At 41.0% G+C, this 144179-nt stretch overlaps 1 protein-coding gene across 1 annotated transcript; it reads right to left on the bottom strand.

Moving 5' to 3' along the window:
* Positions 1–22211: 22211 nt before the first annotated feature.
* Positions 22212–113002, bottom strand: LOC126210302 (uncharacterized). Its single transcript, XM_049939497.1, has 12 exons — positions 112976–113002; positions 107401–107718; positions 102795–102957; positions 94512–94717; positions 83294–85957; positions 58333–58527; positions 52015–52478; positions 45491–45718; positions 40728–40832; positions 38353–38543; positions 31049–31267; positions 22212–25231 (listed from the first exon to the last, which is right to left on the bottom strand). Exons 1-12 carry the CDS (start codon positions 113000–113002, stop codon positions 25140–25142), a joined length of 4872 nt encoding a protein of 1623 aa, XP_049795454.1. The 3' UTR covers positions 22212–25139.
* Between the last annotated feature and the right edge of the window lie 31177 nt (positions 113003–144179).

Consider the following 144179-nt stretch of genomic DNA (forward strand, 5'->3'; position numbering starts at 1 on the left):
CAGAGATGTCTACTGGTTTTCCACAGATTTCTAAGACTCTCTTGTACGAGATAGTGACAGCAAGATTGGGTTACCGTAAGTTCTGTGCACGATGGGTGCCCAAAATTCTTACCGACCACCACAAAACTCAAAGAATGGCCTCTGCATTAGACTTTCTGTCACGTTATGAGGACGAAGGAGAACCATTGTTAAACAGAATCGTGACCGGTGACGAAACCTGGATTAAGTACGTGAACCCTGAGACAAAAGAACAATCAAAGATGTGGGCACATTCAAATTCGCCTACCAAACCAAGAAAGGCCTCGCAAGATTTTTCTGCCAGAAAACTGATGGCAACGGTGTTTTGGGATGCCAAAGGGGTGTTGTTGGTTGAATTCATGGAACGTGGTATGACCATTAATCAAGACGTGTACTGTGAAACAATAAAAAAGTTACCACGGGCTATACAGAACAAACGCCATGGTATGCTGACTTCCGGTATCGTTTTTTTGCACGATAACGCCCGTCCTCACTCTGCTCGCAGAACAACGGCCCTTCTTGAGTCCTTCAAGTGGGACGTTATCAACCATCCACCTTACAGCCCAGACCTGGCGCCAAGTGATTATCACCTCTTCATGCGTTTGAAGAAATGGCTTGGGTCACAGCGGTTTGATGACGACGAAGAGCTCAAAGATGTGGTCACAGGCTGGCTCCAGGCACAAGCGGGTGATTTTTATGCAGAAGGAATTTCAAAGCTTGTGAAGAGATACGATAAGTGCCTCAATCGCTATGGAGACTATGTAGAAAAATAGTGCAAAGATGTAGTTGTAAGATGTATATATTAAAATATTTTTATTTAACTTGGTGTATTTTTTTAAATCAACCGGAGGTTACTTTCTGAACGGCCCTCGTATATAGGGTAGTTGCTGCTCACCATGTAGCAGAGATGTTGCATTGCAGATAGGCAATAGGCATATCAAAAAGACTGTCAGAAAGTGAGCTTTCAGACAACAAGACCTTCGTCGGAAATAGAAAACACACACACACTGAGCCAGAGACTCTGTGTGTGTGTGTGTGTGTGTGTGTGTGTGTGTGTGTGTGTGTGTGTGTGTGTGTGTTTGGTCTTTTTGCTGTCCCTAACTGTGACTCAGCACCTCTGTCACTATATGGTGAGTAGCAACTATCCTTTCCACAATAATTTTGAAATGTTCAGTTTCAGCTAATTGAATTAGAACAAGTCATCTAGGGTACGAAGAGTACACACAATAAATCTCAGAATTTTTTCGGACTCATCAACTTCAAATAAAAAAGAAGAATTGTCTGCAAACAGAAGTGATGAAGAATCTATACTTACTGGTAAGTCATTTATGTAGATAACGTAAAGACTTGTGCTAGAATGAAGCCTTGAGGCCTACCTTGTGATATCATACTGCATTTAGAATAGTAGTTTACTGAATTTGAAGTGACAGTTACACTTTGTTTTCTGTTCTGGAAGTATGCTGTAAACCATCTCAGAACATAGCCGTTAAATCCAGCTTTATTTAATTTGTAGATATGCAAGATACATTTTGTTGAATAAAATGCTGTTGTAAGATCATTGACGATACTTCCAACTTTACTCCTTTGATCTAATGCTTAGCTTATCTTTTTAATGAAACTGATCACTTGATCCAGAGTGTCTTTTCCTCGATGTGCTCGCTTATAGTTACGCCTCGAGTCACCCAGTAATTTTGCATATAACTGTAGGCATGAAGCAGTACAGACCCTACAATGTTGAAAAAGGGCAAACCCACATTAAGGCTGTTTTCTCAGTGGCAGTTTAGCTCACTGAAATTTGTGACTATCACAGAGTTGAGCCATTTGGTACATGACTGAACTGTGGCAAACATTGTTTGTTGGATTCTGTTGCTTTTTGCTGCATTGCTGAAAAGGAAATACAGATTCCCCTGATGATACTGTAAGTACTGGATTCCTCATGTGGTATTTACGCCACATTGTTGGTCACCATTTGTTGTATGTATAGCATTATATTTGCCCCTATATCTGTGCAAGCCAGTAGAGAGACAGGTTACGCACTGCACAAGTGACTGATGGTCACGACACCTGGACTTGGGATTGTGGGGAAGCTCTAGCAGTAGGATGCTTTGCACTCAAGTGACGGGAGGTCAGAGGAACTCCAGCATCAAAATTGGCACCAAGAAGCATCCAGTAATAATATTTGTATTTTACGTTAGACTTATTAAAAAACCAGAGTAACAATGTTGAAGTCTACACCCATGCTAAAGCTTAGTAATTGCAATTTCATCTATTAAAAATCAGCCTCAAAAAGATACCAAATGAATTAGATTGCTATAGCAAATATTGGCAGAAATGGTCAAGCTGTCGTAAAAATGTGTCTTGCTTGGGCAGGCACAAAATGTTTAAGTCTATAACCTTTGCCTTTCACAGGCAAGTAATTTACCATCTGAGCTACGCAAGCACGACTCACAACCCATCCTCACAGCTTCAATCCCACCTGTCATCAATCAGCCATTGAGATGTGAACATTAAAGGAATCATCAGCAGCATCCAGATTTTTGTGTAATTACGTATTGTTTTCCTTTGCTCCTAGGCACATTAAAATCGTAAATGTTCATGATGGTCTGTGTGTTGATATACAGAGGGGTCCAAAAAAATGTATCCACTATTTAAAAGTCCATAACTGGCAAACTAATTGACGGAGTTGTCTCATCTTTGGTAGTGTAATAGTTTGAAGTTCCGGCAATTGCCACATAAGCATTGTATTGTGTTGTTTTGTTTTGTCAGATGACAGTCGCCAGATAGTCAGTGTTTTGTTCTTAGTTGCACCTAGTTACTTGAGTAAACATGGCTGGCACAAGGCTTACATTCGATGAAAGGAAGTCAGTTTTGAAGTGGTATTTTAAGTACGAAAACATTAATGAGGTTCAACGGCAATGGCAAAATGGGTATCAAACAGAGCCACCGACACGTTTAACGATTCATTGCATTCGAGACAAATTGGAAGCTGAAGGCTGTGTTAAAGATGTACACAAACAATGATCTGGAAGACCTGTAACAGTAACAAGTCCAGCTAACTCCCGTCGTGTGTTACAACAATTCACTCGCTCACCACAGAAGTCTGTGAGACAGTGTGCCCGTGAAACAGGAGTGAGTCACTCAATTGTTTGGCAAATTTTGAAGACAGCAAAGTGGAAGTACTACATCCCACAATTGGTACACAGAATGAAAGAGGACGACCCAGATCATACACTCCTGGAAATGGAAAAAAGAACACATTGACACCGGTGTGTCAGACCCACCATACTTGCTCCGGACACTGCGAGAGGGCTGTACAAGCAATGATCACACGCACGGCACAGCGGACACACCAGGAACCGCGGTGTTGGCCGTCGAATGGCGCTAGCTGCGCAGCATTTGTGCACCGCCGCCGTCAGTGTCAGCCAGTTTGCCGTGGCATACGGAGCTCCATCGCAGTCTTTAACACTGGTAGCATGCCGCGACAGCGTGGACGTGAACCGTATGTGCAGTTGACGGACTTTGAGCGAGGGCATATAGTGGGCATGCGGGAGGCCGGGTGGACGTACCGCAGAATTGCTCAACACGTGGGGCGTGAGGTCTCCACAGTACATCGATGTTGTCGCCAGTGGTCGGCGGAAGGTGTACGTGCCCGTCGACCTGGGACCGGACCGCAGCGACTCACGGATGCACGCCAAGACCGTAGGATCCTACGCAGTGCCGTAGGGGACCGCACCGCCACTTCCCAGCAAATTAGGGACACTGTTGCTCCTGGGGTATCGGCGAGGACCATTCGCAACCGTCTCCATGAAGCTGGGCTACGGTCCCGCACACCGTTAGGCCGTCTTCTGCTCACGCCCCAACATCGTGCAGCCCGCCTCCAGTGGTGTCGCAACAGGCGTGAATGGAGGGACGAATGGAGACGTGTCGTCTTCAGCGATGAGAGTCGCTTCTGCCTTGGTGCCAATGATGGTCGTATGCGTGTTTGGCGCCGTGCAGGTGAGTGCCACAATCAGGACTGCATACGACCGAGGCACACAGGGCCAACACCCGGCATCATGGTGTGGGGAGCGATCTCCTACACTGGCCGTACACCACTGGTGATCGTCGAGGGGACACTGAATAGTGCACGGTACATCCAAACCGTCATCGAACCCATCGTTCTACCATTCCTAGACCGGCAAGGGAACTTGCTGTTCCAACAGGACAATGCACGTCCGCATGTATCCCGTGCCACCCAACGTGCTCTAGAAGGTGTAAGTCAACTACCCTGGCCAGCAAGATCTCCGGATCTGTCCACCATTGAGCATGTTTGGGACTGGATGAAGCGTCGTCTCACGCGGTCTGCACGTCCAGCACGAACGCTGGTCCAACTGAGGCGCCAGGTGGAAATGGCATGGCAAGCCGTTCCACAGGACTACATCCATCATCTCTACGATCGTCTCCATGGGAGAATAGCAGCCTGCATTGCTGCGAAAGGTGGATATACACTGTACTAGTGCCGACATTGTGCATGCTCTGTTGCCTGTGTCTATGAGCCTGTGGTTCTGTCAGTGTGATCATGTGATGTATCTGACCCCAGGAATGTGTCAATAAAGTTTCCCCTTCCTGGGACAATGAATTCACGGTGTTCTTATTTCAATTTCCAGGAGTGTAGAATGGAGTACTGCGAGTGGTTTACTAACATTGTGTGCAACGATGAAGAGTTTGCAGAGATGATTGTATCGTATGATGAGTCGCAGTTCAAACTCAATGGTACAGTAAATAGCCACAATTGCATCTACTGGGCCACCGAAAATCCGAATGTCCATGTAGACAAAGCCATGAATTTGCGAGCAGTAAATGTGTGGTGTGGGTTGTCTTACCGGGGCTTGATTGGGCCATTCTTCTTTGACGCCACAGTTACCGGTGAGGTGTACCTTCAGAATATTCAGACATCCATTTTACCTGCCATCCAAGACTTGTATGTTGATGGAAGAGTTTACTCTCAACAAGATGGTGCCCCAGCCCACTACCAAAATCATGTTAGGGTGTATCTCGACGAAAATCTACCAGGAAGATGGATAGTCTGTAGATGTGCTGTGGAGTATCCACCATGTTCCCCAGACCTAACTCCTCTGGACTTTTACCTGGGGAACACTAAAGGACGTTGTTTAGTAACAGAAACCACACACATTGGATGAACTTCGAGAATCCATTGTACATTCATGTGCATATATTCAACTGAACACGTTGCAGTCAGTAGTTCATGCTGCAGTTCAGTGGCATTGTTTGTGTGTGGATGTTAATGGTGACCTTTTCGAACACCTACAGCGATGTCTTTAAGTTGGACTTTAAGCTACACTTTCACCAAAAATGAGGCAACTCCATCAATTAGTTTACAAGTTATAGACTTTTAAACAGTGGATACATTTTTTTGGATCCTTCTGTATTTCATATCACTACATATTTTCCCATACTTCACTATAATCACATCACACAGTTTTGCATACTCCCTTAAGACAAAAAATGTGCTGTGGAGGAATTATCCAAATTGGGCAGAAACTGGTAGATATGATGTACATGCACAGACAAACAAATGACTACAATTTCAAGGAAAAAGGATGATTTATTAAAGAGAAAGAGATCAACAGATTCAGAAATTCAATAAAATTGTCTACCTTGGCCCTTATGCAAGCAGTTATATGGCTTGGCTTTGATTAACAGAGTTGTCAGATGTCTTCTAGAGATGTTGTTGTTGTTGTGGTCTTCAGTCCTGAGACTGGTTTGGTGCAGCTCTCCATGCTACTCTATCCTGTGCAAGCTTCTTCACCTCCCAGTACCTACTGCAACCTATGCCCTTTTGAATCTGCTTAATGTATTCAACTCTTGGTCTCCCTCTACAATTTTTACCCTCCACGCTGCCCTCCAATACTAAATTGGTGATCCCTCAATGTGTCAGAACATGTCCTGCCAACCGATCCCTTCTTCTAGTCAAGTTGTGCCACAAACTTCTCCCCAATCCTATTCAATACCTCCTCATTAGTTATGTGATCTACCCATCTAATCTTCAGCATTCTTTTGTAGCACCACATTTTGAAAGCTTCTATTCTCTTCTTGTCCAAACTATTTATCGTCCATGTTTCACTTCCATACATGGCCACACTCCATACAAATACTTTCAGAAATGACTTAAATCTACATTCGATGTTAACAAATTTCTCTTCTTCAGAAATGCTTTCCTTACCATTGCCAGTCTACATTTTATATCTTCTCTACTTTGACCATCATCAGTTATTTTGCTCCCCAAATAGCTAAACTCCTTTACTACTTTAAGTGTCTCCCTCAGCATCATCCGACTTAATTTTACTACATTCCATTATACTCGTTTTGCTTCTGTTGATGTTCATCTTATATCCTCCTTTCAAGACACTATCCATTCCATTCAACTGCTCTTCCAAGTCCTTTGCTGTCTCTGACAGAATTACAATGTCATCGGCAAACCTCAAAGTTTTTATTACTTCTCCATGGATTTTAATACCTACTCCGAATTTTTCTCTTGTTTCCTTCACTGCTTGCTCAATATAAAGATTGAATAACATCGGGGATAGGCTACAACCCTGTCTCACACCCTTCCCAACCACTGCTTCCCTTTCATGTCCCTCGACTTCTAGAGATATCATGCCAAATCCTGTCTGAATGACACATTAGCTCATCCTGAGGTGGTTGAGAACACTTCTCATAATGCTCCAAACGTTCTTAATGTGGGAGAGATCCAGCAGCCTAGTTGGGGGAAGGAGGGGGTGGGGGGGGGGGGCTGTACAGTTTGGCAAGCATGAATAGTATGAGTAGAAACTCACTGTGGTTAGGCAGGAATTATCATCAGAATGAAATTTTCACTCTGCAGTGGAGTGTGTGCTGATGTGAAACTTCCTGGCAGATTAAAACTGTGTGCCGGACCGAGACTCGAACTCGAGACCTTTCCATTTCGCAGGCAAGTGCTTGACCATCTGAGATACCCAAGAACAGTTTCAGTTCTCAAAAGCAAAACAGTAAAATAACAATACGACATGATGCATTTTAGCAGCCATTATTGTGTGTAGTAAAGGACTTTGTGTGGTATCAGGATTGGCAGTGGAGCAAACAAAAGACTAGCACCCACCAGTTTCCTGGCTGCTAGCAACTTCTACCAACTCAGACATAGAGAGTGTGTGCACTGAGAAAAGTTTGCCAAATAGTATTTATTAAGAGTCCACGACTGTATTCATTATACCTCATGTTGCAGCAAAATTATGATCTTGGCTTATGATGGCTGGCACTTTCACTTCTAATGGAGAGCTTGTTCCATGTTGAGCAAGAAATAAGCAGATCGGGTATTCCATGAAGTCCCAATTTCAGCAACATGTAGATAGTGATGCATACAAAGCAGAATGATTGTCTAAGAAGCAAATGTTATCGAAGCAGCTGAAGAAGACTCTAAACTCCATAAATGAATTTTTCTATGATGTATGTCCCATTATGGTTGCTGCAAAAGTTCCACAGTACAAACTTCAAGTACCTGAATACTGTGCATATCTAAGTATTGCAGGGAGCAGATATCTGACAAACTGACATGGAAAAACTATTTCGATTTCTGACCAGGAGGGTCTGAAATGTAACCAGAACATATGGATAGCTGTCGATGAAACAACAGATATATGTGGATGTTTCATTGGTAGCCTCATTGTTGGCAAACTCGATGGAGAAGTACCATCAGAGTAGTTACTGATTTCCTGCAAAGCATAAATCATTCAACAATAGCTTGTTTTGTGAATGGCAGTCATGAAGTGCTGTGGCTTGGAGGAATTTGAGAAGAAAATGTTGCTGATGCTGCAGCTTCCTAATGCAACACACTTTTTCTCAGTCAGTTTCGATTGAGAAAATGCAGAATTTGTTGTCGAGGATGTGGAATATTCCTGCTTCAACCCCAATAATTTCATGAAGTTCTAGTAGGTGGTGGCACTACACACAGCCTTCAAAATGGCATCTGTAACAGAGATGCGTTCCAAGTACAGAGCTGTCACTACCTTCTTTTGGTGGAAAATCAAAGCATCACAGATATTCGGAGGCACTTGCAGAATGTCTATGGAGAACTGGTAGTGAACAGAAGCACACTGAGGTGTTGGGCGAGGTGTCTGTCATCATCGTAATGAGGTTGCACAAATCTGCCCAATCTCCTGTATGCTTGCTAGCCTCACACAACTGTGACTCCTGCAATGTTGGAATGTACAGATGATCTCATTCAAAGTGATCGACAGATCACAGTCACTATCAAACATCCTGCGGCACTAGACTTGGTCACTGTTTCTATGTTTTGATACAGTGTATCGATACGTGGAACAGTTTCAGTGTTTCGGAACGGCTATGGTTCACTGTTTCGAAACAGTGGTGTTTCATTCCACCCCTGTCTCGGATAACTGAACCAGATTCGGTCTCGAGCCAGACACGGAAACTGTATCGTTGTTTCAAAATAAGGCTGTTTCAGTCCACCTGTGCTTGGAACGGACTAATTGTATCGAAACAGTGATGCTTCATTCCCCTCTGTGTCGGACGAGATTCGGGCTCGGCACAGGTACTGAAACACATTTAACATACCACTTCATGAAAAACTTTCAAGAGTGTCGAAATCTTTTTGACAATCAATAGCATGAAGCTTAAGATATACGAAAATAAAGCTTCATTTCTAGCTGACTGTCATATTCCGAAATGGCGTAACATCTGCTTTATAAACACTAACCAAACAATCAAACAACACATACTATTCACATTCAAAATAATAAATATGTGAAATTCACTCAGTAAAATTACACTTTTTGATAACATACGCTTCTTTGTTCATGTACAGCAATTATATTAAGAAACGTAAGTAAGCCTACAACATTTAGAATAAAAAAAGGCGTACAGTGACAGTTATTAGACATATACATAAATTTGATGTAGGTATAATTGCAAACAATCTGTTTGACATATCACTGATAGTGTAATGGTGAACGGGAAGGACTAGGAAGCATGGTGAATTTATAGTAATGGTTCGAAACACCTTGAAAGACAAAATTTTTTTCTGTTATATTTTTCTATTTATTCGAATTATTTGGCGTTATTTGTGAGTCTATAGTCACTGTGCCTATTATCCACAATGATTCCCTTTGTGTGCATGGAAATTAGCAGGATGGGTATATTACCCATACTAACGGAATGTGGGAATCCCAGTAGCATATCCGTTGCTTCTGCAGTTTGCTCCCACCTCCAGTTCCGTTTGTGGTGGCTCTTCTGTCTTCAGCTATGGCTGTCCTCAGCCAATTGAAAAGTACGAAAGTCATACGACATGAAAGCAGCGCATTTGCTGCAGAAATATGAAACTGCCAAGGCACCTAAGTGATAATTTCATACTTTTTGCGATATGATTAGCGCTCTCGCACCTCATTTGTGTTTATGTGGACATACTTATACAGTAAACAGACCATAAAATGTGTAGGTTTATTAGATTAAAAAACACAAACTTTTTTCGAAACAGCGTTTCGAAACATTACATTGTACTGTTTCATTTGTTTCGAAACAGTTACCTGTTTCAGTTACTGACCCTACGACTTATCTTAGAAGCCAGATTAAGTAAGGGCAAACCTACGTTTCTAGCATTTGCAGACTTAGAGAAAGCATTTGACAATGTTAACTGGAATACTCTCTTTCAAAATCTAAAGGTGGCAGGGGTAAAATACAGGGAGCGAAAGGCTATTTACAATTTGTACAGAAACCAGATGGCAGTTATAAGAGTCGAGGGACATGAAAGGGAAGCAGTGATTGGGAAGGGAGTGAAACAGGGTTGTAGTCTCTCCCCGATGTTATTCAATCTGTATATTGAGCAAGCATTGAAGGTAACAAAAGAAAAATTCGGAGTAGGTATTAAAATCTATGGAGAAGAAATAAAAACTTTGAGGTTTGCCGATGACATTGTAATTCTGTCAGAGACAGCAAAGGACTTGGAAGAGCAGTTGAACGGAATGGATAGTGTCTTGAAAGGAGGATATAAGATGAACATCAACAAAAGCAAAACGAGGATAATGGAATGCAGTCAAATTAAATCGGGTGATGCTGAGGGAATTAGATTAGGAAATGAGACACTTAAAGTAGTAAAGGAGTTTAGCTATTTGGGGAGCAAAATAACTGATGTTGGTCGAAGTAGGGAGGATATAAAATGTAGACTGGCAATGGCAAGGAAAGCGTTTCTGAAGAAGAGAAATTTGTTAACATCGAGTATAGATTTAAGTGTCAGAAAATCATTTTTGAAAGTATTTGTATGGAGTGTAGCCATGTATGGAAGTGAAACATGGACGATAAATAGCTTGGACAAGAAGAGAATAGAAGCTTTTGAAATGTGGTGCTACAGAAGAATGCTGAAGATGAGATGGGTAGATCACATAACTAATGAGAAGGTATTGAATAGGATTGGGGAGAAGAGAAGTTTGTGGCACAACTTGACTAGAAGAAGGGATCGGTTGGTAGGACATGTTCTGAGGCATCAAGGGATCACCAATTTAGTACTGGAGGGCAGCATGGAGGGTAAAAATCGCAGAGGGAGACCAAGAGATGAATACACTAAGCAGATTCAGAAGGATGTAGGTTGCAGTAGGTACTGGGAGATCAAGAAGCCTGCACAGGATAGAGTAGCATGGAGAGCTGCATCAAACCAGTCTCAGGACTGAAGACCACAACAACAACAACAACGTGTTTCAGTTTGCCCATCTCTATGTGGCACAAATGGGCATCTCTGTAGGTAATGCTTGCAAAATCGTCCACCAGTTTGGATACTGAAAGGTATATACTTACTGGATTCCTCATCACCTAACAGAAGACCATAAGGAGCAACGAAGGACCATCTGTATGGAATTTCTTGTACATTATAAGGCTGACTGTGGTAATTTTTTGTCAGACACTGTTACAGGCAATGAAACATGGGTTTATCACTTCAAGCCGGAATCAAAACAGCAATTCATGGAGTGGTGTCACACCACCTCTCCTCCTAAAAAAAGTTCAAAGCTGTACCCTCAGCTAATAAAGTGACAGTCTTCTGGGTCTCTGAAGGGATTCTCCTGTTTCATGTCCTCCCTCATGGTGCAACAATCAAATCTGAAGCATAATGTGCTACTCTCATGTCTATCACCATTAAAATGAAAACAAACCTCTCCTTCTCCATGACAACAGAAGGCATTACACGAGTATGGGTATCCAAGAGGAGCTCACAAAACTTCATTAGATTATTATTCCTCATCCACCCTACAGCCCAGATCTCTCACCTTCCAACATCCATCTGTTTGGTGCAATGAAGGCTGCACTCCACAAGAAGCAGGGTACGGCTGATGGGGACGTTACTGACGCAGCGAGATGTCGGCTTTAATGTCGACTGTCAGAGTGGTACCACGCGTGCATACAGGCTCTTCCAGAAAGTGTAATACAATTGTCGCATTGAACAGAGATTGTTTTGTAGCCAAAGGGTAGGAAATAATAAGTTGTTGTTGTTGTGGTCTTCAGTCCTAAGACTGGTTTGATGCAGCTCTCCATGCTACTCTATCCTATGCAAGCTTCTTCATCTCCCAGTACCTACCGCAACCTACATCCTTCCGAATCTGCTGCGTGTATTCATTTCTTGGTCTCCCTCTACAATTTTTACCCTCCACGCTGCCCTCCAATGCTAAATTTGTGATCCCTTGATGCCTCACAACATGTCCTACCAACCGATCCCTTCTTCTAGTCAAGTTGTGCCACAAATTTTTCTTCTCCCCAATTCTGTTCAATGCCTCCTCATTAGTTATGTGATCTACCCATCTCATCTTCAGCATTCTTCTGTAGCACCACATTTCGAAAGCATCTACTCTCTTCTTGTCCAAACTATTTATCGTCCATATTTCACTTCCATACATGGTTACACTCCATGCAAATACTTTCAGAAATGACTTCCTGACACTTAAATCTATACTCGATATTTACAAAGTTCTTTTCTTCAGAAACACTTTCCTTGCCATTGCCAGTCTACATTTTATATCCTTTCTACTTTGACCAACATCAGTTATTTTGCTCCCCAAATAGCAAAACTCCTTTACTACTTTAAGTGTCTCATTTCCTAGTCTAATTCCCTCAGCATCACCCGAGTTAACTCGACTACATTCCATTATCCTCGTTTTGCTTTTGTTGATGTTCATCTTATAACCTCCGTTCAAGGCATTGTTAATTCCATTCAACTGCTCTTCTAGGTCTTTTGCTGTCTCTAACAGAATTATAATGTCATCGGCGAACCTCAAAGTTTTTATTTCTTCTCCATGGATTTTAATTCCTACTCCAAATTTTTCTTTTGTTGCCTTTACTGCTTGCTCAATATTCAGATTGAATAGCATCAGGGATAGGCTACAACCCTGCTCACTCCCTTTCCAACCACTGCTTCCCTTTCATGTCCCTTGACTCTTATAACTGCCATCTGTTTTCCGGACAAATTGTAAATAGCCTTTCGCTCCCTGTATTTTACCCCTGCCACCTTCAGAATTTGAAAGAGAGTATTCCAATCAACATTGTCAAAAGCTTTCTCTACCTCTACAAATGCTAGAAACGTAGTTTGCCTTTCCTTAAACTATTTTCTAAGATAAATCGTAGGGTCAGTATTGCATCACGTTTTCCAACATTTCTACATAATTCAAACTGATCTTCCCCAAGGTCAGCTTCTACCAGTTTCTCCATTCGTCTGTAAAGAATTCATGTTAGTATTTTGCAGCCGTGACTTATTAAACTGATTGTTCGGCAATTTTCACATCTGTCAACACCTACCTTTTTGGGATTGGAATTGTTGTATTCTTCTTGAAGTCTGAGGGTATTTTGCCTGTCTCATCCATCTTGTTCACCAGATGGTAGAATTTTGTCAGGGCTGGCTCTCCCAAGGCTATCATTAGTTCTAATGGAATGTTGTCTACTCCCGGGGCCTTGTTTCGACTCAGGTCTTTCAGTGCTCTGTCAAACTCTTCACGCAGTATCATATCTCCCATTTCATCTTCATCTACATTCTCTTCCATTTCCATAATATTGTCATATTGTCCTCAAGCACATCACCCTAGTATGGACTCTCTATATACTTCTTCCATCTTTCTGCTTTCTCTTCTTTGCTTAGAACTGGGTTTCCATCTGAGCTCTTGATATTCATACAAGTGGTTCTTTTTTCTCCAAATTTTCCTGTAGGCAGTATCTATCTTACACCTAGTGATATATGCCTCCAGTCCTTACATGTTCCTCCAGCCATTGCTGCTTAGCCATTTTGCACTTTCTGTCGGTCTCATTTTTGAGACTTTTGTATTCCTTTTTGTCTGCTTCATTTACTGCATTTTTATATTTTCTCCTTCCATCAATTAAATTCAATATATCTTCTATTACCCAAGGATTTCTACTGGACCTCATCTTTTTACCAACTTGATCCTCTTCTGCCTTCACTATTTCATCTCTCAAAGCTACCAATTCTTCTTGTACTGTATTTCTTGCCCCCATTCTTGTCAGTCGTTCCCTAATGCTCTCTCTGAAACTCTCTGCAATCTCTGGTTCTGTCAGTTTATCCAGGTCCCATCTTTTTGCAATTTCTTCAGTTTTAATCTGCAGTTCATGACCAATAGATTGTGGTCAGAGTCCACATCTGCCCCTGGAAATGTCTTACAATTTAGAACCTGGTTCCTAAATCTCTGTCTTACCATTATATAATCTATCTGAAACCTTCTAGTATCTCCAGGCCTCTTCCATGTATACAACCTTCTTTCATGATTCTTGAACCAAGTGTTAGCTATGATTAAGTTATGCTCTGCGCAAAATTCTACCAGGCAGCTTCCTCTTTCATTCCTTATCCCTATTCCATATTCATCTACTACGTTTCTTCTCTTCTTTTTCCTACTACCGAATTCCAGTCACCCATGACTATTAAATTTTCGTCTCCCTTCACTATCTGGATAATTTCTTTTATCTCATCATACAGTTCATCAATCATCTATAATATATTGTATTGGAATCCTGAATAAAACCAACCTGGATTCAGGAAAAATAGTATTGCATCGCTTATTGAACATCTCTTGTAGAAATCAGTAGAAACTGTTGAGAATGTCAAATGCAAGCTGACTGACATTACAGCTGACATTGGGCACAGAACAGTGAATACATTTCACACTGTTTTGGCAACAAATCTAGGTTACTCAACATTTGCTGCAATTTGCAGTATCCTCCAAGGAAGCGAAGATGAAATTCAGGTAGGCATCTCTCCAGGAATATTTCATCTCCTAAAATTTGCATCAATAACATCCTGTCATATGCAGAGATCATTTTCCTTCCACAAAAAAAGTCTTTCTGGTGGGCGACAGTCTGTGACTATGACACGTTTGGATAAGTTCCTGGATGTTCATAGTGCTTCAAAATTTCAGTGAAGATGGGCATTTTAGTAAACAGATATGCTCGAAAATAATTTGTTTTATTAGCACAGCAGAGACTTTCAAATTAAAAAAGAATAACTACTGTAAAATGTGGCTTCTTGATGTACTTTCCACAAGTCAGTTATGTGCAAGTGTATATCAAGATAACATAGTAGGCTGTGGACTAATTCAGAAGACGATTTCACTTGAAATTACCAGTTTTGTTAAATATTTAATAAAATATTTCTCAAATATTTTATCCATTTTCTGTACATAAAAATGCAGGCTCTAGTCATGTATCATGTATGATGACATGTATCACTCATTATATAATGGGTTGGTTATTCTGAAGTAAGTAAAAGTTATATAAGCGATAATCTTGCCTCGGGAAACATTAATCTGATCTAAAACTTACTGGACAAAAAGACAGTTAAGTTACATTTAATATTTGATATGATTATCTGACACTCTCAGTGGAAATAGTAGGTGGTCTTCTGTATTTCAGAGTCTGGTGTCCTTTCAAAGCACTTTGTTGCCTAAATTGCAATGTCTAATATGTTGCAAGTTCTGGGATTAGGGATCTGAAGATGCCCACTGAACTGGCTGAAACTGGTTATCTGCATAACAAAACTTGTGATTTACACAATAAACTGTTCTAAAAGGATACTAGACTATCTTTAATATTTGTGGTGCTCCTTGAGATAGTATGATCAAAGCTCACACCAATACATTGATGTGTGAATTCTGAGTGACTCCTATGTAGCATTGCTTTTGTTACATAGCTAGATATAAGTGTTTTCCTATTTCACTTGGACAAATAGGTAACCTAGCTTCCCTCATCCCTTTTTATTAAAGTAAAAACATGGAGTATTATTATAGAAACTGTAGTAGCAATCCCAAAAGCCACACTGAATTTCACAATTAAAAATAACAATATTATGAAAAGGAAAGTTGTTACTCACCAGTGTGGCTCCAGTAGCCAGAGACTGCAGTCATGTGTGTGCGAGCTGTGTATACCTTTCAAAATGTTCTAACACGTACCATTTCTGAGTTTTTAGAGGTTTTTTATTTTTCGTATTCAGTATTTCATTATTTGCTGTTCTTCTGTTTTGATGTTTAATTGTTTGTTTTTGATTTGCAGAGGGGAGCTAGAAGATCTACGGATTGTCAGTAAATGGTTGGTGTGGCAATCCAATGGTGTGAAAGAGATCCTAAGTGAGTGTTTCCTATGAAAGATAGTGGATTTGATATCTTTTTTTATCAAAAAGCATAAAATTGGTAGAATCCAGATTTCCATTGCCTTTGGTGCTCAGTTAGCTATTTTCTTCGTTTTAGCATAACTGCTGCATCGCACATCACCAATCTTCCTTATACTGTGTCTTTAAACAAAAGTGTCCCATATTCTTATAGTAGATAGTATGGGTCAACATTAGAAAAAAGTATCAGCAGAGCCGAGCCATGCCATTCACTGTCCCAATGATGTGGTGTGAGCCTAATGACCATTATTCAGACTGTTACTTCTGTCTTACAAATATTTTGGGACATTCAAGCAAAACTAGACATAAAATAAAGTAACCAATGTCTCTTCAGTGATGAAGGGTTGCCTGTTCCTGTCTGTAACTTAAAAGCCACGGAACCAGACACCATGTTAAGTGAATAAGAAAGTATTCAACATATAGAAGAGTACTACCCACAGTATCATGACACTTCGCCTTTGCTCTTTAATCAAAAGTTCATGATCTAAAACTTTCGAAACAGCAAGTTGAACTCTTGGGGTCAAGACTGCAACAGTGGAACCTTCTAGCTCCAGGGACAAAAATTTCCTGTTTCAGATCAAGAGGAGCTTCCTTCGCTCAATATTTCGATATGCAGAATTCAATGTGTGTATGTAGAGATGTCAAGGGTCTGATGAAGCAGCTAGGTGTACAACATAATCCACAGGAGTGGCAACTATTTATTGACTGCAATGAAACCAGCATGAAAGCGTTACTAATGCATAATGGCAATGCATTTCCATCGGTACCTTTTGCTAATGCAGTAGACGTGCAGGAAACTTATGAAACCATGGCTTTGCTGCTACAGGCAATCAAATATAAGGAATATGAATGGCAGCTTTGCTGTGATTTAAAAGTTGTTGCACTCCTTACAGGTTTACAGGCTGGAGTCATGAAATACTGCTGCTTTTTGTGCCTTTGGGACAGCCGTGACACCAAGAACCACTATACAGTCAAGGAATGGCCTATAAGGAAATCATACATTCCTGGAAACATAAATGTGGACAATACCCCATTGGTTGAGTCCGATAACATACTTTAGACTCCCCTTCATATCAAGTTGGGCCTTATCAAGAACTGTAAAAGTTTCCCAAATTAAGCGAGGCAAAGCTGAAAGAGGGTATATTTGCTGGACCACGAACAAGAAAATTGCTGAAAGATCCAACCTTTGACACCAAACTCACAGATATCCAATTAGCTGCTTGGCCTTCTTTTAAAGCAATTGTGAAGGGCTTCTTGAGTAACAGAAAGGACAAAAACTATGTTACCATTGTGAATGGTCAGTTGTACAACTATAAGAACATGGGGTGTAGAATGTCGCTTAACACTTTCGCTGTGGCTGACGCTTATAAGCGTCACAACAAGCCACGAGCCAGTGCAGCTGACATTTATAAGTGTCCACGCTCACTGTTGGATTACTCGGCCTAGTTGCAGCGTCTAAGCTAGCATCAAAGCGTGTAAACTTTTGTTTTTTGTGGTCAGTTATCAAACGTATATTGTTCGTAATGGCGGCTAATGAACCGACACCTGGTCCTTCCAATGTGAAAAGGAGCAGGAAAAGTGTTAAATTGACAGAGGAACAGTTACTTAGCGTACTAAACAACAGTGATTTTCTGTGCAGTGAGGACGAGGCATACCACGGAGCTTGTCATTCAGAGGGTGCAGAAGAATTGCAGAGTGATGATAGTGTGGAAGCACAGCTTTGAATCTGTTTAGTGACAGTTCCGCTACTAAACTGATGACCTCTAACAGAGACAATCTTAAAAATGTGCATTTGAAGTAAATATAATTTCAAATGAATCCAGTTTCCTTTTCCCTTTTTTTCCTTCATAAGAATTTGCATTTTGGAATCCAAATTTTTCCTGAATGCGGTGGATTTGGTGCTTGTTTGAATTGTATTTTTTGTTACATTATCAACAAATCACGAACATTTGAATGACGCCTATGACCCCTATAGGTGTCAGACAGCAAACAGACTTTAAAACATGACCACAATACAGTCGAAGCATATTTGAAGTAATGCATCTAAGATGTCATCATGAAGTCAGTATAGAACTTGATCCTACAGATCTTACAGGGTCTTGATGTCAGGCTGTACCTCAGGTGTGCTTAGGATCGACGGCTCCGAGCAGTGCCTGCTGCTTCAGTGTTACTGGCCTGCACTCGCACGTTGCCGGGCCGCACTGGAGAGTTGTGCGCCTGCACTGATGCCGCAGTGAAAGTGTTAAAATTCACTTTTTACTTTCTCACCTTGATTTCTTCCCAGAAAATTTGGGAGCCGTAAGCGATGAGTATGGTGAACGCTTTCACCAAGACATTCTTATCATGGAACACCTTTACCAAGGCCATTGGAACCCTTGAATGATGGGTGACTACCGCTGGGGTCTTGTTAGGGAGAGTGATGAAATGGGAAACAAGAGAGCTCAGTCGTAGCATTTTTCAAAAACAAAAAACGATTAAAGGTGAAAATATCGTATGATCTAATTTGGACCTTTTTTGGCATCGTGCCCATATATACATACAAAATAGTATTGATTTCAAACATTCTGAATGTGTATTTTTGTTTGACTTAATTGTAACAATTTTCACTATTACCATTTTTTATTCTGCTGTGTGTCTAGGAAATGTCACATCATAGAAAAAAAATTAATTTTACTAGTGTATTCAGCACCCCAAAATTAGGTAAATCCACCCATTTACAGACCAGATGCAGAAAAAATAGTTTAAATTTGTTAACTAGTGTAATTTGTGAGTCTTTTTGTTGCGCCTATCTGCGACTCAGCATCTCAACTATACGATGAGTAAAAATGTTCCATTTCATAATATTGTTACATTCCATCTTGCATTTTCCATTGTTTGATTTTTGCCCTTAAAAATAGCTACTGTTGAAGTCTCGACATATGGAGAAGAATTCCTATGAGGAGAACAAAGCAACTTTAGAAGATATGAAGCAAGCAGGCCTCTTCTTGAACAAACATTGAAATGCCATGTGCAGACTGATAGTATTTACTCTAGTAGTTTTTCCAGTGTAGCTGTCCATATGCAGCTTTACATGTTAACATATTTAGATGCATTAATGTACTACAGCAAGGAAGATTCCCTGCGGCAAACTTTTTTGGTAGAAGAGACTGGGACCAGGGAAACTGCTACAACCTGGTGAGAACTTGTTGTTTGAAAGCCATAATGAATTTCAAAATTTGCGAACTACTGTAGCATATCACTGTCAGCTTTTGATGAGATAAGTTATATTTTACACAGCCCCTCTCAAGCATTTTTTATTTCATTGCTGTAATCTTTGTTTCCTGAATTGTAGGGCAATACTCTATTTCAATAATTAGGAACACTGCATCAAAATCCAGTGCAGACAAATCTTACAAAATTATGTTGATGTTCGATTCACATACAAACAAGAATCAATCATACAGAAAGAGAAGTAATAAAATGATACAGGGAGGCAAAAGCTCGAGTGTATGTAGATTGCCCAAGTTACCTGTATACAGAGACGAAGAGACTCATTGGAAAGCATTCTTTGGAATGAACATTAAAACAAGAAAAAGCAGATAAAAGATGGATATCTGCAATAAAACTTGCATGCTCTTCTGCACAGCATTTGTGTCAATGTACCACCTTTTAACAAACCTTATTCCTCCTCTTGTGTGTCACTAATTTCTTAACTTGAAGTGGCACAAGCCAAACTAATTTTGGGTTCTGTAATACGTTTTCTTGCCTTCCGAATGAAGAAAGTAGTATCTATTTCAGCAATTATACTAGGAGGAGGCACATTTGCTGAAACAACATTCATTCTCTGTTACATCACTGCTTCGGCTTTCAGAAAAATGATCAAAGAAATGGTGGTATGGTACTGGTGTGAACAGAACTTCCTTTCACTAACTGACTTTTTCTGGACAAAATAAAAAGTTGTTCCATGCTTATATCGTTTCTGATCTCCAACCAATTGAGAAGGAAAATGTGTCAAGACATTTAACATTGTACAGTCTCCTCAATGGAAATCCACCAACAACAGTATGAAAACTAAAATAAAATGCCCCACAATCGTAATTCCTTGAAATCAAAGAGCTTTTTTTCCTTTTTTTTCATGTGATCAAAATGTGAAAATGAATATCACTGTTAATGTTATTCCGCCCACTTAATAATATTCCTTCCACTGTTGGTGAATGTACTGAATACTACACACTTAAGTGTGCAACATATCATTCTCCCATCCAGGAATATATGTGAATATAAATGCAAACACAAATTAGTGTAGGTGTGTGTACACATGTACCCCATCAAAACACAAAAAACTTTATGTTCTCTAGAATGAAGAATTTAAAAGTTAGTCTGATGAACAATCCTTGTCACAGGATATTAACTATCGAGATTAAAAACCTCGAGTCTAAGCGTAGAAAACATAGTTTTAAACTGTACCTCTTGTTGTTGTTGTGTGGTCTTCAGTCCTGAGACTGGTTTGATGCAGCTCTCCTTGCTACTCTATCCTGTGCAAGCTTCTTCATCTCCCAGTACCTACTGCAGCCTACATCCTTCTGAATCTGCTTAGTGTATTCATCTCTTGGTCTCCCTCTACGGTTTTTACCCTCCACGCTGCCCTCCAACACTAAATTGGTGATCCCTCGATGTCTCAGAACATGTCCTACCAACCGATCCCTTCTTCTAGTCAAGTTGTGCCACAAGCTCCTCTTCTCCCCAATTCTATTCAGTACCTCCTGATTAGTTATGTGATCTACCCATCTAAGCTTCAGCATTCTTCTGTAGCACCACATCTCAAAAGCTTCTATTCTCTTCTTGTCTAAACAATTTATTGTCCACGTTTCACTTCCATACATGGCTACACTCCATACAAATACTCTCAGAAACGACTCCCTGACATTTAAATCTATACTCGATGTTAACAAATTCCTCTTCTTCAGAAATGGTTTCCTTGCCATTGCCAGTCTACATTTTATATCCTCTCTACTTCGACCATCATCGTTTATTTTGCTACCCAAATAGCAAAACTCCTTTACTACTTTAAGTGTCTCATTTCCTAATCTAATTCCCTCAGCATCACCCGACTTAATTTGACTACATTCCATTATCCTCGTTTTGCTTTTGTTGATGTTCATCTTATACCCTCCTTTCAAGACACTATCCTTTCCATTAAACTGCTCTACCAAGTCCTTTGCTGTCTCTGACAGAATTACAATGTCATCAGCAAACCTCAAAGTTTTTATTTCTTCTCCATGGATTTTAATACCTACTCCGAACTTTTCTTTTGTTTCCTTTATTGCTTGCTCAATATACAGATTGAATAACATCGGGGAGAGGCTTCAACCCTCTCACTCCATGCCAACCACTGCTTCCCTTTCATGCCCCTCAACTCTTATAACTGCCATCTGGTTTCTGTACAAATTGTAAATAGCCTTTCGCTCCCTGTATTTTACCCCTGCCACCTTCAGAATTTGAAAGAGAGTATTCCAGTTAACATTGTCAAAAGCTTTCTCTAAGTCTACAAATGCTAGAAACGTAGGTTTGCCTTTCCTTAATCTTTCTTCTAAGATAAGTCGTAGAGTCAGTATTGCCTCATGTGCTCCAATATTTCTATGAAATCCAAACTGATCTTCCCCGAGGTCAGCTTCTACCAGTTTTTCCGTTCGTCTGTAAAGAATTCGCATTAGTATTTTGCAGCTGTGACTTATTAAACTGATAGTTCGGTAATTTTCAAATCTGTCAACACCTGCTTTCTTTGGGATTGGAATTATTATATTCTTCTTGAAGTCTGAGAGTATTTCGCCTGTCTCATACATCTTTCTCACCAGATGGTAGAGTTTTGTAAGGGCTGACTCTCCCAAGACTATCATTAGTTCTAATGGAATGTTGTCTACTCCCGGGTCCTTGTTTCGAATTAGGTCTTTCAGTGCTCTGTCAAACTCTTCACGCAGTGTCGTATCTCCCATTTCATCTTCATCTAAATCCTCTTCAATTTCCATAATATTGTCCTCAAGTACATCGCCCTTGTGTAGACACTCTATATACTCCTTCCACCTTTCTGCTTTCCCTTCTTTGCTTAGAACTGGCTTTCCATCAAAGCTCTTGATATTCATGCAAGTGGTTCTCCTTTCTCCAAAGGTCTCTTTAATTTTCCTGTAGGCAGTATCTATCTTACCCCTAGTGAGATAAGCCTCTTATTCAGCAGCAAATAGTTATAATGCCGTTTGTACTATACAGGATCTCATCTGATAAAAAGTGTGTGTCACACTAACATCAAATCACTCTTAATGAAGTTGTGATAAGATCTTTTCATTCACACTTTTCATGAAGTTCATTTAAAATAATCGGTTTCCAAAAACAGTTTACTGAAAGGCAACATTTCATGAACTTTATTTTACAATGAAATAAACTTATAGTTTAAAGATAGTGTATTAAGGAAGAGGAAAATAAAGCAGGTGAAGGGAAAGGAAGTAAAATAACAAACAAGAAACAAAACTTAAAGTAACAAATTTTATATGGCATAGTGCATGAACTTAACAGTGTTACAAAAGCAGTCTTGGCTGTGACACACAAACATGTGCAGCTTCTGCATCTGATTGAGTTTACAAGAAAGATGTGACTACTATTCATGTTTCACAGCTTCGTAAAACTTCCATTTCCGTCACAGAAAAATATGCTCAATCTTTTAGCATTGCACTACCTTCTGAAGAACAACTTGTACCGAAAAAAACTTTAAAAAGGTTTCTTCCATGAAATCTCTGGTTTTATACAAGTTATGACCACACAACAAGTACACAAACACATCTAACATTAATACTGGTATCTCAAAAGAGTGATTATAATTCTCTCTCTCTCTCTCTCTCTCACACACACACACACACACACACACACACACACACACACACACAGAAAATCTCAAATATCATATACATGTGTAAACAGTACGGTCAGCATAAACATTTTTATAAAATAAACAAAATGTGCAGGTCCCACACTTTAGGTTAAAAGAACTATTGCCAAACATAGCCTCCCATACAGGAGAAATTATGACTGTGTATTTACAATTCATTATAACTTTCAACTGTCTCATAGGCTTGAGTGGAGTTTAACTACATGATGATCTGCTTCCACTTCTCATGAACATATAGTGAGGATGAAGTAAAAAATAAACAGTTAAAGTCAATTACAACAAGATAAACCTCAATAGTTAATCTTTTTAAATGCAAGTGGGACCCTGCTAACAACATCTATGGGCTACAACAATAATGATGATGATGGTAAAATTATAATAATTGTTATCAGATAAGTTACAAAAGCACCATCCAAAAACTTATCTCAAGTACAAAATATACAGATGGAAGAAACAAAAAAATATGTTTTATATATACATACACTTTTTCCTTTAAAGAATCTGGTTTCTGATCTCAAGTGTATTTGCTTTGACTATAGTGTAGCACCAATTGAAGAAGATATCCCCAGCCTGATTCCAGGAAATACAATTTTCAACAGAACACTTATTTTTTCATTATTTGTATATCTCCACAGAAATACAATCAAAATACACACTACAACTATTTCGCTTCATAAATATCCATTCTGCAGACATTATACAACATCCAGGAACTAATAATTTGTACTTACACATACATTCGTAAGCTACTGCAGGGTTTAGTATATTTGTCAGGCAAATCAATAAGCTGCTCTTAAAAGATAACTGGAAAGCTTCTTCAGCATAGCTCAGAATTTCCAACTCTAGTTTGATTGCAGACATATCATCTGTCCTTGAGAATGACAGGAAGGAATACATATGCATATTTCACAGACAGCACTAACAAAACAGAAAAGTCAGACTAATTCACAAAAAAGGCCACAGTAACTGCCACTGGACAATCTTGAGGAAGTGCAGTTAGAATCAGATTTTTTTCTGTTATTAGACATCATTTTACACTTACAAAGAACATTTTAAAACTGTCATTTATTGTGAAATCTTTTTCCATTTGTGGTAATTTCATAAGGACACTTTTAGAACATTATCTCCTGTCTTCCCAACACTTTTCAGTTTTTACAAATAAAATGGGTATGTATGCAGTTTTGTTGCCTTTATAATGCTCCACTGCATAATTTAGGATCACAGCACAAAAAACCCTGTTATAAAACAGATCTTGTTAGTGTGGTTAGCACTGGCTGAACTAGAAATACATGATCTCTAATTCTGCAGCTGCTACTGAATTTACAAATTTACAAAAGACAGCACAAAATCTGTAAAAGACTTTATTTGGTAACGTGATAATTACCACTTTTGAAGAGTTAGGGCTCTAATGTTGAATACCTTCACTCCAAAAATACATACAGCACATTTATTTTGTTATTTTCCACTCCTTTCACTTTTGGAATAGCTGTACAAGTGCAAATCTTGTACACTAATGTTATGTTATTAAATGCCAATTACAAGATTATAATAGTGACTCATGTAATTCCTGCAGTCTTTACTAATTGAATAAACTATCTATCTGAGCAGAACTGGAATAGCAAACACACCTACTCTGGGATTACACACACTGTTGCAGAAACTACTATCCATTCAGCATCAATAATGTATACAAAAAAGTGACACTAATAACCGTTACTTCAAGACACAGGTTGCAGAAAACAGATGATATGTGCTGCGAGCATAAACAGCAAGACTCCAACTAACACAATTAGAAACACTTGCCGACATCGATCTTACTAACACACTAAACAAATACACTACTCAACAACAAACATCACACAGAAGTGGACCATACTGTCAAATACATTAAAACTTTCCATACATTAAATTCTTTCAGTTCATCATCACACTGGGCACGTTACAAAAAAATGATAACAATGAAACCAGGCTTTTAAGATGAATTATCTAAAGAATACACACTGGTTCCAGTGTAAATAACTATTAAATCACTGGAAAATATAAACATATACATAATTCAATCTAAGCTTCTTTAATCAGGTCTCAAATGATATTAAATAAATAGCTCAATAAAAGGAACAAAATCTGGTGACTTAGCTCCACACTGTTATATATGATTTACTTTCCATATAATAATAAAAAACATACAGTGCAATTTCAGGAAATATAATCTCTGCAAATAATTTTACTAAAACATTTCATTGGGAGCAGCAGTGCTGCACAGAGATAAAACTGTACACTCAGTTTTACAATGGAACGAATAAAGCAACGAATGAATATTGTAGACATGGCAAATCACGTCTGCAAATTCTAGGCTGTTCAAACTACAAATTATCCTAAAACATTTCACATTCCTGATACATTCATTAATCCACGTACCATCTTCATACAGCTACAGACTCTAGCACCAGTATTTGCACAGCCCAAACTCTCCTCAAACTTCTCACAAAATCTTCTCCCAGCAGGTACTACTTACTATTTCACTAGCTTGCTTCCTGTGACAGCAATTGTGGCCAACGAAGACAGCGCAATATTGCTGAGGACGGCTGGTTCAACCACTGCCGTATCTGCAAAGAATTAGAAAACCAAAACTGCAAGTCATCATTGAAACTTTAAAGCACAAATTTAGAAAACAGTACATGTTCATGAGCAATAGGTAGCTGCTATGTTGGAGGTAAGCCACTCATCACTACAACAAAAGAAATAGAACATGTGTCGATGTACACTCAGGCTACAAAAGAAAATTTATTTTCCTACTTATAAAAGGTTAAATTTTTGGGAAAAGTAATTTTAAATTTCCTGTAACTTACCAAACGAAAGCGTTGGTATACTGATAGAGAGACTAACAAACACAAACACACACACAAAATTCAAGCTTTCGCAACCCACGGTTGCTTCATCAGGAAGGAGGGAAGGAGAGGAAAAGACTGAAGGATGTGGGTTTTAAGGGAGAGGGTAAGGAGTCATTCCAATCCCGGGAGCGGAAAGACTTACCTTAGGGGGAAAACAAGTCTTTCTGCTCCCGGGATTGGAATGACTCCTTACCCTCTCCCTTAAAACCCACATCCTTTCGTCTTTCCCTCTCCTTCCCTCTTTCTTGATGAAGCAACCGTGGGTTGCGAAAGCTTGAATTTTGTGTGTGTGTTTGTTAGTGTCTCTATCAACATACCAACACTTTCGTTTGGTAAGTTACATCATCTTTGTTTTTAGATATATTTTTCCTGCTCAAATCTAGGATTAGATCCTGGGAGGAATTTTTTTTTTACAGTTATTCCCCCTCACTGTCCATATAACTTGCTCTTACCCACACTTCGATGTCCCACAAATGTCTTTGATTTTAATAACAACAACATTAAAATATTAAAACAAAATGTTTAAACATATGAGCATGTAAATGAGGGTGAATCATGTTTCTTTCAGTTGTTTCCACCTATATTCGGGTAGTCTGTTCCCCCCCCCCCTCAACCCCCCCTCCTCCTCTCCCCCCCCCCCCCCCACTTTCCAGTTGAGATGCGTATTATCAGACCATAGCATTGTTGCCAGGTCATTCGTATTTTGTTCAACATACACAGCTACACAAACTGTTCATTTTCTTTATTGAGCCGCATCAAGAATTCTCTGTAGCAATCACTTTCCCAGAGGTAGAAATACATTCCTTTCAGCTATAGTGCAACACTTTATTCTGTAATTTATACCTCTCATACGCAAGTAGTGTTAAGAAAATAGGAATTTTGTAATTTCATGAGTTGTATTAGCCCAATTCATATGATTTCTTGTTGTTGTGTTCTGTCAGAAACATATCAATACACTGATAGTCATATTGGATGTTTAGCCTGCTGTCAGTCGTCAAGGTGGTTACATGTGTTTGCTTACAAGTGGCAATTATTGGTTTGTTTTAAAAATGGTTCAGAGAATTTTGCTCTAAAGATTGAACAACATGTAATTTTTTGTTAGAAATGTTGAATATTGCTTTTGTCGAGTCCGCTATGAGTAAAACAAGGGTTTACAAGGAGTTTCCAAGATGAATATGAAGGCGTTGAATGTAACAAGTGTAACGGACACCGTAGCACAACAACAACAGATAAAAATATGGAAAAAGTGAAAGAAATGATAATGAATGAGCACCAAATCTCAATTAAAGAAGTTGCTGATGATGTTGGCCCATCACTTGGCTCATGCCATGAAATCTTTGTGTATGTTTTGTGTACGAAACATGTGACAGCAAAATTTGTGCCATGTGAATCTGCCCACACTTCATTGCTCGTTTGTGAAATTTTGGTGAAAAACAAGATTATGCTAAGGCCTGCATATTCACCAGATATGGCCCCTTGCAGATTCTTTCTGTTTCCAGTAATAAAGAGAACCTTAAAGGGCAATCATTTTACAAGCATAGCTCAGTTAAAAGCACATCACTGAAAGAGCTAAGTGCTGTCCCAAAGACAGAGTTCCAGAAGTGTTTCAAAGATTGGAAGAACTACTGGCATAAGTGTATAACATTTAACGGGGACTACTTTGAAGGATATAACATTAATGTAGATTAATAAATGAAATTACTTCCAAAAACCAAAAAATTCCTGATACTTTCGGAACACACCTAGTATACTTTTCTCAGATTCGTCTGCACTATCAACAACAATATTAGTCTTAGCTCCAACACTTGGAAAAATCAACCATTCACAGCTAGAACCAAACCAGCAGTAACAGCTTTTCACTGCCACAACAATGTGGATATGTGCTCTGGCTTGGGTTGGGCTCATCTTCCAATCACTTGTAGAAATACTGGGATCACATTTTCCTAAACTAATGTCCCCTCCACTCTAGTGGAGAATGATGCAAGCATAATAATCTTCATTGAAACTAGGGCCGCAACTGCAATGAATTGTGCAGATTATTAATGCCACCTGCAGCCGTCATTTTTTTCTTTATTCATTGTACAATTGCACTATTTCAATATTAGACCATTATCAAGTACCCTATTGAACAGAAGCAATGACAGTGGATTAGGAATCAGTAAAAAGTTAAACATAGTAACAGGTTATATCTCTTCAGGGGACACCAACTTGTCAATGTACTGATCATTCAGGAAGAGAGGCTTGTGCGTTCGCATAAAACTGAGGTCTACGCTGATTGTAGTACAGCTACTGACAGGGTCCCCCATGCCGGATATGCCTCAGAGGATGAAACACACTAAAAATGTCCCAAAATGCCCCATCTCTCACAAATCTACTCCCACAGTCCTTCCCACATTACCAAGATATCCTACCCAATGTGTGATGTGATTTGCACTGATGGGTGTCTGGCACATGGGAACATTAATGGAACTTCAGGGATACTGGGTGACCAGCCTGAGTAATTAAGCATTACACCGCGTGGGGATCCATGGTGTCGACCAAATAAACCTCCTATTCTCATGGGATCAAATCCGCTAATATTGTAATCTAACACTGCACAATTATTTTTCCTGCTCATATGCATTAACTTACTTCCTCCCACATTTAGAGCAAGTTGATATTCATCACACCAAATAGAAATTCTATCGAAGTCATTCTGTATCATGCTACAGACACTTGAAAATGATACTTTCCCATACACTACACCATTATCAGCAAACTGTTGCAGATTTCTGCTTATCTTGTCCATCATATCATCTATGTATACAGGGTGATTCAAAAATGCATGTAAATATTTCAAGGGTGTATTTGTGAGGTAAATATAAGACAAAAATGTTCTATACAATTTTTTCCATACTTGGCTTATTACAGAGTTATGAACAAAACAGGATAATACATTCAATACAACGTAAGGTATTTAATTCCCAGAGTTCACAGTTTAATTACAGTGCATTTGGACTAACAACGCAAACTGATAAATAAATGTGACGTAACAAACTGAAACAATTCCTCGCGAACACTGTATTAATTTAGGTCCTGTTGATTGAACTACAGCAATGCACTATAACTAAGGAAAATTGAAGCATTTTACAGACTGTACTGTACTGTACTGTATTTGCACAAATCTTAATGCAATGCATGTTCAAAATGCTGTCCCTGAACTTGCCGACAGACCCGTGCTCGTCGCATCAATGATCTCTGCACATTACACAGTCCGTTCAACTCTCCACGAATAATTTCACAACCACCTTCAATTCTTTGTTGTAGCACTTCTCTGTTCGGTACTGCAGAAGAATACACCAATGTCTTTAGTCGGCCCCATAAATAAAAGTCTAAAGGGTTCAGGTCAGGTGATCTGGCTGGCCAAGCAATTGGTCCTCCGCGACCTATCCATCGATGTGGATACGCAGAATTGAGGTACGCCCTTACGTTGCGGCTGTAATGGGCGGGAGCACCATCGTGCATAAACCACATGGTGGCTCGTGTTGCAAGAGGGACATCCTGTAACAATCCAGGCAATTCTCCCTCCAAAAATTCGCAGTACGCGTGCCCATTCAGCCTTGGAGGCAGAACATGAGGTCCGAGTAAGTAATTCCCCACAATACCACACCAAATGTTTATGGAGAATTGATGTTGATATCCACGCACAATTCTCGCGCCAGGATTCTCGACAGCCCACTGGTGCATATTATGCGAATTGATTACACCCGCACGAGTAAACATGGCCTCATCTGTGAATAATATCCGCCGAATGAACATTGGATCATTCAAATGACGCTCTTGTAACCACTGGCAGAATTGCTGACGGCGAGGATAGTCTTCAGGTGTCAATTTGTGCACTTTTTGCAGGTGAAATGGATGCAACTGTTGTCTCCGAAGCAGCCGCCATACAGTAGATTGTGGAAGTCGTACAGCTGCACTAATTTGTCTCGTACTGATAGATGGATCTTGGTCTACCAGGTCCAAAACATGTTCCTCGACGTTCACTGCATGCTCAAGTGGTCGACCTGAATGTGGCCCAGGACGAATGCCATACTCCCGCATACGTCTGTCCACAGATACAAACGTCTGATGACTTGGTAACCGTCTTCCTGGAAACAGCTCACTGTACCTTCGTCTTGCTGCAAGTGCATTTCCATCTGCTGCACCATACACAAGGTGCATATCAGCATACTCACTGTTTGAGTACATCATGTGCACGAAACCTTTAGCCTTCCGACGATGAACGAACGACAGGACGTACTTTTCCGTTACCAACAACATCAGCGCCATCTTCCGTACAGTAGGAGTAAACATCACGTGCAAACAAAAACAAACACTATTCATGCAGTTTCGAATCAACTGTTGGGAGATACGTATGTGAATTACGTACCAGAATATGGCATCCTGCTGCTTGCACTGCCGTCGTTTTGATACGGACATGACTTTCGTATTTAACGATAACTCTGGAATTAAACGTTTATGGAAAAACATTTATAGAACATTTTTGTCTTATATTTACCTCACAAATACACCCTTAAAATATTTACATGCATTTTTGAATCACCCTGTATAGAGAACAAAAATAGTTCTATCATGTAACTTCTTGGCAGATTAAAACTGTGTAATGGACAAGGACTCTAACCCGGGACTATTGCATCTGCGAGCAATTGCTCTACCAACTGAGCTACCCAAGCACAACTTACAATCCCTCCTAACAGCTTCACTTCCACTAGATCATCATCCTCCACCTTCCAAACTTCACAGGAGCTCTCCTGTGAAACTTGCAAGACTAGCATTCCTGGAAGAAAGAATATTGCGGAAACACGGTTCAGCAACAGCTTGGAGGTGTTTCCAGAAATTTTCACTCTGCAGCAGAGTGTGTGCTGATATGAAACTTCTTGGCAGGTTAAAATCGTGTGCCAGACTGCATTTCAAACTCGGCTCACGAAGTGTAAAGTTCCCGAGTTCAAGTCCCAGTCTGGGACACAGTTTTAGTCTGCCGGGAGGTTTCGTATTGGCACACACACACTGTTGCAGGCTGAAAATTTCATTGCAGTCTATCATATTTCCCTGGGACACCCCTGGTGATATTGTTATCCCTAACGAATGCTTGCCATCGAGGACAACATACTACTTTAGAAGTCTTCGAGCCAGTCACATTCTAGGAGGCTCATCTGTCTGCTCTGACCTCCTTTAACAATCTTCGGTGTGACACCATGTCAAATGCTTAATGGAAATCTTGAAATATGGAATCTGCCTGTCGCCCTTCATTCACGGTTCACAGTATATCATTTGAAAAAAGGGCAGAGAGAGTTTTGCCATCACGATGCTTTCTAAATCTGTGTTGATTTGTGGATAAAAGCTATTCTTTCTGAACAAAATTTATTACATACAAACTTAGAATATGCTCAAGAATTCTGCAGCAACCTAACCTTAAGGATATTAGTCTGCATTTTCTATATCCCTTGTAACATACAAGTGCAGAAGTGTGAAGTGCGCCTGACTACTCACCCCTGAGTATGCGCACATTGTCAGAGTCGAGCCTAGTGATGCTCTGTTTGCGGGCCTTCCGCTTCTGGCTACCGACAAGCTGCCGTGACGCGTCTGCCGCACTACCCACCGCAGACGCCAAGGTCACTCCCCCTGCGCTCTGCAGGTGTGCCGTCGAACACACAGAGTCAGAGGAGGTGACCACTGCTGTCGCTTCCACAGTCAGTGTGACTCTGTTCCCTGCCGAACACAGAAACACACTAATGTGGGACTGGAAAACAAAACCTAGAAAGTATAAAGAAAATCACACAACACACAAGGAGGTTAAAGAACAACTTTAATGTAATGCTTAGCTTAGCTTTTCTGAACTCTGGAGACTGGGTATTCCTCTCCAACAATCCCTTGCAGCCCACCACTCTCCTAGATTCAGTCTCCGTCAACGTGCCTCCCCTTTCCCTTTTTTACTGATGATTATCCACTCAATACCTCTTCCTCTTTTTATCTTCATCTACCCCCTTCTCCTGCCCCCACCATCTCTCCATTTTTTTGTCTTCCCCCTTCTTTTTCTGATTTGCTCTTACAAGAATGGCTTAGAGACGCGACTCTTCAATTTTGTTCGTACTTTCAGGATTTAGAGGGCGATGCCTGGACAGCAATGTCCTAAAGTACTGCAATGAAATTTTGCAAAAAACTTGAAAAAAAATTATATTTGAAGATTTCCAAGCACCATTAAAACCTTTGTGAAGAAGCAGCCGGGCCGCAACACTGCATTCAAAGGAATACACCTGAGTATATCTCACCCCACTGCTTGAGAAACCTATTGCTTGAAAACTGGATTGATTTCATATGAGAACAATGTATGGACTTACTACTACCTGTCCCTTGACAGGTGCTGCCTTGTGTTGTCCATTTACGAACTTACTTTGAAAGAAGCAGTAGGAAACTTAACGCGACATCTTCGCAAATGACTGACACACAGTGTGCTTTCTTTGTAATGAGATTCATGCAACATCCATTTGCTTTAATTCTGCTACAAATGTATCAGATTTGTTGTGTACAAAATTTTGGAAGCTCCAGAGTAAGAACTCAATGATTCTGGACTGGAGGAAGAAATATCTCAATGGGAACAGCCTGAAGTATATTTATATTCAGGAAGGCTGTAGTCTGCTACAATTTCTCATTGCTAATATTGTTGCTGGAGACACCGCTACTGTAATTATGATTTAGTTTTTGATGAAGCAACATCCAACAAAAGTTTCCAAGATTTTTATTTTGGATAAGATGAAGCTATCTACTGGCAAAGCAAGGAGCTAAGAAATAAGCTGGTATTGGCCTGACTGCAACATACTTCGCTGTGCGCCAGAATGCATCAGACTTTTTCAAGCAAAAGTCAATTATGTTTGAAATTGCTCAAGAACTCATGTAGCACCTTTTTTCTCACAAAGTTCATTATACTTTGTGTCATCATTATTGTTAAATTTGTAATCTATCACACAACTAAAATAATTCTGAAAAATAAACCTCGGTCTTTTTCAGTTGGAGTGCTCTACCCTTTAAGATATGTGAAACACAAATATGCCAGTAAATTGTGGCTTAAATGGCTGATTTTCTCGACCCAAAATTTTTCTCAGTAGCTGAACCTGAAAATATTAAGTACTAGACATTTCTAGATTCATCGGTACCTGTCTGTGTAGTGTAACAGATTTGTAACTGTTAAGCTGATGCTTCAAATCTCACCAGTAGCAACTTCTTTTTTTTTCCTTTTATTTAAAATCCATGTTTGTTATCAAAAACATAAATAAACAAACAATGAATGATAGTTTCTTGAAATAGATAACATCTTTTTGTTTTTAATTACCGGTCATACGAAAACATTAAAATCTGATAGACATGTGAAATGCTTTTTGTAAAACGATAAAAATTATTTAAGTCAATGATCTGTTTTATCTCTAAAGATAAAAAAGTATTTTCATTTCTATTTAATATCTCACATTTGTGTACCAAAATTTAATTTATTGCGATTACTCATACTTCTGTGCAAATAGTAATTTAAAATAAAAATGTTAATTTTATTAAGAAACGATGATTCAATATTTGTTCATTTCTTTATTTCTCAATAAATATTGAATTTAAATAAAAGTAAAACATAAATAGTCTACTAGCGAGTTTCAATTGCAAATATGTTAAGCATCGCATTCATCTGCACTCTGTTATGTTCTTGTTTTTAAGCCTTTAACCATTGGGTTGGTTAGCAGCAGCTCACCACGCTTTTCTATCTTCTGTTTTCCTGTCGAGTGAGGCATAGGTGGTATCTTGACGATTTGGTTGATGTATTCCAGACTCAGTCTGCCTCTTGTTTTGTTCCCTTCTACTGTCCCTTCAATAATACATTCAATGACACCATCATGTATCAGCAGATGGCTGGCCCATGTGTCCCTTCTGTGTTGGAAAAGCTTCCAAACATGCCGCTTCTCTGCCTCCACTCTGTGGAGCTGCTCTTCATCTGACACCTCACCTACCCAGGCAATATTAAGCAGTTTGCAGTAGCACTTCATCTCAAAAGCTACTATTTTGCATTATTCTGCTTCTCTGAGTACCAAAGTTTCGCTTCCACACAGCAGCATACTCCTAACAACTGTCTTTATAAGGTCTTCCAGTCTTTGTCTGGTAGATTCAGCTTGCAGTTTACTCCTACATCTGATGTAATTTTACTCCCTAGGTAGGCTTCACAACGATAACACTCCCTGTGCAGCGTGCATACAGTCTGTTCCTGCCGACAGAGCTGTCTCAGTCTCTCATCCTTAGTACCTCAGTATGTCGCATCGGGACTCTGCATTGCACCTCAATATGTCACACTGTGCTCTAGCCTTCCACAGTGACAGTCGTCATCTTGCACCTTAGCTAGCTGTGAGGGGACATTAGTCATTATACACAATTCAAAAAAAGCTTTGCATCACCTCGGTTCCGAGAGTTCCGGAACCTGTACAAAAAAATTGGAATAGAGATCAACATAAACATCATTTCCATCCTTTTTATTGCTCACGAAAACCACACATTGCATGTTGTACCACTATACAATGAGATCTTCAGAGGTGGTGGTCCAGATTGCTGTACACGCTGATATCTCTAATACCCAGTAGCACGTCCTCTTGCACTGATGCATTCCTGTATTCGTCATGGCATCCTATCCACAAGTTCATTAAGGCGGGTTGGTCCAGATTGTCCCGCTCCTCAACAGCAATTCGGCGTAGATCCCTCAGAGTAGTTGGTAGTTCACGTCACCCATAAACAGCCCTTTTCAATCCATGCCAGGCATGTTCAACAGGGTTCATGTCTGTAGAACATGCTGGCCACTCTAGTCAAGTGATATTGTCATCCTGAAGGAAGTCATTCACAAGATGCACAAAATGGAAACGTCAATTGCCGTCCATGAAGACGAATGCCTCGTCAATATGCTGCCAATATGGTTGCACTATTGGTCGGATGATGGCATTCATGTATCGTACAGCCATTACGGTACCTTCCATGACCATCAGTGGCATACATCGGCCCCACATAATGCCAACCCAAAACAGCAGGGAACCTCCACCTTGCTGCACTCACTGGACATTATGTCTAAGGCGTTCAGTGTGATTGGGTTGCCTCCAAATACATCTCCGACAATTGCCTGGTTGAAGGCATATGCGACACTCATCAGTGAAGAGAACATGATACCAGTTCTGAGCAGTCCATTCGGCATGTTGTTGGGCCTATCTGTACCGCACTGCATGGTGTCATGGTTGCAAAGGTGGACCTCACCATGGATGTCGGAAGTGAAGTTGTGCATCAAGCAACCTATTGCGCACAGTTTGAGTCGCAACATGACATCCTGTGGCTACACAAAAAGCATTATTCAACATGGTGGCGTTGCTATCAGTGTTCCTCCGAGCCATAATCTGTAGGTAGAGGTCATCCACGCAGTAGTAGCCAATGGGCGGCCTGAGTGAGGCATGTCATCAACTGTTCCTGTCTCTGTATCTCCTCCATGTCCGAATAACATCGCTTTGGTTCACTCTGTGACGCCTGGACACTTCCCTTATCGAGAGCCCTTCCTGGCACAAAGTAACAATGCAGATGCGATCGAACTGTGGCATTGACCGTCTAGGCATAGTTGAACTACAGACAACACAAGCTGTTTACCTCCTTGCTGGTGGAATGACTGGAACTGAGTGGCTGTTGGACCCCCTCCGTCTAATAGGTGCTACTCAAGCATGGTTGTTTACATCTTTGGGCAGGTTTAGTGACATCTCTGAACAGTCAAAGGGACTGTGTCCATGATACAATATCCATAATCAACATCTGTCTTCAGGAGTTATGGGAACTGGGGTGATGCAAAACTTTTCGTGGTGTGTGTGTGTGTGTGTGTGTGTGTGTGTGTGTGTGTGTGTGTGATATGGACATAGATAAGGTTCATGAATTAGTACATGTTATTTGATTGCTGTTAACAACAGAACTTCAGATTGGACATCACTGACATTACGTAGTCAATTGGTTCCTGTAATAAAGTGTATTTTAAACATGTGTGCATTCTGTTTTGTAGTGAGAGGAAACCAACCACCCACCTATCATACCACCCTCTCCTCATCCTCTCCCCACGACTGCCCCACTCAGCCTCCACAACGAGCGCACACACAGACACACAGAAAGCCTTTTAACCAAGTAGCCACCCCTATAAATCTAGTCAAGCCTTGCCGTCACTGTTTTGCTAGCCATGCAAGACTGCCCCTCGTGCAATGCGACATGTTACTCGTGTGGTAAGAAAAGTCATGTCCAGGCAGTTTGCTCACATTGGAAAAAGAATGCCAATTCTGCCCACTCTCGCAATAACAGGTCTCATGCACATTCTGTGAATGCAGTGTTTTCAAAACCGACAACAAGTTTTAGCAGTAATTCAAGTATGGCTGTGTCCTCATCTGGCCCCAGATGCAGTGCGATGCCATTCCAACAAACTATTTGTATCACTACAAACTGCTGGCAGTCATGTTGACTTTTAATTGGACACAGGTGCTTCTGTAACTCTGCTTAATTGTGCGATGTACAAATGGTTAAGTCTCACTATCCCTGTCAAAATCTAGCACACAACTCACTGCATACAATGGACAGGAAATCCCAGTACTTGCACGATGTAGTTTGCCACGTACTAGAGGTAGCTGTGGAGATCAAAAACTGTAGACTTAGACAGAAATTGGAATACATCCAGCAAATAATTGAGGACATTAGTTGCAGGCGCTACTATGAGATGAATAGGTTGGCAGAGGAGTGGAATTTGTGGTGGGCTCCATCAAACCAGTCAGAAGACTAATGGCTCAAAAAGGTAGCACAAAACACTGCAGCATTGATTGTTGCACCAAGAGGGAGTAAATTCAACAGAATAACCCCATCAGTCCCAGAGGACTATTCCCATCATGTTACCAGCTGAGGGTGCAACTTCGAATTTTCTCTTTGGAGAAGTGGTGGTGCAGCGCCACTCCACGGATTGCTGTGTTGTTTCCATTTCGAAGTAATGAACCAGTGTTTCACTACCTGTAATGACATTTGACAACAAATTGTCACAATCAGCCTCATAACGTACATACAGCACAGATGGTTCTTTGTTGCTCTTTGTGGTCTTGTTAGGCAGCAACAAACCCAGTGAGCACACACCTTTTGAGTATTCCAACATGTAGACGAGTGTGTCAGCACTGCCAAGAAACGTCATGTTGTGAAGCGAGGTGTTTGATTGTGATTCACCTCAAACAGAGTGTCTGTACATTCCGACACTGCAGGGGCCAGAAATTTACGCGGCCAGCCAGCATGCAGGAGACTGGACAGGTTTGCACGACCTTGTTGCAACATGTGTTTGCTCACTGCCAGTTCTTCAGACATTCTGCAAGCATTTATGAGTATCTGCAAATCTCTGGTTTTCCACCGAAAGAAACTCAATGATAATTCTCCATTAGAGACACCATTTTGACTGCTACGTGTAATGTCACCATCAATCAGAATTTCATGAATCTATAGGGACTGAAGCAGGAATATTCCACAATGTACCACAACAAATTGCACACTTTTCCAACTGAAATAGGCCAAGAAAGAAAAAAGGGTAGCATTACTTATTGAACACCCTTCATAAATAATTACAGCATTAAATCATGAAATACATTGGATGATTGTTGTAAATGCCTAGTGTTTTGAGGTCTTACAACTTTTATTTGTCGTCTTTTACCTCAAGCCCACTTGAAATTGGCTGCATAAACAAAACTGTCAATAGTTGTATAAATAAACACTAATCTAAGCAAATATGGTCCTGCCAGAAATCATACCATTCTTCAAACAATTTTTAATAATTGTGGCATCAAACTGGTGTGTGTGTGTGTGTGTGTGTGTGGGGAGGGGGGATTGGAATGTAAAATCTGTTGCATTGAAATCGAATCTCTGTCATTTTTTCATAACTTAATCTCAATACGATGGGAAGATTCTAATCTTTTCAGACTGCATTTAGTAGTCATTCCTCAGGCAATGTTCTGTCATAGCTGATTTGTTAAATCCACATGTTTTACTTGGTATGTGTTTTAAGTACAATGGAGAGGATTACAATATGGCCTCATCATACACTTCTTTCTCCCTTAGCAAACACCTTCTGTAGCATATGTCAAAAAGGCTGCCAGCAGTAAATTGGAAATATCAAAACATTGAAAACTAAAGTAAAAGGATTCCTCATTAGCTACTCCTACAATGTATCAGAATATTTGGACTGAGAGGTTCATATTGCAGTTAACACCACTGTTTAATATGAGCAAGTTTTGATTTATCAATATATTGAAAGCTAATACTCAAAAGAGGCAACCTTCACCACTTGTAGTATCTATTTTGCTGTAACTGTTTCAGTTTTACATGTTTTGTTTATTTCTCTCCAGAAATTGTTGACATTGGATATAGTGTTAGTACTAACAATTAATATGTTCAATGCAGATTTTATCATGAAGTGCATGATGAAAATGAGTTACATATGGGTACTGATCATTGTTGGTCGGCTTACTACTTCCCAGGTGGCCGAGCTGACCGTTCACTTTCCATTCGACTGACTAACCTTTGTGAGCAAGTGTAATTTCAGCTCACCTCTGGAGGGTTCTCTACTGCTTTGTCAAACCAACAGAGGACAAAACAATAGTCCCAGCTGTCAGGAGCTCTACTCTCGGTGACAGCCATCTAGCACTCAAGGACTTATCAGATTTGACACAGTTAAAACTCTGCGAGGATTCCATTCGAGCGTACCTAAGCCTGAGACAACAGGGACAGATCGTTACCTGCAATGTTGCTGCCTTCAGTGCTGTCTGGAGAAACTGCCGGTGAGGGAACTGTCTGTTTCGGAGGCAGCTTGGAGTCTGGAGGTGGCAGAGGAGGGGCGACTTTCCTCTTGCGAGCCTTCTTCTTCATCTGGAACTCCTCCAGGCTGAGGGAGGGCAGTGCCTCAATCTTCTCTTCCAGATTGAAATCCCTACAAATAAAGTTTATACCCAACAGTTCTTCCTCAGCGACAAGGGAAAGTCGTGGGGCATCTGCAGAAGAATTCCTCTCTGCATATTGCACTACAGAAAAATAATAAATACACCAACATCTGCAGACAAAGTAACACCTCAAAAATTTGTGTAAGTAAAGATATTCATCATGTAGCCACTAAATATATTTACTTGCAAGTCATTTTGGAGCATTTATAGCTCCTTTTTCAATGCAAAAAATTCATCTGGGGATTTAATAACACCCATCTTATCTTTCTAAATAAAGCTCTCCGTGTAGCCCTTGAAACTACAATTTATTTTGCCTTGGCTCAAATACTGTCAAGCACCATGAGAGGGAAAGTGCTGCAAAAATACTATCAGTTAAGGTGTCTGACTTTTACTTAACATTAGGGCATAATTTACTAGTCTGTCAGGGAAAGAAGACTGACAAGTGGTAGGATTGCCTTTAAAGTATCCACACGGTACTGTTGGTTAAGGTCCAGGTATTACACCCTTCAACCATTCACACTGGTGTGCCCTCAATTGCAAGTAATCAATGAAAAAAATTTCATAATACAGCATACCATTCTACAACTTTGAAAAAGAAATGTTATACAGAATAGCTGTGTAGCATAATGCTTGTAACACCAGCCTCATAAGCAGGAATTAGAATTATATTAATACAGTCAGCTGCTCACGGGCGTTGATATATATCAACGGCGACATGTGAAAATGTGTGCCCGACCGGGACTCTAACCTGAGATCTCCTGCTTACACGGCAGACGCTCTATCCATCTGAGCCACCAAAAGCACAGAGGATAGTGCAACTGCAGGGACTATCTCACGCACGCCTCCTGCAACACTCATATTCTCACCTTGTATGTCCGCACACTACATTCGTAGTGTCCCACCCCAACACACTCATTACTCGTGGAAGACATTCTTACCAAGTCCCGTAAGAGTTTGGGGAATGTGTGTGCATCCTCACAGAAGGAGAAGGTCATGGCCAGTATTGCCAGAATTATATACTTATTTGGATATGGTATCTGTTCTTTCGGACATGTCCGAAGTCATAAGCAGGAGGTTGTGGGTTCATGTCTGATCAAGTGCTGTGAAATTTATTTTTATTTTTAAATTTTTTCTCACCAATTACTTGCTTTAAATGTAATCTCTTATTTATATTCCTTTGTCACTTCATTTTAATCACCATATTAACTTTTTCAATTGCTCTCATTTTTCCTTCCCATCATTATTTTTCCAGTCGGAATCTTTGTGCATGTGAATTTGATTATTTTTACTTATCTTTCATAATATTTAAAAATTTGAGAATGCTGACCAATTAAATGAAAAAAAATGAGCAGTGGTATCAAAAATATTATTTTCATTACAAGATGTACTTTTCTTGGATGGTAAAAGTGATACAAACATCTGAAACATAAACTCTTATTGCAATATGGACAAAATAACACAGATGAAGGTTTTAAAAAAAAAAAAAAAAGAAAGAAAGCAAGTAAAACGAAATTCAAGTAAAACGAGGACTAGAAATAATGAATGCAATAACATGGACAAAAATATAGTGTAATGAAATCGAAGAAATTAAATCAATGTTAATATTGGAAATAATTAAAATCACACATACACAGCAATTCCAAGTGCAAAAAGAATTATACAAAGAAATAATGAGACCAACTGAAAAAGCTAATATGGTGATTAAAATGATGTGACAAAAGAACAGAAATAAAGAAGTACATTTAAACCAATTAATTGAATAAAATTATTGATCAAAGTCATTTTGATAAAGATATAAAAATAAAAAACTTCGAAGCCACTTCCTAGTGTGTACAAGGTCTGTACAATAACCACTACGCTACGCAATCAGTTTGTACATTATATCTTTTTTAAAGCTGTAGAGCAACAAGTTAAAATTGAAAATTTTTTCATCAATTACTCGAAAACAAGGGCCCACCAGGACAAATGGCTGTAGGATGTGATAGCTCGGACCTTAACTTTCAATACCATATAGATGGTTTCAAGAAATTGATCCCATCCCTGGGGAACTCTCCTAGTAAGTAAAACAAACTTCTGGTCATATTGTTACTAAATTAATCCTAAGTACTGAGGAATTTTAAATTTGTGCCGTCTTATTCTCATACATTAAATGAAAGAATATTTCTATTACTTACGCAGCACGGAATCTCTTTTTAGCAGGTGAGTCCGGCATGCTGTCTTCCAGGACATCTTTCCCGGGCTTCTCAAATTTAGATTTTACGGTGTATATCCTCTGCAAGCTGGATGACACAAGAAAAGGAAAATAAGATCTGTCGGATTGAGGAAAGCCTCATTTTCACTAAGAAAGTGAATGATCTTTAAGTTACATACTACTGAATTGCACCACAATTAGAGTTGTGTGCAGGTACAAAAGGAAAGTGGAATGGATAAGCACAGTAGAAAACAAAGAGTTTTGCAGGACAAAACAGCTGACTGTCATTTAACTTACTGTGTGCATTTCAGTAGTGTCACTGCAGAGACTGGAATTCGATAGTAGGAAAAGGAAGAGAAAGAAAAGAAGTAGGTGAATATGGAATGGGGGTAAGGAATGAAATAGGAAGACGGCTGGTAGAATTTTACACAGAGCATAACTTAATCGTAGCTAACACTTGGTTCAAGAATCATGAAAGAAGGTTGTATACGTGGAAGAGGCCTGGAGACACTAGAAGGATTCAGATGGATTATATAATGGTAAGACAGAGATTTAGGAACCAGGTTTTAAATTATAAGGCATTTCCAGTGGCAGATGTGGAATCTGACCACAATCTACTGGTTATGAACCGTAGATTAAAACTTAAGAAACTGCAAAAAGGTGGGAATTTGAGGAGATGGGACCTGGATAAACTAAAAGAACCAGGGGTTGTAGAGAGTTTCAGAGAAAGCATTAAGGAACGACTGACAAGAACAGGGGAAAGAAATAAAGTAGAAGAAGAATGGGTAGCTTTGAGGGATGAAGTAGTGAAGGCAGCAGAGGATCAAGCAGGTAGAGAGACGAGGGCTAGTAGAAATCCTTGGCTAACAGAAGAGATATTGAATTTAATTCATTAAAGGAGAAAATATAAAAATGCAGTAAATGAAGCAGGCAAAAAGGATTGCAAACGTCTCAAAAATGAGATTGACAGAAAGTGCAAAATGGCTAAGCAGGAATGGCTGGAGGACAAATGTAAGGACTAGAGGCATATATCACTAGGTGTAAGATAGATACTGCTACAGGAAAATTTGGAGAAAAGAGAACCACTTGTATGAATATCAAGAGCTTATATGGAAACCCAGTTCTAAGCAAAGAAGAGGAAGCAGAAAGGTGGAAGGAGTACATACAGGGTCTATACAAGAGTGATATACTTGATGGCAATATTATGGAAATGGAAGAGTACATAGATGAAAATGAAATGGGAGGTATGATGTAGACAACATTCCATTAGAACTACTGATAGCCTTGGGAGCACCAGCCATGACTCTACCAACTGGTGAGCAAGATGTATGGGATAGGCAAAATACCTTCAGACTTCAAGACGAAAATAATAATTCCAGTCCCAATAAAGGCAGGTGTTGACAGATGTGAAAATTACTGAACTATCAATTTAATAAGTCACTGCTGCAAAATAATTGCATGAATTCTTTACAGACGAACGGAAAAACTGGTAGAAGCTGACCTCGGGGGAAGTTCGGTTTGGATTCTGTAGAAATGTTGGAAGACGTAAGGCAATACTGACACTACAACTTATCTTAGAAGATAGATTAAGGAAAGGCAAGCCTATGGTTCTAGCACTTTTAGACTTAGAGAAAGCTTTTGACAATGTTAACTGGAATACTCTCTTTCAAATTCTGAAGGTGGCAGTGGTAAAATACAGGGAGCAAAAGGCTACTTACAATTTATACAGAAACCAGATGGCAGTTATAAGAGTTGAGGGGCATGAAAGGGAAGGAGTGGTTGGGAAGTGAGGGAGACAGTCTTGTAGCATATCCCCGATGTTATTCAATCTATATATTGAGCAAGCAGTGAAGGAAACAAAGGAAAAATTTGGAGTAGGAATTAAAATCCCTTGAGAAGAAATAAAAATTTTGAGGTTTGCCGATGACATTGTAAATCTGTCAGAGACAGCAAAGGACCTGGAAGAGAAGTTGAACGGAATGGACAGTGTCTTGAAAGGCGGATATAAGATGAACATCAACAAAAGAAATATGATGATATTGGAATGTAGTCAAATTAAATCAGGTGATGCTAAGGAAATTAGATGAGGAAATGAGACACTTAAAGTAGTAAAGGAGTTTTGCTATTTGGGGAGCAAAATAACTGATGAATGTCAAAGTAGAAAGGATATAAAATGTAGTGTGACTATGGCAAGGAAAGCGTTTCTGAAGAAGAGAAATTTGTTTGCATCAAGTATAGATTTAACAGCTAGGAAGTGTCTTCTGGAAGTATTTGTATGGAGTGTAGCTATGTATGGATGTGAAACACAGACAATAAATAGTTTAGACAAGAAGAGAAGCTTTCGAAATGTGGTGCTACAGAAGAATGCTGAAGATTAGATGGGTAGATCACCAAGTAATGAGGAGGTACTGAATAGAATTGGAGAGAAGAGGAATGTGTGGCACAACTTGACTAGAAGAAGGGATCAGTTGGTAGGACATGTTCTGAGGCATCAGGGGATCACAACTGAGTACTGGAAGGCAATGTGGAGGGTAAAAATTATAGAGGGAGACCAAGAGATGTAGACACTGATCAGATTCAGAAGGATGTAGGTTGCAGTAGGTTCTCGGGGATGAAGAAGGCGGTACAGGATAGAGCAGCAAGGAGAGTTGCATCATACCAGCCTGTGGACTGAAGACCACATCATCAACTGACAATCACCAGGGAAAGTAGTCGATGAATAACAGGATTGTCAACGGATGTGATGAAGTGACCCAAAGACTTGGAAACAAAAAAAAAAAAAAAAATGTACTTTTAACGTTAAAAATAAAATGATAGGAAGAAAAATGACTTAAGTACAAGTTAGTTTACATTTGGCTGTTGTATTTAAAAAATCATGTGCTGCAAATATTGTGTATTACTGAACAAACATACATTGTAAAGCCCGAAATATTTCACATTAAATAAATCTTGAATCATTAAAGGTATCTGTAATCTTTTTCTCACCTATATCAACCTTTTGCAGGTCTGACAAGAAAGTCCAGAGTACAAATATGAGGAGAAGTCTAAAAGTAAAGAGATTTATGAAAAAAGAAATAGTTATTATAATGATAGAAAACTGAAACATACGTTATTTTTCTATGTAACCTCCCTGCACTCCAACACACTTTGTCCATCATTTCACAAGTTTTTTGATTATGTTGGAAAAGTTTTTTGGTTGCACATGTAACCAATTTTGCACTACATCACTGACTTCTGCATTGGTTGCAAATCTTCTTCCCTTGGGTGCTTCCTTCAATGGTCCCAACATATCCATATCACTTGAAGCCAAGTCTGGACTGTATGACGGGCACTAAGCAATTCGAATCCCAACTCCTGTATTGTTTCGGATGTCCATTTGGCAGAATGTGGATGAGCATTATCGCTACAGAATGACACCTTTTTGCAGTTTTCGCGAAGTTTGAATCTAATTGCAGGTTTCAGTTTAGTTCGCAACACATCACAATAGTTCTCACTGTTCACAGTTTCGCCTCTTGGGGTGAAATGAACGGCTACCATGCCTTTCATGTTCCAGAATAGTGTTAACATGATCTTACCAGCTAAATTTGATGTTTAAATTTCTTTACTTCTGGTGATGATGGGTGTTTCCAAACCTTGCTTGCAGCCGTATTTTTTGGTTCGTGCTGATGCACCCACATTTTGTCTAAAGTAACAATTTGCTGTAAAAATGCAACTCCCAAATGTTTACGAGACATGTCCATAATTTGTGCTTTAAGCTGTGCTGAGACTTCTTTTGGAACCCACCTTGCACACACTTTCCAAAAATTTTGTCTGTTATGTAAGATGGAGTATGCTGAACTATGATGGATATGTAAAGTACTGGAAAATTTTTCCACTCTGATTCGTCTGTTTACCATCACCATGTCCTCCAATGGCTTCCAAATTGTCCTCGGTTGTTGATCTCAATGGCCTGCCTGATCTTTCCCCATCACATAGAGAAGTTCTCCTCTGTTTTAAGTGCCCTATCGATTCATAGATCTTGCTTCACAATAAACAGCTGTCACCATACTGCACTTGCATTCAACAAATCATCTACACAGGTTGAACACCTTCCACAAATAGAAAGCAATTCATTGGTGCAGATCGACACTGGAGCTGCCACGTTTCACAGTCTGCTACAATACGACGACTAAAGCAGTAATAAGAGTGGCAATGTGTTATACAGAATTGTTGCAGATGACAATACTTCAGCCCTGGATATTAGCAGTGTTACCGAGCCTTATGGTGAGAAATTGCAAACTCCTCATATTTAAATGTGAGGGTTTCTGATCTTTTGTTGTGGTTGTTTAAATAGCGCACTGACGAGAAGTGTACACCATTTTCCACGAAAACCAGCGTCACTGAGGGAAAGTGATGAGTGTTGTTTATGCCACTCTCAGCAGAGTTGACAGTGGAGTAAACTCCCAATCGGCATGCCATTTGAGCAGCACAAAAATCCATACACTCTGTTTACATTTACTCTGCAATTTCTTATCACACATACAAGTGGGCTATTCACTGAATTCCTGCCTTACAGATCTGCTATTGTGGCATACAAAAATACCATGGGACCACTTAAAACGACAAAGTATTGGCAGCATCTTTATGATTAATGAATGTATTATTATGACATAAATGACTATCAGTCATATTATTCTAACTACTAGTTTTTGTTGGTAAGAACTGTTCCATTTTTCACTACATAGAGTATGGCTGCACAGAACTTACTTGTCTGGACTGCTAAAACGGTTCCTCATTTCCAATGGCATGTCCATTTCGGCATCAGAACGGTCACTGCCTGACGAGACATCTCTGCTGCTGCTGCTCATTGCATTTGAGCTTCCTACAGGTGGAACTGCGACTGAAGGAAGTGCACAAGTCACATCCGAAGGTGATGTCGCAGGAACCGACGCAAGCACACCTGCACTGTGTACTGCAAGAGCACAGCTGCTGGACCTACGTAACAAAACAATCACAACACGGGGCCATTAGTACAGCACTCCTGTGTTTGTGGAATACTGGCATTCTGAAAACTGATTATTGTTGCTAAACTGTAACCACATTGGATCTTAATACAAGGCATATTCAAAAAGCAGGTCATTTGCTTGTCTTTAAACATTAACAGCTCACAAAGTTGTACAAACAAAGTGGCATCTACTGACTGTTTACAAAGCCACAGAAGCCTTTGTTTTCATTCAGTAGTAGTTTAACTGTGAGTGAAAGTACACACAACGATCACTTCGAAAATCACTGGTCCCATTGTTTGTGAAGTGTGTTCTATAATTCAATTTTTGTGTTCAAGAGGATGTAAGCTGCTCAGATTCATCAGGAGTTGTATATAGCTTACAGGCCTGGAAGTGAGTGAAAAACAGGTTAGACTATGATGCCGATTCTTTAGAAATGTCCATATGAATTTAATGATTTGTCTATATCCTCAATATCCAAAACAGTGAAACTTTTCAATAAGTGCACCTAAAGCTGTGATGTGACTGACAATTTGTGCTCTAGCTGATTAATTTCCTCATGATGGCTGCACGACTATTTACACAACTGACGTAAGTTCAGATACCGCAGATTATGTACAATGTGGGTTCCAAAAATTCTTACCAACACACACAAAGAGAATAAAGTATCAAGTGGATCAGTGTTTTTAGACCAGTATCAACAAGATGGAGATGATTTTCCCCATATTATTATGGGCAATCAAATGTGAATATACACCAACAAAGGGTCGAAGTAACAGTCAATGCAGTCAACTTATCTCCTTACTTTGGTCAAGAAATGATGGTTGCCATCTGCAGGGGGGGGGGGGGGGATGTATTCTTTCATCTCATTTCATGGAATGGGGGTGAACAATTACAGCTGACACTTACCGCGAAACACTCACGAAACTGAGATGCACCATCCAAAAGCTGTAGTGCTGGAAGCTGTAGCCCGTGACAGCCCACCTCCAACACAGCACGCACCCACACATCACCGCCTGTACTGACGATAAGATTCAGCATGTCCACTGGGGACTTTTTGATCATCCACGTTACAGCTCAATCTTAACACCCAGCCACTTTCGCCTCTCCCTCATAACAAAGGTTTTGTAGACAATGGTCTGAAGGTGACAAACTCAGTACTGTCAACTGGTTCAGTTCCCAGGCAGAGAAGTTCTATGCAGGGGGGTCGAAGAAACTGGTGCAACATTATGAAAAGTCGTGTTGTTGCCCACAGAGAAAATTATGTAGAAAAATAAAGTAGGATGAAAGGAGAAAATATAAAAATGCAGTAAATGAAGCAGGCAAAAAGGAATACAAACGTCTCAAAAATGTGATCGATAGGAAGTGCAAAATGGCTAAGCAGGGATGGCTAGAGGACAAATTTAAGGATGTAGAGGCTTATCTCACTAGGGGTAAGATACGAGGTGTGGCTAGAAAAAAACCGGACTAGTACTGGTGAAACAATAAAACGAATGCAGTAAGGCTGAAAGTCGCGTGGCCTGTCACGTGACTCTCGCTCCGCCTACTGCTCGAGTTTCATCTGCCTCCTGCACTCAGTCTGCCCGTGGCGTCTGTTTTAAGTAGTTGACGTTTTGTCTGTGCGTCGGAAAATGTTGAGTGTACAGAAAGAACAGCGTGTTAACATCAAACTTTGTTTCAAACTACGAAAATCTGCAAGTGAAACGTTTGTAATGTTACAACAAGTGTACGGCGATGATTGTTTATCGCGAACACAAGTGTTTGAGTGGTTTAAACGATTTAAAGATGGCCGCGAAGACACCAGTGATGACACTCGCACTGGCAGACCATTGTCAGCGAAAACTGATGCAAACATTGAAAAAAATCGGTAAACTTGTTCGACAAGATCGCCGTTTAACAATCAGAGCAGTGTCTGAGTTAACAGGAGTTGACAAGGAAAGTGTCGAACAAGTTTACCGATTTTTTCAATGTTTGCATCAGTTTTTGCTGACAATGGTCTGCCAGTGTGAGTGTCATCACTGGTGTCTTCGTAGCCATCTTTAAATCATTTAAACCACTCAAACACTTGTGTTCGCGATAAACAATCATCGCCGTACACTTGTTGTAACATTACAAACGTTTCACTTGCAGATTTTCCTAGTTTGAAACAAAATTTGATGTTAACACGCTGTTCTTTCTGTACACTCAACATTTTCCAAAGCACAGACAAAACGTCAACTACTTAAAACAGACGCCACGGGCAGACTGAGTGCAGGAGGCAGATGAAACTCGAGCAGTAGGCGGAGCGAGAGTCACGTGACAGGCCACGCGACTTTCAGCCTTATTGCATTCGTTTTATTGTTTCACCAGTACTAGTCCGGTTTTTTTCTGGCCACACCTCGTAGATACTGCCTACAGGAAAATTAATAAAACCTTTGGAGAAAAAGAGAGCCACTTGTATGAATATCAAGATGGAAACCCAGTTCTAAGCAAAGAAGAGAAAGCAGAAAGATGGAAGAAGTATATACAGAGTCCATACAAGGGTGATGTGCTTGAGGACAATATGACAATATTATGGAAATGGAAGATAAAGTAGATGAAGATGAAATGGGAGATATGATACTGCGTGAAGAGTTTGACAGAGCACTGAAAGACCTGAGTCGAAACAAGGCCCCGGGAGTAGACAACATTCCATTAGAACTACTGATAGTCTTGGGAGAGCCAACCCTGACAAAACTCTACCATCTGGTGAGCAAGATGTATGAGACAGGCGAAATTCCCTCAGACTTCAAGAAGAATATAATAATTCCAATCCCAAAAAAAGCAGGTGTTGACAGATGTGAAAATTACCGAACTATCAGTTTAATAAGTCACAACTGCAAAATACTAACGCGAATTCCTTACAGACGAATGGAAAAACTGGTAGAAGCCGACCTCGCGGAAGATCAGTTTGGATTCTGTAGAAATATTGGAACACGTGAGGCAATACTGACTCTACGACTTATCTTTGAAGAAAGATTAAGGAAAGGCAAACCTACGTTTCTAGCATTTGTAGACTTAGAGAAAGCTTTTGACAATGTTGACTGGAATACTCTCTTTCAAATTCTAAAGGTGTCAGGGGTAAAATACAGGGAGCAAAAGGCTATTTACAATTTGTACAGAAACCAGATGGCAGTTATAGGAGTTGAGGAGCATGAATGGGAAGCAGTGGTTGGGAAGGGAGTGAGACAGTCTTGTAGCATATCCCCGATGTTATTCAATCTATATATTGAACAAGCAGTGAAGGAAACAAAGGAAAAATTTGGAGTAGGAATTAAAATCCCTTGAGAAGAAATAAAAATTTTGAGGTTTCCCGATGACACTGTAATTCTGGCAGAGACAGCAAAGGACTTGGAAGAGCAGTTGAACGAAATGGACAGTGTCTTAAAAGGAGGATATAAGATGAACAACAACAAAAGCAAAGGGAGGATAACGGAATGTAGTTGAACTAAGTCAGGTGATGCTGCGGGAATTAGATTAGGAAATGACACCCTTAAAAGTAGTAAAGGAGTTTTGCTATTTGGGGAGCAAAATAACTGATGATGGTCGTAGTAGAGAGGATGTAAAATGCAGACTGGCAATGGCAAGGAAAGCGTTTCTGAAGAAGAGAAATTTGTTAAAATCGATTATAGATTTAAGTGTCAGGAAGTCGTTTCTGAAAGTATTTGTATGGAGTGTAGCCATGTATGGAAGTGAAACATGGACGATAAATAGTTTGTACAAGAAGAGAATAGAAGCTTTCGAAATGTGGTGCTACAGAAGAATGCTGAAGATTAGATGGGTAGATCACATAATTAGTGAGGAGGTACTGAATAGAATTGGGGAGAAGAGAAATTTGTGGCACAACTTGACTAGAAGAAGGGATCGGTTGGTATGACATGTTCTGAGGCATCAAGGGATCACCGATTTAGTAATGGAGAGCAGCGTGGAGGGTAAAAATTGTAGAGGGAGACCAAGAAATGAATACACTAAGCAGATTCAGAAGGATGTAGGTTGCTATAAGTACTGGGAGATGATAAAGCTTCCACAGGATAGGGTAGCATGGAGAGCTGCATCAAACCAGTCTCAGGACTGAAGACAACAACAACAACAACAACAACAACAACAACAACAACAGGTTTATAGGAGACAAATTGTTACACCATCTCAGACAATAAGTCATTGTGCTTAGAACTTTGATTCTGAAAAAGCCCAATTGCTTCTTGTTTGCTTGGAGTGGCTGTTCAAAGTGAATGTTGCAATTGAAAATCCTGACAAATGTGAAATCCATTCTGTAATACAGCTTCAAGTGGCAAACAATCCCAAAGCTGTTGAAATTGACGATAAGTGATGATCAGGGTTAGGATTTTAGGTGCATATTTCAGATGAAAAAAGTGTGGCTCATTCAACTAATTTACCAATTTCTCTTTCCTCTATTCTAGTTTATTGCATTACAAATATGTACACCAAATTATCAAAACACATACATCAAATTATCACTCATTGAAAGAAGGAAAAAACATGTACCTCAGGACATCAAGCATACCTACATTCTTTTAAAATAAGCCTGTTTTGATTACAAGATAGAATGTCTTTGTAGATGCTAAAGCTTCTTTCAACATCCACAGAAACCAGTGGGGCAAACCTTGCATTCACTCAAAATGGCCACTCTACAGATGTGGCGAATTCCTCAATGTATAGATTCTTCTGAAGATTAGACTCAAGTTTGTCTTTAGCAAAGCCATTTAACTGCTCCCTCACATAAGTAAAAATATCCCATTGGTTTTCCGTTCCCAGACTTTTTCTTCTAGTTATTTAATAGCTGCAGTCAGGTACTTGTCACTATGGATGCAATACAGTTTTCTCTGCTAATTATGTATTTTCTCCGTTAACAGAAGTTGCTGTGCCTTGGAAATTACACCAGCATTGGCTGGATCCAAAGAAAGCAAAAACTCTAATTATTCTCACACGACATAGCAGCACACTCAATCCAAGATCCCCAATGAGTAATGGCTGGGAAATTTGGAGGGGCAAGCCAATGGTTTCCCTGTGGGCAACAACAGGTCTTGGAGCTTTCAGTAGACTCTTCTTCACGGCACAGACGAACTGATCTACAAGGCTGTATTCGTTCCTTATGGATTCACAAATGCTGAGATGGACATGAACCAAGCATGTCACATGCTTTAAGTTAGAAAGTAAAGGTTTCAATTGGTTAACAACTGAAACCATGTATGGACCACATATTGCTTTGTTGGGGGGTGGGAAGAAGGCACTGAATGAAGGTTGATCAATTCTGAAGTCTACCATTAGGCATTAAGGTTCATCAAAGAGGCATTCTGAGCAAGCAGTATGATGTGCGTGACATTTCTGCAGGACACTGCTCAGCCACACTCGACCCAGCAAACACGAGAATTGTTGCATGCAGTTTAACTGGGGCACTTTTTCACAACCACCCAATAGTCGAGACTTTGCTCCAAGTGATTGTCATCTATTTGCATCGACGGAAAAACACCTCGGTTCCCAAAGCTCAACTGCGAAGAACTTTGAGATTATGTTGCAGGCTGTCTGCAATGATACGTGGCAGAATTTTATGCAGAGGGAATTTGTCTACTCCTAAGAGACATGACAAATGCTTAAATCTGAATGATGATTATCTAAGAAAGTAATATAAAGGTGTAGTTAGAAAGTTCTAACAACTATTCAAGTATTTTAGTTGCACAAAATAGAGACCTGATTTGACGAAACTCAGCAGCATCCCCTTGGCACCCAGGACCTCACTTCCCTCAAATGTTTCAATACATTACCCCACCAAGGCTGTGACTTTCTCAAGTCAATCCAGAAGTCAGATCATTTCTCCCCGACATCCTCCCCACTTAACCTACTGTTGCCCTTCTAACCACTGCAACGTCCTTGTCAAACCGTACTATATTCCCATACCATTATCTCTACTCTGAGATTCCTAGCTGTGCAATCATTCTCACAGGAAAACCTGTCCCAAGCATGCATCCACTGCCATATACACCAATCCCATTACAGGTAAATCTTACATTGCCAAGGTAGAACAACGTGTGGTATCATAGATGATGTTTACCAACTAACTTGTGACCATCACACGGCATTTTATTTTGGAATGACCACCACTAAACAGGCTGATCACATGAATGGGCACGGAAGATACCCAGTACTCAGTTGCTGAACGTACACTACAGTACGACTCGAGGGACCTGAATGCCACCCAGCACTTATTTCCCTGACCTGTGGAGCAAACAGCATACATACCACCATGCTTACCTCAGCACCTTTCCTCCTTTCTCAGATGAGCCACGAGAGAGTGCCCGACGATGGCCTTTCTTGAGACGGCCTTCTACCATGAACTGGTGGTACCGAAGACCTTTGCACGTTCTCGTCGATTTCCTCCTCACCGCATTCGACTCCCCGTCATAATTCTCTTCGCTCTTCTGGATTGAAACAGAAAAATCAGCAGACTCGTCCATTACTGGAAGACATTCGCCAGCACCAGTCAGTGGTATCTCTGTTTCAGAAACTGCTCCAGACGAACTGCCACCCACAGACGGACTCTCTCCGTCATTCACTGCAGCGCTGTTAGGTCCCGCATCACTCGCCTCCAATGGTACAGCTTCTGTAATATTTGTGGCTGCTGTGACAGTCTCTTCAGACATCGATTCTCTACTGTCTTCACTTTCATTGCTGGACGTGTCCTTGTCAACGGCAGACAGAACACCACCTCCGACAATCTGTCGACAAATATTTCTCTGTATAATAATGGAAATGAGAATGACACACATTGTTACACTGTAGAAAGCTACCAAATACAGAGAGATGGTCCTATCACCAACTCTTTTTACATTACACGAAGTATGCCATTCTATGTGGCTAAGACAAAATAGATCACAAAAGAAAAAGATTAAAAGAAAACGAAAAATACAGTTACTGGAAATAAAATAAAAATAACACAGAATTAATAGTTTTTATTCTAGATAATAAGAGATTTTTGAGTAGAATATTTGCTTCTGCAAAAGCTTCAACAGCTTTTTCCAAAATAGTCTTTGCCTGTTCTTTTCTTTGCTCTTTGTTTAAGCTTCCAGCAAGTGATTGCTTCTGTTGAGAAGCAGCAGCATTTTCTCACCTCTGAACAGAAAGCTTCTTTAATGTAATGTGTTTCTCAGCATCCAGTCAGTTCAGTAATTATAAAATCTGCAGGACGCCTATTTCAAATTTGTAGTGTATAAGCCCTAGTTTGCGTGTTTCAGAGCCCTTTTGTCGGACATTTGACCCATACTTGACAATGCTAAGATAGGTAGTTTGAGTGGAAGTAGAACCGAAAATAAATCTATTCGCACTATACAGGAAGACTTTCAGTGTGGTTACTTTAATGCGATCAGCCGCCAGCTGCGAGCATAAGCAAATTATATCTGTGAACACTGAACAGCTGAAGATCGGTGCAGGGGAAGTAAGTCCAACCAACCTCTCACAGGACAGCCATCTTACAACCATGATCTGCATTTTTGCAAAACCAGAATTGACGTTCGGATGCCGATTCCTTCTGGTGTCGCGAGAGTCATGCTCGAACCTCGTGATAGACCTGCATTAGTCTCACCGCTCATCTCAAAATAAGAAAAGAAAATAACAAGCAACACACAACGCAACATAATGTTTAGTGCCCAAGACATTTGGCAACAGCTATTCCGCAATTACTTTCTAAGGTTGGCAACATTGTAAACGAGGCAATTCAACTTCTACCAGTGTCAGGGACAAACATTAGTCGTCTGAGTGTGCAAGCACAGGTGAATCATTAAGCCTCTACAGGTGGCACAGCAATCGAGTCACATATTGAACTGTGCATTCACTGCCACTATCTGAGCATAAAGAAGTAACGATGAGTGAGACATTTACACTTCAAGTGGACATTGTATGTAAACATGGGTAAATGTATGGACGTTACAGACTGGCAAAAAGAGGCAACAGTGTTTGGCTATGCCCACAACTGTACAGTGTGCGAAGTTGCTGTATTTGTTACTATTTCACCGTGTCTGTCTAACATATGTACAAGCAACGGTGTTCCACAGTCCCTCTTTACACCACCTCAAGTGTCGCTTAGCATTCACTACAGAAATACATGGCTTATGGTGATCTTCTGAACCATTGTACCCTATTTTCCCTAACTCCCTATGCACAGTCATTGTGCTACCTGCTTCTAACACTTCACTTCATAACTTACAAGTGATTCATTCTGCTGATTTGATGTGTAACACACATGGCCACGAAACACTTTAGAATTGCGGTTGGAAAAAGATCCTGACTGAGAGGGACTGGAGACATGTTTCACAGCTTGTGAATCAAAATCCCTTCCAAACCCGACAGCATTTCCTGCAGGCAGTGAGTGAAGATCCAGCCTCACCAGTTAGAGAGAGAGCATTGCGACGGGAAATGTATGCAGTAAAGATTTGGAGTCAGTCATTTCGCCAAAGACCATTGCTCACACAGGTGCATAAAGCTTCAACGAGCTAGAAATCATCGAACGTGGACAGTAGCTAACTAGCGGAACAGAAGGTGGTTTGCGAATCACGTTTTTACCTGTATTCAAATTACAGACATTGTTATGTGTGATGAAGGCCATTTGAAGCATTTCATCCTAAATGTGTGCAAGGTCAGGTTCCTGCCAGTGGTGGGTCTGTGACATTTTGAAGATATTTTTCGTATCACTGAAGTGACCATTAACAGGAACCAGCATGTTTATTTAAAAATTATAAATGGTCAGATGTTGCCTTTCAGTCAACATCTGCATGATGAGTAACCTCTTGAGCTCAGTGACTTTGAACATGGATGTCACCTGGGTAAAAAATCCATCAAGGACATTTTTTCAACCTTCCCACTGCTCAAGTCAATTCTTGGTGAAGAGATTGTGAACTGGAAGCACAAAGAGAAAACCACTGCTAGATCATGACCAGGACACTTCATGTACAGACAGACAGCGGCCACTGAGCACTGCGAAGGGTGGTTGTTAAAAATCACCTGAAACCAGCAGAATGAATCACTTTTAAGTTCCTAAGTATAAGAAGCAGACCAGATAGCACAATGACTCTGCATACGAAGTTAAGGAGAATAGGGTAAAATGGTTCAGAAGCTCACCATAAACCACATATTTCTGTAGTGAATGCCAAGCGACACTTGAGGTGGTGTAAAGAGGGACTCCACTGAACAGTGGATGATCAGAAACGATTGATGAATCGAGCAATATCCTATGGCAACGTCATGGAAGTGTTTGGGTTGTACAATGCTACCTGCCACCATCTGTAGGGCCAACAGAAATAAAGATGAGGTGGTCCTAGGGTACAAGAGTGCTTTCCTTTGAGGATTCCAACATTGGCTCTATAGGAACGATGGGCTGCTATTCCTCCAGAGTTTCAGATTCTTCTAAAAGGGGTCCAGATACTTTTTGAGCGGATAGAATATTTAATGGAGACATGTTTTGTGAGAGAATACGTCACACAGCACTGGATACCAATGATGAGTTATATCAGTTTCTTCATTCTCTGAACTGCAAACATACTTTTCATTTATTTATGAACAGTTTTGGGGGACCTCAAAATGCATAGAAACTGTTTTATTCCTTTATCATACTGTAAGGAGTATGATGATGGGAACACTGCGAAGTAACAACTTTAATGTAAAATGGGACCTTGTGTCTAATGGTACTGTTATTAACCTGTGGCACAGATATGCTAACAAAACTGCAGTGCTCCAAACCAATTATAAAAATGGCATTCTACACAAATTTTGCCATGCAAGCGCTTTTTGATATCGATAGTTCCCACTAATTACTAGCCTCTCTGGCCACAGTAGCTTTTCGAGTGGTTTGTCACCTGTAAAGGGCAGGCCCGTGGACCAGCATTTAAGTGCTGTCACGGCCAGAAGGCAATCTCAAAGTGATGGTCGGCTGAGTGGTGTATTGCACAGTGGCTGGAGTAAACGCCGTGACAACGTGGCTCACAGTATCCTTCGCCCACTCCTAAAGATTGTGATTTTGGTTGCTGCAGGTTCAGTATCAGCTGAGGCTGTGAAAATTGCTTGTTGAAAAAGCTATCTTTGCACAATGTGTGGAGCCCGACTTGTTCTTGGCATGAGAATTTGCAAGAAGCCTGTGTCCACTGTGGTGCCAGGCTGAGTTCTCGTCTGCCAGTTTTGAGAATCGGGTGCAGAAGTGTCTGCTGCATAGCATCTGGCGATTCCCGATTCTTAGCATAACACCTACTCGATGGCAGTCCTTGGTCGAGTGGTTCTCAACTTACGCTTCGATTTGCAAGAAATTATGGTGAGCATCTGACTACCGTCTGCACAATTATGTTGTGTCGCACAGCGGCTATTCTAACTGCCAACATGGCTACACATTGTGACGTGTCAACTTTTTTGTTCGCAAATACTTTAGGAGATCACACTCAAGTTACGTTTTTGCGAATGGGTGTGGCTAAGACAGTGGTGCTTGAGCTATTTGATTACGTTTGGCCGTACTATAAATGAATTTTTTTGTTTATTTTGGAACCAGGTACTTCATGCATGACATTTGTCTTTTTCAAGTGTATTTACAGTGTCTATTTGTGTTGTAAACACAAATTGCTAATTAGTGGTTCATCCTTACATATAAAATTCTCATGTCACAGTGTTAGTTGCCATACTCCTCCGAAATGGCTCGATTGATTCTGATGAAATTTTACATGTATATTCGGTAGGTCTGAGAATTGGTTGTAATCTATTTTTTATACCCGTAAGTGATAAGTGTGGTCCGCCCCCAAAAAAAATTTCTTCTTATTTTTTGGACAGAACTTTTTATTTTTATTTTTTTATGGTGTGGCATTAAAAAATACACACAACCCTAAATTTTCACCCTTCTACCACCAACCCCTATTTTTAAAAAGCGATTTTAATAACTTAATAATTTTCAACCCTGGTCAATAACTGATCAATTATCACTTGATCAGTTATCCCTGCCAGGTGTATACCGGTGATAGTCTTACTATTCGATAGATATTTAATTGAAGAAAACGTACCAAAAGCAACGACTCTAACATCCCTCTTTGAATCGATGTAACTAGACCGAGAAGTTTAACTAGGTAGCATGCGTCATTCGCCAGACCGACATTTAGGCCTAGCGCACACGCATCAATTTTTACCATACGGAACAATATCGTACAATCAAATTCTTTTAGTTCCTATGCTCTCCTTTGTTCCTCTAAGGGAATTTAATCGTACAATATTTTTATGTACAATAAAAATCTATTCGTGTGCATTTGGCTTTATTCATAATGCTGGCGAACACGTTTCGACACGAAATTGCCTATGTTTGTACGCTCATGGACGAGCCATGTATCGGTTGCAATTGTTAAATACATGCGATCTACTGTAAAAACGCTAGAACTAATAGTGTCCGGTACTGCTGGACTTCCCCCTAAGCCTTTTCTCACTCCCTACACAGTTTTCAGCCATTATTATTGTTCGTGTCACGAGCTCCCGCCAACAACGGCTACTGTGTTACACATATACATAGTGTTACACGTATACATTATTCTTACAGACTAGAGATAATCCATACGGCAAAACAGCGTTTGCCGGGTCAGCTATAACATATAAAGATTTTCAGAGACGGAACAAAGTTCGCTAGGTATAGTTAGTATGTTATAAGATAGTTTGACGTATCTGTTGTTTATATTTTGGGTCCACGTAAAGTGGCATGGGTACGATAAATGCCTTTACTGAGGGTGTTTATACTGGTAATCGCCATCCACACTTAAATGAAGAAAGGGAAATTGATTGTCTCTGCAACTCCCACTTGTATCAATCATACTCTAAATTTAATGTTGTCAGGTTATTCTGCTTGCTTGGACCAGTGGTCTACCTTCTAATTATATGCAAACAGTCACAAGATTGTGAATGACTGATGTTATTGGTCTATTAGCTATTTCCAATATGTTTCTGAAACTTGTAATGTGCAATACGCAAGTTAATTTTATCTCATTAGACTTCTGTGCTAAACATCTATTAATTTTCTTTAACTTAATGTTGTTTTCAAAACAAGCAAAATATATTTTTTTTTATTATTCCAGTCAGTCATTTCTGAAAGTTATGTAATATCTACCAACAGCTGCGTTGTTGAAAATTAATTTAATTAATGCTCGGGGAGCTGCTCAGATTGTCCTGCATTATTTTCTAAATATGTTTGTGTTTTTAATAAATAAATTAATAAATTTGTGGCACAGTATCCTTCCACTCAACATCAGCTCCCTATGAAGAGAATCTTAACTGACAATGAATAAGTTAAAATAACCTTTATGATCCAGACAGTGAAAAAACTATTATAATTTATAAGGCCTACAGATGCCAAGATAATGTCACATTTATAAAAAAATGACTGTCATGCTGAGAAGGCACATCATCCCAGCATCATTAACAGCCAGGAAGTTACATATCATGCACACGATTTGACTGTTCTGACAGACGCCATTGCAACTTTAGTCCCAGACAGTCTAGCGCGCAGCATTGGCAGCATCAAAATAAGATCAGCCTTACATGCTGGAAACTTTCAGCTCCGCTTACCGAGCAAGCAGCAGCATCCCGCGATTCAACATCCGTGAACGTCTGGCTGGCAGCTTCCAGACACTCCACAGCAGCTGGCTGCACGGCGACGACAGCTGGCTGTGGTTCGGACAGAAGTGGAGGGAGCACTAGCTCATCATCCACTGGTAAGGTGAGGACAACAACACCATCCTTAGCGGCGAGGTCTGCAAGTCCCTGCAAAACAAAATCCAGTATGCTTCTAAACGGAGAGTTAATACTGTGCATATTGACAGGAAAAATCACTAGAGAAACGTTCAAAACTACAAAGAGACTGTGCTTACCTTCATGATGCACTGCTGATACACACACACACACACACACACACACACACACACACACACACACACACAAAAGTGGATGACACACTAAATATATTGTGGGTTGTGGGGGTTGAAGGGACCAGACTACAAAGGCCATCGATCCATCAAAGGTATTCACAGTTGTAAATATGAACAACTGTCAGCTGTATAAGGGGACGACGACAAAGAAAATATGCAATGGACTGGGACTCAAACTCTGAATCCCTGCTTTACATGAATGTTCATTTTAACCACTTTTGCTACCCATTCATGACCCTGGACACAGCCAAACTTCCATACATTGTCAATCCTGCATCACAGCCTGTACTCTTACACACATTATATTGTTCCCCTTTATGGGAAAGACATTGTAATTGAAAGTTGCTGCCTGGTATCAGCATATAAATACAATACTGCCGTGCCTTTGTTGTTAAGAAGAACATTGCAATGTTCCTTCAAGTCCCAGTCCGGCAGAAATTTTCACTGTCATTGCTCCCTCATACAGCTGACTGTTGTTCATGTTTGCAACTGTGAATACATTTCATTTATTTCATAACAGTTGTAGTCACCACAGTGCCTGTTCCATCGGACATGCACGAACGTGCGAAGGAACACTGTATCACTCTTCTCAACAACAAAGGCATTGCAATATCATACTTATCTGCTGATACTGGGCAGCGGCTTTCAATTAAAATGTCCCCTCCTGTACAGGAATTACATAATGTGTGTACGAGTAGAGGTTGTCACACTGGAATGACATATGGAAGTTTGGTTCTGGCCATGGGTCATGCGCGAATAGCCACAGCGGTTAAGCCAACTGCACACGTAAAGTGGGAAATCCAGGTTCGAGTCCCAGTCCAGCACGAATTTTCATTGTCGTCGTTTTCTTGTACAGGTGATGGTTGCTCGTATTTGCAACTGTGAATACATTTCATGTATTTTGTAACGGCTGTAGTCACTGCAGTGCCTGTTCCTTTGGACATCCGTGCATGTCCAAAGGAACATTGCATTGTTGTTCTTAACAACACAGGCATTGCAATGTCGAAAATTACATTTTGAAACAATGGAAAATCCAGGATGGAATGTAACAATAGTATGAGAAGGAAAGTTGCTACTTACCATATAGCGGAGATACTGATTGTGGATAGGCACAACGAAACAACTGTCAAAATATTAGCTTTAGACCATCAAGGCCTTTGTCGAAAATAGACGACAAACACACATAATCCCATACACAAACGCAACTCATACACGGTGTGGCTTCAGCTACCAGAGACTGCAGTCATATGTGTGTGTGTGTGTGTGTGTGTGTGTGTGTGTGTGTGTAATGGGGGGGGGGGGTCTATTTTCAACAAAGGCCAGAATTGCCAAAAGCTTATATTGTGAGAGTCTTTTTGTTGTGCCTATCTGCGACTCAGCATCTCCACTATGTGGTGGGTAGCAGCTTTCCTTTTCACAATATTGTAAACTATACTTCCCTAGATATCAGTAGTATTATTTCTTCCAGAATTAATTTTTACTCTGCTGCACAGTGTGCCCAGAATGAAACTTCCTTGCAGATTAAAACTGTGCGGCATACTGGGATTCGAACCATTACCTTCCATGGACAAATGGTCCCCGGCTGAGCTATCTCGGCACTATTGACATTTCCCAACCCCATCTCATAGTAGAACCAGCCAGAAGCTCCTCTCCTACCTTCCAAATGTAATGGTACAGGCCAAGACAGGAGCCCAATGCCATATTCAGAGTGAGAGCCAAACCCAGCCGATGCAGCATTTTGTCATACTGGCAGCTTCCTGGATAGTAACACCATTCTCTAAGAAACAACTAGCCATAGGAAGTTTCAACAGCACTGAAGTATGGGGTAGCATGTGCCTTCTGCATTAAAAAGGCATTCTGATGAATATATGGTGGGTTACTCAAAGAAACTGAACTAATTTTTTGGTGGGCAGAGCTGTTGTAGTACTACGTTTTGCTGCTGGGAGCACATAACGTGAATACTTCAGAGCCAATAAGCAGAGTGCTATCACTGAGGAGTGTCGGAACTAGTTTCAGAAGAGTTTATAGCGACAACTTTTTCAATGGCTGATTTTTGTGAACAGCATGCTCTGGTGAAATTCCGCTTTCTGCTTGGAAAATATGGAACAGAAACTCTTGAAATGTTAAAAATGACATACAAGGATGACGCTACAGGAAAACTCTAGAGTTTGGGCGTTTTTCCTCTTTCAAAAATGGTGAAATGTCAACTGACGACAAACCTCGCTCTGGTCGTCACATGAAAATGTTGAAAACATCAGCGTAATCATCAATAAAGATCAACTATGGGCCACTGAAAAAGTTGTGGAGCTGTTGGGAGTGACTTTGAGTACAGTGCAACGAACTGCCACCAAAGATTTTGGAATGAAAAGGGTGGCTCCCAAATTCGTATGACTGCTGACTAAAAACAACGTTGCATGAAAGCAAGGTTGCAAGAAGAGTCCTGAAATGATCCAAACCTCTTTTAATTATCACAAGTGATGAAGCTTGGTGCTATTTTTACAATCCTGAATCAGAGCTACAATCAAGCCAGTGGAAGAATTCAAGAAACTCATCAGATGAAATTAAACATTAAAACAATGCCGATTTGGTTTTACGTGAGAGAAGTTGTTCATTCAGAGTTTTTTTCCACAGAGTCACCCTTAACCAGTCTTAACTTTGAAGTCTTGGAAAGATTGCACAACAGCGGCCTGATATGCGGCAGTCAGGCGGCTGTTTCTTCCATCATGACAATGCCCCTGCTCACACAGCCCCTTCTGTATGACAATTCTTGACCAAAACTATTATGACTGTTCCTCACCCCCCAACCCCCACATACTCACCTAACCTTGCTCCGTGCGACTTCTTCTTCTTATCCCCCCCCCCCAAGAATGAAAGGAAATGTGGAAGGAAAGTGCTTTGCTGATGTTGCTGAGGTGAAGAAAAAAACGAAGAGGGCAATGTCAAGCATCACAAAAGATGAATTTAAACAATGTTTTGAAAAATGGAATAAAAGATTAGCCAAGTGTTTTAGTGGACTGGAGCATATCTTGAAGGGGATTGAAGCTTAGTGCTTAAAACGTGAATAAATAAGTTAAAAAAAAGTTCAGTTTCTTTTGCGTACCCCCTTGTACACTCCCAGGCTTTCCGAGAAGGACACTGGCACAGCCAGGCTAAGGCTGGTCTCTACTGTGGGGTCATCAACACTCTCCAGACGCAGCTATCACAGATGCAACCCACTCCACCGCATTCTCCACGTGAATTCCTGCCAGGGGTCCAAACAACACCTCAAAGTCTGAGGTAAGAACTGTACACCTTCCAATCTCAAACCACTGGGGTCCAATGATGCCAGCCGATGACCTCCAGCCACCAATATGGCGTTTTACACTGGGCAATGCCGCCAACTACCGCTGACACCGAATGTCAATTCACTCCACCTGCAGCCGTGGGGGGGTGAGGCACTGCAACCTGACTCAGAATTGTGGGGCAGCTGCTAGCCAGACAGCAGCAGAGCCACACACGTGAGAGGTGCCGAGACCAGCATGCCAATGTCAGCCTGCCCTGGCCCGAGGTTTGTTGCCTGCAGCTTGACACCTATCACCAGTGGGCACATACAGGGTGTCTCAAAAGGAAGTCCGTATCTGAAGAACACTCTTCGCATGCGCTACAAATCTGAAGAGAGTGGGTGGTACTTTCATCGCAGGATTGGCCTTTAGGAATTCAGTTGATACGGACTGCTTCTTGGGAGCTGCCAGCGTGCTCTTTATGTGAGAATTTTACAAAAACAGTGGTTTGGCAATTGTAGTGTGGGGGAAATTTTGCAGTGATTGTGAACAGTGTAATGTAAATGATGCACCAAGAGTACCCCTTACCTGCAAATGGATCACAACGTTTGAGGAGACCGGTTCAACACCAACCAAATTGAAATCTGGGCGAACAAAGTCATCAGGCACAAGCAGATCCTTGGAAACTATAAATCAGTCTGTACCTGACAATCCTAACCTCTCCAATCGTAACTGTGCAAGTTCTTTAAATGTACATAGCTCATCACTGCATCAAATTCTGCAAAAAGACCTTAAACTACACCCTTACAAAATCTAATTACTGCAGGAATTAAAGCCTCAAGATGCCAGACATGGACTGTACTTAGTTAATGATGTGACAGTGCCCTTCATTTAACAACGTCTCATTTTCTGATGAGGCTCATTTTCACCTGAACGGTCATGCCAGTAAGCAAAATTACCACCAATGCAGTACAAATGAACCCCAAACAGAAGCACGAGAAACTTGATGACTCGCCAAAAATTACTGTACAGGCCGCGATGTCGACTCGAGAGATAATTGGTCCAGACTTTTCAGAGGATGAGAGTGGTCGTCCAGTGACAGTGAATTCAGAACGTTGTGTGACAATGTTAAATGACTTTTTGGTGCCCGAATTGCAAAAATTTCCTGGTTATAACCAAAGAACACACTTTCAACAAGACGGAGCAACAGTGTCCACAAGCCAAGGCGCCATGCAAAATTTTGTTCATTGTTTGAGTGCTGCATACAAGCTGTTGCATTTAAGTGCTTTTCTACAAAGTAAATTCCTGAACTGCATTTTTCAATAATAAATAAAGATTTTGTTGATAGCCTTCAACCTCTATTATTTTGACACATCAAATATGAACTTATTTTCAAGCCACTCTATTGTTTCTACACCTGTTTATTAGAGAGTGAATGAATGTTTCATCAACTATTGGCTGTCCACTCTACCACTCCACTCTTCTGGAGAACCACACCATTACACAAATTGCACAAAAGTTGTCCTGTATATTTTGCAGGGCTACAACAATTAAAGGGATAGGGTGGATTACACTAAAGAGGAGCAGTAGATCATTCAGACCCCAGGGTCAAGAAGGACAGGCCTCTTGTCAGCATTAATTTACAAAAATGACATAACCTATGAAGAACAAAATCCACAATAACAAAAACCCAAATCTATTGACATTTCTAAGAATGCTTGTCAGTATAGTAACTGAAGTGCCAGCTTGAACTAATGATTGTAAACAACAGACGTGCATTTGACAAGTCAGCTGTGAGCAGGCAATATTACGTAGTGGACATGCAGCCACAGTGTGTCAAGGTCATTGTGTCACAAAACACAATGGAGCAATGAGCAATGATTCAATTTCATGTTTTACATCTACACTTTGTAAACCACCATGATTTGCATGGCAGAGGGTACATCCCACTGTGCCAGTCATTAGGGTTTCTCTCCGTTCCATTCACATGTTAAGTGCGGGAAGAATGAATGTTTGAATGCTTCTGTGCATGCAATAGTTATACTAATTTTACCCTCACTATTCCTATGTGAGCAACACATAGGGGTTGTATTATATACCTAGAGTAATCATTTAAAGCCAGTTCTTGAATCTCTGTTAATAGACTTTCTCGGGATAGTTTACGTGGTGTCACCGCCAGACACCACACTTGCTAGGTGGTAGCCTTTAAGTCGGCCGCGGTCCATTAGTATACGTCGGACCCGCGTGTCGCCACTGTCAGTGATTGCAGACCGAGCGCCACCACACGGCAGGTCTAGAGAGACGTCCTGGCACTCGCCCCAGTTGTACAGCCGACTTTGCTAGCGATGCTACACTGACAAATACGCTCTCATTTGCCGAGACGATAGTTAGCATAGCCTTCAGCTACGTCATTTGCTACGACCTAGCAAGGCGCCATTACCAATTTATATTGAGCTTCTTATTACTGTACCGTCAGACCGATGTTCTACAGTTATGGATTAAAGTTAAGTATTACATCAACTACGTACTTTATTTGCTACTAAAAATTCCCTTAACTGTTCCAGACCTCACGCCAGTCTGCGTGTAATTAAACGCGTGCATTTCGGCCTCCTCTAGCAACACAGTGTTGGCTCGTCTGCCAACACAGCACATGGCAATGAGGATTTAGCGTTCGTATTGCCCTAATTTACTTGTCATGGCTTCGCCACCATCTCCAGGTGTACTGTCCGAATTTTATCGCTTGCAGAATCAGCAGACGCAGGCCTTATTGGATGCCCTTGGATAGCTCGTCCAGGGTCAACGTGCACTGCAAAACGCTGTGGCAGCCGCCGCTTCACCGCTACCGCAGCCACAACACGCAGTTGCACCACCTTCTTGTCCTTTTGATGCGGCACTGGAAAGCTCGACAGAGTGGTCACGCCAATTTGGATTCCATCTCGCCGCCTACAGAATTCAAGGTATTGAGTGGCAGCCTTTTTTGGTTTCGTGTGTAGGCGTCCAGACGTACCGAGTGATAGTGAAATTGTTTCCCCGACGCGACGTAGCAACTCTGTCCTACGACGAAATTTTGTCTGCATTAGATGCATATTTCAAAGAATCAGTCAATGTCGTTGCAAAAAGGTATACGTTCTTTCGTACAAAACGTACGGCCGGTCAAACTAATCGGGAGTGGGTTGCAACTTTGCAAGGCCTTACTAGGGATTGTGCTTTTGAGTGTGACTGTGGACTCCCTTATTCAGATACTATGGTGCGTGATGCAATTGCACAGAACGTTTCTGATGTTCGTATCAGGGAACAGATTTTGAAACTAGTCAATCCCTCCCTTCAACAAGTGATGGACATATTGGATAGGCAGGACACACTTGACTTTGCTCAGGAATCATTTGCAACTTCGCCAGTCGTGTGTCATGTTAACTGGCCCGCCGGGCGCGCTGCACGGAACAGTAAACAGCCCTCGCGCTCATCCGCGCAGCTGCCGCCAAGCTCTCCGCTACGTTTGCCACGCCAGCGAGCAAATGCAGTGCTAAAGTCATGCCCGCGGTGTGCTACTAGACATTCGTGTGACAATTGCCCGTCACGCCAAGCTATTTGCTTTTTCTGTAATAAAAAAGGACATGTTCAAAGTGTTTGCCAGAAAAAGCTAAGATCGGACACTACCACCCATTCCAGGCCCTTTGCTTCGCGCCGGAATCGGAATCGAACCAAGAATACTCAGGCTCGTGAACCTTCGCCCATGGAAATTCATGTAGTTAATTCCACTCCACCCAGTGCCACTCTCTCTAATGGTGACTGTGTTCGTCCCACACATAGTGTGCGTCGTCATCGACGGACATCACGTCAAGTCGCGAGTGCTTCTGTACCAGTGTCGGTTCACGTTGCATGAGACAGTCGCTCTTGTCGTCAGCAGGACAATAAACTTTTTGTAGACTTGGACATTCATGGCCACGTGATACCATTCCAGCTCGATACCGGAGCTGCAGTTTCCTTGATCAATAAAGACACGTACAAACAACTGGGCACACCTCCGTTGCGTGCCGCAAATGTTAAGCTAACTACATATTCAGGTCACAAGATCCCTGTGTTAGGACAGTGCAGCCTTCTTGCAACATACAAGGGACAAACCAAACTTGTGTCATTGTACATCCTTCGTTCTTCTTCTGCAGTGAACTTGTTTGGTTTAGATTTTTTTCAGTTGTTTAACTTGTCTATAGCCAATCAGGTCCTATCAGTGAACCAGACTGTGCCTTCAGCCAGTGTTTCTCGTCTATGTGAAGAATTTGCAGACATTTTTGCACCGGGCCTTGGTTGCGCTAAGAACTATGAAGCACATTTGGAACTGAAAGTAAACGCGCAACCGAAATTTTTCAGAGCGCGCAATGTTCCCCACGCACTGCGTGATGAGGTCGCAAGAATGTTACACGATTTAGAATCACAAGGTGTAATTGAACGTGTGCAGGCTTCTCTCTGGGCATCACCCTTAGTAATTTTGCCAAAACCTTCCGGACAATTGAGACTTTGTGTGGACGTCAAGGCAACGGTGAATCCACAACTAGTGATTGCAACTTTTCCTTTACCCCGCCCGGAAGATCTTTTTGACAAACTGTGCCCGGGTAAATATTTTTCGAAGTTGGACCTAGCAAATGCGTACTTGCAAATACCGGTGGACGAAGAATCCCAGCGCATTTTGGTGGTTAACACGCATCTTGGTTTGTATAGATTTAAAAGACTGCCATTCGGGTGTGCATCCGCCCCTGCATTGTTTCAGCAATATCTGCAAACTGTTTGTGTGTCGGTCCCTACTGCAGCAAACTATCTGGACGATATTGTGATCTCCGGAAAGACAGAAGAAGAACATTTAGCCAATCTCAGAACATTATTTCAGGTCTGCGACAAAATGGTCTTCGCTTGCGGAAGGACAAATGTGTGTTTTTTGCTCGTGACTTACCCTATCTGGGACATGTACTCAATGCCCAAGGCATACATCCCAGTCCAGAGCACCTCCGTGCCATACAAGACTTGCCTTCGCCGCAGAATTTGAAGCAGCTACAGAGTGTGCTGGGAAAAATGAATTACTATAAGAAATATGTGCGCAACGCCTCTTCCATTTCAGCTCCGCTTCATCGCTTATGCCGTAAAGGTGTTCCGTTTGTCTGGACGACGGAATGCGAACGCGCCTTTCGCCAGTTGAAATCGGCGTTGCTTTCCACTACTTGCCTTACGCCATTCGATCTCCAGAAACCCCTTTTGTTGATGGTAGATGCATCGGATTTCGGGATCGGTGCTGTGCTTGCGCACAAAGATGGTTCGCATGATCGCCCTATTGCCTTTGCGTCCAAGTTGCTCTCGTCTGCGCAAAGACATTATTCACAGATAGAGAAAGAAGCTTTGGCTCTCGTATTTGGTGCTACTAAGTTTCATGATTTCTTGTAAGATCGTCACTTTACCATCATCACCGACCACAAACCCTTGACGTTGCTTTTTCATCCGAACAAGCCTGTACCTCAACGTACAGCGCAGAAATTCATTCGCTGGTCTATTTTCCTCTCGCAGTACCGCTACGATATCTTGTATCGGTCCACTGCTAAGCACGGAAATGCCGATGCATTGTCCCATTTGCCTGTTGCTGAGGATAGAGCATTCGATTCCTCCGAACTTGCTTGCATGTTCATTGATTCGGAAACCGATGACGTGGTCGAATCGTTTCCGATTGATTTTCGTCATGTAGCTACAGCCACAGCTGCTGACCCTGTCCTTGTTACCGTTCTGCGTTTTGTTGCTACGCAATGGCCCTTGTCAAAGTCACAGATCGGGGATCCGTTGGTTCGCAGATTTTTTGCTCACAAGGAGAGACTTTTTGTACGACGTGGTGTTTTGCTGTTGCGTTCTGATAATGATCAGTCCAGGGTCGTAGTCCCAGGTTCGTTACAGTCCTCTGTCTTACAGCTTCTCCACCAAGGACACTGGGGTTTAGTGCAAACGAAACAACTTGCTCGTCAGCACTGTACTTGGTTCGGAATCAATGCTGCGATTACAAATATGTGCTCTTCTTGCATGGCGTGTGCCGAACAACAATCCGCCCCACCGCGGAAATTCTTTGCATGGCCGAAAGCCACTTCCCCTTGGCAATGCTTACACATCGATTTTGCTGGTCCGTTCTGGAATGCTCGATGGTTGGTTGTTGTCGATTCCTTCAGTAATTTTCCTTTTGTTGTCCGGATGTCTTCCACGACGTCATCTGCCACCATCCAAGCGTTATCCGCTATCTTTTGCATTGAAGGTCTTCCACAGACTATTGTTTCCGACAATGGCCCACAATTCATGTCCGCAGAATTTCAGTCATTCTGCAAGGCCAATGGTATTCAACATCTGACATCTGCGCCGTTTTCGCCTCAGTCAAACGGTGCCGCTGAACGATTGGTTCGGACTTTCAAGTCCCAGATGTTGAAGTTGAAAGAGTCGCATTCTCGGGAGGATGCATTATTGCTCTTTTTGTCCTCGTATCACTCTCAGCCCCGAGATGGTCGTTCGCCGGCTGAGTTGCTCCACGGTCGTCCTCTTCGAACCTTGATGTCTTTGCTACATCCGCCGCATCAGGTTCCTGTGCAGCGGCAGACACCTGCTTTTGCTCCAGGCGACGTGGTGTACTATCGCAACTATCGCGGTTCACGGTGTTGGCTCGCAGGGCGCATTCTTCACTGCCTCGGCCGCGCTATGTATATGGTTTTGGGGGTCTCTGGTGAGGTGCGTCGGCATCTCAATCAGCTGCGCCTCTGTCATCGCACGGGTTCTGCCGCTCCCCGTCTGCTTTCAGCGACGGTGCCGTCATGTCAGCGCCCTGGGGACCCATCTACTGGCTCGCCTCATCCCCAGGTGTTACCGACGATGCCTTCCATTTTGCCCCATGGTGACGCGCCGCTACCGCCGCCGCCTGTTCTCCCGCCGGCGACGCCCGCAGTGGACGCTTCGCTGCAGCCGCCAATCGCCTCCCTGGGTCACGCGCCGCCGATCGCTTCCCGTGACCAGCTGTCCTCCGACGTGGAACTCTTGCCCGCTCCGGACCAGATGTCGTCTTCGCCCGTCGGGTGTGCCGCCCTGATGGAGGTCGACTCTTCGGCCCTTCCTATCTCTCTACGGGCGCATATACCACATGTTGGCGTGCACCCTGGACTAGGTTTTCAGGCGTTTCCTAGCTCCCCTCGGACCGAATGGCCGGGTGCGGGTGGCACAGCCTCGCCTGTTGTTAGGCTCCCCACCTCGTCGTATACGTCAACATGGGGTCCTCCCCACGGCGGGCGGAAGCCTTATAACACAACCGTACGCCGGTTTGCGGGGGAGGAATGTGGTGTCACCGCCAGACACCACACTTGCTAGGTGGTAGCCTTTAAATCGGCCGCGGTCCATTAGTATACGTCGGACCCGCGTGTCGCCACTGTCAGTGATTGCAGACCGAGCGCCACCACACGGCAGGTCTAGAGAGACGTCCTGGCACTCGCCCCAGTTGTACAGCCGACTTTGCTAGCGATGCTACACTGACAAATACGCTCTCAGTTGCCGAGACGATAGTTAGCATAGCCTTCGGCTACGTCATTTGCTACGACCTAGCAAGGCGCCATTACCAATTTATATTGAGCTTCTTATTACTGTACCGTCAGACCGATGTTCTACAGTTATGGATTAAAGTTAAGTATTACATCAACTACGTACTTTATTTGCTACTAAAAATTCCCTTAACTGTTCCAGACCTCACGCCAGTCTGCGTGTAATTAAACGCGTGCATTTCGGCCTCCTCTAGCAACACAGTGTTGGCTCGTCTGCCAACACAGCAGTTTACATTGGTCTTCAAGCATCTTCCAGTTCAATTCCTTCAGTATCTCTCTAGAACAGGGCACCATTTTTTGTTCAAAGGATCTACGACAGATTTTAGTTGGAAGTTTTGCTACGTTAAACGGCTACATAGACATTCAAGTCCATGAAAAATGCTTGCATGAAAATGGTTTAATTCGTGCATAAGTGTATGAGGGGTTTTAAACATTTTAAAGGACATGTGTCACTTGATGACAATGATAGGTCAGGGCTTTCTACCCCAAGTTCATCCCATGAAAACATTAAGAAAATCCGTGATCTTTTGAAAACTGTCATGAATGCCCATGAATCAAGTGTTCAAGACATTCTCCAGAATACTTCGAGGAACAGAAAGTGTGTGTGAAGTTTATCCCACCACCTTTGACAACAAGGGGTGCGGCAACTAAATCAAAATGAAAAACATGGACTATTCGTTTCCGAAAAAATCCACCATGGTGAAGGAAGAGGGATGAAAGGAAAGGACTGGTGATGTTTAAGAAATGGGAAGAGTTACAGAAAAGTCATCCAGATACCCAGGTCTGGGAGGACTTACTGGACAGGACAAGAACAAAAGACTCTGTCCCTTCCTTTCCTTTCTTTCCTCTCCTTTCCTTTCCATCTCATCCCCTCCAGTAAATCTTCCCTCACCTGTAGTACTGGGCAACTTTTCTGTATTTCTCACTACTTCCTGAACCTCACCTATCCTTTTCGTTCATCCCTCTTCCTTTCCCTTCAACCCTTCTGCCAGAACAAGGAGCCATTGCCCCCACAAGCATAAGCTCCTATTACAGGATGTGTGTAAATCGTACAGCTATGCACCAGTGCCCCAAGGGTGCGAATCTGTAACTACAGGCTGGTTCACGTAGACCTATTACATCAACCACGCAGGATATACTTGGCACACATGAGCAGTAGACAGTGACAATGCGCGAAACGCAAACAGAACAGTCTGATCTCATGTAGAGGTGTTTGTCCTACCGTGTGAAACACAAGGGGGACCGTGTGACATATTGGAAGACCATTCATGCAAATTACTTGTGCGAATCAAGGTTCCTATTTAATAAGAAATTATTTTTATCATTATTTAATAAGTAAGTGTTATTCTCTTATGTAGGTTACTTCTGTTCTGAATTACGTACTCAACAGTTAGTTTTATATTACGACACTTGGTTACGCAGCATTTTGCAATTTCAGGACCCCTTTTGTTTTTGGAGCTATTGCCCTGGCAGTGACAGTAAATCTTCGGATTATGGCAGAACGATGAAGTAAACAAAAAGCCAGACATTATTGAGTTTGACCCTATCTGAAAAGAAGGGACAAAGGCAGTGATTATATTCACTGCTTACGAAAGAATTGATGCTCTAAGATCCATATGAATTTCGGAGCTTTATGAGGATGGACATGGACTGTTACGAGAAGCTGCTGTCTGTGGTAGAAGACGGAATTAGCAAGTGTGACACAGTCATGAGGGAGGCTGTCTAACGTTCTCGAAAGTAAGAATTACATCATATGTTTATATGTTTTGCGATCACATCAGTCAAGATCACGAATAAAATACCAGTAAATTCCCTGTTACATCGCAGGCAGGTTGTAACATTACATTTCCTGGCTAATGGGGCATCTTAAGAGTCTGGCTTTTAGCCACAGAATAGCACAGCCCATCATTTCAAAAGGAGTTGTTGATATATGCACTGTAATTTGCAATACTATAAAGGATTAATACTGAAAGGTGCACTAGTGTCATTTTTTCCAAGTTTGGACTATGAAATGAAATGATCGTATGGCTTTGTTGGCCGGGAGGCCCCATGCGGGGAAGTTCGGCCGCCGTATTGCAAGTCCTTTTTAGTTGACGCCACTTCGGCGACTTGCGAGTCGATGATGAAATGATGATGAACACACAACACCCAGTCATCACGAGGCAGAGAAAAATCCCTGATCCCACCGGGAATCGAACCCGGGACCCCGTGCGCAGGAAGCGAGAATGCTACCGCAAGACCACGAGCTGCGGACAAGTTTGGACTATATATATGCGCTACTCAGAGTTTTGCAGTCCTCGTCTGTTGCACTGAGCCAATCTGCACGAATGCAAGGACTTTCTCCCCTACCACAGCCAATTTCTCTTTTCTGGCATGCTGAAATAAAGCAAGAGATGCAATGAAATCAAACATGAAGTTTCGGAAACTAAGGCATTACGATACAAACTGAAAATCACCGTATAACGTTGAATGCACATTACTCAGAAAGAAACATTTGCCAATGTACCTTATTACGATATAGCAGTCATACGTACACCTTTCCTCACTGTATGCCTGATTTAAGATGCTTAATGCCTCTTTGCTCCATTCATTTCTAGAATATGAAGCAATCAACAAGAAAAATACTTTCACAAACAGCTAGTATAAAAGAGTCTACCCCAAAAAAAAAGTTTTTTCTGCATTTATAAAACCAAGTTACTGAGGGGCGGGGGGATTGCGGAAAATCTCCAACACGAAAATCTGAAATTGGCCACTAGTCACCTAACAATAAGCAAATAACAAGCAGAAAGCATTGTGGTACACCCTTCTGCGCATGAGCAAGTTATTGTTATTGCTGCCTACTGTGCACGAGCAGATTGACGGCAGTTCAGAACTGCTCTCTATTCTGGCGTGCGAATAATGTGTCTGCTAATTTTCGTACTTTCACCCATTCTACTATTAGATGGTGGTCGAACTAGACCAGTACCGTTCACAGCGGATCTTTGTGCAATACCCACTTTATGCATTTCTGTACCTTTTATATGGGTTTTTTCCTGTTGCTGCTTGGTGAATAGACTTCTTTACCTATGTGATTAGATTATACGAGGTGCTATCCAAAATTCAGGACTGGTGCTGCCATCTGTTTAAAACCTTACCTTTGGACTAATGGTCACCATCACCCTCGAAGTAGTTCCCATCCACACGTACACACTGGTCCCAAGCTTCTGCCACCGGTCAAACGTTTTATGGAAGTCCTGCTCTTTGTGGGTGTTTATCACCACCAGCGATGTTTCTTGAATCCTCTATAGTGGTGAACCGACGGCCTTTCAACTTGAGTTTCAGTTTTAGGAATAGTGTGAAGTCGCAAGGTGCCAAATCTGGCGAGTACAGTGGGTGGGTACAGCCGCCATGCGCCATGCTGTTTTTTGCCAAAAAGGTCCTCGTGAGCAAGGACGTGTGACAGGGTGCGTTGTCGTGATGCAGCAGCCAGTTCCCTTGATGCCAAAGTTTGGGCTGTCGTCGCCACACATTATCACAGAGCTGTCACAAACGTCACAGTAGCACGAGGAATTCACTGTTTGGTTGGGTGGGACGAATTCTGTGTGGCGTTGTGCAGCTAATGGGCCTTCCAGTGTGAGCACCATCTTCAACATCTGTACGGCCAGCCCTGAACCAAGCATGTCACTCAAACACACGCGTACAGCTCCTGCTCTGTCCCCAAGCACTTGTTGAATCATTGCAAGGGGCTCCATAGCACTTTTCTCAAGGTTCGCACAGAATTTGATACACACGTGCTGTTCTGTTCACGGATCTATCATAAAATTGCCACACACCAAACACAGAGTATTACAGAAATCACTGTGGAAATGCAACCCTTCCTCCCAGCTGAATGCCACTCCGCACACTGACTGATCAGATATGCAGCTCTCGCCACCCAGTGGTGCAAAGATCTACTACTCCTACTTTCCAGATGGCAGAACGGTCCCAAAAATTTTGGATTCCACCTCATATAATCAAACCTTATGATATCTTCAAACCATTATCCCTATCGCAAGGATCCTAACAATGCATTCTCCCTGCTCTCAAACCTGCCTCACCCAACAATCACTACCCCCTATGCCAGCCCCACCACTGGTAAATTCTCCAGTATCAAAGGCAGAGAAGCTTGCAATACCTCACATATTGTTTTCAGCTAACACAAGTTCACTACACAGTGTTTTAGGTAGATATGACAACAACTAACTGTCTGCCTCAAGACACCAGTACCCAATCACTGAACAATTGCATTATTCATCTCTCTTACCCCTAAAGGCATCACAGGATGAGAAAAGCTCATGGGTGGAGAGCTGGTCAAGTTTTGTGATGTCACAATGTGGCCTTTTCCATTCCACAACATTCTGTAGCATGAAACACTGAGTAAAACATTTCAGATTTTGGCTTTGCAGAGAGGAATGTGACCAATGAAATGCAAGATCATGTTATAGGTCACAAGCAGAACTTGGGATACGCCACAATGGATATTGTCATTTTCAGTTGAAGCCCATATTTAGTTTTATATTATAACTTACGTCCTACAAATACATGCCGTTTTGAAGTGCCAGCCGATTGACAATCTACTGAATACACGTCATTACAGGTGCAATTTATTGTCCGAAGAATTATCAAAAATACATTTTTCTTGGTACATAACATATTTAAAAGCCATCAAGGAGATCCTAGTATTAAAGACCTGGGCATGTGTTACAGAAATTCAGCGAAGTGTAGCGGACAGAGATGCAGAGTTATGGAGTTGAGTGTAGTTGATTCACGTCCTGCTACATCCAAATAATTTTACTCATCTTTGCATTTTCGGATGGTCCTGGATCTTCTTATTTCACCCATAGAAGTATGTTCTGTAATATTCATTGCCATGTAAATACAAGTGTGCTCCCTGTCAGAGTAAATGTGTGTGATTTTCTGAATTATGCTAGGGAACATGCACCAACAAATTGCAAGATTGCTTTCTACACTATTGCCTGCTTTGATTGCAATTCAGTATTCTCCCCAGTAAACCATTCATTCTTTAAAGAACCGACCTCCCATGAATACAACAGCTTCAAATGTGTGATTACATTGCAAATGAGTTATTGTGTTAACTACTTGATATTAAGCAAGTAACCGAGTAATCGATAAAAAGTTTAGAAATGGTTTAAAATTGTGCTTAAAGTTTGCTGGAAGTTGCTAAGTGCTATGAAACATTGTATGAATACATTCTGGGTAATTTGTGCTGCTTTTTAAGCAAAAGCAAGTTTTTTTACACCTGAATGTTTATGCCACCATATCTCCTGAACTTATATTTTCCTGACATTGTATCAGCAAGGGGGCAGTCTACAAAAGTCTGGACTCTGAAGAAACTTTCAAACTCCAAGATAGCTAGTATAGTATTTATCAGATTTAGACAACAGGTTTTGGCAAGAATATGCTGGCATCTTTGGAGCTTCTGAACTATGTATCATATACTGGTATCATTTAGCAGGTACATTCAGTGGTGCCTTTTTACGTGGATATTGTCAGCAAATTCCGTTGCGGATAGAGTTGGTAGTAAAGAAGTAATAATTTGTAAGTCATGCCAGGGGCTGACTTCTACTTCACGAGCAGTAAAAATGTAGTGATAAGCTTTTCCCTTTCATCATTTTGTTGGGGATTCAGTGACAAAATATTTCGAAAAGGTTTGAAATTATGTATAAAGTTTTTTGGAAGTCACTTTGTGCTCTCATTATCAAACACTGAATGAATAAAGTCTGGGTATTTGCATGCCATGTTACACTACCTCAGGACAAACTCATAGGTTCTAGCTGTAATGCTTGGGTTACTGCATTAAGCTTTTAACATAGAAGTATATTATGACAGCACTGTTAATTTTTAAATTCGGTCAATAATTACTTGGAATAGTGAACGTTACATTTTTGGTGCTCCAGGAAGCCATTAGATAGACAACCTCCAACAGGTGCTGGGCTCAGGGATGGTCAGTTATTGACATAGATGACACTTTTATTAAAATCATACAATGTGAACTCCAAGTAGGAATTCATCAATGTAGGAAGTCTCTTGTAAATTGATATCACACTAATTTTAACGGAACTTTTATAAGCTGATGTCCTTACTGACTGGATGCAGACGTTTCCTTTTTGTCAAATTACATTTTCAGGGATACTGAAGATTTTACTTATGTATACTACAGACAGATCATCATCACTAGCATTTGGACAAGGGAGAAAATGTAAATATTAACAGAGCTAATGAAGAAATTTTATACCTGTCCATTCTGATAAACAGAATGTATGATATGTAAGCCAGAAACAGCAGACAACTGCCACTGGAGAGCAATGTAGCAGGGCTGACTCCAGGGACTTTTGTCGCCCCATCACTGCATGTGAAAATTTCGAGCACCCCCCCCCCCCCCCCACCACCACCACCACCACCACCACCACCACCACCACACTTCCTGTCTCCTTGCATTTTCATATAAAGTCCACTTTTTTCACAAAGTCATCCATCCAAGACGTATTCTTTCCACACAGCACACTTACTCACACATCTTTTTGATGTGAATATGTAGGACTTAAGATCAACTAAGGCACCAGGGATAGATAACATTCCATCAAAATTTCTAAAATCATTGGGGGAGGTGGCAACAAAACGACTATTCATGTTGGTATGTAGAATGTATGAGTCTGGTGACATACCGTCTGACTTTCAGAAAAATATCATCCACACAACTCCTAAGACTGCAAGAGCTGGCAAGTGTGAGAATTATTGGACAATCAGCTTAACAGCTCATGCATCCATGCTGCTGACAAGAATAACATACAGAAGAATGGAAAAGAAAATTGAGTATGTGCTGGATGATGATCAGTTTGGGTTTAGAAAAGGTAAAGGCAGCAAAGAGGCAATTCTAATGTTGCAGTTGATAATGGAAGCAAGACTGAAGAAAAATCAAGACACGTTCATAGAATTTGTCGATCTGGAGAAAGCCTTTGACAATGTAAAATGATGCAAGATGTTCGAAATTCTGAGAAAATAGGGGTAAGCTATAGGGAGAAATGGGTAATATACAATACATACAAGAGCCAAGAGGGAATAATAAGAGCAGACAACCAAGAATGAAGTGCTCGGATTAAAAAGGGTGTAAGACAGGGATGTAATCTTTCCCCCCCTACTGGTTCAATCTGTACATTGAAGGACCAATGATTGAAAGAAAAGAAGGGTTCAGGAGTGGAATTAAAATTAAAGGTGAAAGGATATTAATGATAGGATGCACCAATGACATTGCTATCCTGAGTGAAAGTGAAGAAGAATTACATGATCTGCTGAACGGAATTAACAATCTAATGAGTACAGAATATGGACTGAGAGTAAATCAAAGAAAGACAAAAGTAATGAGATGCAGCAGAAATGAGAACAGCAAGAAACTTAACATCAGAATTGATGGTCACGAAGTAGATGAAGTTAAGGAATTCTGCTACCTTTGGAGTGAAATAACCTATGATGGACAGAGCAAGGACGACATCAAAAGCAGACTAGAAATGACAAAAATGGTGTTCTTGGCCAAGAGAAGTCTACTAGTATCAAACGTAGGCCTTAATTTGAGGAAGAAATTTCTAAGAACGTATGTCTGGAGTACAGCATTGTATGCTAGTGAACATGGGCTGTGAAAAACCGGAACAGAAGAGAATTGAAGTATTTGAGATGTGGTGCTAGAGACGAATGCTGAAAACTGGGTGAACTGATAAGATAAGGAATGCGGAGGCTCTATGCAGAACCTGAGGGGAAAGCAAGAGGTGGAGAACACAAGACAAGAAGAAGGGACAGGATGATAGGAGAACTATTATGACATTAGGGAACTTTAGAGTGGCTAAAACTGTAGAGGAAGACAGAGATTGAAATACATCCACCAAATAATTGAGGATGTGGGTTGCAAGTGCTACTCTGAGATAAAGAGGTTAGCACAGGAGAGGAATTCGTGACGGATCACATCAAACCAGTCAGAAGACTGATGACCCAAAAAAAGTCTAAGACCAGAGCTAGGCATCGGGCACCAGGCAGTGGAACAAAAGTGTAACATTTACAGTGCATATTTTACTTATTTGTCATATTATGAAGGCATGTTAGAAAGTAATGCCTCTGAATTTTTCATGTGAAAACTCAGAAAGCTATTAAAATAAAACAGACTTTAACATTCTACATTTTATTCTTCACATCTACATATTTTATTTCTTAAGGCAAGGAACACATTCTCCCAATGAGACACACCAGTTTGTTGATACCGTCACAGTAGGATATTTGACCTTGTAGATGGTGCCACAGACTCACTTCCACTTTGACTGCTTAATTACCATCAAAGTGAAATCATCAAAGATGTTCTTTTAGTTGTGGTGACAGATGAAAATCAGATGGGGCCATGTTGGGACTCTATGGAAGATGATCAATGACAGTGAACCCAAAGCATTGCACTATTGCAGGTACCACAGCACTCACGTGTGGTCTAACATTGTCGCACTGAACAAGAGATTACTCCCTGTGGGGATGAAGTTTTCTGCTGTTAGAAACTCGATTACAGCACACTGTTGCTCATGCCCTGACAGTTATATTACACGCTATCACATTACACACTACAATTCACAGCCCTTCAGTGGCAGAAGGTTGCAACCTGCATCAGCAAAGCAAGAAAGTCGATCGAGTAATATGCATGGCTTGTAACACCACAATTGATATTGGCCACAGAATAAAAAAATTCAGAGACATTACTTTTCAGTACGAGGTGCATTCAAGTTCTAAGGCCTCCGATTTTTTTTCTCCGGACCGGAAAGAGATAGAAACACGCGCATTGTTTTAAAATGAGGCCGCGTTCATTGTCAATACGTCCCAGAGATGGCAGTACCGTACGGCAGATGGAATTTTACCTCCAGCTGCGAGAATGAGAACTGTTTTAAATACTTAAAATGGCGAGTTTTCCTTACTTGAACAGCGTGCAATCATTCGTTTTCTGAATTTGCGTGGTGTGAAACCAATTGAAATTCATCGACAGTTGAAGGAGACATGTGGTGATGGAGTTATGGATGTGTCGAAAGTGTGTTCGTGGGTGCAACAGTTTAATGAAGGCAGAACATCATGTGACAACAAACCGAAACAACCTCGGGCTCGCACAAGCCGGTCTGACGACACGATCGAGAAAGTGGAGAGAATTGTTTTGGGGGATCACCGAATGACTGTTGAACAGATCACCTCCAGAGTTGGCATTTCTGTGGGTTCTGTGCACACAATCCTGCATGACGACCTGAAAATGCGAAAAGTGTCATCCAGGTGGGTGCCACGAATGCTGACGGACGACCACATGGCAGCCCGTGTGGCATGTTGCCAAGCAATGTTGATGCGCAACGACAGCATGAATGGGACTTTCTTTTCGTCGGTTGTGACAATGGATGAGACATGGATGCCATTTTTCAATCCAGAAACAAAGCGCCAGTCAGCTCAATGAAAGCACACAGATTCACCGCCACCAAAAAAATTTCGGGTAACCGCCAGTGCTGAAAAAATGATGGTGTCCATGTTCTGGGACAGCGAGGGCGTAATCCTTACTCATTGCGTTCCAAAGGGCACTATGGTAACAGGTGCATCCTACGAAAATGTTTTGAAGAACAAATTCCTTCCTGCACTGCAACAAAAACGTCTGGGAAGGGCTGCGCGTGTGCTGTTTCACCAAGAAAACACACCCGCACATCGAGCTAACGTTACGCAACAGTTTCTTCGTGATAACAACTTTGAAGTGAATTCTCATGCTCCCTACTCACCTGACCTGGCTCCTAGTGACTTTTGGCTTTTTCCAACAATGAAAGACACTCTCCTTGGCCGCACATTCACCAGCCGTGCTGCTATTGCCTCAGCGATTTTCCAGTGGTCAAAACAGACCAGTAACGCCAGTTTCATCGATTTCGGGTGAGTAGTTAATTAGAAAAAAAATCGGAGGCCTTAGAACTTGAATGCACCTCGTACACCTCCGCATAAAGTTTTTCGACTCTGTAGGCTGATTTGGGTACATTTCAAGTGTTGTGTGGATGCAGGGTAGAAATTCAGCTGGCAACACTGCCAGTAGTAAGCTTTGCCATTTTGAAAGATGCAACCAAGATGACCAAATCCACTGCTTCATTTGCAACCTGTTTCACAGTAGTGTAAATAATTTCTTTGTCGCCCCCAAAAAATCCGTGACCCTGGGCAGAGGCACGATTTGTCCCCTCTAGAGCCGGCTCTGTACTGCAGTCACATAACGTGATGAGAAGCACATGAGACCTATGTTCTGTGTGATGCACCAGTTCATTTCTTAGTGCATACCAAACATGATGTGATCATCATCTGGCATACTTACTGACGAGTCACATGTCCCATGTGAAGACTGGATTAGTGACCACAAAGTTATTAAAGCAACCGTGATTGCAAAATTTAAGTCAAGAAGGCTACGAGAATGTTTCTACTGAAAAGAGCATATAAATAGTTGTTAGCATCTCACTTAGACAGCGAACTCACATCATAAGTTCCAGTAAGATGGATGTAGAGGACTTATGGGCAAAGTTTAAGCAGATTGTAAATCATTGTCTGGAGTAGTACTTGCCTAGTAAGTTGATTAAGGATGGAAAAGACCCACCACAATTTAAAAATGAAATTCAGAAAATTCTAAGAAACTGATGCAGTTTCACTCTTGGGTGAAAACAGAATCCACAAATGATGACAGGCAAATGTTTGTAGAGATTCAAGCGTCCGTGGAAAAAATCTTTGCACGAAGCATACAACCACCATCGTCTGACCTTACCACAAATCTCTGCCCAGTAAAAGATCCAAGTGACTGGAAAAAAAAGTGCAGGCGATGCCTGCATATAGGAAGGGCAAAAGAATGGACCCTCAAAAATACAGACCAATATCCTGAAGATTGGTGTGCTGCAGAAACCTTTAACTGATTTTCAGTTTGAATATAATAAATTTTCTTGAGACTGACCAGAGATTTAGAAATCATTTTCGTGGCTTGTGCAAAATTCAGCTTGCCCTTTTCTTACATGATGTACTGCAAACTATGGGATGGGTGACGGGTGACAGGCAGAATGCATATTTCTAGATTTCCGGAAAGCTTTGACACGGTGTCCCATTGTAGGCTGTTAACAAGGGTACGAGCATATGGAATAAGTTCACAGATATGTGAGAGGCTCAAAGAGTTCTTTCACGTTATAGAACCAAGTATGTTGTCCTTGATGGCGAGTGTGCATCAGAAACAAGGATATTGTTAGGAGTGCTACAGGGAAGTGTGATAGAACTGTTGCTGTTCTTTATACACATAAATCATTTGGCAGAGAGGGTGGGCAGTAATCTGTGGTTGTTTGCTGATGATGCTGAAGTGAACAATAAGGTGTCAAAGGCAAGTGACTGTAGTAAGAGACAAGACTACTTAGACAAAATTTCTAGTTGGTGTAATGAATGGCAGCTAGCTCAAAATGTGGAAAAATGTAATTTAACATGGATGAAAAGGAAAAACCCACAATGTTCAGGTACGGCATTAGTAGTACCCTGCATGACACTGTCACATCATTTAAATATCTGAGTGTAACGCTGCAAAGCAATACGAAATGGAACAAGCATGTGAGGATTGTGATAGGGAAGGCGAATGGTCGACTTCTGTTTATTGGGAGAATTTTGGGAAAGTGTGGTTCATCTGCAAAGGGCGCCACATATAGGATCCTAGTGTGACCTATTCTTGAGTACTGCTCGAGTGTTTGGGACCAGTACCAGGTTGGATTAAAGGAAGACAGAGGTGGAGTGCTAGATTTGTTACCGATAGATTTGACAGATATGCAACTGTTACAGAAACGCTTCAGGAACCCAAATGGGAATCCCTGGATGGAAGGCGACATTCTTTCTGAGAAACACTATCGAGAAAATTTGGAGGACTGGCATCTGAAGCTGACTACAGAACAATTCTACTGCCACCAACACACATTTCACGGGAACCACGAAGATAAGATATGAGAAATTAGGGCTCTTACGGAGGCATAGTGAGACCAGTTTTTCCCTTGCTCTATTTGTGAGTGGAGGGTACCTTCTGCCACACACCATAACGTGGCTTGCAGAATACATCTGCAAATGAAGACTGCTTAATGTATCTTTACATGTCACTCAGACCTCAGCTCTGGACTGTAGCTGGCTTAGTACCATCTCTGACATCTCCCCTTTCATCTTTATCAATGCCGTTCCTCACTAAAACAGGTACCTCTTATTTTGGGACCTCAATGACTGGCCCTTCCTTTTTCACCTTTCTCCACTCTATCCTTCTCTCCTATCCAAGGAAGGAACGGATAGTCGTAAAAGCCAGGATAATGTTATCACCTTTACTTTTGTATGCACTATTATATTACACAAATGCTCCCCACGACTCTGCTGATACACACTCGCTATTTCAATTAATTGTTTCATAACATTTTGTCACATCTGCACTTCTATTTCTGAAATAACTACACAATGAATTACGGCCTTGTGGTCTGGAAGTGATCATAGTTTGTGTACACACACACACACACACACACACGAGATTTCAAACAGCCCCACAGAAAAAAATTACTTTGCATCAAACCACAAGTCTTGGTGGCTGATTCATGTCACCATTGCAAGAAATCATCGGGCCAAGGATCCCCTCTTGCAACAAGTCCATTGTTGCAATCGAGATGACACATATTGCGGCCATCAACATATGACATACTGTGCCATATTGTTTAAAATGATGTGTCTCACCATTCACATGATCCAGTTCAGACCACAAAACCCTGTAAGTACCATATTGCAATAAGTTTCATAGTCCACAATTCATGAGTTTCTGACCCTATCTTCGAATACATACAGCCCAATTACACTCTTCAGCCTAAATGCCACACCACAGTCACTCACTGTGGATGTAGTGGCTTCTCCGTAATTACTACCAAGAGTTTTCGGTGCCCCAAATCTTACAATTTTGATTGTTCATGAAGCCCTTCAACAGAAAGTGTCTCTCATCAATGAACATTATTTTCTTAATGATTGTTGTTCACTCTTTGTTTTGCAAGCACCCGATGGGTAAATGCTCAGTGCTTTTTGTGATTGTATGGGCCTCAGTTAGTGCGTCAGCTGGATTTTATAAGTCCCAGGGTGCACATCATCTTTGGAATTCATTATGTGCTGGCTCTTGGAATATTTGATTGTTGTAAAGGTCAGTGAATAGATTGCACCAGGCTTTCTCCAACATTATCACTCATGATGGTGATGTTTTCTACATAACTAACACTAAAATGTCCCAGGAGTTTGGTGTTCACAACTGAATCAGTTTTCTCAACTTTAGCAATTAGTCTCATCACAGCCAACTTATTTGGCATATTACTTTGACCAAACATTCCACACTATTTGTGAACAGACCTACATAATATTCACTATGTTTGTAATAAGTTTTCATTATGACAATACACCATTCCTTCATGGCATGCTCCATTAATAACCACAATGAAAATAGATGAAAATATTGCAACATTCAGTGCTGCTAACTTACTAGAACAGAAATGGCAGACATTTCAAACATTGCGTTCTTTATGGAACACCCCCTCACTAGCTTACTGAAGTATGAAGAATGCAAGAGATGGCTTTTCAGGCCTATATCTACCACAATGACAAATCTAAAAATAAACAAATTAAAATTAAAGAAAATAACTTACAGTATTCTTACCTGTGGGCTCAGTCGTGTTTGTGTCAGGTCCAGATCGATGTCAAGAACGACAGATGATGAAGTGGCAGTCAATTCACTGATGATGGATTCTTCCACTACACTAATATTACTACCCTCATATGACTCCACAGGCACAGAAGTCCGTACTAATTTTGAGCTGGTATTGGGAGCACTTTCATCACATGTCTTTTCATCTGCACTGTTAATAATTTGGTCCATACCACAAATGTTCACCAGTTCTAAATTATCAGTGTTATCTGGATTTTCTTCTGTCCTTGTCATTTCTGCAAGCTCATCACAAGTTCCAGATGCTTCTCGCACACTCGGTATTGTAGATTCACACATTTGAAATGCACTGTTATTCTCTACATCGGTGCTCAACTCGCTACTTACAGAATGAAATGGCACCTCACACAAAACCTTTTCTTCTCGACTGATATTATCTTTATTTGCATCGGCAGAGCAAATGGTACTACCGGCACTTTTATTAAAGTTTTCAGAACCGTAAACAACAGTTTCTTTATGGTCACCTTTCTGGGCAGTATTGTATACCTTGAGATCCAGACACTTGTTTGATGTTTCACTACCAGTAGCTTGCTTTTGGTCATCCAGATGAAAGCCTCTTCCTTCTGAAATGATATGAGGTAGCAAAACACCAGCACCTTCTGTGAATCCTTTGCTCGTGCTTTCTACCATGGGCACATTTTTTGTTTGTAAGTTGCGTGCAATTTTGTTGTCCATTTTCATTCTTTTAAAATGTTTTCCAGGCTGAATTTTCGACATTTCAGATCCAGTAGACACAAGGAAGTGTTCACGTTTCCTGCTGGCACCTCTCAATTTCCATGGCTTTTTCAAAGTTGAATGATTCAAAATGTTAGCTGGAGAAGCTTCATTTGCTGTTTTAACTTTTACCTCTCCACTGTAATTTGTGACACACTCACCGTTACAGTCTGCAGATTTTAGAGGGGGGAAAATATCAGTGTCATTAGTATGGCAAATAATGGTGGCAAGTCCTTCAGTTTTCCCACTGTCTTTTCCCTGCGTATCGTCCACCACATGCCGATATTTCAATAATGCTGTCGAACAGTCATTTTTTATCTTACTGCACTCATTCTTCGATGTCTTACTGACAAAGACATGGGTGTACGTGCCTCCATCAAACTGTGTTGCACTTTCTACAGTCCTTACAGATGGCTTCACCTGCAGAAGTTTCCGCTCTGGTTTCTTCCCTTGTATCTTTACCATTTCTTCTACATCCGGTGCTCTGCACAAAACATCGCTACTGACATGCTCCTCCAACTTTGAGCCTGAAAAATTGTCTGCGGATTCCTTCGAACAAATGTCCATAGCATGTGAAACAATCAATTCTCTTCTCTGTTCTTCAGTTGAGACCAATGGCACTCCTGGACAGTCTACACATTTTAATAGATTACTTCCATTTTGTACATTATCTACTGATTCAGAATGGTGCAATTTCTTTACTTTAGGACACAAATGACCTCTTTTCCCGATAGGCTTTCCATTGGGAAGACACCCAGAGGCAGCTGTCGACGGTCGGACAGAGTTGTCACCTTCTAGCAAACTAGTCATTGCAAGAATTGGTCCCACATATTCCACATTTTTTGTTGCTACAGAATTGTTTGATGTATCTTGTGAGGGAGACAACTGTGTGATACAATCACTGCTGGTATACTTGTCAGTGAGCTCTGACGGACACTCAAAACTCGGAGGATTTCCACCTAGTGAACCAGGGATTCTTTGTCGTTCAGCATTTCTGGAGTGTTGCTGCGGACATTCTACCCCCTTATCCTGAGGAGAGGCAGAGAAAGGTTGTGTACAATTACTGGAAGAACTACAGAGATCTTCGGATACTTTGGTCTTTGTTTCAGGTTCCATTTTCTCCCCAGAAGTGATGCTCTCTTCGCTGACAGAACTATCTCTAGTCGAACTACATGCAACTTCCCCAATTGAAGTACAAGATGCCATTATGCTGCCCTCTATTGTTTCATAGTTTTTCTTCGGAAATTCTTTCAAGCTCGCTTTAGTCTTCTTGAGGTTAAGGCAATCTACAGCGCTGTTAACAGTTCCTAGTTCACAACCAGACCTAAAACTAGACAATGCGCTTTCTCTCTCAGCAACAGAAAAGTCCTTTAACTCATCCGCCAATTTCCCTCCAGCCACGACTGCACCAACAGGAAAGTTAGCATAATCCTCGATATCGTTTCGCACAGTAGACGATCCCTTCTCTCTTATAGGAGAATCTTCAAACCCTGGCGGCACAACTGTACCATCTTCCCCATCACTCATTTCTCCAGCAACTTCGAGGGCACTATTTTCTTCAACTGGCGGTCCAGGACTGCCACTGCTGCGAAACAAACTCTTGTGGGACTGGGCACCAGTGCAGCACCGGGACTCGACGTCGCCGACCAGCGACCTCTCTCTAGAGCATGGATACTGTGCATCATTATTGTTATCCAACAGCTTCGACCCAATGCCTTCACTGTCCGAAAGGCGGCACATCCGGTCGACAACCCTGTCGATGATGTCCTGCTGGGACGTCTTCAGCGTTGTGCCTTCACCAAGAACGCCGCCTTGTTGTGGCAGAGCAGACGACGGTCTCAACTGCCTGAATGGCGATCGGCTTTCTGTAGTCCTGTCAGTTTCCTGTCAACAGAGAAATCACACTAAGGCAAATGACAGGGCTTAAACATGTTATTTTTCACTGTGAACCACAACAGAATTAAAACTCAGCCTAACTGATTGTTGAAAAGCTGCTCATGGAAATCTGTCGGCCTCAGAAATTAATAATCACAGAACTGTGAGAAACAAGCATGTTACTGTATGAGCCCCTAATGCTCCCCCTCCCCCACCCCTTTTTCACAAAGAGCAGCTAAAGGCTATTTCACAATGTTACAACAAGGTGGTGATGCACTGATCATACACATCCAAGGGTTTTTATTTTTCAACTAAAGATGTTATTACTAAACACAACACAGAAATTTGGAACTAATATAACTATCTCAAGAAACACACATGATCACAATCTACAAAAATTACTGCAGGCTTCATTTTTCTGGAAAAGGGTAGTTTCCCCCATCTCAAGCATTGGTTTAGTTCGTAGGACAGACTGTAACATTTGCTGGTAACTTTTCTTCCCCTTGCATATACTATTTGCACAAAACACGTATTATTTATTAGCTTTTGTACGCAATCAACAACAGCTGTGAAGCAAACCTCTATTTTACAACAAGCTTCAGTCTCATAATTTGATCACTATCAGGTTTTTAAAGAGAGGTAAATCTGAAGCAATGTAACACCAGTCATAATGAACCAAAAGGACTAACACAAATACTGTCATAAGTTGTGCTTCAGTCCTCCTAGTACATTTACTTTTTACGCATATATCTGATGACAGTCAAACTCTAAGAGCGAATCACGTTGTAAAATAGAGGTTTGCAGCACATTATCTGTTGCACGTAATGGCAAAAAAAAGCACATAAGTAAAATACAGTGATGGACCACAGCCTGATTTCATTTCTCAACAGTTGTAAAAACAGTTGTGGATGTCACAAAAGTGATTACTTTTAAGAAGGAAATGAAGCCAGTTAATATCTTTTACTATCAAAAATCCATTCCATCAGTCTCTAGTCACAATTCTTGTTAACCCACTTTATTTGTTAGATAACAGTCTGAAAAGTTATAGGGGGACGAAATGTAACCACTCGTCACATTCTCTGGTACTGAGTGGTTGAGAGGCACCTAAATAAGGTTTTCCAAAAGCTAAGCAACAATTACAATTACTTCAGAGCTAATGAAGTAAAACACACACTGCAGCCAGATTGAGGTGACGGCTCATATTGGATAGGGAGACAAAACAGATAGAAGAGGGAGACAACAGAGAGAACAGTGCTGATGTAAGTTAATAGGTGAATTTAGCAAAAAGAAAATGGGAGAATGAGTAGGGAGAAATGAGGGATGAGGATAGGGACTGCAAGGTGTGAGGATAGGAGGAGGAGGAGGAGGATGAGGATGAGGATGATTGGTTTGTGGGGCACTCAACTGCACGGCAATGAGTGGTCTCACAAATCTTGCTATCACATTCTTCAATAGTTCTTCCAAAATTGACCTCAATAAGTCGATATGTTGGGCACTTGAGTAAAGAGCTACATTTGGGCTCTGAAACACAGGCATAAAACTTGAAAGGAAAAGACATAAAGATTTATGTAAATTTGATGACAGAAACATGAACAGTCGTTCCTCACATGATAAAGCATGGTCCACAGTGTCAATGGTTTTCTGTAAAACTGATGATTGTGTTTTTCTTTTAAGTGAGGAGTGTGGTGAAATCTTATCACAGTGCTTGGACTTGTGATATGAAGTAGACACATCTACATTTTGAGTATGTTTTGGAATTTTATAATTCTTCAAAGTTTCCACTTCAGAATCCTTACTTACAATGTCACTCTTGAACAAACTAACCAAAGGGTCCCACTGCTCCAAAATCCTACCCAAACATCTTTTCAATGATAACCATCGTGTAGGCACATGTTTCAAAATTTTCCTCATTTCTGTATCATGTAAAGTTTGAAACTTTACAAATTTTTCTTTCCTCTTTGCACTCCTTTCCAAATAATAAAATATGTCAATAATATGTTCTTCAATGTTTAAAGGCAAACATGCCGCCCCCTTCTCAGCAGCAAGATTAATTAGGTGACAAGAACAGCCTACAATGACGACGTTAGCAATTTCTTGCTCCAAACATCCTGCCACCCCCTTTTTTAGCCCAACCATTACAGGAGCACTATCAGTGCCATAAGTCAGACAGTTTTTAATGGAATACGGAATTCCTGTAACGTTGAAAGTAGAAGATCAGCAATATTAGCTCCAGTGACATCCCCTTTTAAATTAGGCACAGAGAGTAGGCAATTTTGAATTTCACGAATTCAGGGTTGAAGAACAATACGATAATAGGATATAACTTGAAGTCCGTTTTATTACTACCATCGGTAGCAATAGCGAATGGACTCTACTGCCAGTGCGTAATAACTTTCGCTTTTTCTTCCATGCACATTTCCGTAAGGGTAGCGGTCATTTTTGTTCTGGAGCACCCATATCATTTCGCAATTTCAGAATCGGGAAAAATTTTGCGAAACAAATGCCCAGCGTGGTTAACACAGTTTATAGGCAAGTTATGCTCTACAATAAATGCGGTAAATAAAGCCTCTACATTCGTCACAGAATCTACATTTTGGGGTTTACACGAGAAGTTAAGTTTCTGGTTCCGTTCTACATAATGGACACTCTCCTGGTGTTTTTTAGTTTGCATATGTTTAAGAATGCCGCATTTCCCACCATGAGCTGCTGAAAAGTCACATCTGCATACACTACAAAATGCGCAAGTTTGTCCCTTCCTCGATTCACTTAAACACAGAAACTCTTCCTTATACACGTTTCTGAACACTGCATCATATTTCTTCGCCATTCTGCACAAAAAATAATCAACACCTCCAAGATACGCAGCCAACAACTACTACTGAGTACACAAATCGCGCAACAGAACTGAGAACACAATGATCCTACGTTCTAGACAATGGTCTTGTAGCAGTGATGCCAACCCTCGCGCACCGTTTCCCCCTATATTGCACTTCAAATTCCCCTAAATAATTTATCACACCGTCGGGTAAGCAAGCAGGGTAGTGGGACGGTAAAAGGGAGTCAAGAATGAAATTTTCGAGCGGAGGGGCAGGGAGGGGGGGGGGGGGGGGGGGTAGTAATCCTAAATATTTTTCCCCCTGAAACATTTATCTAACTTCCCCCTAGGCAGCTTAATTCCCCATAAATTTAGAGGGAAACCGCCTAACTTGGAAACACTGCCTTTTAGACACAACAGTGCTAATCACTTCGCTTGGAACAACTATCGACTACTCCTTGTCCACGATAATGTTATGATTGTGCTGGTGCTACCAGAAGTGGAGGAAATTGGCACTAGTTGAAAGACATTCATTTGTCTCTGAACACTGCCAACGATAAGTTCCTTACTTCCTTGTAGATACAAAGCGCGAGCTACGCGTACTGCCGCTCCCGACAGCCACCGCACCAATCTACCAAGTTAACATAGACAAGTAGTAGCCATACCTTGTCATCCATCAATATATTAAAGGAGCAGGATTTTCAAATACCGTATTTACTCGAATCTAAGCCGCACTTTTTTTCCGGTTTTTGTAATCCAAAAAACCGCCTGCGGCTTAGAATCGAGTGCAAAGTAAGCGTAAGTTCTGAAAAATGTTGGTAGGTGCCGCCACAACTATCTTCTGCCGTCGAATATATGTAGCGCTACACAGGCAAAAAAAAAAAAGGTGTAAGACGAGCTTTTTTCTCCGCCCCGAGTTTCGACCACTGCAGTTTCATACATTATCCAACGAAGTAAATACAAATTCAGTGTTGTTCATCTTCGAATGTAGCAGCATTTCAATGTACTACAAAAATCCGACTGGCATGACTATTTGGGATGTTTGTCAATATGGCCAACTCTACGTTCTGAATTTTTTCCTACCTGTGAGAAGAGATGGTTGCTAATAGGATCTTTTATGAATTGTGAATCACATGCAGCATTCTCTTCAATGTAAGAATAATACGAATATAAACATTTTGCCATGTATTCTTTCGAGTTTGCTGCTATCTCACTTAAATCCTGTCTGCGTAATAACCTAAGAAACTAGTGTGAGACAGCAGCAAATGCGGAAGAATATACAATCATGTCATGTTTATATTCGTATTATTCTTATGCCTAATAGTGATACAATCAGAAATGAAGCACGGCAATTGACTACATTTTTAAATCTAAGATGACTCTAATTTCCATGCAGAATGTAATGTACAAAAGAGGCGTCTGCTAAGATTTTCAAACGGAGAAAATTTTTAGCTAAACTCTCGTTCAGAACATCTATCATACGCAGTCTATCATTTGGTTCTTGTTGATCATTATCAAAGAAAGCAGCAGTGTAAGTAACAACAAATAGCAGTCTCTTGTCATTTTTCACTAATGAGACAATTCCTCTCTTTTTATTTTATTGTAAGCGGCGGTAGCGCGCACATAACCAAGCCATGCCGCGAGCGGCGACAGGTCGTAAACACTTATCAGAATGCGGCAAACAATGCATGACACAGTACAATAATGCATTTTCAGCCTAGAGTGACGTAAACACCTATAACAAAGAGAACGGCACTTATCAGATCAAAGAAAAATAAGCAACCGATTCAAACCAGACAAAGCACGCCTGACACATAGCAATGGCTACCTGGTAAAGCTTAGCTGCTAAGCTTACGACCCGAACCGAACTACTGCAGCTGTATCGTCATTTATTCTACCTAAAATGTGTCTCATATTACAATGGACCAACTGTGTTTCAATCTGGAGGTGCGGCCTATAACTTTTCTCTCCCCTTGAATTTAGAGTCTCAAATTTCAGGTGCAGCTTACATTCGGGAAATTTTTTTTTTCCTTGATTTCGAGTCTCATTTTTCAGGTGCGGCTTAGATTCGAGTAAATACAGTAATAAGGGAAGTATTGAAACTGCTCTGAAAATTGGGAGATCGGTCTTCACTGTCGGGAGATCTGGAGGAAGAAGGAAAAATCTGGAGTCTCCCACTTAAATCAGAAAAGTTGGCACGTCTGCTAACATACAAACCCCAGGAGAAGAAAAACCCAGGACAACAAAGGCAAAATAAGGGACAAAAAGAAGAAAGGGACAAAAAGAAGAAAGGGACAAAAAGAAGAAAGGGAGACAGAGGAAGATAGGCAGGCAAAGTCCCCCATCTACGGAGCAGCCAGAAGCCTCTGAAAGCAGAGAAGCATATTACATTAATCTTTTCTACAAATTTCACCTTCATTCCTACCTGAAATAGTGACTGAGCACCTTGGCTACAAAAAAGTGTGTTATTGGCAGACGGCTAACACTATGACAGATGCCTGTAAAATGAAGTGGATGGGGGCTGCTCCTCAATTTTTGTCCAAATATGAGAATGCTGCTGATGAATTTTTCATCCGCATCGTAATGAGAAATGGAACTTGGGTTTCAGATGTGGATCCGGAGAACAACCGTCTATCTATGGAACAGAGAGAGAGAGAGAGAGAGAGAGAGACCAAATCTCAACTCCAGAAAAAGAGTTTTTCTGGACCTAAAGGGTTTGATCCATGTGGAGTTCACCTACAGGAAAAACAAACAATTCAGAAGCCCATCGTGAAACTCTTCAACAGTTTTGAAGTGCCACCCCATACAAGAGATATGGAATGTTGTCAGCAATGGTGTTTTTGATTCATGACAATGCATGCTCTCATCCATCAGCATGAACACACCAAAGACTTCAATTTATTAGAGGGAAGTTTTTGGACACACTGCCTAGAGCTCAGAGTTGGCACCAATTGATTTTCACTTATTCCCAATTATTGAGTGGAAAACAGTCTGCAAACAATGACGATCTTAAACAAGCAGCGACATCATGGCTCAAATCTTTGCAGAAAAACAGTACATCATAGGAACGAAAAAAATCAGCCCCACATTGCAGTAAGTGCCTTCACAGCTATAGCGATTATCTTGAAAACAGAGTAAGGTACTGTAACATTTTTTACAAAATTGTGTGTTGATATCTTTCATTTAATTATGCCAAAGTGTTCTTTACTTTCTGGACGACCCTCTTATATGGCTGCACCATTACACCGAACAATGACATTGTCACTTTGCAACCAAACTATCACCTTCGAATCTATCCTTGATCTCGATCTGTGCTGCAAAATAGTGCCAACACAATCTACATAAAAAAATGGGAGAGCAACATCAATGGTTTAAGTGGAACAGCACTATGACAAGCTTCACTGCGGCCTCTTTTACAGCTGTCTTTCTTGTTAACATTTACTTACTGAGGCAGTTTAGTTCGACAAGCGACTGGACAAATTTCAACAAAAATGCATGTTTCAATCATCTTATGATGAAGGATTATCCACTCAAAACTAGTTATGAGTTTTCAGTAAACGACAACAAGAAACCAAATGTCATGTAGTTATGATGAAAAATCTTGAAACATATTTCAGTGCTTCAATCAGCAGCGTGTGTCATATTGAAACAAAAATTGTAATATTGTGAATTGTAACTTGTCAGTGGACTAATTGCCTTCTGAACATGCAATGTGTTCAAGTTTTTAGTAAAATTGCCCACTCCATTTTGTATACATTATTTTAATCACTGACATACCTAATAAAATATTCTCGGGTTTCAAGCCGCACCAAGTGGTTAACTGTCCACGTGCTTTCGGCAGAGATCTCCTCTGCCACTGTCAAATGGTTAACTGAATGCCACTGGCACACTTATACAGCTGTGCTGCCATTAGTGACGTCATTGGTGCCTAGTCCCGTGCCACATGTGGCAATGTTTTGGTGGCGTGACAACTGCGCCCTCCGCGGGGAGCTGAAGGGGATGCAATGGTTGCACCACCAAAACATTGCCATATATGTGGCGCAGGCTAGGCACCAGTGAGGTAACTGACAGCGATGGAGCTATATAAGCACTGCAGCAGCATTTAGATGACAGTCAACCACTTGACAATGGCAGAGGAGATCTCCGCCGAAAGCCCATGGACAGTTAATCACTTGACATGGCTTGAAACCCAAGAATATTTTATTGATGGATATCAACTGCAAAAGCATGCATTCATACTGACGTAGCTTTCTTCTCCAGGTATTGCATACAATGGTCTCCAATGAACTCACTGCCTCGAAGCCAACCAGACAGAGGTATAATTCATGTTGTACCTCCACTTAGAGCCAAAATCAGTTCCTGGGACCGTGATGCTCTACAAAATGTTACATTTTCTACCCACCAACACAAATTACAGCTTGTACTTTTATGATTGACGTCTTTTATATATGAAATGCTCCATCTCTCATAATCTTTGCTTCAGTTGATGCAGATAAGGTTCTCACAGGAAATTATGTGCAGAAACATTACATTGGATAGAAGATGGTGAGACATTCTTGAACACAATTATCTTCAGCAATGAGTAACATTTCATATCAATGGCAAGGTGAACACCCACAAATGCAAAATATGGGGCAGCAAAAAATCCACAAGCAGCCCTGAAACACACTCAATACAGACCCAAAGTTAATGTGTTTTGTGCCCTTTGCAAATTGAAAGTACCGAGCGAGGTGGCGCAGTGGTAAGACACTGGACTCGCATTCGGGAGGATGACGGTTCAATCCCGCATCCGGCCATCCTGATTTAGTTTTCCGTGATTTCCCTAAATCACTCCAGGCAAATGCCGGGATGGTTCCTCTGAAAGGGCACGGCCGACTTCCTTCCCCATCCTTCCCTAATCCGATGAGACCGATGACCACGCTGTCTGGTCTCCTTCCCTAAAAACCAACCTACCAACCAAATTGAAAGTGTACTGTCCTTTCTTCTTCATGGAGAAAACTGTCACTGGTATTGTGTATCTGGATATGCTTGAAAATGTTTTAATTCCACAGATCGATGAAGATGACCGAAATTGTACGAATTACTACCAGCAAGATGGTGCATCACCCCATTTTCTCATGTAAGTTCTAGGTTTACTCAACCATTTCCCATGTAGGTGGATTCGCCGTGAAAGGCTAATCATTTGCCCACCTCACTCCTCATACTTGACTTCCGCAACTGGGTTTCTTTTTCTGGATTTTCGTGAAACACCACGTGTAACTTCCTCGCCTCCAAACAATTTACTTGGCCTGAAAAACTGAATCTATGCAGCTGATACTCAAATTATGCCCAATCTACTGCAACGAGCGTGGAAAAAATTGATTACCGGTGGGACGTTCAAAAATGGCTCTGAGCACTATGGGTCTTAACATCTATGGTCATCAGTCCCCTAGAACTTAGAACTACTTAAACCTAACTAACCTAAGGACAGCACACAACACCCAGCCATCACGAGGCAGAGAAAATCCCTGACCCCGCCGGGAATCGAACCCGGGAACCGGTGGGACATTTGCCACTTCACAAATGATAGTCACATTGAACCAAATGATGTGAAACTTGAGCCTGTTTGCTCCAAACTGCCACATCTATCGATTCTGCAAGTTATCTCAATTACCTTCTACAGTACTCCAATGTTAAAAAGTCCTTTTCATGTCACACTGTATACAGTAGGGGTAACGAACTACACTGTCAAAAATCAAACCGTCTGACCTCAGACGCCGCCATCCTGAGGCGGTAAACTGGAGGCATCGGCAGAACGTGCTGTGCCTCCCCAGCTCCCAGCTCCTGCAAGTAGCGCTTCTTCGGCGGTTTTGGTGGTCCAGTAGCCGGAGGGACCGGGGGCGGCGTCAAGGGGGCAGGGCCGGGGGGCGGCAGTGACGCCAGCAGGCTGCTCAAGCTCCCCATCTGCGTCTCGTCTGCAAGCATCGTCACAGCATTTAAATCGGGCACCTGTAAAATGTCTGTTAGATACTAGATATGGCACCCACTCATTACTTTTATGGTATACTTGTTATCCAGTTGAAGAGTTCATAGTGTTTTCATTTTGGATGTTGGTATTCCAGCTGCTACGGGTTTATTTACCAACGTCATTTTTATTTGCAGTTCACAGTTACTATTTGAGTTTACATTTTGTCATTTGGAGGTAGTGAGTGGAGCTATGGATGCTCGAAAATGGAGTGACAAGTGGAGAAATCTGACATTCTTCTGTCTGAGTTCAATAGAGGGTGACAGCAGCGGAGGCAACAAGAAAGATTTGCCCTGCGTACGAGGATAATGCCACTGGACAGAGCACGGCAAGAAAATAGTTTTCGGGCTTTGATATTAGTGATTCCACATTCAGGAAGCACTTTGGGGTTTGATGAAGATCACTTAACGCATTAATCCACAATAATCAACATCAGTGTATATGACAACTGGGAAAAGTGAAGAAGTGTGATCAATGTACCTTCGTGAGACATTTACATGCATTGCGTAAGGTTAAAAAAATCAGGTGTATGGGTACCACTTGATCTATGCCAAAATCACAAAAATCAGTAGGTGGCTGTATGTGCATCCCTGCTTGCTCATCATCAATTGGCTTGTGAACAACACCAACCACTCTTATCCTTTATCATTACTGGTGACAGGAAATGGTGTCCTTATGCTAACATAATGAAAGGAAAGGAATGGTTGAGCCCAAACAAAGCAGCAACTTCTTGTACAAACACCTGTGCGCATCCACAAAAGATAATGCTACGCATCTGGCGGATCAGCAATGGTGTGGTGTACTATGAATTGCTTCCCTGAGGTGTAACCATCACTGCTGACATCTACTGTCAACAACTGAGATGCTTTGCAGATGGAAACCAAGAACGATGATGAGGAAGACCGCATGAAGTGATGCTACTCCACGGTAACACCCAACCCGATTCTGCTAGACTGCAAAAAACACTTTACAGGAGATGGGTTGGGAAGCCATTCCGCAACCACCTTATTCACCTGATCTTGCACCATCAGATATTCACCTTTTCTGTTCTCTGTCAAATAACTTTCGAGGAACTTCCTTTCCAGATGAAAATGCACTCCAAACATGGCTCAGCAAGTTCTTCACCTCAAAACCACGTGATTTCTACAGCCGTGGAATAAAAAGGTTATCCCAGCATTGGCAGACTGTTGTAAATAGTGCAGGAGACTATATTATTGATGACTAAAGTCTCTGTTAATATGTATTTATGTGTTTATTAAATTTAAGGAAAAACACTATGAAGTTAGGCACCAACCTAATACATCTGTTGTGCTTTTTATTCAGATAAGTCATTGTTTTCACATACTTCTACAGACACTACATATTTTTAAAATCATTAATTCGACCTAACATTTTATTCTTAAGAAGTACATCAAAGGTTACCTGCGTAGTTTACTTGCAAAATGAGTGCACTTACGTTGCTGGACAAGTTAGTGACATCACTGTGGAAACTCTCAAAAATACAAATTTAAAAATTTAGAAGGTCCAGACTGTTTCATTTTATGATACTAGATACAATGGGAACCATACAGGCAACCAGATGCACATTTAAAGTTTATTCAAAACTTACCTAGGTTTTGACAGATATAAACCTGTCTTCTTCCTAAAAATAGGATACATTGCAAGCAGTACATGGAAGACATAATGTGCAGCAAAAATAAACATAAAAATTACATACAGTGTAAATATACAGAAACGAAGTCATAGGGTTTAGTAAACAATAAAATAATCCACATAAATGCTGTGGCATAGCCATATGACTTAACAGTAAATTGTTCCAAGTAAAATCTAAGTTAGATGTGCATCATACACACATACACACAACTGGCATGACAGAGCGGACAAGCTAGCAGGAAACTTACACCAATGAGGTGTTCACACAAGAAGTGGTGCCAACCACAAAAAACACCTGAAATTGAAATGACATTACAGAAACAGTAATCTAACAAAAATTATAAAAATGCAAATAAACCTATGCAAATGGTGAACAAAACCACGAAGCACATTAAAGTAGGATAATGACAAATAGCATCTTTGAGAAAAGTAGCATCTCAAAACAGAGCGGAAACCAGATGCAGCTGCTATGTCTGTCTAAGAACAGGCCGAAAGCCATCAGAAGAGTTATGCTTTCAAGCAAATTTTTAGCACAGTTTTAATTATAGGGGATTTATCCTTGATGAACAATTACAATCAGGCAAAAATCTTCTTTTTAGGTTGGTTGGTAAAAATAGGACTCATAGCGTCTGCAGGAGCTGTACTGCACACTGATGGGGGGTAGTGACTTCTGCAACAAATGGTAAGCACTGAACAGAATAGACAACAAGTCAGTTGTCAGTGGGGAATTCGAATGCTCACTCATAATTTTCTATAGTTCATAAATAAATTTAGCTGGTATTTTGTTCTATTAGGTTGAAATTTAATGACACCATCACAATTTTTGCCAAAATCAAAAAGGAGGCATACAAGTAGGTTACTGCAGTGGTAAATGTATATCTCAGATTGCACTACAAATCAACCAGTTATGGCAATCCTATTTTTGAGTTGAAATGCTGACTGAGCTGCAAACTGCCACATTCCAACTTAACCTAGCCCTCGGCTATGCTACAGACCAGTCTGTCAGCATATCTAGTGTTCTTCCATTTATTTTCATTGGCTTTGTAAACTCGCAACCAAACCGTCAAATTTTACCCTAACCCAGGCTAGGTCTCAGGGTGCCTTACAGGCAACTTTGTCAGCACATCTAGTTTTCTTCCATTCACATAGATTGCCTTCACCAATCACAATCAAATTGTCACATTCCAAACTAACGTAGGCCTACGACTTCATTGCAGGTCAGTTAGTCAGTCAACATGTATAGTTTTTTTTCCATTCATCAAGGGATTTTCTCTGCCTGAGGACTGGATGTCTGTGCTGTCACCACCACCACCACCACCACCACCACCTGTGACAGTGGCTAGATTGGACTGTGTAAAAATTGGGACTTTGTACGGGCACTGATGCCTGCGCAGTTGAGCACCTCACAAACCAATCAGCATCATCCATTCATCAAATAAATATGAAAGACAGTAGCCAACCTCCAAACTCATAATAACCAGATCAGTGAAAGTTGCGCTGGCACACTCTATACCAGAAACAAAAGTAATCAATTGGTTTAGTTGCAGACAGGCACAATTAAAAGTGTCTCTTAATTGTACATATCTGAAACTAGACGTGCCTTGTTTACGGTGAGCAGCAATCTGCCTTTCCCTACATTGCCGATATTCCTACCAGGAGTTTCTGTTGTTTAATCAACTAGTTTCTTCTGCGTAAAGAAATCTTTACATTCCGCGATTCTCACCGCCTAACATATTCTATTACCTGATTGGCTACGACCAATGTCAACAAATTTTCATCATCGTGCAAAGCAAGAGCCAATGACATCATGTGCACTTCAGCTGAGTGTTCTATTAAACTGAGAAGTAACCAACAGGGTAGGCGAAAGAAGTGCTAAGTAACAAGAGTGATTTTTTTTATGAATTTTAAGTAATATATTCAGTTAATTTCAAAGACAAGGTTATAAATACAGAAAGACAATAATTCATATAGAAGTGAATTCTAGCTGTCCATATGTAGCTAGAAGTTACTAGAAGGTTGTGTATTTGAAAATATAGCTGGTAAGATCATAATTCCAATCTTAACTAAACTTAGATTTAGCACTTCCTTCTGCTGATGGACACCATTTCATCTCCAGACCCACAATACATTATTATCGATATTTATTCTGCTGTATTAAGAGTCGTGAGTTTTCTCTGAGTAACAGGGAAATGGTGTGGACCCGGTGTCACTCACCTGTGAAGTTTGGACAGTGGCTGCTGGTCACTCTCAAGTGGTTTGGTGGAGGTTTCCAAAGAACAGACAAAACAGAATGTAACATTGACACTGACTGAAAGTAATTTTCATGTACCAATTTTTTCAGTTAGTGTTCTCAAAAACCTCGTGTAAACTCCACGATGATATTAACACATCAGCAGTGACTTATTTTGGAGTTCCGCCACTGACATCCTGGGTTCATCACAAAGAAATATCTGACTTACAGAAAACCAAACCTCAAGTAACTGAGGAATATTTCGCAATGCAGGCTTTCCTCAAAACTAACCAGTCTGAAAATAAATGTATCATCAGTTATTTTAACATGCAAATCTTTCTCCTTTGCTGTTTTCTTTATTTTCAGAAACAAATTAAAAATCCACACATGCTTTCTTCAGTATCAGACAAGGATGAAAATGTTTATAAAGTTTACCACTTCAGCTACTTGTGTCTGATGGTGAATGAAAGCCAATGACATAACTGTCAACTTCTTGCCCAACTTGCTACTTGAATAGCACAATAACTGACACACCTGCTTCCAATCCTCATGAAACAGTCCAAAATGCACTAAGAAGGAAGTAAAGTTAAGAGATAACAAAATATACATAGGAAAACAATACACATGCCCAACAAAGCTACAATGGCCGAACAAAGTCGTATTTCCTCTGGTCACACCATGAATTACAGGAAAACAGAGAAACTGCCCACAGCCTCAGCCCCTTAGGATACAGTGGTCAAAGAAGTTGTGGAAAAGCAACTACCGAGCAGCCTGCTCAACCAAGAACAGTGTTTTCAGCTCGACAAGGAAATCACTCATTTCATGTCTAGACTCCCAGAGTAATTATTGTTCTGAGTCTTCATTGTCCAGTCTTCCAACACATAGCATCCAGTTTAATAAATAACCACAATTTATTACCACTGTGAATTTGCTGACTAGCCACTTGCTATGTTTTATTCTTAGATGTACGAAGTTTTATCTAAGACCATCTCTCATGTTCCAACTGTCATATCACTGACACAAATGCAAATATTCCACAGAACACGGTGAGCATAAGGACATTTCCCTAATTACAAAAATTTATTTCCAAGGAACCACTCTAGATACAGTTACATGGTCTGATGCTACTGACAGTCGAATTTCAATCGTGGGCAGTGATTCAACAAGAGGAAGCATCACCACAATGCAAATCATTTATTCACCAGTTATTGGATAAAACCTTGCTGGACAGATGCAGTGATAGATACATTCCAACACGTGGCCACCACGTTCACCAGAGAGAACCATTCTTGACTTGTTTTATGGGGTTCTGTTAAGGATGAAATGCTCAGTTTAACATGTCCTGGTGTGTGAACTCATGGCATGAATACTAGACTCTGTAGAGAGGCTCAATAATAGCTGGTGAATAGAAACCCACGAGAGGAAAACAAACTCACCTTGCGACCCAATCTATGGGAAGCACAGAGTACGAACCCATGTAGAGACGAGCACAGGAACAACACAGCACATGACGGGTGAAGATGGCTAATGGCTAAACAATCTGCAACAACACACAACGCTATGTGCAAGGGGAGATCCACAGTGGTTGAACTCTGCCACCCGGATGTAAACACCTCTGCCAATGAGTCTGCCCACACTATGCATCACGTGCGCCCTCTATGGCAGGCCTCTGCACTATCCACACCAACCTGGCTGCCTCTACGATGACTTCTGATGGCAGGGATACTGAACCACAATTTGCAACAAACAGCAATATCCTTTCTTTCAGGAGTGCTAGTTCTGCAAGGTTCGCAGGAGAGCTTCTGTGAAGTTTGGAAGGTAGAAGACGAGGTACTAGTGGAAGTAAAGCTGTGAGGACAGGGCGTGACTCGTGCTTGGCTAGCTCAGTGGTAGAGCACTTGCCCGCGAAAGGCAAAGGTCCCGAGTTCGAGTGTCGGTCCGGCACACAGTTTTAATCTGCCAGTAAGTTTCAGTATATATACATATCATAATCCTCTATAAATACAACTTTGTTATCGGGGAACACTCACCCTGTATGTCATTGCATCAAGTGGTTTTAAATCAGTTACCAACTCACACTGACAATATCTATAGAGTTATCAACCAAAACAACACCAGTCCCAAATGCATGCCTAAAGATGATGGAACAACAGACACTTATTATTTTGAGGTTTGTGTAGTGTGAATACACCTCCATTTGAAGGTAAAGACAACATTCCTTTCCATTTGATAGACAGCCAAAATGTATCAACCTTCAGGAAAAATGTTAGCACAAAACTACACAGGGGCAGTGATCTTGGCACCGCCACGGGCAAACACAAATGGTCACTCTTGACAACCAAGTCCCAGTACAGCAATAACATGCCAGAGCACTGCAACAGATTCATCTGCCGCGAATAGTAGCCCGAGATGAGAAAGTCACTCGTACAACAAGAACTTAACATGATGCCTCTGTAGATAATTAAACAAATAGTTTTGTGCTGTGGGCAACCACAGCTGAAGTAGTCCATATACGAGGTGTGACAAAGTAATGAGATTGATGTGGGGAGACGGGGGGGGGGGGGGGGGGGGGGGGGGGGAGGGGGGGGTGATGATGCTTACCGTTTTAGTCAAGTTTAGTGTTTTCTCCTTCGAAGTAGTTCCCTTCTGATTGCACACACTTTTTCCAGTGCCTCTGCCATTGACGGTAACATTTCTGGAACTCGTCTTCTGTAATATCCTCCAAGACCCTTGTCACAGCTTTGTGTTGTTTGAAAATGGTGTCCTTTGACCACCATTTTGACTCTTGGAAATAGAAAAAAATTGCATGGGGCGATATCTGGTGAATAAGGTGGCTGTGGTAGTACTGAAATTTGTTTTGAGGATAAAAATTGCTGTACTGACAGAGCAGTATGGCATGGCACATTATCATGATGCAGAATCCAAATATCAGCAATGTTGGCACGGACACAAAGAACTCTTTTACAAAGTCTTTCTAAAATTTCTTTATAGTAATATTGGTTAACTGTTTGTCCAGGAGGCACCCACTCTTTATGAACAATTCCCTTGAAATCAAAGAAGCACACAAGCATGCATTTCACTTTTGATTTTGACATGCAAGCCTTTTTTGGTCAGGGTGATCCCTTTGAGCCCCATTGTAAACTTTGGCGTTTTGTCTCTGGATCGTACTGAAAAACCAACTTTCATCACAAGTGATAACACAACTCAACAATTCTGGATTGATTTCCGTTTGTTCTAACAGATTGGCTGCCACATTTTTCCGTGTTTCTCGCTGTTGTGGTGTGAGATTTTTGGGGACCATTTTTGCACAAATCTTTCTCATACCAAGATCTTCAGTTATTACTAGACGAACCATTTCTCGATTGATGTTCAGTTCTTCTGCAATCATTTTCACGGATAATCTTCAATCAGATCGTACAAGTTAACGCACCCTGGCCAAGTTGACATCCGTCCGTGAGGTTGATGGTCGTCCACTGCGGTCTTCATCTTCAATATTCGTTCTGCCTTCACTAAACATTTAATGCCAACGAAAAACTTTAGCTCTTGACATAACTTCCTCTCCAAAAGCCTTCTGAAGCTTATCGTAAGTTGTCGTCGCATTTTCACCCAGTTTAACGCAAAAAGAAATGGCATACCGTTGTGCAATATTATGCGGTTCCATTTCTGTGACAAGAGACACAAACACGTGTTAACTTATTACAGCACAACTCACAATTGAGCAGTTGCATCGATGCGCTGCTTGGACTAGAAGCAGCTTATAGACCAAGGTCAAAGATATTGTGCCTACGCAAGCCTGCAGGGTTGCCACATCTTGCAAAGAAAATCAGTCTCATTACTTTATTGTCGCACCATGTATGACACACAAACTGCTTCCAGCTGCATATGAACCTTACTTTATAGAAACAAGACCAGTTCCGCAAATGAAATTGCATTGTCAAGTGTACACACCCAAAACAATAAGCCAATTGTGTGAGAAAGAGGTGGACTCAGCCTTCTCCTAACAAAATTCTGTTACCTGCAACACACAGTGTGTATGTACACCTTGTGATGCGATTGATATCACAAAACTGGTTGTGTTCTAATAAACAGGTTCATAGACAGATAATTAAAATCGGCAGTGACAAGAGAGACTACTGTACCCTACCTGCCAGCTTTCCAGGAGTAATGGGACCACCGCACGCCGTGTCACACTCCAGTTTTAGGGGTCTTGTCTGGTTGGACGGTCTCGTCACCAGGGTGCGCAGTGGCGGAGCGGGCAACTTGTACCACTTGAAGTCTGGATTCGCTTGTAGAAATGCCTCTTTATACTGAAACAGTGATCATGCATTTTTTTAAATTTTTTTTATCATTCACTACAGTATTAGTAATTTAGTCGTACAATGATACAAAATTTGTCAACTTAATAGAAAGAAAAACAGAAGTCATACACATTCCCAGGTGTATTTAACAAGAAGAGGACAGGTACGCAGAAGGAACCATCACCAGCATTTGCCTGAAGTGGCTTACAAAAATTGCATAAAAACTACATCTGGATTGTCACGCGAGAGCAGAAATGTACCGAGTGTATTGCAGCAGCTGTCGATTCCTGTGAGATCTGCACGCATTGCTGGTGACAAGCAGGACCCTTTCTGACCCAGAGAAATCTTGGGCAGTGCCCCTAGAGATAGCTGCAGCTGGAGAAATGCAAGTGTCCATAGAGAAGAAAGAAAGCAGTCGCCAAAGTGAGCGAAAGTAAGTAACACGGTGTAGTGTGGAACCAAATTAGGAGCGAGTGTGCTTGGCTTCCGGCACGCCGACCAAGTTTCCCCCTTGCTGATGCGATGCTCTTGGACCGAGGAGAGCATGAGGCTGTGGCAAGCTGCCGTCCACTGTTTGCGTTACTGAGTGTGGACAGAAGCGAGAAGTGAAGGGGGTGGGGGTGGGAGGGGGTAGCTAGTGGATAGTGGTGAATTTCACTAGCGAGAATACTAAGTCTGACAAATCAGTGGCTGTCTGCCATCTCAAAGTACTATAGGTATTTTGTTGAAGCAATGCACTTAGCAATGACAGGTTATGTTAGACAGTGTTGCACTGAATTATTCAATCTGATTAAGCCAAGGTGTTTGGCGCAGCTGTGAGTCGGAACTGCCTCCTGGTAGACACTTGTGCAGATATTCAGATATTTGTTTATTGAAGGTCACAGTGTCAAACTGTTTCTGCCTAACAATTCCAGTTGAGCTTAATTTGATTCCATCTGATTGTGCTGCATAACAGGTTATTGGTTCCGTGAACCTATCCTGTGGCACATTAAGATTAAAGGATTTTTTTATGAATTTGTGACTGATGTGTAACAGGTTCTACCCTGATGGACGAAGGAAATTATTGTTAACCTGTTCTGAGGCACATTAACATTAGGAGACTTATGTATATGTTGCTGTCAGGTGTAACAGGTTCTCTCCTGTTGGAAGTAGTCGTTTATTGTGACTGTTGAGGGGCACATTTAGAACTAAGCCTTCCAATAAAGAGTTTAGTTACTTCTGAATTATGATGACTGTTGGGCAAATAATAGTTGTACAGAACTAAACACATTTAGTAATTGTGTGAATCCTATTATTATACTTTAATGTTACCTCTCATGGCCGTTTGATTGGGTTAACAAAAAAAAAAAATTGTGCGAACAAAGCAAACTGTGGTTCACATCATGAAGGAAAATATTTTGCTACTATTGATTCATGTTACTGATGTACTTGTGTACGCATTTCTCTTATGTACTCTGAAGGCAGGTTAGCAGTATGACCGGATTAATGTACACGTGTTTCTTAGAACGCTCCATGCAAGTGGAGCATAATCCACTATTTGGCACATTTACTTGTTGTTAATTGAACTGATTAAACAGCTCTGTTGAGAAAGAAAGATAAATTGATTATTGTATGACATGATCTATTTTGAACTATCAACACAGTTGTTTATAACAACAAAAACAATCAATTACTGACAAAATTGTTTAATTGGGTAGATAAAAAAACTACTCACCAAGCGGCGGCAGAACACACATGTAATTGGCAAGCTTTCGGAGCCAGTGGCTCCTCCTTCAGGCAGAAGGGTCGAAAGGGAAGGAAGAGGGGTGAAGGAAAAGGATTGGAGAGGTCTAGGGAAAGGGGTAGATTTCGGGAAAGTCACCCAGAACTGCATGTCACGGGAGACTTACCGCACAAGATGAGAAGGAAAGACTGATTGTTGGAGACTGCATCGGACAAGATTTGAAAATCTTAAGAACTTAAAGGTGGAAGAAAAGGTAATATGCAGACATAGATTACTGCTTAAACATCACACATGAGTTGATAAGCGTGAAAAGCTAAGTGCATCACACTTAACAAGAGGTGGGAGGGGAGTGGGTGTAGGGGGGGGGGGGGGGGGGGGACGAAAAATAGATAGGAAGAGCATCTTTCATTGCAGTTCTGGGTGACTTTCGCGAAATCTACCCCTTTTCCTAGACCTCTCGAGCCCTTTTCCTTCACCCCTCTTCCTTCCCCTTCAACCCTTCTGCCTGAAGAAGGAGCCACTGGCTTTGAACACTTGCCAATTACAACAGTCTTATGTGTGTGTGTGTTGCCACTGCTTGCTGAGTAGATTTTTTATCTATCCAATTAAATTGCTACATTATGATAGTTTAACATTATTAAATTTCTGTTAATGGGTTTCAATGCTTAACAGAGTGGAGAGTAAATTTTAATTTATACACTGTGAATAAATTTTGTCATCTGTAATTATTGTGATGTCAAAACACCCAGCACACACCGCACCTTCACTTTGCGGCTTGCTGTCCCACCTACATCCTCCTGAATCACACGCCAGTGTGCTAACAAGTGCACTACATCGTTCTGTTACACCTAGCATGTATGTACATATGTATGTATGAATGATGATGATGCACACTAGCACATGGCCTTAGGACCAAGCCCACGCTGCCCTGTCTCTGTTCCATCCATACGTCTTTCATCTGCCCATCTTAAAAACCGAGTGACCATCCCCTGATGATGAGCAAGATACTGAGCTCAGAAAAACTGTGTGACAGAAGTATTATGCACAACCAATCTTGGGTGCACAATTTTCTTGTACTTTCTGAACGAAACAGACACATGAGTATGGTAAGAAGTGGCACTGGGTGAACAATATTTGCATTCTAATGGGCCCCAATATTCCCAGCGGCATCACGGAGGTTGACAAGTCATGAAGTGCTGCTCAACAATCACGTGACACAAATGCACAATGTGTGCCAGTAATAAATGGAAGAGTTTCAAACCATCACTCTGCTTAAAAACTGACAATTTCATGAACAACTGCATTAACTCCTGCCCTCCACCCCTCCAATATACCTAGTACAAACATGCAATAAGTGTCTTCATGCAGGATATATGCAACACCATCCATTAATCTGTCTTATTTGATTTTATGCAGAACAGTAAAGAAATTTTGTTGATGTAGCAAAGGAGGCAGGTGGGAGGGAGAGGGAGAGGGAGAGGGAGAGGGTGTGTGTGTGTGTGTGTGTGTGTGTGTGTGTGTAGGAGGGGGGGGGGGGGGGGGTAGTGTCGCCCTTGGAAAACCATTGTGTAGGCTAGCATCGCAGGTACACCGCACTGCAGCCATACGCCTTGGTGGCCCCTCATTTGCGAGTCATCTACAATATAAATTAAATTTCCAGTGATTCACTGCAACCATTATGAAAGCACTCATTTGAAAATGGCACTGTAGCTTAGCTGTTAAAGTATTTGATAAATATGCTGCAGGTTTTGGGATCAAATTCCATTGGGCACAATCAACTTTCTTTTTATATACCTTTATCGAAATGACTGATCATTATTTCTGGACAATTAATTAAAGTATAATTTTTTCATTTGTATCGTTTACTGCATGTTTTTAATCATCACAGTAACTTTCTATTGGGTCCCTTTTTTTACTTCATTTTATTCTTTTGTTCACTTGGAATATTTACCCATGTGAATTTAATCAAGCTTATGTATTTACTTTGATTTAATTGCTTGCTTTTAGTGATTCAATATTTTCATCCACCTTATTGCAATCACTCTGTTACTCATTTTACTCAAATTTCATTTTGCATATAAAACCTGCACTATTTCACCCATGGTGCACAAATAATCTAAGTTTTAAATTTCTGCGTGACAACTACCACAGGAAAAAAAAGAATAGCTTTTAAACAAAAATAATTTTTTTACCACACTGAACAGCCAATAGAAACAGATCATTTCACCTTTTATTTTTTTATTCAATAAATTTGCACTTCAAAAAATGCAAGTACCATGACAGATAAATAAGAGTATAAATAATCATGGAAAAAGATTCCATATGAAAAAAGAATAAAAGGAAGCAAAAAATGAGAATAAATGATGCAGCAAATGATTAAAACTGAGAAGTTAAATTTAAACCAATTAACTGAATAAAAATTATGAACACAATGATTCTGACAGAGACTTTTTCTAAAAAGTGGATTGCATTTATGGTATTCAAAACCACAACCTTCTGCATACCAGCCAAATAACTTAACTGCTCAGGTACCATGCTGTTTTGAAATAAGGGCTAATTTCAAGGTCCTAGGGAACCACAAGGAATTCCAAGTTTACTTTCTGTTAACTACTTGCAAATGAGGGCTCGTACAGATTATTTTGAAAGGTCGATCTGCCCGTGGAGACATCTCCACATGAGACAATTTGTCGTATTTTACAGAACACAATAGGCTACAAGCCACGACGAACCTGCTTGGCTAGTTCTGTGTAGGAGGCCTTCTCCCGAGCCTCGAGGTTCGCCCACCACTCCCCGAGTATCTTGGTGACCGAGCGGTTCTCCAGGTGTGGAAAACGATCACGAACGACACCGCGGTGACGCTTGCAGAAGATGAGGAATGCATTCATGGGCCGCCGGGCATGGTGCGGTGGCTCCGGACCTCTGGCACCCTCCGGCTGCTTCCGGATCCCCTCCTCACACTCCGCCTCGTCAGACTGCGACGCTTCTCGCTGCTCCGCCTGAACTCGGTGTGCATTTCCTTTAGCTGTGTTTTGTTCCTTGGCTACTCCCTGCATAAACAGATCACAATATTACAACATACTACCCATATGCGTGTGGCTCGAAGACTAAGTAAGAGAAACCAGTATGTTGCCTGGACAGTGAGTGTACCGTTAGAAGTGCCGAAGGGAAGTGCTCTCTACATACATAAATCATCTGATGGATGGGGTGAATACCAATCTGCAGCTACATCCTAAGAACACTGGGGTTTAAGGGATAGTGTCATCTTGAAGAGACTGTAGGATGATACAGAATGACTTTGAGAGAATTTCTATTTGGCAGAAAGCATAGCAGCTTGCTCTAAAGGTGGAAAAATTTAAGTCAACGCAAATGAGTACAAAAAACAATCCTGTAATGTTCAAATACACTATTAGAGGTGTGCTGCTTGACACATTCACGTCGAGTCAGTAGCTGAACGTAACGTTTCGGGTCAATTCAGTACCTGGACATAATGTTACAAAGTGACATAAAATGGAATGAGCTGGGGAAGGTGAAGGGTAGACTTTGGTTTAGGTAAAGCGTAGCTCATTTATAAAGGAGACTGCATGCAGAGCACTAGAGTGATCCATTCCTAAGTATTTGAGATCTCCACCTGGCAGGATTTAAGGAAGCAATTTTGAAGTGTGCTGCTGGATCTGTTGTCAGTAGGTTCATTCATCACACAATTGCTACACAGAGGGGTCAATCCAAATGAAGTGGTCCAATAAAAATTAAGTTGGTTGCTTGACCATTTTTAAATATTTTATAAGTGATTACCCTATAATTGAGTTCAAAACAAGTTTTTTAAAAAAATTTACCTTTCACCTTTACTGAATGGCGGCCATTTTCGTCTGTAAGCGCACGATGATTTTTCAGTTCAGAGACGTTATCAAAAATATGAATAGCTCTGCACTGGGTTAAGTTACAACATTGCAACTGAGATGATTGTTTTTAGAAAAGTGTCCTCTACAACATTGTATGTTACACAAAATACCCTAAATTCAAAAATAACCAGTCAAAATGACCTCCAAAGTTTGGTATCCAAATTTTCAAAACTTTGCTTTTTAGGCCCAAAAATAATTATGAGAGTCTATTTTTTTCCTATACTTAGATATCATACACTACTAGCCTCATGTAGAGCAAGAACACTTACAAATGTTTCTTTAATTTTTTTATTAATTTTTGAAATTTGAAAATTTTCATTTTTTGTAAAGTTTGGGGTTAGTTATCTCAGGTGGGACTGAATATAAAAATGATTTTTGCACAGTTTGTACATCTATATGATAGCAAAGTACTGTAAAAATTTCAATATTGATAGCTGACTGTGAACAAAAGATATGAATTTTTGAAAATGAGGAGATAATTCACATTACTCTGCAACTGATCTTATGGCTGTTGCCTATTCATGTGTGATATTGGTGGGATATAATTAATTATTATTCAAGTAATGTACTGAATTATATACAAAAAGTGGAAACATCACTGAAATTAACATTTATATTATTTTGACATACTTAAAATAAATATTTTCAATTAATATCCTTCGAGATGCGACTGTTCCTAAACCTGAAATATTTTCAATTAACATCCTTCGAGATGCGACTGTTCCTAAACCTGGTGGTGAATGTTAAGAACACTTATTTCTTCAGACAGCTTCTGTGATATAGAACAAGACCTCCCAGTTGCTGTCATAAGTTCAAGGACTGAAAGTTTCCTTAAAACATTATTCATTGGTATCCAAACTTTGTCACTAGTAGATTTCTTGAATGATGTTCTTGGGCCAGCAGGGTGGTAAAAATGCATAAAAACAATACTGTTTTCCAAACTTATTCTTTCAACCTCTGCAAGCCACTACCGCCCATCATACACACATGCCACCATGTCATTCAATGTTAAAGACAGTGATGTAATTTTACTGACACAAAGATCCTCATAAATTTCGGCTGCTGGTGTTACATAGCATCGAACTAATTTTTCTGCAATGCCAAGGAATTTGTTGAAATGCCTTGTTCCTTTTATTGCTATACAGTTTTCAAAACTGGTCTGATGTGTTGTTTTCACATGCAGAACCACTTCTTCTTTCTTGATCAGAAAATAGGTAATGCCTTTAATATTATCCTTGCAAAAGACATACATGTCCTGTACTGTGAGAATTTGGTTTGTGGTTAGTCTTTGTAGGTTGGCTTTACTTTGCGTTTTGTTGTACCTCCTACTTCATCACATGCATCTTATCATGGCAAGATGAAAGAAAAGTGCCATTCAGTCTCCAACCCAAAGTCTACTTTGTGGTTGCACAGATTTGAAAAATTCTTTTTGTTCTTATCCTGACTACCACTTCCTTCTGAAACGTATATCAGCTTCTCAACCTTGGGAAAATTTTTTTCAAAAGTATGTAATTTATTACATACTTCATCTTTCTCATTTTTAAAATAGAGAATAAATGGATGCACTGTTGCCTGGTCATTGACTCAATGGTACCCTTGTATAGCATCCTTAATGACAAATGTAAAATTTTCTGCATAATCAGCTAACACTATGCATTCACTTTGATTATGACATGTTTTATTGTTTTAAGCTGTAGAAAGTCCATTAGTTGTAATTGGTTTTCCACATTTTTCTGCAGATCTGAAGACAATTATTGCTAACCAAAATCGGTAATCAGAGGACAAAAAATTTCCTTATTTCAGAAGACAATTACTCTTTTTTTTATTAGAATTCGGAAGCTTTTGAAAAGAAGGCACACTGAAATAAAAGGAAGGAAGATTAGGATTTAAATCAAGCAACAAGGTCATTACAGACTGACCCCAATTTTGCTTTAGGGAATGAATGGGCTCCTTTTAAAAGGAGCCACCCAGGCATCTCCTTTTAGTAATTTGGAAAAATAAAGAAAAAAAACTAAACCTGTTTGAGTGAACAGGGATTTGATCCTCCATCCTCTCAAATGCATGGCCTGTGTCTAACTATTGTGTCAACTCCTCTGCAGTACAATGATCTGCTTTTTAATCTTGGTATTGGAATATTTCACAGACATATATGAGAAATGAACAGCAAATTCTCCAGTTCTGACTTTTAAAGCACACATCTCTAATAAGTTGGGAGAAGCAGCTTCTGTACCTCCACATAGCTCTTTCTCGGCCGTGGAACCACTGTCGACAGATCTCCTGATCTTTCAGCAACCCCCCCCCCCCTCGCCCTAGGGCAATCGCTGCCAAGCTAGTGTGGCATAGTTACAGATAACTATATATCCTTTATTAAGCACTTTCTCATGGAAGGAATTTCCTGGTTCCATACTTTGCTTTTAGTTCCACATGGGCATTATCAGTTTCAGAACATCTGCAAATCTATGTATTTTGAGAACTGTTATACACCACAAATATTGTAGTGAAGAATAGCTCATTCTGAACTCCTGAAACCCAGGTCACCAAATATACTTCTTTTATATGTATATGGTATGTAAATTACACTCTGGCTGCTGTAAAGGAAATGCTTTAATTTGCACAATCAACTGTGTTAAAAGCTTTTTCTTAACAGTGGTGATTTGTGTATATTTGTACCTTAAAGTACCAACAGCTGTAGCAGCACAGTATGAATCATGCTCAAAATTATGTCATGCTCACTTCTTCATTGTGTTTGAAGTGTGAGCACTGACATATGAGTCCAGATAAAATTAGATGTCAAATCATTCATTCTATTTACACAAACTTAACACAATTATTTTTGGTCTAGTATGTGTGTGTGGGCATAAGTATAGCTATCTATAATCAGACTTTTCCCACAGCACTGTATAAAACTGTGGAAGTATAAATAAATAGTATAGCATAAATCAGTATTCTAAAATGTTGGCCTGAGTTTCTTACTAACTACAGCTCCTTTCCCGCTACCCGATTTCGAATTCTCTTTCCTTTCCCTTTTTATTTCTACATTATCTTCATTCTTTTTCAGCTCGATGTAGTATGTCAATTTTATATAATTATTATTTTTCACAGCTGACGTACATTTCGACCTCTTCCTCCCTTCGGATTTTCCTGCTTTTTATGTTTTTAGGTTCATTTTACTATCTTTCGGCGTAAGGCCTCTTATTTCGTTCCTAACAATTTTAATTACGAAGATTTAGTAATGTATTCTCACGAATCTTGTCCATAACATTTTCCAATATCTTGGAAAGAACTGATGCTGGATATGGTGTTCCTACAACCGGTCAGATGAAAATGTTTCGTCTATTATGTAGAATCTCGGCTATCCTGTCAATGTTTTCGATGGGTATTTCCTATGCCCTACACATCGAGAAATTTAATATTATGCTATTTTAGTAAGTCATTTCCTTGTATCAATGACTAACACAATAACTCGTAGAGCTGCAGTTACATCACTATTAATATCTTTCATCTGCATAATGGTGCGAAATCACCAGGTCTGAACGTAAGAATGAATTGCGCAATTCCTCGCAAAACACAGGCGGCCATGTAAGAGACGGCGTACGTTAATGTCACTATCTGCATACATTGTCAAGTAACATTAATCATTATTTTAAAACTTTTACTTTCCGCTGGAGTGTTTCAGCTGATGACATTTATGGACCAAAATTTACTACCTATGCCAATGGAGGGTCACGTAAGGTCATGTTTATACTTTCTTAACCGTACAATGGCTTCCAAGTCATTTTGAAAGAAGATAATCACGTCAAGGATTTCAATAAAAGGCACCAATACAAAAAGACACCGAGTAAATTAGATGTGTACCTAACACAGCGCTGACAAAACATACTTTGCGTGATGGATGTTTTGACGTCTGTCAGTGCAAATCATTTTACACACACGCACCTGGTCCTACCTCAAATTATTGAATTTTATAGCATTAGAATGACTGAAATATGCCCTTCGACATCGCTACCTTACACAATGCGAAGCAAATACCTTCCTTTAAAATTTTATTGCTCTTACTATATGACATGACAGATGTTTCTAAAATTAGAGTTCTTACCTGGCCAATCTTAATGACTTCAAATTATCACACTATATGATATAAATTCTGTGCTTACAATTTTTCTGTTACGCACAATTTCATTGTGAAACACTGCTGTCCAATATCATGAAACCGCTTTCAAGGTTATTTCATCTTTACACCACGAAAGTTGGACACTGTGCTTTATATGAGTATTTCTAAATGAAATTTTAATTTACGTGTGAGAAATAATCCACATTACAACAACCTGCACTTTGCTCTATCATCTCAACAACATGTATCTGTACTGACATTCTTACTACACCGCAAAAAGCGTAAAATACTCACAGTCGTCTTTAAAGCGTCGCTCGCCATATCGGAACATAATGCTGTGACGTCACATTTGCATTCAATCGACATGCCGAAAACTTGGCAACACGCCTCCTCTCGTAGAAATGTGACCGTGACTCAATAAACATTAATCCATACATATTGTATGATATTAAAGCTCCCATTATAGATTTCTATTTGAGGTACGAAACTATATTTTGACGTTTAAAATTGGTAAGCTCCGACACAGACAATGTTGTCCGTGATCAGCTGGTAAACTTGACGCCTGATGTGTCCAATCAACGAGCAACTGTATTTGAATTTAGCGGAACTTTGCAAGCGAAAATTTGTAAGTGTATTATGACAGTAGTTTTGTTTATAAGGACAGTAATGAGCTTTACGACCGGACAATAACAAACGCGTAATAGTAAAAGAACATAATTTGATATGCACAACAAATTGGAGGCGACGATTGTGTCTATTACGCTCATGTCGAATGTGAAGACAATTATAATACCATTCCCTAATTATACGTCACCATAGTCAATGACAGGATTTTTTTTTTTTTTTGACAATGCAGGAACTGAACCTCTGTTTATTCTCTCAACAAATTCATACATGTATATAAAACTGAATCAGTTTCTTGTTACAGTTACATACAACGCGCAATGTTCGCCAGAGTGCGAAATCTGCTGTTTAAAAGTCTTCACAGAATCCACAAATGCCATAGTAATCAATTCATAAAACTATGACAGTATCACTACTGGATTTTTTCATAGGTGCAGGTTTGATAATTTGAGAAATTCTGTAACATGAAAGCGCGTTAGCCATATTCACTTGTACTGTCGTGCAATTTGAATGTGACCCTCTGCAGAAACGAATTTCGGTGGAATCGCCACCATGATAACCTTGTAGCTTGTACCGGCTAAAACACTTTCTCTTGCCGCTTATGTGACAATGATCTCCATTCGGCTCAAGGACACACTAACATCTCGCTTATTAGCATAAGGGATGGTCTGTATTTGACGCAGATGTCGTAAGAGTGTCAGATACTAAGAAAAGTCTCAGATGTTGTATCTTACAGGAATATACCGAGAAATTGCCCAAGTGGGTTTCTACAAAGATGCGAAAGAGAAGACCTGTTGCGCAACCTACCGCACGGAAATTGGAAGTGACTTGTCGCAATGCAAAAGGTCGCGTAAAACGCTTTAAAACAGTAGCTCGTGTGCTTATTACTGTTCTCACAACGCATATGAAACATGCATCTTCCGTTAAATAAGTTTAGTGCGAGTTGCTGTTGTGACTCGGTAATGTGGAAAGATTTTTTTGTTCGTTTTTCTCAAAACCACGGATGACACGACGCTACAACGACGAGAGTGAATTACAAACGGAAAAGACTTATTTTGCGAAACGCAGAAGTAGAAACATTTTCGGTTCTGTAGGCAGTAGTTGCCCTCTGAAGACATTGAGGAGAAAAGTTTGTCATTTTTTGTTGAAGAATCTGTTGCACAGTTCTGAAGCCAATCGCGCTATGCCAAAAAAGGCGAACCAAAATTCACTTTGGCAAGAAATTCATAACTGTGGTCTGTGCTGGAGACTTCGGAACAGATGTTTGGTATCCACAAGTGCAAACAGTTCATGTTAGCAAACTACTGCAAGCACTCAGCTAACGTGTAGGGATGAATGCATTTATTCTAGCATTGTTCTGACAGCAGAAATACAGCAATAGCCCTAGAAAAGTGCAGGAGCCAACGTTCAGCATTGTACATTGAAAATAATTGTAAATGATATAGCTTATTATCGTGGCTGCAGAGCTGTCAACAGATATAGAGTATCTTCGGGATGGTAACAAATCTTGCTGTTTCTGTTATATGCTAGTGCTATATTCAGTCAGATCTTCGAATAATGCTCAAGTTTTAAGAACCAGTACTAAGTGAAGAATCCAGGAACATACTACAGCCCTCTACATAAAGCTCCCAAAGAGACTACAAACGCTAGATTAGCCTAATTTCAGCACATACAGAAGTACCTATGTCATCATCCTACCCATACTCCATATGCAAATGGAATATGAAGAAAGCATAATACAATGCCACACATCACAGTGGTTTGCAAATCACACATGTACATTGACAATCTGTGTAAAAGAGATTGGCAGTCTTCTGCTGCCTTCGGCATGTACTTAACAGGGCATACTAACATACTGTACAGAAGCCTTCGGCGGCCACCCTGATAGGGGATCATATGCCACCTGATGGATTTCAGTAACATTTATTTTATGGACTGTGAGAGACTGAAATCCACCTTAGGACCTCATCCACCCACATTAATTGGCATCCTTAAGAGATCGGACTATTTGCTGCCTCCCAAGACTGTGTGTTGGATGTTTTTAAGGATGGTGCACCAATCCAGTTGCTGTATATAGAAAGAATGAAGGTAGCAACTACCAAACATTAACAAATCACCAGTGCTTATGATCTCATCACAGTGTGTGTTTAGAGAAACAACTGAAGGTACTTAGAACAAATAAGTCACCAGGTCTGGATGGAATCCTAATTCCGGTTTTCAAAGAGTACTCTGTGGCATTGACACCTTACTTAGCTTGCATTTAGTATGAATCTCTTGCCCAGTGCAAAGTCACAAGCAACTGAAGAAAAGCACAGGTGACTCCTGTGTATAAAAAGGACAAAAGAATGCACCCGCAATATTATAGACCAATATTCCTAACATCGGTGTGCTGCAGAATCATTGAACATATTCTCACTTCAAATATAATAAATTTTCTTGAGACCGAGAAGCTTATCTCCATGAATCAGCACATTTTCAGAAAGGATCACTCCATGACATTCACTTCCTGCTTGGGGAAAGGCCAAATTTCTCCTGGGGTGATGTGTGTTTATTTACTTTTTACAGGTTTTTTTTAAATGAACTGTAGTGCAGCTTTGTTTAGTATAGGTGTGGGGTAAATTGTCATAGCTATGCCAGTTAGCCCTATGGGTATATCAAAAATGAAATGGATATCACCTAATCCCAAACATCAGGAATAAAAGATTTTGGTATATGCATGCAACTACAGTTAAGAACTCTTTTGGAAACTGCCACCAGTAGGATCTCAGTTTGATTTACAAGCTCACCAAAACAAAATCAAAAAAATTGCAATTAAAAAAATTTTGTCACTCATTAGAAAAACAATGAAAGAGGGTTTCTTCCTTTGTGATGTTTCTCAGCAGACTGAAGTTGAGGTGAATGCTGCACCTTTACGTACACTCCACACAAGCCCAATGACAGTGCTCTACCTCCAACGTGGCAGCAAATAGAAGCTGTATGACAACCAGCTCCTTATCCTAACTAACCCTGGTCTCCCCTGCCATGTATGGTGTCCCATTTATCTTGATCACCCTAAATAACTGTTTGTCCAGATGCAAATTAGAAAATGTTTCAAGCAAATGTTCTTTAGCTGTCAGGGGGACACCAATCAGCACAATTGCCTATGTTATAGCTTTGTTTTTTACAAAGATACGAACAGAGGTATGACTTTTTTAAATGGCACCCTGTATTTTTTACTAAGTAATTCATTTCCTCTCCTAAAGACCTATTCAAAAATGTATCACAGTGTACCATTTAGTGAAACACGACATTTAATTACGTAACACAACACTGACATTGACGCACCCAGCGCTTAGGGCAGCTACTGGGGGTAATGGAACACATCCATTTGCTGATGTCAGAGGATAAATGTAAAATAAGTAGAATGCACACTTATTCTGTCAACCATTGTCAGTTGAAGAGTTGTGCGAGCAGAATGTACACCAATGAAGAGGAGATAGAAATGCTACTCATCTATGGGGAATGTAAGTTAGCAGAACAGTAATTGCAATGCTGTATGCTGTTTTCTTATGTATGGGTACATTTAGTACAGTAGTTTAGTCCTTTTAAATACTGTTGTGCAGAGAAGGCATACAGTAAAGGCTGTCCTGCATCAACATAATGTTTCTTTTATTGTTGTTGTTGTTGAAGGTAGGCGTAATGCTACGCAGGCAGCGGAACTGCACAGAGAGTGATACCCTGACAAGAACCACCTTCCTGACGGATGTTTTCTCATCTTGTTGTGATGCTTCAGTTTCAACCCACCTCAACGCAATCATCATAGCATCGCCCAGACGAAGTTGCCGAAGTTACTGTTCTTGCTTCCGTTGCTGTGAATCCACATGTGAGCACATGACAGCTTGAACATGAGATTGGCATTCCTAAAACCAGTGTACATCATATTTTTACACATCACCTGTTCCATCCTTACCATGTACACCTACATCAAGGATTGCATGGGTATGGTTTCCAGAATCGTGTACAGCTCTGTCAGTAGGCACAGAGCAAATCCTTGCCAACCCAAACTTCTTCTCCAATGTTCTATTTACCAATGAATGTTCCTTCTCAAATAAAGGACAGGTAAATACAAGGAACATGCATTATTGGTCCAGCGACAATCCACGATGGCTTAGACAGGTGGAACATCAGCGCCAATGAAGAGTTAACATCTGGTGTGGGATGCTTGGTACTACAATAGTTTGCCCTTATTTCATCAATGGTTGTCTAAACAGCATGACATATGCCAACTTCTTCAGACGAATTCTTCCTCCTCTTCTGGATGAAGTGCCGCTAAGAACTAGAATGCTTATGTGGTATCAATACAATGGATGTCCAGCACATAATGTCTTGCGTGCACATCGTGTTCTGAACCGAAGGTATCCTGCCAGAGGGATTGGTTGAGGTGGAACAGTTACTTGGCCTGCTAGGTCTCCTGATTTAAATCCTCTGGACATTTTTCGTTGGGGATGCATTAAAGACGTCTATCACGATATTACAACTCCAGAGGACATGCAAGAATGTATCGTGCTTGCTTGTAATTCTCTTCAGCAGGCAAAACTGGAAGCAGTAAATAATTCTTTCATTCAACGAGGGCACCAGTGTATCGGTGTCCAGGGTCACCACTTTGAATGTTCTACTCTTGGGCAATGATACAGGAAAGTCAAAGTCAAATTTGTGTTGTTTTTTTACTTGGTTTTCATTTGTTTTCTGACAACTCCAGCAGGCGGACGAATTTGTGACCCCGGGCTCAAAGTCAATGTTGTGTTTTGTAATCAATAACGTTGTGTTTCAGTGAACGGTACACAGAGATACATTTTTGAATAGGTCTTTAGGAGAGGAAATGAATTACCAAATAAAAAATACAAGGTGCCATTTAAAAAGTCATACCGCTGTTCGTATCTTTGTAAAAAACAAAGCTACAATGAAGGAAATCATGCTGATTGATGTCTCCGTGACGGCTAAAGAACATTTGCTTGAAGCATTTTGTAATTTGCATCTGGACAAACAGTTATTTAGGGTGGGCAAGGTAAATGGGACACCCTGTATATGGAACTTGGTGTTATATTTGTAATTTTTCAATAATGCAATTGTAATCAAGTTAAGCTTAAGGTACTAATACATAAGTTTTTTCAAAGCAGCAGCTTTCTTGCCAATTTACACAATTAAATTTATATAGCATAAGTGTGAATAACATTAATCAGTATCGATGGCCAATGTGCAGCACACAGAAGCACAAAACAGAAAATAGTATTCACATTAGCTTTCAAGCTCTTGCTCTCTTCCTTGTGAAAGTAAACACATTCACACCCACTTAGGCACCCAAACGTAATCTACTGCAGTAGCTGCGAAACTGGCATGGAATATCGATTACTTAAAGCAGTTGCCTAGGCGAATGGAGATTTGGAGACAGGTAGTGATGGAAGTCTGAGACAAGGAGGAGGGGGGAATGGGAACAAAAGTGATGAGAGAAGGCAATACATGATCTGGATGGAGAAGGAGTGATGTGGACAGAATGGAAAAGTGGAAAGCTCCCTTTTCCTTTCTCTATTCTGTCCACATCATTCCTCCCCCATCCAGGTCATGTATCTCTCTCTCTCTCTCTCTCTCTCTATCTCTCTCTCTCTCTCTCTCTCTCTCTCTCACACACACACTCCCCCCTCCCTTACCCCCTCCCTTCCTCCCCCTACCCCTCTCCCTCTTCATCACCTTCCTTTCCTTCCCCCTCCTTCTCTCTTTCTCTGTCTCTCATATGCCCTAGTCTCTGAACCCCTTTTGTCTTGTGCAGCCGCTGAGTCAACCTGTTAAAAAACCCACCTCACACTATGCTGCCACCTCCTGCTTGCATCGTGTGTCCATACCTACCCCCTCCTCACCTGCATCTGCTCTTAATAATTGGTATTAAATGAACAGTCATGTCGTTACTGCAGGGGAGTGTATTTGGGTGTCTGCATGGGTGTGGGTGTGTGGGTGTTTACCTTTACTAGAAAAGTAGCAAGAGCTTGAAAACTAGTGTGAATAATGTTTCCTGTTCTGTGTTTCTGAGCACCAGGCATTGGCCCACTAAAAGTGAATGGTTGCCTTTCCCTTAGTCTATGTATTTTCCCATCCAGGAATTTCCATTATTGTTAATCAGCATAGTGATGGCTTATTATTAATACAGTATACAGATTAAGATTCTATTATGTCTAAGTCTCATGTTAATCTTACCACACCCTGAATCATTCTACATCCTTGAAAGGTCTGCTTATTAATGGGACAAATTGCAGCTACATCAACCCGCTGTCACTTTTCTTGGTTTTCAGGTCTCTGCCGGCGGCATCTCACCTCCCCCTGAGAAAGTACAAACAATACTAAACCTACCCAGACCTGCGTCATTCAAAGAGCTCCGGCGCTTTCTGGGGATGGTTAATTATTATCGTCGACATCTACCTCGGGCTGCGGAGATTCAGGCTCCACTGACGGACGCCTTGGCAGGCACCCACACTTCTGGATCTCAGACCATCCCATGAACCCCTGCTATGTCTGATTCTTTCACCACCCTCAAAAGTCTTCTTGCCGAGGCCTGCACCATTGCGCATCCTCATCCCAATGCGCAGCTTTTCATCACCACAGACGTGAGGGATACTGCCATTGGCGCCGTCCTTAGCCAGACAGTCGATGGCCAGACCTCGCCTCTGCAGTTCTTCTCGTGCAGGCTCACCAACGCACAACGGAAATAATCTGCATTTGACAGGGAGTTGCTTGCAGTCTACGAAGCGATCAAGCATTTTAAGACTGACGTTGAGGGACACCCTTTCTATGTTTTAACGGACCACAAACCCCTGGCTGCGGTCATTACAAACCCGCCAGCGGACCCGCCTCCTCGCCACTTCAGATACATGGACTTCATATCTCAGTTCACCACCGATGTCAGACACATAAAGGGTGCTGACAATGTAGTTGCTGATTTCCTTTCATGAGTCGACGCCATTCATTCGCTGCTGGACCTCTCTGAACTGCCTAACCTCCAACCCGCCAACGAGGACACACAAGACCTGATTTCAGACTCTACCTCTTCACTACACTTCGTCTGCACCACCTTCCCTGGCATTTCTGGTGAGATCTGGTGCGACGACAGTATGGGCACATTACGCGCCCTCATCCCAACCATGCTCCGTCGAGCTGTCTTCAGCGCACTGCATAATTTAGCCCACCCCGATGTTTGTGCGTCCGCCCACCTTGTTGCAGAGCGCTTTGTGTGGAGAAATGTAAACAATGACTGCCAGCAATGGGCACGCTCCTGCATCACATGCCAATGCTGCAAAGTACACAAGCACACTTCACCCCCCATGGAGCCTTTTCGATCCCTCCTGGGCGTTTCCAGCATATTCATATTGACATTGTCGGCCCTCTCTCCCCCTCTAACAGCTTTTGTTATGTCCTCTAGTCTATCGACCGAACAACTCACTGGGTTGAGGCTGCCCCCTCCCCAATATTACGGCATAAACTGTTGCTCGAGCTTTTGTCGAATCATAGGTATCGGGTTTCAGATGTCCAGCTATCGTCACGACTGACCAAGACAGACAATTTGAGTCAGCCCTGTTCAATGAGATTTGTAACATCTGCGGCATCCGGCGCATCCATTCCACAGCATATCACCTGCAAAGTAATGAGCTAGTTGAGGGCTGGCACCGCACTTTCAAGGCAGCTCTTCGATGCCACGACTCTCTATGGACAGAGGCCCTTCCCCTTGTGCTACTCGGCATTCATGCGATCTATAAGGAAGACCTCAAGGGCACGATAGCCGAGTTCGTATACGGCCAGAACATTGTTCTCCCTGGCGAACTTGTGAGTCCTTCCGCTTCTCTCCCTCAGTCTGACTTACCTTCCTTCATGGACCGCGTCAGATGCCGCTTCATCAGCCTCCATATCCCTCTGCCTGCCAGCCACTCCCGCCCCAAGGTTCACGTCCCGAAATCTCTGGACAATTGCGAATACGTCATGCTCCAAGATGACATTGTCCATGCTCCCCTCCAACCTCCATATACCGGCCCGTACCGAGTTCTCCGGCGCTCAGCCAACACCTATGACATCCAGATAAAAGATTCAGCTGTCACAGTCTCTATCAACAGACTTAAGCCTGCTCATGTGGAGCCTTCTTCTACCCCCCTTCAGGCCACGACCACGCCACTCACTGTCGTGGCTCACGACGCTCCGACCACTCCCTCCAGGTCGGACTTACACACTCAATCGAGTGACCTCCAGCTCCATTCGTGACCCCATGCTCCCCACGTCGAGCTTACCTACAATCACGCCCTCGCTGCCGGGCCCTTCGCCGGTCCCTTCGACCTCCCCCCCTTCGCCTGCCTTCTCACGCCCCCCCATCTTGAATGTGCCCTTGTTCGAGGTGTTTGTGCCTGTTCCCCCAGACATAATCCATGACATCTCTGTAATACTACGCGATGATACACTGTTCGTCGTGTGTTTCCCTTCATCCGGTGCTCATGACACAACCTCCGCCATTCCCTGCCCCTCTCGCCCGACGTCAACCTGGATGTGCTTTGTGTGTTCGCCACGCCCACCAGAGACATTGTTGTCATCGCTCCATTCCTCTCGCAAACCGCCAGCTTACCTGTCGCCACACGGTCAGCACGCCCAGTATGACGCCCGGCGCGCTTCAATGACTTCCAGGTTTGGTGGCCGGGCCTTCCTTCACGACATCTACCCACACAGCTACCCGGTCACACTGTCGAGCTGACCATGGTCCGGCTCCTGTGGACCATCCCTGCCGTTGCCACAGTCGCCCAAGTTTTGTGAGAAATTTGGTGTTAAAACATTGTTCCACTTTAGAGCGAAGCATAATTCCAATGGAGCTCAGACACATTATCCATTTCTAAGAAGATTCACAGTCAGATTAACCACCACAGTGACATGAAATTTTATAGGAGTGTCAGGGAGAGTCCAAGGTTATTACCCCACTCCTCTCTTTGTCACTGACAAAACCAGAAATGTGCTCAACAACCAGTGTGGTTTCTTTATTAGCACAACTCGTATATTCAATATCCCCTGTTAGTCCTACCTGGTCGGGTCCCACGCACTTGAGCAATATTCTAGAACTGCTTGCACAAATGATTTGTAAGCAATCTCTTTTGTAGACTGACTGCGCTTCTCCAGTATACTACCAGTAAACTAAAGTCTACTACCTGCTTTACCACAACAGAGCCTATGTGACCTATTTGCATGAGTTGGCTGATGCCAACGGTGACTCATTGATATTATAGTCATAGGATACCACATTTTTTTCATTTTGTGAAGTGTACAATTTTGCAATTATGAACATTTAAAGCAATTGCCAATCTTTGCACCACTTTGAAATCTTATCAAGATCTGACAGAATATATATGTAACTTCTTTCCAACTATAGATAACTGCGTCACCTGCAAAACGTCTGAGGTTACTATTAATATTGTTTACAAGGTCATTAATGTACAACATGAATGGCAAGGGTCCCAACACACATCCTTGGGGCACACCTGAAGTTACTTCTACATCTGACAATGACTCTCCATCCAAGATAACATGCCGTGTCCTCCCAACCAAAAAGTCCTCAGTCCAGTCGCAAATTTTACTTTATGTCCCATATGAGCACACTTCTGACAATAAGAATAGGTGTGCTACTGAGTCAAATGCTTTTCAGAAATCGAGAAATCCTGGTCTACCTAACTGCCTTGATCCAAAGCTTACAGTATGTCGTGTGAGAAAACCGCAAGTTCGGTTTCATGTGATTGAATTTTTTGAACAGACCTCATACCTGGTAACTTGGATTGTGTTACTGCTTAAACTCAGTCCACTTATATTCACGTTGCACAGCTGTTCCGGCATTAGGATCAACCCCATCTTGACAGTGCTGTGGGGCATCTTAATACAGAACTTGAGGAGGTGCTGATGACTGCTAACGAATTACACAGTTCAGTGGTGCCAGTTGAGAGTATATACAGGTTGGGCTAAATTAGATCTTGGCCTGGACTTGAATAGGATTGGGGAGGAATGCTTGGTGAAACTCATAAGTGATATCCAGGGTGCTCCATTGATAGTGACCAGCCAAATATTTCACGAAATTAGCATCAAAAAAACAAATAAGAACAACAAATCTGTTCGAGTGTGATGAGGGAAAACAGATGGCGCTATGGATGGCCCACTAGATGATGCTCCATAGGTCAAATTGATAGAAACTGCATTTTTATTTGGAACATTTGTTTCGTTTTGTGATGGATGGCGCTGTAATACTCCTCACCCATTTAGATGAACAGTTGGTAACAATGTGGTTTTTTAAATTAAAACACAAAAAGTAGTTACTTTATTTCTATTGTTCCAGTGTGATACAATTACTTTTGTGACATTATCATAAATTATGGGAACACATGCTGTTACTGTATGAGCAACCGTAATAACCTCATTAATGTAATAAATGCTCAAAATGATGTCCTTCAGCTTCAATGCATTTGGCGATACGCATAATGAATTCCCTCTCAATAGCAAGTAAATCATCTTCAGTAATTGTCACACATGCACTGACAATGCACTGATGCATGTTTTCAGGTGTTCTCAGTGGATCATCGGTAAAACATTAATTAAGAAATCAGCATACATGGCACCATTTATATTTCCATCAATTAAATAAGGGCCAATTAGATGTCCTCCCATAATTCCACACCATACATTAACCCATCAGGATTGCTGATGTTCCACTTGTCACTGCCATCGTGGATTTTCTGTTGCCCAGTAGCGCATATTATGCCAGTTTACATTACCTCTGTCTCCAACGGTATATCAGATCACAACTGCTTGATACTGAATATGACCATGCAAGATACAAATAGACAGACAGAACCTCCCCAACAGACTTACAAAAGATCAACTGGCAATAAAAATAATATAGCACATTTCTCACTTCTGCTCCATAAAGCTGACTGGAATGGTGTCTATTGCGCCAGCAATGTTGACAGAAAGGCTAATGAATTTATGAGTATCTTGCAACACTGCTATGAAGTGGCATTCCCAATCAAACTTACAGCTAAAAATACACATCTCAATTGTCCAATAATAAATGGTTAACACCAGAAATAAAAACCTCTTGCAGAAATAAGAGACTGCTATATGCCTACAGTAAAACTATAGACAGTGAAGTATTCTGTAACTATTTCAAGCAGTATAAAAGAATTCTAAACAAAGTAATTCATGAAGCAAAGAAAATGTATAATAGGCAATTCATTATCAACTCAAGTAATAAATCAAAAGCCCTGTGGAGATTGATAAATGAAACAGTTGGCAAAAAAGACAAGACACACTCAATAACCTGCATTAAAGATCGGGATGGTGTTATCACTGACCCTAAGCAATTATGTGAAATATTTAATAACCATTTCACAAATATTGGTGACAAGTTCTCTTCTTTAATCAAGACTCCTGCACTCAGATTCAGCATTGTTCCCACAATCAATTTTCCTTGACCCAGTCACACCAAATGAAATCTACAATATTATAAGGCAGAGACCAAACAAACATTCCTGTGGTCTTGATGGTATATCTGATTGCCTTTTAAAACGAGTCTGCCATCATGTGTGTGAATCACTGTCAGATATACACTCCTGGAAATGGAAAAAAGAACACATTGACACCGGTGTGTCAGACCCACCATACTTGCTCCGGACACTGCGAGAGGGCTGTACAAGCAATGATCACACGCACAGCACAGCGGACACACCAGGAACCGCGGTGTTGGCCGTCGAATGGCGCTAGCTGCGCATCATTTGTGCACCGCCGCCGTCAGTGTCAGCCAGTTTGCCGTGGCATACGGAGCTCCATCGCAGTCTTTAACACTGGTAGCATGCCGCGACAGCGTGGACGTGAACCGTATGTGCAGTTGACGGACTTTGAGCGAGGGCGTATAGTGGGCATGCGAGAGGCCGGGTGGACGTACCGCCGAATTGCTCAACACGTGGGGCGTGAGGTCTCCACAGTACATCGATGTTGTCGCCAGTGGTCGGTGGAAGGTGCACGTGCCCGTCGACCTGGGACCGGACCGCAGCGACGCACGGATGCACGCCAAGACCGTAGGATCCTACGCAGTGCCGTAGGGGACCGCACCGCCACTTCCCAGCAAATTAGGGACACTGTTGCTCCTGGGGTATCGGCGAGGACCATTCACAACCGTCTCCACGAAGCTGGGCTACGGTCCCGCACACCGTTAGGCCGTCTTCCGCTCACGCCCCAACATCGTGCAGCCCGCCTCCAGTGGTGTCGCGACAGGCGTGAATGGAGGGACGAATGGAGACGTGTCGTCTTCAGCGATGAGAGTCGCTTCTGCCTTGGTGCCAATGATGGTCGTATGCGTGTTTGGCGCCGTGCAGGTGAGCGCCACAATCAGGACTGCATACGACCAAGGCACACAGGGCCAACACCCGGCATCATGGTGTGGGGAGCGATCTCCTACACTGGTCGTACACCACTGGTGATCGACGAGGGGACACTGAATAGTGCACGGTACATCCAAACCGTCATCGAACCCATCGTTCTACCATTCCTAGACCGGCAAGGGAACTTGCTGTTCCAACAGGACAATGCACGTCCGCATGTATCCCGTGCCACCCAACGTGCTCTAGAAGGTGTAAGTCAACTACCCTGGCCAGCAAGATCTCCGGATCTGTCCCCCATTGAGCATGTTTGGGACTGGATGAAGCGTCGTCTCACGCGGTCTGCACGTCCAGCACGAATGCTGGTCCAACTGAGGCGCCAGGTGGAAATGGCATGGCAAGCCGTTCCACAGGACTACATCCAGCATCTCTACGATCGTCTCCATGGGAGAATAGCAGCCTGCATTGCTGCGAAAGGTGGATATACACTGTACTAGTGCCGACATTGTGCATGCTCTGTTTCCTGTGTCTATGTGCCTGTGGTTCTGTCAGTGTGATCATGTGATGTATCTGACCCCAGGAATGTGTCAATAAAGTTTCCCCTTTGTGGGACAGTGAATTCACGGTGTTCTTATTTCAATTTCCAGGAGTGTAGTAAACTGCTCTTTATCATCAGGTCAATTTCCTAGAATTTTTAAAGCAGCAAAAGTTATTCCTCCGTTTAAAAAAGGGGAAAGGAGTGATGTAAACAACTACAGACCCATCTCAATCTTATCAAGCTCATCAAAAGTCCTCGAAAAATCGGTATATGACTGTGTTATAAATTTCTTGGAAAGTAACTGTATACTAAGTCCTCACCAGTTTGGGTTTAGAAAAGGGAGATCAATAAATGGAGCATTATACTCATTTTTAAATGAAATCTATAGGGCACTCAATGATAGAAAACACACAACAGGTGTGTTTCTTGATCTCACTAAAGCTTTTGATCTTGTCAACCATGAATTACTTTTGGAGAAACTACTACGTTATGGGATTAGGGGAAATTGCAATGACTGGTTTGGGTCATATCTCTCAGACAGAGTACAGAAAGTAGTGATTACATCAAAAACTGGTGAAAATGCTCAATCAGAGGAGCAAGTTGTAAGACAAGGTATTCCCCAAGGCTCTACACTTGGTCCCCTTTTATTTCTAATATTCATCAATGATCTGCCGCAAAGCATTCAGGAAGGTCTACCGGTAATGTTTGCTGACGGCACCAATATACTGTTTTCAAATCACTGTCTTCATCAACTCAACTCCACAACTGCTGATACAAATTGTAGTCTGGTAAACTGGTTGAACAAAAACAAACTTCTCCTACATAAAGATAAAACAGTGTATATAAATTTCCACTCGACACAAAAGGTATCGTCTGTGACAGATGATATCAGGATTGAGAATGTGCCCATACAGCGAGAAATAGCCACAAAATGCCTTGGAGTGTGGATAGATGACACACTACAGTGGGACATACATAAAGATAAATTATTAAGTAAAATGAACAGTTTGTGCTATGCTTTTAGTATTTTAACTAAAATCCGTGATATCGAAACATTAAAATGTGCCTACTTTGCATTAGTACACTCAATAATTACATACTGTGTTCCTTTTTGGGGCTTCTCCCACAAGAATGTATTTATTATGCAGAAGCAAATAATTAAGACAATGAAACAAGTACCCCTGTCTTCCACCACTAAACATCTCTTTAAGGAGCTCAGTATTTTGCCAGTGCCTTGTATCTATATTCACGAAACAGTGTGTTTTATTCATGAAAATCTCCGTATATTTACAAAAAATAGAGATGTTCACTATCATAATACTCATCATTCCAATGACATATTTATAGCTGATCAACAGCTACATAAAGGACATAGGGGAGTACTTCTGTACAAGAAGCTATCTGAAAATGTCAGGTCTTGCCAGAAAGGATTCAGATCCAAAATAAAGTCAATCCTACAGAAGCACTGCTTCTATTCAGTGGAAGAATTTATGAATAGTAATCTAAAACAATTTTTGTAATGTATTTTACTGCATGTGTTAAAATATTACTCTCAACTGAACTTGTTTGACTCTATTCACAGATATAACTGTTCCTTGTTATGGCTCATCTGCACTTATGATAACACAATGTAAATAGTGTTACTCTGTAATCATTATCTGATGACTATATATAACATACCAAAAAAGTTATGATTTGCTATGTACAGCATATAATTTATATAAATGTATATCTTAAGAATGTCTATACTTATGCATGTAACTGAATACCTACAAAATAAGTATATTTATGCATCAAAGCATGTTAAATGTAACTTATCCTACATCTATGTGTAATAACACAACAAGATTTCTGAATGAATAAATAAATAAATGAATGATGCTTCATGACTAAATAGAACTCTTGAAATAAAAACTGTTATTGTTATAGGGGCAGCAGCCTTTTCAGTAGTTGCAAGGGCAACAGTCTCGATGATTGACTGATCTGGCCTTGTAACAATAACCAAAACGGCCTTGCTGTGCTGGTACTGCGAACGGCTGAAAGCAAGGGGAAACTACGGCCGTAATTTTTCCCGAGGGCATTCAGCTTTACTGTATGATTAAATGATGATGGCGTCCTCTTGGGTAAAATATTCTGGAGGTAAAATAGTCCCCCATTCGGATCTCCGGGCGGGGACTACTCAAGAGGATGTCGTTATCAGGAGAAAGAAAACTGGCATTCTACGGATCGGAGTGTGGAATGTCAGATCCCTTAATCGGGCAGGTAGGTTAGAAAATTTAAAAAGGGAAATGGATAGGTTAAAGTTAGATATAGTGGGAATTAGTGAAGTTCGGTGGCAGGAGGAACAAGACTTCTGGTCGGGTGACTACAGGGTTATCAACACAAAGTCAAATAAGGGTAATGCAGGAGTAGGTTTAATAATGAATAGAAAAATAGGAATGCGGGTAAGCTACTACAAACAGCATAGTGAACGTATTATTGTGGCCAAGATAGATACGAAGCCCATACCTACTACAGTAGTACAAGTTTATATGCCAACTAGCTCTGCAGATGACGAAGAAATTGAAGAAATGTATGATGAAATAAAAGAAATTATTCAGATAGTGAAGGGAGACGAAAATTTAATAGTCATGGGTGACTGGAATTCAAGTGTAGGAAAAGAGAGAGAAGGAAACGTAGTAGGTGAATATGGATTGGGGCTAAGAAATGAAAGAGGAAGCTGTCTGGTACAATTTTGCACAGAGCACAACTTCATCATAGCTAACACTTGGTTTAAGAAACATGATAGAAGGTTGTGTACATGGAAGAACCCTGGAGATACTAAAAGGTATCAGATAGATTATATAATGGTAAGACAGAGATTTAGGAACCAGGTTTTAAATTGTAAGACATTTCCAGGGGCAGATGTGGACTCTGACCACAATCTATTGGTTATGACCTGTAGATTAAAACTGAAGAAACTGCAAAAAGGTGGGAATTTAAGGAGTTGGGACCTGGATAAACTGAAAGAACCAGAGGTTGTAGAGAGTTTCAGGGAGAGCATAAGGGAACAATTGACAGGAATGGGGGAAAGAAATACAGTAGAAGAGGAATGGGTAGCTTTGAGGGATGAAGTAGTGAAGGCAGCAGAGGATCAAATAGGTAAAAAGATGAGGGCTAGTAGAAATCCTTGGGTAACAGAAGAAATATTGAATTTAATTGATGAAAGGAGAAAATATAAAAATGCAGTAAATGAAGCAGGCAAAAAGGAATACAAACGTCTCAAAAATGAGATCGACAGGAAGTGCAAAATGGCTAAGCAGGGATGGCTAGAGGGCAAATGTAAGGATGTAGAGGCTTTTCTCACTAGGGGTAAGATAGATACTGCCTACAGGAAAATTAAAGAGACCTTTGGAGATAAGAGAACCACTTGTATGAACATCAAGAGCTCAGATGGAAACCCAGTTCTAAGCAAAGAAGGGAAAGCAGAAAGGTGGAAGGAGTATATAGAGGGTCTATACAAGGGCGATGTACTTGAAGACAATATTATGGAAATGGAAGAGGATGTAGATGAGGATGAAATGGGAGATACGATACTGCGTGAAGAGTTTGACAGAGCACTGAAAGACCTGAGTCGAAACAAGGCCCCCGGAGTAGACAACACTCCATTGGAACTACTGACGGCCTTGGGAGAGCCAGTCCTGACAAAACTCTACCATCTGGTGAGCAAGATGTATGAAACAGGTGAAATACCCTCAGACTTCAAGAAGAATATAATAATTCCAATTCCAAAGAAAGCAGGTGTTGACAGATGTGAAAATTACCGAACTATCAGTTTAATAAGCCACAGCTGCAAAATACTAACACGAATTCTTTACAGACGAATGGAAAAACTAGTAGAAGCTGGCCTCGGCGAAGATCAGTTTGGATTCCGTAGAAATACTGGAACACGTGAGGCAATACTGACCTTACGACTTATCTTAGAAGAAAGATTAAGGAAAGGCAAACTTACATTTCTAGCATTTGTAGACTTACAGAAAGCTTTTGACAATGTTGACTGGAATACTCTCTTTCAAATTCTAAAGGTGGCAGGGGTAAAATACAGGGAGCGAAAGGCTATTTACAATTTGTACAGAAAGCAGATGGCAGTTATAAGAGTCGAGGGACATGAAAGGGAAGCTGCGGTTGGGAAGGGAGTAAGACAGGGTTGTAGCCTCTCCTCGATGTTATTCAATCTGTATATTGAGCAAGCAGTAAAGGAAACAAAAGAAAAATTCGGAGTAGGTATTAAAATCCATGGAGAAGAAATAAAAACTTTGAGGTTCGCCGATGACATTGTAATTCTGTCAGAGACAGCAAAGGACTTGGAAGAGCAGTTGAACGGAATGGATGGTGTCTTGAAGGGAGGATATAAGATGAACATCAACAAAAGCAAAATGAGGATAATGGAATGTAGTCGAATTAAGTCGGGTGATGTTGAGGGTATTAGATTAGGAAATGAGACACTTAAAGTAGTAAAGGAGTTTTGCTATTTGGGGAGCAAAATAACCGATGATGGTTGAAGTAGAGAGGATATAAAATGTAGACTGGCAATGGCAAGGAAAGCATTTCTGAAGAAAAGAAATTTGTTAACATCGAGTATAGATTTAAGTGTCAGGAAGTCATTTCTGAAAGTATTTGTATGGAGTGTAGCCATGTATGGAAGTGAAACATGGACGGTAAATAGTTTGGACAAGAAGAGAATAGAAGCTATCGAAAGCCACAGAAGAATGCTGAAGATTATATGGGTAGATCACATAACTAATGAGGATTGGGGAGAAGAGGAGTTTGTGGCACAACTTGACCAGAAGAAGGGATCGGTTGGTAGGACATGTTCTGAGGCATCAAGGGATCACCAATTTAGTATTGGAGGGCATCGTGGAGGGTAAAAATCGTAGGGGGAGACGAAGAGATGAATACACTAAGCAGATTCAGAAGGATGTGGGTTGCAGCAGGTACTGGGAGATGAAGAAGCTTGCACAGGATAGAGTAGCGTGGAGGGCTGCATCAAGCCAGTCTCAGGACTGAAGACCACAACAACAACAACATTGTCTCATTTCATTTTCCAACCTGTATTTGCCATGCAGCGTCTGACCCAGAGCGGGCGGCTGCAAAAGGCGTCTGTATCCCATGTTAGGGGCGGCCTCCAGAACTGCGGAAGGCAACGGAATACCACCGCAGATTATCTTCCCTGCATAATGCAGTCTCCATTTTATGCAAAAAAAATGGCTTCCTCTCATGTTAAATCAGTGTCCGGAGGTAAAATAGTCCCCCATTCGGATCTCCGGGGGGGGACAACTTGAAAGGAGGCAAAAAATCAAAACGAGAATTGGTACCTGGAATGTCAGAACTCTGCTACAAGCAGGAAAACTAGAAAACCTTAAAAGAGAGATGGAAAAGAATCATATGGACCTCGTAGGAGTTGCTGAGGTAAGATGGAATGGACATGGAGAGTTGCAGTCAGATGAGTATGTATTCTACTACTCAGGAGGAGAAGTAAAAGGAATTAATGGAGTAGGAATGATTATGACAAAGGAATTGGCTAAATGTGTGGAATATGTAGACTATGCAAATGACCGGGTTATTGGTGTAAGGCTGAAAGGAGCACAAAAAGATTTACTGATTGTCCAGGTGTATATGCCAACTTCAGAACATGATGACCAAATTATAGAGGAAACGTACAATGTAATAGAGAGAATAATGGACGAAAATAAAAAAATGCTGCAAAATAGTAATGGGAGACTGGAACGCCATTGTGGGAGAAGGGAAACATAGTAGGCAGTCATGGTCTTGGAAAGAGAAATGACAGAGGTGAATGGTTAATTGACTTCTGCAGGGAAAGGCAGCTGATAGTGGCAAACACATGGTTCAAGAACCATAAGAGGAGGCTCTACACTTGGAAATCACCAGGGGATAAATATAACAAACCAAATTGATTTTATACTGGTAGAAGAAAGATACAGGAATGGAATCAAGAAGGTGCACACATTACCAGGTGCAGATATTAATAGTGACCACAACTTACTTATGGCAGAAATAGAAATAAGAATCAAAAAACTGAAAAAGGTGACAATGGTGAAGAAGTGGGATCTAGAGAAGATAAGGTCCAACAAAGAACAAATTACAGAAATGCTGTCTCGGGACTTCCTAAACACATTATGAGACAAATGCCAACGAGTACTGGAATATGCTGAAAGAAGGAATCATTAAAGCAGGACAGCAAAATATAGGATATGTAAAAGGGAAAAGGTCAAAAAAACCATGGGTCACACAAGAAATGAGTTCCAGGATGGAGGAGAGAAGAAAATTGAAAAACAAGAACACTGAAGATGCAAGAAAGATATACCGAAGGTTAAATAACGAACTGCGAAGAGAAACAGAGCAGGCTAGGAAAAAATGGCTAAAAGAGGAATGTGATGAAATTGAAGAACTGGACAGGAAGGGAAGATACGACTTACTATACAACAGAGTAAAGACTATGACATGGGAACAAAACAGAGCAGGAAGTGCTACTATGGAAATTTTGAGTAAAGACAAAGAGGTAGTGTACAAAGATCGTGACAATGTCCTCCAGAGATGGGAAGAATATATAAAAGAGTTATATGACACAAATAGCAAACCAGAAACTCTGGAACTTGAATCACACAACAGTGTAAGTGATGAAGAGAAAGGACCGACCATCATAATGGAAGAAGTAAAGTCTGCCATTGCTGCAATGAAAAATGGCAAAGCAGTAGGTACAGATACAATACCGGGAGAAATACTAAAATGCTTGAACCACAATGGAATAAGAGAAATATTGAGGTTATGTAATAAAATATATGACAGTGATGAATGGCCTGAGGACTTTTTGACAACAGTAATGATTCCATTACCGAAAAAACAAGGAACCAAGAAATGCAGCGAGCACAGGACAATCAGCCTCATTTCACATGCAGCCAAAGTGATGTTAAGAATAATTAATAAAAGACTTGAAAAAGTAATAGAGGAGAATCTCGGCGAGGAGCAGTTTGGCTTTAGATGGAATACGGGCACCAGAGATGCAATAGGGCTCCTACGAATCTTGGGAGAAAGGTTTATTGAAAAAGGAAGAGACCTATATATGTGCTTCATCGATTTAGAAAAGGCATTTGACAATGTGGTTTGGGACAAGCTGGCGACTATTGTGAGGGAAAAGAGAGTGGACTGGAAAACCAGAAGACTTATAAACTCATTGTACCTTAATCAAAAAGTTTCAGTTAAAGTGAGAGGAGAAAGTACAAACTGGATCAGACTAGGGAAAGGAGTAAGACAAGGATGCTGTTTATCACCTACTCTTTTCAACCTGTGCTTGGAAAATATGATTGACCAATGCTCATTAGATGACAAAGGAGTAGAAATTGGGGGAAGAAGAGTAGGGTGCTTGAGATTTACTGATGACATGGTCCTTCTAGCCACAGGGGAAAAAGAATTACAGGATTTGGTGGACACCATTGCAACTAACGGAAAAAAATATGGAATGAAAATTAACACAAATAAAACAAAAGTATTGGCAATAGGAGGAAATAAGGAAATAAAAATTGTGCTGAATGGAGAAACACTAGGACAGGTGCAAAATTTTAAGTATCTTGGAAGCAGGATAGACACCGACTGGAAGTGCACCACAGAAATTAAAACAAGGATAGCAATGGCAAAAGAGGCGTTTTATAAGAAAAGGAGAGTCTTCTACAGCGGTCTGGACAGAGAACTCAGAAAGAGACTCATAAAATGTCTTGTATGGAGTGTTCTTCTATATGGCGCTGAAACATGGACTATGAGGAAAAAAGACAGAGAAAGGCTGGAGGCCTTTGAGATCTGGACATGGCAGAAGATGGAAAGAATAAGTTGGATGGACAGAATAAAAAATGAAGAAGTACTGAGAAGAGTGGGAGAGAAAAGGCAGTTACTAGATGTAATAAAGAGAAGAAAAAGAAATTGGATTGGGCATATATTAAGAGAGAATGACGGACTGATAAAAACAGTTTTAGAAGGTTATGTAGAAGGGAAAAGGAAGCGAGGAAGGAAGAGATTCCAGATACTGGATGACATGATGGACGGTACAACATACAGCAGCCTTAAGAAGGAAGCAATGGATCGCAGAAAATGGAGAGGCAAAGGACCTGCTAATATAGCAGATAACTGATGATGATGATGATGATTGTCTCATAACTTATTTTGTGCCCAGTGGCAAAAATTTACATGTTGTTCAAAATCATCACCACGCAATTCCTGGTGTGTAGAAATATGGTAAGGGTGAAATGTATAATGATGTAGAATTCTCAAAACTGATGATTTTGAAATTCCCGATTCCAGCTCAATTTGTCTGCTACTGATGTGTGGATTAACCTCAACTGCAGCTAAAACACTTATTTGGGCATCTTCATTTGTTGCAGTTCTTGGTCTTGTCCTCTTCTTTGGCTGAACACTTCCGGTTTCTTTAAACACATTAACTATCTGATGAAAGGTCCGGACACTTGAATGTTGTCTGCCAGGATAATGATCAACATACATAGCACAAGCTCGTTGGGAATTTTTATCACAATAGCCATAAATAAACACCATATCTACCTTTTCTGCGACTGTTAAACATTCCATTATAACAATATTATGCCTTCCACATAATTATTATGAGTGGACAAGTGTATTATCATACCTAATTTAAGTAATGAATTTTACACAGTGCTACTGGGTGGGTTGCTACATTTGTGAGAATATTACAGTGCCATCCATTACAAAGCGAAACAAATGTTCCAAATCAGACATTCCTATTTATTTATGTACTATACAAATATGTAAAAAAATGGGGGTACCTGTTTAAAAAATGCAGTTTCTATCAATTCGTCCTATGGCAGCGTGATCTACTGGGCCATTCATAGCGCCTTATTTTTTTCATTTGATGTCAATATCGGGAGATATTTGGCCCAGTCACTATCAATGGACCATCCTGTATAGTAGGCGGATATAGGCTCATTCGAGGTCGAATTCGGGTAATAACATGAAGAATGGCTATACATTTTCTAAGATGAAGTAGGAGGTATCTGTGCTTGAGGAAGGCTCATTTAATGGCGGACGTTTGTTTAATAAATGGGAAATACAGATCAGAAAGTGTTGAAAGCTTATTTCATCAAAATATTATGGGAATTGACGATACAGCTGATGACCTGCTAATAGATCTTGACACTGACATTACTTGTAGGAAGCCCATTCAATAAGTAATGCAACACATTTTTTTTCTCGGCCAATTTTGAGTGAAAAAAAATGTTGTGGGACATAATGGAATATTCCTGCTTCAGTGCCTTGGTTTTGTAGGTAGTGGGGAGCGGGTGTGGTAATTATGACGAAAAACAATCACTCGTACTCTTGTCACTTGCTATAAATACATGTACTACAGAGAACTGATCTGGCAAAGATACAGTTATCTACATCTACATCTACATCCATACTCCGCAAGTCACCCGACGGTGTGTGGCAGAGGGTACTTTGAGTACCTTTATCGGTTCTCCCTTCTATTCCAGTCTTGTATTGTTCGTCGAAAGAAAGATTGTCGGTATGGCTCTGTGTGGGCTCTAATCTCTCTGATTTTATCCTCATGGTCTCTTCATGAGATATACGTAGGAGGGAGTAACAAAGGGCTATTTGTGTCAAACCATGCTTGACTCCTCGGTGAAGGTATGTTCTCGAAACTTCAACAAAAGCCCGTACCGAGCTACTGAGTGTCTCTCCTGCAAGTCTTCCACTGGAGTTTATCTATCATCTCCATAACGCTTTCGCAATTACTAAATAATCCTGTAATGAAGCGTGCTGCTCTCCATTGGATCTTCTCTATCTCTTGTATCAACCCTATCTGGTACGGATCTCACACTGGTGAGCAATATTCAAGCAGTGGGTGAACAAGTGTACTGTAACATACTTCCTTTGTTTTTGGATTGAATTTCCTTAGGATTCTTCCAACAAATCTGTCTGGCATCTGCTTTACTGACGATCAACTTTATATGATCATTCCATTTTAAATCACTCCTAATGCCTACTCCCAGATAATTTATGGAATTAACTGCTTCCACTTGCTGACCTGCTATATTGTAGCTAAATGATAAAGGATCTTTCTTTCTATGTATTTGTAACACATTACACTTGTCTAAATTGAGTTTCAATTGCCATTCCCAGCACCATGCGTCAAATCGTTGCAGATCCTCCTCCATTTCGGTACAATTTTCCATTGTTACAACCTCTTGGTGTGGTAGGGCAGTGATATTATTAGGGGGGGGGGGGGGGGGGGGGAGGTTGAGGCATTGGTTCGACATCACCAGTTTCATGAAGTGGTGATGGGTGGCAGAGCTATATGTAGCCTTCAAAATGTTGTCTCTAATGGAGGAGCATTCCAAGCAGAGAGCTGTCACTGAGTTTCGTTTGGCAGAAAACTAGAGAATCTCTGATATTCATGGGTGCTTGTAGAATGTCTGTGGAGACTGGCAGTGAACAAAACCATGGTGAGTCATTCAGCAAGGTGTCTGTCATCATTGCAACATGGTCCAATCTCCCATATGCTGTCTGGCCGCACATAGCTGTGACTCTTGCAATTTTGGAACATGTAGACCCTCACTTATGAGGTGACTGACAGATCGCAATCAAAGAACTCACTGCTCAACTGGGTGTCTCTGTTGGTAGTGTTGGGACATTCATCAACCAGCAGGGTACTCAAAGGTGTGTGCCCATTAGGTTTCTCACTGCCTAACAGAAGACAATAAAGAGCAACAAAGGGCTATTTGTGTCAAATTGCTTGCACATTAAAAGACTGATCATGAAAATTTTTTGTTGAACATCTTCAGAGGTGATGAAGCATGGGTCAATCACTTCGAACTGGAATCAAAATGGCAATCCACAGAAAGGTGCCACTCCACTTCTCCTCTGAACAAAAAGTTCAAAGCCACAGCCTCAGCTACTAAGGTCATCGTGACAGTCATCTGGGACTCTGAATGGATTTTTCTGTTAAATGTCCTTCCTCATGGTGGAACAATCAGCTCTGAAGTGTATTTTGCTACCTTCAGGAAACTGAAGAAATGGCTTCAGTGTGCTTGTCACCACCAAAATGCAAATGAACTTCTCCTTCTCCATGACAATGGAAAGCTTCACACAATTCTGTGCACCTGAGAGGAACTCACAAAACTTTATTGGGCTGTACTTCTTCATCCACCCTACAGCTCAGGTCTCATATATTCCAATTTCCATCTGTTTGCCTCATGAAGGATACACTCTGTTGCAAGAAGTACGTGGATCATGGGGACGTTACTGATGCAGCAAGATGTTGGCTCTAACTTCGACAAGCAGAGTGGTACAATACTGGCATACAATGTTTCCCAGTAAAGTGGCATAAGGCCACAGCATTGAATGGAGATTATATTGAAAAACGAGGTTTTTGGCCAAAAGAGTTGGAAACAATATGATGTATTGGAATCTTGAATAAAACTAACCTACTTTCAGAAAAAAATGTGTTACATTACTAACTGAACACCTCTTGTATCTCAGAGCATCATTTATGTCAAAAAGAAATAGTAAGGCTTCCCTTGGAGGGGTAAATCTTATCTGATTTGTAAATCTTATCCAATTTCTATGAAAGAAGTTTGTTGCAGAAGGGAGGAGTGGCCATTTATGTCAAATGTAATGTTTCACTTAAAAGAGTTGCCACATCAAAACATTGTAAAGTCCAATTATTTGGAGCACATGCAGTTGAAATTGAATATTCAGGGAAAAACTTTTCATTACAGACCTGTACTCCCCCCCCCCCCCCCCCCCCCCATTTCTTCTGGAAAGTAGGAAGCAGAAGGTCATCCTCTAGTGTCAACAAACAGATAAGAGTTTTAAAACTGACTGGGGTCATGTAAAGTGGCTAGTGCCTCAGGGCTCTGTTCAGGATCCATCATTTTTCTTGATATACGAGGTGTGGGTATAAAATAATGGGACTGATGATGCTGCCACAGAGTAAATATGCATGATCCAAAGATAAACAACCAATAGCTGTAAAGTGTGATGCCTTCTCAATTGAATGTGGTATGTCTGCTGTCTGCAGGCAAATCAGTGTTCATTTGTGTAAGAGGTATTATTTTATTTTGCCCGAAAAATTACAAGTTTAATAATAGAGCAATGAATTGTCATGAAGATCGTCATTTTACATGGAAAAACTGCTACTGGGACATATCTTTACTAAAAGAAGTGTATGGTAAATACTGTTTATCACATATACAAGTTTTCAAGTGGTTCAAGCATTTCCAAGATGGCTGAAAAGACACTGAAGATCACTCACACCTGGGACGCCCTACAAAATCAAAATGAGGTGAAAATATTGAAAAAGTAGGAAATCTTATTTGATCTGACCATCAGCTGAGTATCTGATTGACTGCTGAAACCTTAGGAATTCACAAATAATCTGCAAGGCAAATTTTACATAACCAATTTAACATGAGGAAAGTGTGTGCAAAATTGGTGCCTAAAATTATCACCTTCAAACTAATAGAAGCACATGAAAATGTTTGTACTGACACTTTGAATTCCACTGAGTATGATCCTAATTTCTTGGAAAGAGGACAAATTTTATTTTTTCACTTATGGTCTAGCATTACTACCTTGAGATTAGTGCTCAACTCCATGAGAAAATAAAAAAAGAAAAAAAAAACCTTGGTTGTGGAAAAATAAGTCATTGGTTCTGCATCAAGACAACACATTGGCTCATACCACATTGTCTGTTAAGAGGTTTTTTAGCAGAATACACCATCCTAGTGTTAGTTCATCCATATTATTTGCCTGACCTAGAACTCTGTGACTCTTACCTATTAGCCCAGGCCAAATCAGCATTAAAAGGAACAAGATTTTGGTCCATTGAAGCACTGAAAGAAAAAGCAGTAAATGTCATCAAGGAGCTCACATAGGAAGACTTCCAGCATGGATTCCATCAATATAAAATTATGTAACAGGAAGGTGGGTGTAAAAGCACAGAGTGACTGATTGAGCATGACTTGGGATACGATTTTTAAATACATTTATTAAGGTATACCAGGCTGAGACAATCTTAAGAAAACAGCAATAAAATATCACATTTTGTAAATATGGACTAGACTCAAACAGACTGGCCAATATAAAAATACGTAAACTAATAACCATTGATCTAGCTGATCCAAACAATTCATCAATATATCAATCATAAGTTTTCTCAGTAATGCACAAATAACTGAAAAAACACACATGCAGCAGAAAATTAATCAGTAACTGACATTAACAAGGAACTAGCCAACAGGCCACAAAATTACTCTCTCCTCACATCAGCACTAATCTTATAAGCATGAGAAATGGATTTAACAAATCTCTGAAATGCAGTAACTCCCAAAATGTGGAAAACTAATAATTAACATCAGTGCATTAGAAAGACTCTGTCAGAAAATTCATCATGTCAAGCACTTAGCAAATCAGTCTTAGCCAAATAATTGTACATTAAGACCAACACTTTGAAATGCATTGCCTTCAAGAATCCATGACAGTCAAATAACATGGGAGCATTAAAATTATTCCATCAAATACATCATCACCTTGAGCACTTCATGAATTAGACTTTACAGAACAGGCACACACTAAACCAGTACCCTAAGCTCGAAAAGAAAAAAAAAAAAAAAAAAAAAAAAACAACATATTTTCCCTTATTCTCTGCAGGGTGACAAGACGACAAGTTCCTATCACAGCCACAACATGTTCACATCAGTCACATCTCACAAAAGTTACACAATTCTTGATATGTCTTACTTTTCCACTATGATGCGTAACCACCAGTTACAAGTCTGAAGGGTAAATTATATCAATTCAGTCAGGGCTAATGTATGCCTCTGACTACAACCGTCACACTCAGTTCTTGGAGCTTTTCTACCCAACCACAAGGACTGATAGACAGCTTTGGTACATGATTCCAGAGCCAGAGACCAGCTGTACAGGCTCCATCCCAGCTGTCACTCCCTACTCCACCCGACATCGTGCCCTGCAGCCTCTAGTGTGCACCAAACACCACATGACCCTATTGTGCCATTTGATCACACAGACCACAAACTCCATCCTTACGGAAGGAGAAAGATAAAAAAAATAGGTGGCAACAATGCCAACATGGTACATATTTGCCCCCCCCCCCCCAATCCAAATCTTGACCAGGGCCAAAAACTCCCTTCATTAATTCTTAACACCCAGCACAATCGGAGTAAGGTGAGCTGTAACCTCCTTACCAGTGCTCTGTCTTCTAACAGCACAATTACCAGAGTAATAAATCTTCTAATACACAACAGCCCTCTATACCAATGCAATTTTTTTTAGATTTTCCTTCTGCCCCATTGAAATTCTTAATGAAGATGACATCCCCCACTGGGTAAGCATTTGAACAGTGCTGCGGTTGTAATGCATAGCTTCCCTCCTGTGGGCCTCCCAGATATTTCTCGTGGTCAACCTCCATTGTGCAGCAACCTGTCTGTGTGGGATTCTTCCCTACAGGCAACAGACCCTCAATTAAATACCATGGTCAACCAGGACAGATAACAGTCCGGACTAGCAGACAGCTTCTATCTGTATATGTGCGGATGGCTATGTGTGTGTGTGCGTGAGTGTATATCTGTCCTGGGCAAGTGCTCTACCAACTGAGCTACCCAAGCATGACTCACGCCCTGTCCTCACAGCTGTGGCTAAGCCATGTCTCCACAATATCCTTTCTTTCAGGAGTGCTAGTTCTGCAAGGTTCGCAGGAGAGCTTCTGTAAAGTTTGGAAGGTAGGAGATGAGGTACTGGTGGAATTAAAGCTGTGAGGATGGGGCGTGAGTTGTGCTTGGGTAGCTCAGTCAGTAGAGCACTAGCCCGCGAAAGGCAAAGGTCCCGACTTCGAGTCTCGGTCTGGCACAAAGTTTTAATCTGCCAGGAAGTTTCATATCAGTGCACACTCTGCTGTAGAGTGAAAATTTCATTCTAGAAACTTTAAACTGATTGCAAATCATGATTTGGTGAAGTATGTGCTCAGTAAGTGGATTACAGATGGAAATGACTCACTGTGGTTTAACAACAAAATTCGAAAGATGCTGAGGTAACAACAAACGGTACACTCTTAGATCAAAAGAGAAAGTGCAAATGGTGACAGGCTGAAGCCAATAGAAATGGATTGATGTCTGAAGCTTACAACTACCACCACCATACCTTTGCTAAATATCTTGCTGAGAGCCTGAGAAAATTCTGGTCCTATGTAAAATCACTAAATCAACGTAACATTTCCATCCAGGTACTTGCTGACCAGTCTGGTGTGGTAGTTGTTGTTGTGGTCTTCAGTCCTGAGACTGGTTTGATGCAGCTCTCCATGCTACTCTATCCTGTGCAAGCTTCTTCATCTCCCAGTACCTACTGCAACCTACATCCTTCTGAATCTGTTTAGTGTATTCATCTCTTGGTCTCCCTCTACGATTTTTACCCTCCACGCTGCCCTCCAATACTAAATTGGTGATTCCTTGATGCCTCAGAACATGTCCTACCAACCGATCCCTTCTTCTAGTCAAGTTGTGCCACAAACTCCTCTTCTCCCCAATCCTATTCAGTACCTCCTCATTAGTTATGTGATCTACCCATCTAATCTTCAGCATTCTTCTGTAGCACCACATTTTGAAAGCTTCTATTCTCTTCTTGTCCAAACTAGTTATCGTCCATGTTTCACTTCCACACATGGCTACACTCCATACAAATACTTTCAGAAACGACTTCCTGACATTTAAATCTATACTCGATGTTAACAAATTTCTCTTCTTCAGAAACGCTTTCCTTGCCATTGCCAGTCTACATTTTATATCATCTCTACTTTGACCATCATCAGTTATTTTGCTCCCCAAATAGCAAAACTCCTTTACTAATTGAGGTGTCTCATTTCCTAATCTAATTCCCTCAGCATCACCCGACTTAATTCGACTACATTCCATTATCCTCGTTTTGCTTTTGTTTATGTTCATCTTATACCCTCCTTTCATGACACTGTCCATTCCGTTCAACTACTCTTCCAAGTCCTTTGCTGTCTCTGACAGAATTACAATGTCATCGGTGAACCTCAAAGTTTTTATTTCTTCTCCATGGATTTTAATACCTATTCCGAATTTTTCTTTTGTTTCTTTCACAGCTTGCTCAATATACAGATTGCATAACATCGGGGATAGGCTACAACCCTGTCTTACTCCCTTTCCAATCACTGCTTCCCTTTCGTGCCCCTCAACTCTTATAACTGCCATATGGTTTCTGTACAAACTGTAAATAGCCTTCCGCTCCCTGTATTTTATCCCTGCCACCTTTAGAATTTGGAAGAGGGCATTCCAGTCAACATTGTCAAAAGCTTTCTCTAAGTCTACAAATGCTAGAAATGTAGGTTTGCCTGCCCTTAATCTAGCTTCTAAGATAAGTCGTAGGGTCAGTATTGCTTCACGTGTTCCAATATTTCTACAGAATCCAAACTGATCTTCCCCAACGTCAGCTTCTACCAGTTTCTCCATTCGTCTGTAAAAAATTCGCGTTAGTATTTTGCATCCATGACTTATTAAACTGATTGTTCGGTAATTTTCACATCTGTCAGCACCTGCTTTCTTTGGGATCGGAATTATTATATTCTTCTTGAAGTCTGAGGGTATTTCGCCTGTCTCATACATCTTGCTCACCAGATGGTAGAGTTTTGTCAGGGCTGGCTCTCCCAAGGCTGTCAGTAGTTCTAATGGAATGTTGTCTACTCCCAGGGCCTTGTTTCGACTCAGGTCCTTCAGTGCTCTGTCAAACTCTTCACGCAGTATCGTATCTCCCACTTCATCTTCATCTACATCCCCTTCCATTTCCATAATATTGTCCTCAAGTACATTGCCCTTGTATAGACCCTCTATATACTCCTTCAATCTTTCTGCTTTCCCGTCTTTGCTTAGAACTGGGTTTCCATCAAAGCTCTTGATATTCATGCAAGTGGTTCTGTTTTCTCCAAAGGTCTCTTTAATTTTCCTGTAGGCAATATCTATCTTACCCCTAGTGAGATAAGACTCTACATCCTTACATTTGTCCTCTCGCCATCCCTGCTTAGCCATTTTGCACTTCCTGTCGATCTCGTTTTTGAGACGTTTGTATTCCTTTTTGCCTGCTTCATTTACTGCATTTTTATATTTTCTCCTTTCATCAATTAAATTCAGTATTTCTTCTGTTACCCAAGGGTTTCTACTAGCCCTCATCTTTTTGCCTACTAGGTCCTCTGCTGCCTGCACTACTTCATCTCTCAAAGCTACCCATTCTTCTTCTACTGTATTTCTTTCCCCCATTCCTGTCAATTGTTCCCTTATGCTCTCCCTGAAACTCTGTATAACCTCTGGTTTAGTCAGTTTATCCAGGTCCCATCTCCTTAAATACCCACCTTTTTGCAGTTTCTTCAGTTTTAATCCACAGTTCATAACCGATAGATTGTGATCAGAGTCCACATCTGCCCCTGGAAATGTCTTACAATTTAAAACCTGGTTCCTAAATCTCTGTCTTACCATTATGTAATCTATCTGAAACCTGTCAGTATCTTCAGGCTTCTGTGGTAGTAAAAGATAGTAAAAGTAAAGTCGAAGTTTTAAATTTTGCATTTAAGAAATAATTTGCACGTTGCATTTCAGAAATCATTTGCACGGGAGAATTGTAAAAATATACCATCATTTAACCGTTGCACAGACTCCTGTGTGGAGGACTTAGTAATAAGCAAACCTGGCACAGAGAAACAATAAAAGAGTTGAAAGCATGTAAGTCACCAGGTCCTGACAGAATCACAATTCAGTTTTACAAAGAGTACTCTACAGCACTGGGTTCTTACTTATTTTGCATTTAGGCAAATCTGTCT

This window comes from Schistocerca nitens, chromosome 10 (assembly GCF_023898315.1).
Source record: "Schistocerca nitens isolate TAMUIC-IGC-003100 chromosome 10, iqSchNite1.1, whole genome shotgun sequence".
Lineage (NCBI taxonomy): Eukaryota > Metazoa > Arthropoda > Insecta > Orthoptera > Acrididae > Schistocerca > Schistocerca nitens.

Bases quoted from the DNA above. Each gene is read 5' to 3' on its own strand.
- LOC126210302 (XM_049939497.1), bottom strand. From the start codon at position 113,002: ATGGCGAGCGACGCTTTAAAGACGACT. The intron at 58,528-83,293 runs GTAAGAATACTG...TTTGTTTTGCAG, and splicing joins AAACACGACTGAGCCCACAG to GGACTTGCAGACCTCGCCGC. The intron at 52,479-58,332 runs GTAAGCGGAGCT...ATTTGTCGACAG, and splicing joins GGGATGCTGCTGCTTGCTCG to ATTGTCGGAGGTGGTGTTCT.